The 144,179-nt window shown below is 37.9% G+C and overlaps 2 protein-coding genes across 2 annotated transcripts; one reads left to right on the plus strand and one right to left on the minus strand.

The window, feature by feature from the left end:
- Positions 1 to 7,204: 7,204 nt before the first annotated feature.
- Positions 7,205 to 12,459, minus strand: FOXA1 (forkhead box A1). The gene is made up of 2 exons (XM_061998004.1): positions 12,166 to 12,459; positions 7,205 to 9,747 (listed from the first exon to the last, which is right to left on the minus strand). Exons 1-2 carry the CDS (start codon positions 12,235 to 12,237, stop codon positions 8,485 to 8,487), a joined length of 1,335 nt encoding a protein of 444 aa, XP_061853988.1. The 5' UTR covers positions 12,238 to 12,459; the 3' UTR covers positions 7,205 to 8,484.
- An 11,961-nt stretch (positions 12,460 to 24,420) lies between these two features.
- TTC6 (tetratricopeptide repeat domain 6) lies at positions 24,421 to 85,411 on the plus strand. Its single transcript, XM_061998821.1, has 26 exons — positions 24,421 to 24,848; positions 25,613 to 26,396; positions 33,325 to 33,414; positions 49,419 to 49,529; positions 53,539 to 53,957; positions 55,587 to 56,073; positions 58,374 to 58,503; positions 59,786 to 59,961; positions 60,383 to 60,519; positions 62,575 to 62,744; positions 63,290 to 63,410; positions 64,658 to 64,808; positions 66,175 to 66,257; positions 67,330 to 67,406; positions 68,343 to 68,503; positions 70,415 to 70,483; positions 71,794 to 71,943; positions 72,204 to 72,344; positions 72,963 to 73,076; positions 74,534 to 74,653; positions 76,615 to 76,688; positions 79,263 to 79,473; positions 81,777 to 81,929; positions 82,128 to 82,298; positions 83,677 to 83,902; positions 85,275 to 85,411. The coding sequence occupies exons 1-26, from the start codon at positions 24,421 to 24,423 to the stop codon at positions 85,409 to 85,411; spliced, it is 5,091 nt and encodes a 1,696-aa protein (XP_061854805.1).
- Positions 85,412 to 144,179: the final 58,768 nt, after the last annotated feature.

A 144,179-nucleotide genomic window follows, 5' to 3' on the forward strand; every position in this document is an offset into this window, starting at 1 on the left:
GTGAGATGCTGTGTCTGTGTGCCAGTACGCAGGGACACGAGAGACACGGAGGTTTACAGCTCTAGCCTATCACCCATCTTGCCCCCGCCCCATGTGCCCGAGGACACACGTGTAATACCCACCCACATAGTGCCCTGTAACCTCCCTGCTATGTGCAACGACTCTAACTGCTCATCACTGCATTTTGCTTGGCTTTGAAAATTAGCCTGTTTGGATAACACCCGATAGGAAACATTTACGCTGAAAGTCAAACAGGCAAATATTTTAATCTCTCATATTAACACAACGGTTTTCCAATCGGTTGATTTTTTTTTCCCCTGCTCGATTATTTATTTATTTATGTGCGCGTTATTCATTCATTCGCTCCGTTCATTCATTCATTCATTCGCTCCGTCATTCATTCATTCCTCCGTCTCTCGACCTTCGCCTCCGAGCCCGCGCTGTCCTGGGCTGCGCCGGCTGCCGCGGGAGGTGGGACACGCGCTGGGGTTTGTTTGGTCGCCCCTTGCCCTGGAAGATGTCTGAGGGTGATGGCGCTGAGACATCTTCCCACTCCCGGTCTCAGCTTAGGCTGAGTATTCCTGCGGTCCCAGGAGGTGGCAGGGAGGGGGGCGTTGGCGGGGAGGGGGGAGCTGTATGCCTTCTTGGCCGCTCTGTGCTGGCGGATGGTAGCCTTCGCCGCTGTACCTCCACGAAGTCAGCATGAGCCGGCCGGGACCGCAGGTGCTGCGACTGCACCCTGTCACGAGCCGCTGTCACAAGGCGGACAGGTCCCCCCGCCTGCAGCCCGGATGACACAGGAACGGGCGCCGGGCTGATCTGGGGCAGGTAGCGGAGCGGCGGGGTACACCGGCCCGAGGCCGTCCCGGGGAGGGAAACATTAAGAACCTCCAAGCCGGCCAGTGCCGACTCGGCCGGCGGAAGGAGGAATGCACAGTCGGACCACCAACGCGCCTTGAGCCGTACAATGTGCCACTTAATACATTTATGTAATTTAAACTTCTTGGGACTCCCTCCTTCCAAGCCGATTTTCGATATAGGTGTTTTCTCATCCCCCCCCCCCCCCCTTTTCCCTTTGAAATGCTCCCACTCCCCTCACCCCCCTGCTCCCTTTCTTCTGAGCCCTGCTCTCTAATTCTAGATGAGTATTACTTTGCTCTTTTCGTTGGCCAAGCACAATTGTGTTATTGGAGATAATGAATTCAATCCCCATCAAAGAGTATTAGGAGCGCCTTGGCCCTGTAGTGCCTTTTTTCAAACCGGGAATGAAAGGCAGAGAGAAAATTCTCTGGGTAGGCTCCGCGATGGCCGCTTTTGAAGTGAAGGGAGGCGGGCATTGTTGTTCACATTTTTGTCCATACGGCTGAAGAAAGACCGGCGGCTTTTGATGAGAAGATGAGAACCGCCTCGTAAGTTGAGCAACAAGTTGGATGGCGAAGCCTTACCGCTGCCTACTGCCTGTGGATAACATATGTCCCGCATTAATAGGGGCTCAAGTGAACAATTGCGGAGGAGGGGGGACGGAACGGGGACGGGACTCGGGGGGAGCTCTGCTCAGCACCGGCCAGCGGCTCTTTTTTTCCCCTTTCTCTGGACACCGAAGCCCCGATGGGATGTTTTTAAGGGACACTCGAGGAGATGCGCCGTGGCTCTTGTGCTGCTCGTGTGTCTGTGGGGCCGAGCTGAGGGGTCGTGGTGGGCATCAGCCCCGGGCACCCAAGGCGGGAAGGAGGCGGGGGCGACAGGGGGACCCCAGTGGGGTCAACTCTGCTCACAGTCTCTGCTAGTTTAGCCAGGGCTCCTAGAGGCCGGGGCGTGATATTAGATTTGCTGCCATGTACTTGAAGGCGAGGGCATCGTTGTTTTCCATATAGGTGTATTTCTGTATTATTGCGTTTTTCCACTAAATTTTATGTCAGAGCTTGGTTTTGTTGTCCTTTCTTTCTTTTTTTTTTTTTCTTTAGTATAATGTAATGTCATACCTGAAGTTTGTCAAGTACTTCCTTGCATAAGCGACCAGGCAAGGAAGGGAAAAACAAAAACAAACAAAGAAAAAAAAAACAAGAGGGAAAATGTCTGTCGGTCACATCAGATAACCTTAGAACTAGAAAACTTGTGGCATACATTTGAATAAGTTCAGACATGTTCTTATTCCAATCTCCTGCCCCGCAGTTCAAAGATTGCCCGCCCCCGGGGCTTTATTATGCTAAAGAGGTCATTACTGAGAGTCACTATGGAGAGATCCCAGTTTGCGGAATGAGGCCCACCTCCTAGTTACCAACATGTTTACATTTTCCGCCGGTCATAACCGGAGGAAATGTGTGTTAGCAACCCGCCGGGCAGGCTAGGAGAAGAGAAGGAATAAAGGGGGAAATATGTTTCAGCTCCTGCGCAGTAGATTGCAAATGTAGATGATTCATTAGGGAGCACTTAAAGGTATCGGACACAAAGGCGGGATTTGCCGTAGAAATGGTTGCTGCGAGAGGGCCAGATCCCGGGCCGGGGGGCTCTGCGCCTCCCTGCCCGGGCTGGCGGAAGCGCGGCGGGAGCTCGCTGCGGGCCGGCTGGGGCCCGCGTCGGCCTCCGCACCCCTATGTCCTGCGAACGTGCCGTGGGGTGCAATCACGTGGGTCCCACTCTCAGCGGCGTGGGGCAGCTCCTGGAGCCCTTCCGAAGAGGGTGCCAGCACTGGGACGCATAGGGCACCTCCGCTCACTTCTCACGGCTGGCAGGTGCCCGGTCCGTGAAGGGAAAGCCCGCACCCCCGTTGATGGGAATGGTTGTTTCACTTCCAAGAGGTGTGTTAACGGGCCCGGTTTCGGAAATAGAAACGTTGTCACTCGAAACATGTTCCAGCTGGGGAACCCCACTCCAAGTTATTCCCTTCGGGCCCCAGTGAAGGCGAAGGACGGCGCTTGCAATCTTAAAGCTGTGCTAGACGGCGGGTGGGCAATGCTGCCCGCTGGGAAAGGCTCAGGCCACCGGGGCAGAGCGGGAGATCAGGGCAGGCGGCAGGGCAGCGGCACCCGAGCCCCATGCCCCCGCTGCCGCGTAGCCCCAGAGACGCTTCAGGGCTCTCCCCGCGGCGGCGCAGGCTGGGGTAATAATAGTAACAACAGTCACTCCCATTCTGCCAGTAGTTCACACTTGGAATCACAAGCAGGTGTATGAACATTTCACGGAGAAATATTACATGGCCAACAGTAAAACAACAGTAGCAAAATAACAACGAGCTTCCCCTAAAATCCTCCGCCTGAGCAAAGCCCTTCGAGCAATGCTCCCGCAGTAGAGGCTTCATTCTGGGGAATGGTCCTTTCAATGAATTCAACCGAATGGAGGATTTTTGGGGTGAGGGGAAGAGAGGAGATTGCAGTTTTTTTTCCCCTCGTAGATCCAAATTGATCCTACCATGAGACTCCATACGTTTTAAACCCTGATGACTGGAGACAAAGTGAGCGCCGGCAGTTTGATCTGTCCAAAGTTCAAAGATCTGAAATCTCAATGAGTTTCTGTTTGAGGTGAAGGAGAGAAACACAAACATCGAGGCATGGCTTGGGCCAGAAAAGTTGCACGGCTTGGGAGCGAAATGCGAGTTTATTTACACTAATCTATCCTTAACTGCTACTTTGTCACAATGGGCAGAATAATTAGTAGAAAATAACCAAAGAGAACAAAGGCGAGTTTTCTTCTTATCACCTCCCTTTTTCTACTCCTCTCTTCCCTCAATTATTTTCTCCCGCTGAAAAAGACCTTTCGACACTGCAAATCGCAGAAAATATACGGTCTAGTTTTTAGTTATTACTCTGCCTTTGCTGAGAACTCCGAGTTTGCATTAAAGGGGAAAAAATGACCAATTTTTCAGTACCACTCTTGCTATTTAAATAATAGAACTAACGCATTTATATTTTAGCTATTAACCATTCTCCTATATTTCTAAAATAATATTGCAATATGGGAGTTTTGCGAGGACTTATGTGTACATTCCTGACCCCGAACACTGCACACTAGTGTAGTGTGATTTTCGCCTGATTATTGTATTTTGTGTGTATTTCCACTCGTCTCCCCAGAAACAAATACATATTAATTATATATATGTTAATATATACAATATAGGCATCTATATACCTCCCGAGAGAAATTTCTATCCTGTGCTTAATATGAGGGTAATTTGCTTCTTCACGAATTAAAATCGTCACGAAAATACACACGAAAAGCATATATTGGTTGAGTGTTTGTTTTAAAAAGATTTTTTTACAGTAACTAACCACATATATTCACAAATATATGCCTAGATCCCGTTTTATCATAACAGAAAAGAAATAATACGAGGTACATTGTTATCCCAATCAAGCATTTTATCTATAATATCGCTGTAAAATTAAAACTGAAACAATTGATCTGTTAAAGGCTAATTGGCTTTGCAGCAAGCGAATTCATTTATTTCGGGTTTATTTTGACGGGTCAGTAATCATTCAAGTATTCAATATCCACTCAACATTTCTAAACAATTTTTGAAGCTATGCCAACTGCTGAAGTGGTTTCTCGCGCGCTTCTTTTACGATTTACTTGTATTTTATTGACACGACTAAGTTTCAGAGGGAAAAAAAAACCAAACCAGGAAATGGTTTTTATCATCTTTCAGTCATGAACATTTACAATCAATTCCTTCCGATAAATACACGCCCTCCGATCGTTTGCCGATCTACATGTCGATATTGTCCATTTGCACTCAGAAAACAACCCGGCAGGTACTTGTGATTTTGTTTCTCCCCCCGCCTCCGATTTGGGAGGATAAAGTGGTTTTTAGTCCATCGACCCTTCCCTGGAGGGAAAGCGCTTCTGGCGGGTGCTCCGAAGAGGTGCCACATGCGAGGGTCCCTTTCTGCCTCTCTTGCCGGGGGCTGCAGGGCGGACGGACCTCGTGGCAGAGGAAGGCCCCGCTCCACGGCCCCCGCTGTGGGGGTTGCCCCTGCCCAGCCCTGTGGAGTCGCCTCGACGGCTTCGGCCCTGCAAACGTGTCGGAACCCCGTCCTCTCCCTGACGGGATCGTGGCCCTCCTCGCCTCCCAAAACTCGGCATAAATGTTTACAGAGATCCCCTGCCGCCCTGAATTACTCCCCGCTTGTTTTTAATCACGTTAAATGAGCCGTTTTCGCTCCCTCGCACGTGGCCGGCCGGAGATAATTGCCGAGTCGGAAAAGGCGAAGTTCCCCTATAAATTGTGGTGACGGCCGGATCCCGCAGCCGGGAGGATTCTGGTGTGCCAGTGTCCTGGCCGCGGGGCTAAGACACCGCCTCTGAGACGAGTAAACCCCCGCGCCAGCCAGCTCCTTCCCTCCGGGCACAGAGAGAGCAGTCCGGCTGGAAAGAGATGCTTGTAAACTCCTCTCATATGTATATGGCGGGGAGGGGGAATTCACCCTCTTCCTTCCTATGGAGCCCACCTTTAGGGTTTTTTTGCACTGTGACTGGGGGCTTCTTGAGAACAGGATTAAAGTAGCAACAGGGCAGGCAGGAGTAAGGCAGAAAAGAGAGGACCTCCCTCTGTTGACTTCCAGTCTGTAACTGATCACAGAAGGCTGCGCTCTCTGCATGGGGGACCCGCAGTTTTAACACGAACGGCATCCTTGTTCTGTCAGTGGATCATCACCCATCGCAGCCTACGAGAAGAAGGGGAAGGGTATAATCTTGATGGCGGGTGCAAAGGGGCATACGCTGTATCCGTGACAGGCTCCGCTTCTTATCTGTGAGAGCCGCGTCCGTTCTCTTAAATCCTTTTATTACCCACGCCCCGAATATTTCCATTACACACGGTCTGTGCTTCTCAGCTGATATGTGAAACCTGCTGCCTTACCGCTGTCGGTCGATTGATATTTTCTGTGTACAAGCGCAAGGCATTAAATCAATGTCTCTATTCTGCAGTGGAATATTCTCTTTAGACTGGGATGTGGGAGACAAGTGAAGTCCTGCTGAAAGCGGGCTTCATCCTGCCTCGATTCGCATGAAGCTCCTTTTGTCAGGAGAAGCGTGACTTTAAATAGGATCCACCTGCCCGGACTTGGTGCCAAACAACCGCGCTCTGCCCCTGGCTGCGGGGAATCTATTGGTGTTTGCCAGTTGAGGAAATACATAGGGCGAAGGGGCCGCGCATCCAGGCTATAGGTACCCGGCCAAACGCGGCGTCCCGGACACAAACCCCCGCTCCCTCCCGCCGCAGGAACTGAGTGAGGCAGCGCGGCCGGTACCCGCGGTGGATCTCCGCCCGGCCGAGCGCACCCGCACAGCGCTGGGGCCAGCTCCGCCTCTTCGGGAGCACCGTGCTCGTACCTCGACCCCTCGTCGCCGAGCTGCCGGCGGCAGGGACAGCCACGCCTGACAAGCCCACGGCAAAGTGGCTTTACAGTGTCGCAGTTTCTCTCGCCTTGTTTTTGGATAGGTAGTAGTGCTGGAGGAGAGATCTCTGGGACGCTGGCTTGGCTTTTCTTTTCTAATTCGACCCTTACATTTAGTTTGTCACCACTTCCTTTAACCCATCAAGGAGCAATTATGGGATAATTATGAGAATTACACAGCTCTTCTATCTGGCGGCAGTGCACAGAGAAATCTGTTCACGTTTAAATACCCCTCCTCCCAGCAACGCCGACGCTGGGAACAGCCCTCTCCTGTGCGGTTGCTGTTATTACTGGGGTCGATTTGAGGCAGGGCTGCAGAGCCGAAGGTGGACTGGGAGCTCGACCCGGCAGTTTCAGTGGCCGAGGGCGAGGAGCAAGGCTAGAGATGCTCTCCCCGGGCGCTTCCCCTCCAGCAGGGAAAAGTAGGGCCTGTCTGCGGCCGCCCCCGCCGTCCCGGCCCGCAACGTACCCAGGAGGTCTCATCGCCTCGGATGGCTTTTTTTACCCTCTCAACCTATGCTTGCAGCGCGAATTAAAAATAAAATATACCACCACACAGATACGCACACGCCGGGGGCATCACAGCCTCCGCAAACGGACCCCGCGAGAGAGTCCCCTTCCCTCCCTCCGTCCCAGTGCGGCAACATGGATCATCTCTTCTCATGTCCCCTCTTCAGCCCTGCATTTGTTTTTCTGGCAGAAAAACTCGTCCCACAAATTTTGAAAGAAAATAGCAGAGATTTTCCATTGTTAACACTTGATTTATTTAAAGTCCTTAACTGCAAATGATCAAAAACATACTTCACGCATTAAATTCTCAGTCATCGTTTTAAATCAAAATATCTTTTCAATTACAATCACATTTATAAAATTAACAAAATTTCTTAAATTCACGTGTAATTATTTTTTAAACTGTCATTTAAAGCAATTTCCAGCTGTAAAGAAAGAAAAAAAATATAAACCATGCAATAAATTAAGAACATTGAGACAGCGAACAGGAATAATAATAAAACCCGTCTGGCTATGCTAACACCGTGTAAAACTGTGGAAAGTGCATTAACACTGGATGAAACAAGCTAACGATGGCGATAATTAAACGGTCACAAAACAAAACAGGATGTGGAATTTATTAAACAAGTTGGAAAGGGGAGAGAGACAGAGCTCTCTTCCTTTCCCTGCGTCTGTGTAATAGTCAACATTTCCTGGGGGAGGGGGAAAAGAATCTTGTTAGAGATACACAGTTCTCGCTGGTACAAAATGAAGACAAATTAAATAAGCATGTCATCCATATATTGATGAGAGTTCATGATGAATGAGAATCTTCAGTAACAGATGGGAAGGAAAAAAAGAATATCCAACTGGTTGTGACCTCTTGTAACTTTATATTACATCCCAAGACAGGTAACACTTGGAAAAAAAAAAAAAGAAAAAAAAAAAGGGTCGCATCCTGCACTCCAAAGCTCCAGTTGGTCCCCTCGGGAGTGCAGGATCCGACCCGCAGCATCTGGGTGTATGCGGGTTGTACTAGCCGAAGGTTTATTTTGCAAGTATCAAAAGGATGATCCGAGAAAGTAAATAGTCCTCTTGTTGCTTAGAGATTCTCTTAGTGTTTTGCTACTTCACAGCAGTATTGTCCTTCAAAGCCTTTTTAATTAAAAAAAGTCTTAAATGTCTACTCACTTCTTCATCTCCGTATTTTTAAAGTATTGCCACATACCTGTAAACTTACATGAGATTATAGAGCACAGAAGGGGGGAGACGAGGGGACGGAAAGCACAAACAAGTAGTTTACAAGCTCAACGATTTTTTTTTCTTCTTTTTCATAACACCCTGCAACGGCTAGCGAGGGAATCTCCGGGGAGCGGGGCTGGGCGGCGGGGCGGCAGCGGGTATGTACAAGCGGGGCTTTGCAGGAGGTCGTGGTGGATGGTAACAACACACAGTGCGTTGTCAGACAATTAAAAAGTAACAGTCCTTTGCACTCTGCGTGCCGAAACGCCTCGGGTTGTCGCAGAGAGAGGGAAAAAGGGGAAAGAAGCCAGGATAAGGGACGGAGGTGGGAAGAGAGGGCTCGCCCTCGGCGACTGCAGAGCTAGGAGGTGTTTAACACGGGTCTGGAATACACACCTTGGTAGTAGGAGGGCTCTAGGGCCGAGGGCTCGATGCTGCTGCGGCTCGCCATAGAGGCACTTCCCAGGGGCAGCCCACTGGGGATGCTTGCCCCGTAGGATGAATATTGCAGCGCCTGCTCGTATGCTTTAAAGTCCAGCTTGTGCTGCTGCTCCGAGGAGGACATGAGGTTGTTGATGGAAAAAGGGTGGTTGAAGGAGTAGTGGGGATCGCCCTTGAGGTGCAGCTGGGGTTCGTGGGCTAAGGAGTGAGGGGGGTGTGGGACGGAAGCCAAGGTAGGGACGGAGCTGATGGTGGAGGAGGCAGCCGAGGCCGAGGTTTTCAGCTCCGTGCTCGAACCGCTGTGGTCCATAGACTGGGGACTGGTGGACGGATTGGAGCTGGAGAGGGAGGTGGCGGTGTCCAGCTGCGCTGGTTTATTGTGACCTCTGTGCAGTGGAGAGCTGGAGCTGGAACTGGAGGCTCCAGCCTGATCTTTCCTGCCCTCCTGAGGGGCTTTGCTATTTGCCGGCTTCTCGCACTTGAAGCGTTTTTGACGACGGAGATAGCAGCCATTTTCAAACATGTTGCCAGAATCGGGATGCAGGGTCCAATAAGAGCCCTTGCCGGGCTTGTCTGGGGAGCGGGCCACCTTGACAAAGCAGTCGTTAAAGGAGAGCGAGTGGCGGATGCTGTTCTGCCAGCGCTGCTGGTTCTGCCTGTAGTAGGGGAAAAGGTCCATGATCCATTGGTAGATCTCGCTCAGCGTCAGCATCTTGCTGGGCGCCTGCTGGATGGCCATGGTGATGAGGGAGATGTAGGAGTAGGGTGGCTTGGCGTGGGGGTAGCTCCGCTTGAAGGTCTTGGCGTCCCGCGTCCTGCCGAGGTTGGACTGGGTGTAGGCCATGGGGCTCATGCAGGGGTTCATGCCGCCGTAGGGGCTCAGCCCATTCATGGGGGCCGGTTGGGCTGACATGGCGTTGATGCCTCCGGGGCTCAGCGCCGTGCCCATGGCGGCCACGCCAGCCGTCATGCCGTTCACCGGCCCTGCCGAGCCCGCTGGCATACCGGCCACGGCGCCAGGACTCAGCCCGGCCCCCAGCCCCGTGTTGGCGTAGGACATATTGAAGGAACTGGAGGTCATGTTGCCACTTGTCGTCATGGTATTCATGGTCATGTAGGTATTCATGGTGTTCATGGAGCCCAGTCCCGAATTCATGTTGCTCACGGGCACCGAGGAATAGGCCTAGGGTTAGCGAGATGGAGAGAGGAGGTTAGGGCAGAAAGTGGGACGCGCAGTACTACGGCGGGGCCTGATCCTCCTGCCCTACCGACGTCGTGCCGCGGGACTCCGGCTGCTTCCCCGTTGCCCGAGAAAGTGCCTTCCAAAAGCCGCAAGGAAAGGCCGTTGGCACGATGAAAAATCTAATTCATATTTATACGTGCCTATAAATAGACGCGGAGCAAGAGTGCTCGGTCTGAACGCACGCCCGTTTCACCGGCCTGCCGCGGCTTGCGCCGGCTGTGCCGCCATTCCCGGGGCGCACGGACCAAAGAGCTGCTCTGCACCCCGCCGAGCTGCGGACTTCGTCTGCCCCGGCAGCAGGTTTGCTCCCGGAGTATTCCCGCGGTTTAGCTGATCTCGTGTCCCTTCTCTCTAGCTAAATATCTAAACTCATCAGATTATTGAAATTTACGGGAGTACACTGTCAGTGCCAAGGAGAAACACAACCGCCTGCACATTCTTATCATCATCTCACGAATCTCTCCCACCCTGTACCGATTTAAATTTCTATTATTACAAAAGATGTGATATTGACTTGTCGGGGAAATAAATCAAAACCAAACCCAAACCCCCCAAAAAGAACTCCCCCAAAACAATAGTTCACGTCCACTCATTTTACCCGTCGAAAGATTCCCCGTTGTCTATGTTTTCTATCAAATCAGTCTTTAAATTAAAGTTAACCCCGACAACGTTCCCAAAGTACGAAAAGCCTGAGCTTTCCCTGACTGAGATTTTCGACAATCGTCCGACAGTTGTCAAAATTGTAGTACCTTACTGCATAACATAAGTTTTCAAAAAAGTGAGACTGAAAAAAACGGAGAGCCTGAAAATCTGCTTTCCAGTACGGCATCTGATTTAAGAGGAGAAAGACATTCCCACTTTACCTCGAACAAAGGCAATACAGCTACGAAAAGGAGGTTAAATGTATACAGTTCAGTACTGTTCACTACAAATTCCATGAACTTATAAATGCGCTTTTAATTTAGGGGATCACATTAATTATTTGAGATAGTAGAACGCAGATGTGTTTCCCACCTTGCATCCATGCAATTATTAAAATTAAATAGCAGGGAAGGAGAAAAGACTGAGGCTAAAACCCAGCAAAAGCGAAGGTTGCTTAACTTTGTGTTTGTGGATAATGAGTATGGTGAGGATAAATGAGTCTGGAAAAGGCACATAATTAGGATGACCCTTATTTGCCCTTAGTCGACTTTCGTCTATTAAATGAGATGCCAGTAGGGTGACACGTATCTGCCTATGCCCGCATGGCCCCACAGGCGCTGTGTGCCAGCTGCGGGTTGCAGGGACGAGGCGTGGGGACTGTGGAGCCGTGTGTCCGGGTGTGCTGATGCAATGCCCGGGTGCGCACACCTAGGTGCCTGCCTCGCTACCGCACTTCCTTAAAACGCCTCCTTCCCAGGCGTGAATAGAGGGGTTGCTGGCCGTGCTGCTAGGCGCTGCCTTCTCCCTGGGACTCCCCCTGTGAAGCCGGAGAGGTACAATGAAAACCCCGGCCCCCAGACCCCGCAGGCCGGGGAGCGCCGCGGGGAAGGCTCCGGGCGCTTCCGTGGGCCTCTCCTCTGCCGTAGATCTTGGCACTTGGGCCGGTTCTCCCCCTTCTTTAGCATCGTGTTGTCCGAGAGACGGGGGGGGGGGGGGGGCGGAAGAGAGTCCCGGGGTGCGGAGCGGCGGGCCGGGCCTGGCCGGGCCGGGCCGGGCCCCCTCCCGGTATGGTTCCCGGGGCCCCTCTCGTCAGCGCCGCCCGCCGGCCCGCGACAGCAGCGCACGCCGCAGGCTGCCCGTCTGGCAAAGTACGAACAAACGGCTGTTTTCTTTCCCCCCCTCCCCCGCCTTCCTTTCTTTTCGCCCGGCTTTAACAGGTGAGGCCCCCGGCAACGGCGAGCAGAGAGGCCAGTGGGTCTACCGAGGAGCCCGGGGAAGGCTCTGCTCCAGCCCCGGGACGTGCTTGAGACCGGCTCCCTCGCCATCTGCCGGGAATGGGGGCCGGTAGCGCGGCTAGTCCCCTGCCCCGAGCCAAGAGTTTACGGGGCGCTTTTGTGCCCGTCGCAAGCGGAGACTGTGTCTTTCGGATGAGCTCAAGGGCTATCCCGGTCTCCCCGGCCCTCCCAGTGGGCCCTCAGCCGCCCCGGGACCCTCTCGAATGCCTCCCGGCTCTCGGAAGCCGTGTTTTCCTCCGGGAAGCCGGGCCAGCTTCAGTGCCGGAGGGAGAGGGGAGGCACGTTTGCGCTGGCAGGATCTGCAGTACAAACCGATTCCTCCGATTGCTGCCCCCCTTCCAGACCCCCAGCCCTTCCCCCGTCCCCCCCCCCCCCCCCTTACAGAGGGGCATCAGCTAGCAAGACCCTGGGATTTACTCACCTCCTGAGTGTCGGCGTAGTAGCTGTTCCAGTCGCTGGTTTCATGCCCTTCCATTTTCACAGTCCCTAACATTATGGAGCCAACCTGCCCGGTGTAACCATCCAGCCCTCTTGCAAGCGAGAGACGGGCAGCAGGAAAAGAGCCCGAAAGCCAGACCTAGCAGGAAGCCAGCTCTCAGGAGGGGCGGGGGGTGCTGAATTCTCCTCTATAACCAGCCAAAAAAGGAGGCAGGGAGCTGTGTGGGGCGAGACAGTTGAGAAAGTGAGGAAGTGCGGCTGGGATGTGAGTGGAGTTGAGCTGATGTGGATCTTACGTCGCAGAAGTACCCACCTCCTCCTCCTCCTCTCCCCATTTGTCCGCCGCACAAAGGCGTTCGCACCTACAAAGCCGGAGATGCACCTGCAAACAAGGCAGTTCCCCTCGCCTGCAACTCCCCCCGGGGCGGCACTTTATTTGCAAAGCGGCGTAATTGGTTTAAGCTTGTGGGGAAAGAAGGAGAGACAGAGGTGGGAGAGGGGGGGGAGAGTAGGAAAGGGTTGGGGAGAACACCCCTTTCAGATGGACGGGACAAATGCTAGGAGGGATCGGTGGAAATGAAATGAGGTAAATAAAGGAACGGCAGTCCCCTCTATTTGAAGAGAATTCAAAAGGCCATCCAGCCTTAAACCCATGAGATGAAGGACAATATTTACTAAAGTCCAGTAGATGCTTCTTTAACTTGATGGCCAGGACATGCTCCAAAGTCCCGAGTCCTGCAATCCACAAGCATCCCCGGGCTCCCGCCCCTCACTTCCAAGCTGGTTACCACGCAGGTACCTCCGCCGTGCCCCCTCCCCCTGTGTCAGCTGCCCCCTCTCCCAGCGCCCTCGAGGCGGTGGACTGGACTCGTCGCTCCGGCATATGAGTGGGAGGGCTCGGCTCGGCGCTCCCCAGAGCTCTTCGACCCTCGTGCCATAGCCCTTCCAACGGGGCTGCCGTCCTTTCCAAACGGTGATGATGATACTTCTTTTTGGTGCCTTAGAGCAGAAACTATGTGAGTCACCGCGCTGAGGCATAACACTACAGACACCCAATAAATGCAGACAGAGGCTTGAATGCGGATCCACTGATATTAACCTCCACTTGACAAACACTAGATGAGTCACTGGAACTATTTTATATCTTTACTGTGGAAAGCCTCCAGCCCCTTTGGAAGTCTTCTCTGGTGCCAGGCACCCAGGAGCGGCAATAATAAGTAGCAGGTATCTCATTACCAACTTCTTGCTTCACTAACCTGATTTCTCGCAAAGTACAGGGGAGGAGGAACGTACACAGACTGATAAAAGGTAGAAAGGGGCAGCACCGATAAAACAAATTTACATTGGACAACGGTCTTTATTAGTATGGAGGGAATCTAGTAATCTTTGCAGACGGGTTGAACATTTTCTGCTCCTGCCCTGTCCGTCTTTACGAGCTTATGTCAAGACCACAGACTTTTCTTGGGCTTCTCTGTTCTTTTATGAATTTTCTCCTACTCAGCTACTAGAACTTGTATTAGCCGATAGTGAAAAACAAGACAAAACAAACCAAAACAAACTAGTTGGACCTACTTTAGCAGGGGAGTTAGACTAGATGATCTCTGAAGGTCCCTCCCAGTCCCTACCATTCTATGATTCTATGAAATCCCACATACCCATCCACCCTATCGCCAATCAACCAACTACTCCCCAAACCCAGATAACTTTCTGGGCAATGGGAATTTGAAGGAAAAATAAAGTGGGCTTTTTGTTATTGTTTTGGGGAGGTTTTTTTAATTGGTTTGTCTGTTTTGGTTTTTGGAAAAGACTTGCGTGCCACACCACACAAACTAAAATACACATCTGGGTCTCACAGAAAGCCTGACATGTTTATCGTTCAGCAGGGTCACATTTGCTTCCACAGCTATTTGTCCTCGAGTAATCTGCGAAAACGTCATCCTCACAAACACGATTTCAAACTTTCTTATAGGGAGACCCAGGATTCAAATGAGGAGATATAGCACACCTCCGCTTGACAAATATGTTTTAACTTGTCATCTAAATGCATTTTCTGTTATCCCTTTCTTTGTGTTTTTTTTTTTTTTCCTTCTCGTCATTCTTTCTTTAAATTTGGCAATAGAACTAAGCCAAATCCCCAAAACACACATAACTCTGGAATCAACAGAAGAAAACAAGGAATTAAATAAAATAGATAAAAGCACCGGATTGAATCCCCGCCTTCTCAAATGGTCAAACTACAAACATGGAAATTGGAAGAAAATCCAGTGGAGAATCTAAGATATATTAAAATTGTGGTGTCCATGTATGCACTCTTCCTAAAAGAAGCAGTCTATATGTCTGAAAACAGAGAGTCTTCAGTGGTGGCCTGTTCATTTCAGTACTCGAGTTCTGTGGGGTTCAGAACGCCTTTAGCAGTATCCCGCCTTCATGTGGCAAGGTTGGGAGGCGTGCAGGGGCCCCAGTGACCCCGCTGGCAGCACCTCCCCGTTGGGTGACCTCTTGGCGGTGCTGCCCAGATACTCAGGGCCCAGCCCCGCGGCAGCAACGCACACTGGGCCCCCGAGCAGCCCACGCGGGACTCACTCTGTACCCAGGGGGGGAAAAAAAACAAAGAGGAGACACAAAGCAGGACACTCTACTCGGATGCTACTACAGACGGCCCAGGTGTTTCGTCGATTGAAGCCGATGTGGAGCCTGGCAAAGCCGGTCTCCAAGCTGAACGGGACCCTCTCCGGGGTGCCTGCCGGGATGCTCGCCGGCCGAGCCGGCCGCTCCGCGCCGAGCGGAGAGAGAGGGGAGGGGAGTGGGTTGCGCAAAGTCGCAGCGCCTCCTGTTGTCCAGCTGCCTCTCGGGCTCAGCTCCGTCTTGCTAAGGTTGCTCCCAGAGATGAGAGAGCAGTCAGACTTCTGGCTGCAATCTTCGTAGAGACCCCGTCGGCTCAGTATACTAATCAGCAAGCCCGAGGCAGAGTCAGCCGCTGCTGGAAATTCCCTTCAGGCCGGGTTTCTGTGTGCTGTTGCCCGACAGGATAAAAGCCTTCCTCGTGTGAAGAAGGCCATGAGGGCTCTGCCCATGGCTACAGGGAAAAGAGAGTATCTCAGTAATTGCACTTGCCCTGCTCTTGAGCCTCCGTGAAACCCTGTGAGGGATGCTTCGAGAGTCCAGCGCGATTTGTCCGTACACTTTGCAGCAGCCTCGGTGGGAAGGGCAGGACTCTTCCAAGCTGGAGGACGCGCTATAGCAGCCAGGAGCTCTCCAAACGCGTTTGACTGCTTACGCGTTTTCTACAGTTCAGGCTGGTAGCCCTGGCCCAGTTTACACAGAGCATTTCCCCAGCTCTCGTTAAAGCAGGGCCAGTTTCTAAGCAAGCTGTATGCTGGCTTCTTCTTCTTCGTTTATTTTATTAATTTTTTTTAGGGGGAGCTGTCTGTATAGCCCGGAGGAAAGCGCGGGGTGAGGTGAGCTGTATTTTCCCCGCCTAAACGGGAGCAGAGTATCAGCTCCTGGCTTCACCGGTGCATGCTGCCAAGGAGGGAAACAGAACAACTGACCTAAAAGAACAAAGTACGTGTGTGTGGTTTGGGGACGTATATGGAGCGTGGGGACGACAGAGCTGTCAGTGAGAGCCAGGCTCCGCAAAGATCACTCAGCATGCGGCCGCTTTTTGGGAAGCGCATAGCTTCAGGGTCCCAGCGGTCTGGCCGGGCCAAGGGGTCTCTCCCGTGGGAAGGGACCTCTGGCAGTGCCACAGAGACCAGAGCCGGCACCGTCGCGACGCTGCCTACGCAGGGAGCCGCTGCGGCCCGGGAGCCTGTCGGTGCCCCTTGCGCGGCGCTGCTCGGGAGCGCCGCCCGCAGGTGCTGTCACACCCGTGGGGTGGGCGGCAGTAGGAATCGTCGAGGGCTTTAATTTTAACGTTGAAGCGCTTATTTTACTTTACTCCAGCTACTTTTCTCTAGGCAAAGCTATAGCCTGCCGGCCACTCTTTCAGTTTAACTTTTGCAGGGTGTTATTTGATTTTACTCAAACGCCATTGTCTCCTGTCTGAGAAGCCCCGACAGTGTTTCTAAGGGGCAGATGTCTACCTCGGGAAACAGCTGTCACGTCATCTTCGCATGGGGATACTTCCCCTAATCCTCACTGTACAGCCCTCATTTATTCTTTCCGGATCTCTCTTGCATGGGGTCACTGGTAATCCGGCTTTCCAGGTGGGCCCCACCCTACCCAGCGGATCTCCTCATACTCCGTGGGACTCCTTAACCTCTCTCCCTCTCTCCCTGTCCATACTTACCGACCCTTCCTGACACTGGGAAATCCCTATTTCCATACGTTTCCAGCCCGAAATTCTCCCCTATCCCAACAGGCAAGCAGTAATTGTGTGGGAACCTGCCCCTGCCCAGAGCACGGTGGTCCCGGGTCGCTGCCGGAGCCAGAGTCGGTGGCTGCTCGGAGCAGCCCTCGCTCCGGAGGGAGCCCACGAAGGCCATTGCGGAGGACGTTGTTTCCCTCCCTCACACAGGCAGACACGCTCCGGCTCTGCACTGATGCCGCTGAGCCCTCATTGAGGAAAGTCGGCCGGGATTCCCCTCGACCGGCCCGGGCCCTAGTTACCCGGAGCATCCCCCGGTGGGGCAGTCGCTCCCGTGCTCCCTGCTGCCGGAGTTTACCAGTCGGTGCGGTGATATAAGGTGCCGTTTACCTCCTTCTCGAGGAGCGCACGCTAAGGGTGCAGTACTTGCTTCGGAGCCTTTTCTTGTCTCCGACCGTCACGAGCAAGAGACCCCCTTCCTCCGACCTACCCGAGGTAGGAAGCGCACACTGGCCTTTCTTTCTGCACCGCGTCCTCACCAGGACCCGTGGTCTGAATACTTCTCGCCTGTCTAGGTGTGCCGTCTCGCTACCTCGTCCTCGTCAGGGCGGGCCGGGGACATGCAACCTCCACCCGCCGGACGCTGCAGTTTGCCACCCTGTCAGCCGCCCTGCCGGGCGGGAGTGCAGCGGAGGGCCACCCCTCCGCAAGCCCAGACTCTTCGGGACCGGCCCGCGGGACGGCAGCCCGCGCTCCCCGGACAGTGGGTTTACCGGACTCCCATGGGTTAAGCTTAGGGAGAGCCTTTCGCGGGTGCTGTACAAGGCTCCGAGGAAATTCTGTTGCAGCAGGGATTTTTATTTTTTTTTTACTTTATTTTATTTTTAGTATTTTTCTTAAATTTCTTTGCAATACATCATATTTCATTTTTCTAGAGATCATTGTGCATGTAGTGCCTTGAGCGACACTGCTGACAAAAAAAAATACCTATTCCCAAACACTCATGTATCAGATCAATTAAAGGAGAAAGAAGCACAAATAACGAAATTACAAATAAGTTAATACCCGATGATTGAGGAGATGAGAGTAAAGAAGCCTCTGCTCTCTTGTTTACCCTTTCTTTATTGTAACAAAATGTTCTTAACTAGGTAAATCATGACCCATTGTATACAATCACTTTATTTTTGCTAATAGACGTGTGTATGCTGTTGGGGAACTCCAGCTGGCAGGATGCCCAAGCTGCAGAGTCTGATCGGTCAAGTGTGTTTCACTTACTTTATGTAAAAATAAATGCACTTCGTACTTCTCAATTGATTCAAGAGCAGTCATGTACGTATTTATTTCAATCTCTGAGTGCTTTACTTGTTCTGAATTACTGACACATAAATGGAAATGTTTGATTCGTGTTTCAATTAATGTGTCAATTATGCAAGTCATTACTTTTTTTTGGAAAGCGTTATTTTGTTTGTTTTATTTTAAAGAGTGTTCTTTTTTAAAGCAGTTGCAGTGCTATGACATGAAAGGAATCATATCAGAAGAGATGGGCATTTAATTACGCACAGAGATAGACACATACATACCAATGGCACCCACTTTGAAGAATCTCAGTCAAATTGCAAAAAAAAAATAATTTCAGGACATATAGAGATTTTTCTGTCTCACATATAAAGAAGCAAGAAAGCAAAATGAGACAGTGCAGTTAATCCAAATGGACTGGTATAAGAAACAAAGATGGGTAGGAGACAATTTTGCAGGAATTCTGTAATTACTTTTTTGTTCCCCAAGTGACTTACCAGACCAAAGTCCTCCTTTCACCTCCCACCCCAAAAATACCTGCTGCTTGAACAAAAGGTACTCTCATTTTCCATGAGTCTTGCTTCTTCAAAATCTACAGTGAGTTTCCGTGAGAACATCGTTTTTACTGATGTAAATGAAATGTCATAGTATTGGACAATAGATGAAGAGCACTTTGTAATACTCATGTCAATATAACACTCCAGTTCTTCAAACTGACCTTTTTATGCAGAAAGTGGATTTTGTATGGTGTTTTGGATTTTGAGTGACGGAGAGTGGAGGAATGCTACCCTTCTTTCACTGTATAGCACCATATTCTAAAATTGTTTGCTCTGTTCTCCTTTACTTGTAAAGAACTATTTATTTCCCTGCCTCTGCTTCTACAGTGGTTTTACAGAAAAGCATTGAAAGATTCCATTATCCATCACAAATGCCTTTCTTGTCTGAGGAATCAAATGCACCAAGTCAAGGCTGCCTTATTTAAACTCCTAACCAGGAAGCAGTTCTCCAGCTTTCCCCTGCTTTCTGTTTCTAGAGTATAAATGAATTCAGGCTGCAATAACTGCACATTTCCTTGAATTGTATTAACATGGTCAGCCAGCAATAGTGGGATATGTGGCAGCATTATCACACATGTACAGAAACATTTTGGCCATTTACTCTACCAGGGCCCGCGGGCTAACCCGAATGTAGCAAATATGATGTTTGCCCTGGAAAAAGATGCCCAGAGGCCCTATGTAACATGTCCTGTAGTTTTGCATCGAAATGCAAGAATGTGAATTTCAAATGATAACTCCCTAAAATCATAAGCAAGACACATAAAGTAAGACAGTCAGTTAGGGTCTATAGGAAAGCAGAGGCAGGCCTGGATTTGGTAGCATTTTAGGACTCCTCAGGGGCAGCAGCTGCACCTAATTTTGGAGAATGGCTGGTGCTCCCAGCATCTGGCCTAAGTTTCTGCTGCTGCTTCAAGTATTTCAAGAGTGAATTTCCCTGCTGAACAGTTTTAAGGGAATAACACCAGGATGGTCGCTTAGCCCACCATGTGCCTTCCCTTCTGTTGAGATGTGAGCTCAGTTTCCTGTATAGTTACTGGTGAGACAAGGAAGAGTCAGTTTTAATTAATTCCTTCTCTGTTCCTCCATAGCCAACAAGACAGCTGCCTAAGTATTTCTGCAGTGCATATAGTTTCAGATTTACTTCTTTCCAGGTAATGACCTAAGGTGGGATGGCTGGGAGGGAACCCAACATCCGACTTTTCCTTCAGTTCCTCAAAAAGAGAAATTCTCTCTTCCATCTCAACAATTTCATAGGACATCAAGTGGCCTTCTTATTACCCATTGAACAAACAGTCCTTTTCCCCTTTTCAGGATCAATATCTAGTTATATTCACTTCATCATTCATCCTGTACCAGAAATCCTTTAAATCTTTTTTAACATTACCTTTAGAGGTAGTTGGAACTACCTATAAAGCCTCTGCAGACATCCCTCTTCACCCTTTGCAGCAAATTTCCTTTTGCTGAAGAAACTGATCTGATCCAAAGATTTTTCTTGTGATTAAATTAGATTTCTATGTCCCCCAATACTGATTCTTCAGCTGTGAAACCCATGAGATCTACAAACAAACACATACATATTTACATCTATATATCTACAGTCAATCTCTTGTCCTAAGAGAACAGAAGAGTTGGATTGAAATAGCCAACTGGAAAATCTGCCATATTAACTGAAAGATGATGGAGAATGGAGATAATATGATCAACTTTTAAAACTAAAGTAAGTAAAGGGCTGAGCCCAGCAAAGACTTTGGCAAGTGTTTAGTTGTAATTTCTCCATTTATTGCTTACAGCCTTCTTCAAAGTCAGGAGTGCCTCTGACCTTGTGGCTATAATAAAGACTATGTGTGATGGGCTTCTAGAAGTAACCCATGTAATTTCTCTTGGGCTACATAATAAAAAGGCAAACACCTGGAAATGTTACAGTCATGTCATACTGAAAAATAAATCTGGAATTGATGATCTCTCAAAATGCCCAAATAATTTTCTCATTATAAGCACAGTTTTAAGTAAAAGAACTTCACCCCTCTTTTTTTTTTTTTTTTTTTTTTTGGTTTACTTTGAATTATATAGGAAAGACCATTATTTAAATAATGTTTTTCAATTGGTAGAGGGAATAAAAAAGCCAAGACCAAAATCATAGGAGAAAGAAAAATTTTAACTATTTCTTGCTGGCATAGTATTGGCAAACACAGATATCTCACAATCATAATGGAGATTAGTTGAGCTGGGTGTGCATATTTGTTATGGATCAAAGATAGGATATAGTGATTAGAAGAATGACAATACTTTCCACACTCACAAAGGGACTGAATGTGTGATTTATAATACTAATTCCACAAAACCTTTCTATGGTTGCTTACTGCACAAGGGATTCAACACGGATTGATCACTGGGGGGGGAAAAAAAAAAGGTATTTCCTTCAGTTTAGCTGGATCAAACTCTCCCAACTAACCAAAAATCTTTTTGGTATTGACACTGTGATTTAAGAGTTTATTTCCTCCCCAGCCTGTTTACTCCACTCTTCTGCTGTAGATTAGCACCTCCACTCAGCAAAGTTTGCGTGCAACATTCCCAGTGGCCATATCTCACAGTTTAGTATTTTAGCTTATAATTAATTGCTTTTCTCTGAGTATTTATGGACATTTTATATATATATGTAACAGAAATATTAAGACAAAGGTACTGATATCCTGAAAGAGCAAAAAGTAGCCTGTAGCCTGAGAATACATACATCTTATGTTCCATTTTCTAGCTAGCAGAAGTACAGGCTCAGTTATGAAACTGTGCTGTTTTTACTGGAGGACTTTGGAAAATCATTCAAACTCCCTTTGTTCTAAATCACAATCTCTAAAATGGGATAAAGCTACTTGGGTATCATGGTGGATCTGTGTTTGTAAATACGCTGTTATCCTTGCTACAACTATTGCATTGGTAAATAGTTTTGAGCAAGTGTACTGCCATTTTGAAGCACACTAGACTAGTGCTTTGGCCACAGCACACTGAAAGGGAGGGAGCAGCACCCCCCAGTAAGGCTGGGGGGCCTTTGAACTACTTCACGTGAAACAAGTTCCACAGACAGCTGGAAAAGGATACTAAGATGAGGCTGAGCATCTAGTGACAAACTAGATATAAGCCACAGAAGAATTTGTAATGTAGTTATGAACTTGCTTTGTTTTTTTCTGTCAAATGATTGCTATTCAGCTTTCCAAAGTCTTTTTCTGGCATTTTCTGGAGAGCCCAAGTCAGGCTGTACATATTTCATATGCAGCATGCTGTCCTGATTCCTGATTGCCAAGATGAAGGTGACACTTGGAAGTAGTCTTAATTCCTTCTGACTGTGCTCCAGTTTTCTCCTAAAGCCTGTGGGTCACTTATGTGCATCTCAGTTTCATTTAAGCATGAACTTGGATCATGGCAATGATGTGTATTGTGGGTGGGACTTCCTACATGGCATGGACTCAACCAATTTAGGAGAAAGGAAATCACATTTCTTACTTCCTCCAACTAATTGAACAATTTTTAAGTCACTTTTTTTTTTTCCTAAAAAGAAAAAACGTTCCTTGTAACATTAATAGACTAATACCATAGATGATACAATTTACGTGATATTAGAAAGCTTAGTGATCTGGTGAGGTTTAATTAAGAAAAATAATAATGTGTACCCAGGTACAAGATTTTCCAAATCTAGATCCATTTGCTAGGGATAAGAACTTGTCTACTGATTAAATTTTGGACTTTGCAAGTTACAGAGACTTAGCTTAACCTGTTGAACTAAATACTTAATGTTAAAAAAAACCCATTGTCAGGCTTCAAGTACCACTGTTATCATTAAGAGAGTTGCACTTGCTAATTACACCTGGGGAAAGGGGGAAAAGCATTCCCTGTTTGCCTATGTATCAGAGACAAGAATCTCTGCAGCTGTCATCTCTGGAAATTGAGCTGAGGATCTAGAGGATATACTGGCAACACTTACTCCTGGAATGACTGTTAAGCAATGTGAGTGGCTTAGTAGGTGAAAAATATAGCATTTGGGATTTTACTTGACACCAGCTCCCCTAGAGTGCTTACTCCCTTTGCTTACAAGACCTAGAGTCTGAGTGCTGTAAACTAAGAAACATTTATGAACCTTGAACCTTTCTTGCAGCCTAACTACATTACTTAGGACTAGCCCTAGTGCAAGAAGAGCTGACAGACAACAGATATAGTAAGATAACACAGCATACTCATTTTCCATTTTACCACAAATATTAACCTAAAGAGAAAACCCATGTCTAAGAATTTTTCCATCTTCCTAAAATTGGATGCAAATGCTTCCTACCATTCAGCAGCTTTTTACTTGAACTTCCTGATGCAAATACCTCTTCACATGCAGGGTCTTTTCTTCCACATCCCACTGTGACTCCTGCAGAGAGGAACTGTTCTAGGTAAATGAAATTGTTGAGGCTTTATTTACCGTTTAACCAGTTTGAAATGGATCTGTTCTCTAGGCTTACAACTGCATTAGACTGATAATAGGATTCACCTTCAATGAGGCAGTTGAACATTCCTGTTCTAAACTGCTTTAACTGCATGGACAGCTAACAGCATCTCTCAACACAGACCAACTACTTCATATTCTACCATCTGCTCCTCCAGTTACTCTGTGATTCCTGATAGAGCAAAGAGGAAGCAAATCATATACAAAACAGATAGGTTTCATAGAGTACATTACAGGGCTTTAATTAGTTATCTTGCTATCAGAAGAAAAAAAAAAGCTATTAATTGGGGTACAATGAGATTGGCTAATGAGTTTTTAATCTTCAACAAGTTTTTAGTTTTATTGGCAAGCTAAAAGTTGACTGTCTATCTCAGTGTAAGAATTGTTTTCAAGAAGTAAACTGGCTACCCTCTTGAACTCCAGGAATACAATTAGGTAGGGAAAAAAGAGCTACAAAGCTGTAGCTGAAAGCTACAAAGAAAGGAAGGGATAATAGAAGACATTTGCCTGTTAAATCAGTGGAGTCTTTCAATCTGTTGAGTGACATATTTTAATCAGTTTGTCCCTACAGTTCCTTATCACAAGGGTGTTTGGGAACCAAAACTGAAGAAAAAAACCCCGAAACTTTGTTTTTGCCCATCATAAGAGACGTAAGTGGATTACAAACATAATTTTGTGAACTATTGCAGCCCAGAGAGTTAAGGAAATTCCAGTGCTTTGAGTTCAGATTATATGTGGGAAACTCTTCACCCTGCCCTTACTACTACAAGATGCTTTGTTTTGCCTGTGGTCTAGACTGCCAGACTTCTTGGGAACCTGATCAATGTGACCTTGTAGGTTTGTGGCATAGTTATGACCATTGTGGTAGATTTGCTTTGACTTTTCACATTTTTGTTTAATTTACATGTTAATTTTTAATTTATTTTATGAAGTTTTATGATTTTTGGCACATATTATCCTACTTATATACATTGGACACTGAAGTGGTCATATATTTTTCAGTCCACTTCTTACTTCATGCATGAAAAGAACTACTGTTAAAATTTAACTTTCACCAGACAGGTGTCCAATATATTTGATATCTCTGCTCTCTGAAAGACAAGCTAGTAAAACTATAAGAGACTGGTCTGGGATTTCAGGATTCCTCTAAGGGAACTGGTTTCAGACGTTTTGCTCACGTTAGTACTACAAAGCTGGTTGGTTTATGGAGCCTGAGATGGAGTCTGTTCTGTTGCAGATAATCCCTAGGCTTGTAAATACAATTTTGATGACAGAAACTTTATTGATGATGATAAACGATTGGCAGCTGAGCTGGGCTTTCATCTCCTATCCGACTCTCTGATGATTAGGAAACTTAATTTGACAGGAAAAATGCATCTGCCATTGTGTTTGGGAAACGGCAGCATTGCACGCTACACAATTCCGCAGCAATGCCCTTTGTGTGTTCGCTTTTCGGGGCAAAAGAACACGTGAGTTACCATCAGTAGAGTCGCTATATGTAGAAGACAAAGGAGGATAAAAAGATACAAACAACCTCGCCCACACCGTGCCCTTCATCAGCCTGTGGTTCGGGCGGAACATATTTAATGACGTCTCGGAATGACGCTAAAACTTGTGGACCTTCATGTGTTCACTCAAGGGAGCGAATTCGCCGCAGCCCCGCAGCGCGCGTCAAACGCTTCCTCCCGTCCCCGCCTGCCGCGGCCGGGCCCTCCCCGCCGGCAGGGGGCGCTCGCCAGGGCCGGCGGCGGGCGCTGCCCGGCCACTCCCAGCCGGAGCCTCGTTGCCTGGTTACGGAGCGCGTCCCTTCCCCGCCCACCTGCTCCGGCGGCGGCGGCTCCCGCTCCAGCTGCGGTTGCTCCTGCACCCCCGGGCCCGGTTCCTTTTCGTGCCCGGGGCCACCAGGGCCGTGCGGGGCGAGGCGGGTGGCTCTCCCGCGCGGGGCCTGTGTCGGTGCACGGCAGGCCGCTGCCCTGTCTCGTGCCTGTGCCGCCGGCGCCCGGCTGCGGGCCCCGCCACGCTGTGAGGTACCTGTCAGAGGGGAGGGAGGCCCCTGTGCTGGCTCGAGGGGAGAAGCGGTTCTTGGAGGGGCCGGAGGTCACAGCTGTTTGTAGGTGGAAAGCTTTTAGTTGGTTACTTGGAGAGAGCGTTCGGCTTTATAATTTTTTTTTTTTTTTTTTTTAATATTGCCGCCCCCTTGTGAGTTTCTGCTCGGCTCCCAGTTTATGCTCCCCAAGACAGACACCGTTCTGTTGTTTTCTCAGGTAAAAATGCTGATAGCCATTGCTGGTGGTTAATCATACAGATTCAGAGCAGTTTTGTTAAACTCGGTGTACCCCTTTAGCAAAATGAAGCACTCATTGTAAGACTAGGTTCTGTGTTGGCATGTTAAACACAAAAGCTCTTTTCTGTTTGAATTTACAGGCTGCATACAGTAGAAGAAAATTGCTGGAAAACATGAACACTTTGGACTGAGTTTTGTGAAAGAGCTGAATATTAAGGAACAAGAGACCATATGCAGGGAACCTCAGTGGGACAGTGTGAAGATCAAACAAGCACTAGTTAGTGCTCCTAGAAACAGGAGCGTTTAGCCATTATTGAAAGATTTAACACCAGATCAATTGCATCAGTTAAGAACATTATCCTCTCCAGAGGTCGAAGAGTCCACATAAGCCTGTCATGAATATAAATAAAAATATCCCTAATTAATTCATCGCATGCTCTGAAGTTCACAGAAAGAAAAGATATCTTCTGATGTAAGAGACATGAAAAAACAAACTCCCAATCTCAGGGTGGTGACTCAAAGAAGTAAAGCTGTAGTAGAAGACAGTGCTGGCAAAAACCATAGAAATTACTCTGAAAAAGTTAACAGAGAAAATGCTACTTGTGGTTATGAAAGTACAGCTGTAAAACTACCAGTAATACCAGCATTTGTAGGTACCACTAAAAAAATTGTAATGGTCAAGCATTCAACACCACCTCAGAAGTCAAGTTACTGCAGGTCCAATTCTCAAGTTAATAGTTCCCCTATGTCATTAGAAAAGACAAAAGCTGTTAACAAAGTAAAAGATAGACTGCATAAGCTACAGGTGGATCCCCAGAATTTAAAAAGAGATAGAACTCAAGAAACTGATACTGTGATTAAAGGTAATGATGAATTTAGCTCTACAGATTCTGATACAAGTAAAAACATTTCAAGAAAGGGAAGTGTAGCCAGGGAAAGCTGTAAAAAGAGAAGCAGAGTAATTTCAAAAGCAAAGCAACAAGAGTTAGATGTTGAATCAGGAAGAGTGCTGAGAAAAGGAAGCAAGCAGCCGAGTGTGAGGTCTGCTCAAGAACAGTTGGAAGAGGCAAGAGATGTGACTAGACCAAACACTTCAAAGGTATACGAGAACTTCCAGCAGAGCGAACCTGAAGAGCCTGCTTCCACACCAGCATTGCCTGTGAAAGTGGTTGCAAGGTCTATTGATGAAATAATTGCTTCCCTGCAGACTACTTCTCCATCTCCCTCAGACCAAATGATCAAAGAGCTCCTGGAGAGTGCTCTTGGCCAGAACTACAACATAAAAATGGAAGTAGGTGAACCAGAACAAGAGCAATATTTTTCTCTTGGGTAAATATTACCTTTATAAGACTTGTATATTTTTTTCCCAGCTCCTACAATGTGTTACAACACAGAAGCCAGATAAAACAAATGCATAGAGACACTAATGGGTCATAGGATATTTTTCACTGTTTCTTCTGCCAGGTTTTTTGGTGTCCCTTAAAAATTAGAATGAGCTAATATAAAAATATATTAAACATAAGCTCTTTTTAGGTGTTATTTTTATTATACTGCCTATAGTTTAATACATCTTTTTCTTTTTCTTTTTTAAGATGACATATTCTAGTCTGATAGATGGAAAAGTGCATTAAATGACTTTGCGATATTGTTGGAAATATTGCTTCTTTTAGTTGTTGTTTAGCTTGTGAAGTCTTGATAAGACAAGTCCTTTATTTTCACAGTCATGTGGATTGTGTAAGCAATTCTAAGAGAGTCAATTAATTACAGCAGGAGATATCAGTAATACTAGGCATCAGGTAACTTTCTTAGATTTTCACCAAAGGGTTGCTAATTAATTTGTTAACTAGACTAGTAACTTACTATCATTGTCCTCTCTTAGCAAGAGTGATAGTTTTGTTCTAGTTCTGTTGCCTAGTTCCATGTCACAAAAATCCCTATCCCAGTTGATATTCATGCTAGCACTTGCTAGGGGTGCCATGGAGTGAATTGGCCCATGGAAGGTGAACTGCTCCTTTTCAGCAGCAACTGTCTCTGCAAGAAATTATGGAAGGCTGGTGAAAAGCATATGAACCTGTGTGTTAGGATTTGATAAAGAACATTGTTTCCTACAGCTATCAAAATGCTACTTTATGTCATCACAGAGTATCTCTCATAGAGCTTAAGTGCAGTACCTTACATTCCCTTTATGTGAGGTTGACTGTCTTTTGATTAAATATAAAAATCAGAAGAAAACAAAATCTGAACTGAGTTAATTTAAATGTGTAAGTCCATGAGCAGCAAGTCTGAAACTGCATTTCCAGCAGATTTATGTCCTCTGATTTGGTATTATTCTGAGAGCTGTTTTGTGGTTGAGGCATTCACAGTCTCCCACTCTCTATAATTTCTGGTATATTTCAGTTGAGATTGAAATCAGAGTTTTTTCTCAGACTCAGAGCGCTGATATGACACCTTTTTTGTTTCTTGACTTGTATTTTAGAAATATAATAAATTAGTGACGATTCTCTTTGGTTGAAGTTTTCCAGTTGGTTACAAAAGTCCTTCAGGCAGCTGGGAAGAGGGCTAGAGATGATTGTGTATCTGGAAAACAGTTTATTTTTCCACTTATCACAAATAATTAAAAGTGATCAGTGATATGTGCTGAATTGCATGGGTTTTTCTAAACATGTCTGATGTTTTAGGTAAGATTTTTGAAGTTTGGCCACTATCAAGTCTTGATACTTTAAACTGGAAGAGAAACAACTCTGTTTTTTGTAGTGTGAGCTGCTGTGCTCTGAGCTTTGAAAATCTGACCTCTGGAGTACGTTTAATGCTTTATTTCTAAAACATCATCCAGGTTCAAAGTAACTGAAAATTTGAACTTGGTGATGACTTTCTGGTCCAGTTGTTTGTTGTTTAATAGTTTTTTAGGTATGGACATATGGACATTGGTGAGAATGAATGAGACCCTTGCTGATTACAATTTTGTTTTAATCAAAGGCATTTGCAGCAAATGTCTTTTGAACTTAAGTGACCTTATAAATAGAATGAAGACTCTAGCAATTCTTTATTATTATTATGCATGGTTTGTTTACTTTACACTGAGCTTCAAGGCTTGCCTTCTCTAAAGAAGTATGAAATGTAGTCTTCTAAATGAAATAGAAATACCTAGAAGAACAGAGCTACTAAAATGAAAACAAGCTCTCAGAAGTTAATGTGGTTTTCATTTCTTACAAAAAAAATATTCTGTTCCCTTTATAATATTCTTGATCTTGAATTAATGACTGATGAACATTGATAACTTGTGAGACTGCAGTGGGGACTGAGTGCTGTTTTTTCCCCCTACATCTGAAAGAGCATTATCTGGGGAGTGAAATGCCAGCTCGGTAGGACATTAGTACTTAGCCCTGTTTCTTTCAAGGGAAATAATTTATGAATAACGATTCATACCACATTTTCTGTTAAAAGGTAGATTTTTTATTATAAGAACAATATAATTTCCAATGCCTGGAGTAATTTTCTTGCCTTGAGGCTTGTTGCAACCCCTGAAGTATACTGAATTATTAAGTTATATGTTGGATTTAAGTATCCATAGGAGGGTGTTTATATTCATTTCAGAAATGTGTTTTCTTGGTATTCAGCTAGATGTTCAGCTCTCTTGGTGATGAACCTGCAGCTCATTTTTAGTTAGTTACGGTTTTAAGCAGATCAGTTCTTTGGTACCTCTGATGAGCTTGTGAGGGTGGTAGCTGAATGAACAGCATTTTTGTTCTTAAAAAATAATGAAATTTGAATGCTTCTATTAAACAAAGACTATACAATGCACCCTACTAGCAGCATGCCAACATAAAATACACTTTAGTGTTAAAAAATATCTATGTCTCTGGTAAGCTAACATCAATAGCAAGGCCTTGAAGATTTTTTTTTTCTCTATAATACATTAATACTCTCTCAAAAGTGGTTTGATAGAGACTAATTATCATTAAAATTCAAGAAGAGATAGACTTGTACTTGATCATAACTTTACAGTATGCACTTATTTCCTCTATATGTTCTGTATATTTCAGCTGACATGAAAACTATGCAATAGAGCATACAGTGCTTTCACATAAAACAGTCTTTTTAAGAAGCTCATTGTAAATGTTTGGTTTTATACCCTTTAGATGTTATAAGATGTATTCTAAGTGTCATGCAAATGATCAAGAGACTTCAATTAATTTAGTTCTTTTTAAGTGGTGAAAAACCTAGCACTTCTTTTTTATTTTCTTATTTTCTGCTTACAGGTGGCTTGTGGAGAGTTCTCATGGTCTTAGCATCCATTAAAATGTAGCTAAATCATGACAGTGATGCTTTTTATTATGAGTTTGCTATTACATTATGAATTGAGGAAGTGTATTTTGTTGACAATGCTTAATAAGGTTAATCATGGTAAAGGCTATGGCACTTCCTGCTGCTTACTGAAGGGGGCTGCTCAGTCTTCAAGGAGGGACACTACTACTAGATACAGAAATTGTTCTTTTTCTGGAACTGCAAACTCATATTACTTTAGATTTATTTATTTGAAAGAATGTTTTGTTTTCATAATGTTGCAAGAAATTGCCTAGGGAGAGAAGTTGGGTAGATGGTTCACATGTGTACACATCTGAAATCTTTTTATTTCATAAGTTACCAGTGCAAGTAACTAATTAAAAACAATCCGTTTGTACGGTTGGTTACATTTGATCAACAATCACTTTCCAGTTCCTTATGATCATTAGGCTCTCGTCATTTATGCTTGTCCTAAAAATGTTACAGTCTTTGTGGAACAAAAACTGTCTTTTTACCGTGAAGTCTAGCTAAATGGGAGATTGATCGTCCTTAGGTCTGTAAGCTGCTGTTGTGAAACTAGATTGGTTTTAATCAGATAGATTGTAATCTCCTAGAGCTTCAAGCTTTGCCAAAGGGATACAAGGTGGTAGCTGTGTTTGTGTATAAATAATTTGTATAAATTCAACATGTTAAAAGAATGTTTTAAAATATTTGTATGTTCACGCACCTAGGTTGACCTTTTATTATTTGTCAGGGTCTTTTCTGCACTGGTTGTAGAGACTTTTCTTGTCACAATAGAGAGGAAGAGAATTTATGTTAATAGCATGTAATTATCAAATGAGGAACCGAAGAAATTCCAGACAAAAATATTTAAGTAACATACATTTAGAGGTGATTATTGAAAAAACCCTCACCAAACAACAATAAAATCTCAATTTTCTTTGTCAGGATTCCCAATGAACCTCTTCAGCCACAAAGGATACCATAGACATACCAAAACAACTAAAAGTGTTAAAATTCTTAAGAGTTATCAAAATGCTTTTGATTTGCTATATATTGCTTAGAAATAGTTTATAGAAATAGTTTTCTGTGCCTTCAGGAGGCTATGGATAATAAAGCTGTAGAATTTTCGATCACAAGGTTAAAAATGTCAGTGCAGGAAACTGCTTCCTCAAGAATGGGCAGAACACCCAAGAACAGATTCCCACACGAATTAAGAGTTGCCATAGTTGTCAACACTTTTATTTCCCAAAGTTAGATCACGCCTATTTGGCCTCGTTTTTGTTAGTGCAAACAAACAGCCCCATAGTACATATATAGACAGTACACATCATTTTATTAAAATAACACAACAGCATTGTGCCTGCAATTCTCCCATGGGGAGTGGACAAAAGAGAAAACACTGCACCCAGCAAAGGAAAGGAGTCGCATAACATGTACAGGTGGCTAAAATGAAATGAAGATAATATTTACTTATATAATTCTGTTGGTTTTGACAGAACAGGAAAATTAATATGTAAAATTGTAATTCACATATTATGCAACAGTGTAGAAATGTAAGTTGATCCAGTCTCATTGTATGAAAGGCTTTGTGAAAATTTCTCTTTCATTCCATGAATTGGATAATAAATTGCATGGGGAAAGAATGACAATTGGCTAAGATGGACTCTAACAATTAATAGTCCATGGTAATCACCATGTGTGAAAATGTGCATGTGTTGTAAAGAAGAGGAAGGTTATTTGGTATAGCTTGAGAAGGTATAAAATCTGAAAAAATTCTTTCTATTTAGTCTGAGTTGTTGCTATGTTCCTATATTTTAGTTCCTTGCTCTCCTGGTGATGAAAAAAAACCATATGTAATATGAATTGATTTTTCTTAACCTGTGTTTTCTGTCAAAAGTAGATAAATTACTAAGACCTTGGTTAAAAGCAAAACATCAATGTGTACAATATTCTGCAAGGCCAAAGCTTTTTATTCCTTTATAGTTATACATTTTTGGGGTAAAATATGCATCTATAACTTTGTGTTAGCCTGAAGACTCATCCTTTTTTAAATTTTCTAAATGCAAGGAAAAAAATGTTACAGCTGAGGATATGCTTCCTATGTGGTACTAAAGTTAATGGGAAAAATCCTAGGCATTAAAAAAAAATTAAATGGCTAGTTGGACAATGAACTCAATGGAATAAAAAACTCTACTGTGGAAGATCTTTATGTTTAAAGAGCAAACGGACATTTGCAGTGCCAGCAAGGATTTTTTTCTTGACATGTCAGACTGTCATATTCCTTGACATATTTAACTGGGAGCTTTAATGCACTCTTGCATCAACCAGTGTCTCTGAAATATTTTCCCCAGAAATATTTAGCGTTTCTGTAGAAGTTTTAAACAACTATATTCTAAAATAAAATGCAGTTTAGATGTGATACTTTTGTTCATTACCATTATCCTTAAAACGTAGTTCCTCAAACCAGCATATGTCACAAAAGGTAAAGTATGTGTGTGCTGAGTTATGTACATGTATGCTGACTGGATGCTTAGAAAGCACACTGTCCGTAGCACTATTGTCTGTTTTGAGAGCTGCTGCATTCTATTTTGGCTTTTTTTTTTTTTTCTACAGATAGACTGTAACCAAAAGGTGACTTGTTAAATTGTTCCTTTGATGAGGAGGAATGGCACTTCCAGGAACTAAGAACAACTTCAAATTTTGTAATAGCTTTTCAGATAGTGGTGCAATGATCTTTTTTTCCTGTGGAGAAAATAGTTAACTGAAAATTGCACTTGACTTTTAAACTTGTCTACTATAAGCAGCTCCATGGAGAACTTATTTATAATAAAAAGTTAAGCATGTGTGTAATTGTTGGCAAAAGATGACCCTAAGATCATTTGTCTCAGGATGTACTTGTTGCTTTCAAATCGATTGTGTAATGAAGACCTCAACTTCAACTTATGCATGTATAATGTTTTGATGTTGTTTTGTTCTGTAAGATAATATGCATAATTTTATTTTTTTTAGCATTATTGTTTGACACTAGTTTTCTTCTCTTGCTTATACAACAGGCACCAGTTGAACATGAGGAAATAAAAACTGAATCTCAAGTCCTGCCAAGTTTTCACCAAGCAAGCTTGGTAACATTCTGCATTATCTAGGAATGTTAAAATATAATAAGTTAATAGTGCTTCTATTTGCTTGCAGAGTTGTTAAGATAGGTAGTTCATATTTTAAACTGATAACACTGTGAAGGAATTGAAATAGTCCCTGAAAACATTTTGGTACTTCACAAATCACAAGTGTACCTTTATTTTTCTCTCTTTCTCTTTGATGTCACTCTTTTCTTATGAGCTTTAATTCTCCAGCTGCCAGATATAAAGAATTTTGCTTTATTATATAGCATGCTACTTAGGGTAATGGAATTAGAGGACGTTTATCTGTATTCATAATTGCCTATCATTCTATACCTTTCTCTCAAACTGCTTTAAAAATTGAAATATTTAAACTTAGGTATGTTTGGGACATTGCTTAATGTTTAGAGGCGTTGATGATTCATCAGACTTAAAGGATCATAGATCTCTTATTACAAATTTCTGATGAATGTTTCTTCTTACATTTTGCAATTTCATCTTACGGGGAAATTTGTAGAAGAAATAGTCTAGATATTTGATAAGACATTTCTATAAATATTATTATTGAGTGTTAATCATTGTAGGTCCTTTGCCTATTACTATATTTTTGGAAATCTAGTTAGTTGAGGAAATAGTTGGCTTAAGATTAAATTGATGCTGTGATCTAGCTGCTTCATAAAATGCATAGATGTTGAAATAGTAATTGCATCTAATACAGATTGCACTGAATTATCTGTCAGGAGCACAAAAGTGTGGGGTTTTTTAAAAATGCATTCACCACTTACACTGATTTTTTTTTTTTTTCTCCTTCACAAGACATCAGTAGTTCAGAAAGTATCTCAATCAAGAGAAAATGATTCTAAGCCTAAAGATGAGCTTTTAACATCTAATAAGCAGGTGAAGCAGGTAAGTAGGTTTAGTACTATTGTGAGATAGTATTCATTTTCCCGTGCTTAAGGTTTCGATGCTTTAGAGCATACAGAGGTCTGCAAGCTGTTTCCTTACCACCTGCCTTTTAAAAGAAGATTTTCTATAAAACAGGTCTTCATACTGGTCTTGCAGCTTAAGGTTAGAGGAAAAAACAAATTAAGGTTCATTCGGTCAGATGTTGGGTTTGGCTTTTCTTTATGAGATTGGAAAGAAGATTGCAAATGAAACAACATATAAATAGAATCCTAATCTACATTTAACAAGTGGATGTCTTCCTGGAAAACCTCATAATGCTCAGTATCCTTTTGGTTTTTTGAGATTTCATACATGACAAAAACTGTCACTTGGATATCAGCTCTGTAAAGCTTAGACTTTTAGTAGAGAAGGTAAATCAAGTTTATAGAGACAGTACCACAGAGGACAAATTCATTGCTAAGACCAAATAATGTCTTTTGTCTTTTCCTATATGTTGTCAGTTTTTAGTTTTCTGGTGTTTCAAGGCTATAATGAGATACTAAAATAAAACCCTAACCTGGTTCCATCTACAGCTTTGATGTAAATGATTGCTTTGCCTTAAAGTTACTATATATGCTTATTGTAAAACAGAATAACAGTCTTTATTATGTTTACAATGGTATAGTGAGACGGACATCCAAGAATGGGATATGTTTCCACTAGGCAATATTATGTGCAGAGATACCAGATAGCCTTGGCCCAAAGAAATAGATGAGATGAACACAAAGTTGGATAAACTACGTGGGAAGACAGATAAAGGTGTTAAAAGGGAGATAAAGGGACCAAAACAAAAAGAGGATGAGACACACACATGGGATGGTTGTTCATTGTGCAGTATTTGCAAGTATGTTGTTTCAAAGTCTAGTCATCATAATGCTGAGGCCTAGTCAAAATGAGAAACCTTCTGAATGTTTAGAGGCCTTGCTTCAGCTGCTCCTTAGCTCCTCTCACTGACTATAGTTTGGCTCTGATTGTGTGTCTTCAGGCTGCATGGAGAAAGGGATAAAGAGAAAAATTCCAGAGCATTAACAACCAACTTTCCTGATCAGTTTTAGGATAGGCAAGAGCCAAAGAGACACATAGGTTACCCAGAAGAGCTAAGGGACAGAGGAGCTCTGGGAGTGATTCATATTTTCTAGCAACTTTTCTGGTAGCAGAATTATTTCTTTTGGATGCCTATAGAGTTCTTCCATTGAAGAAAATTAATGAACATGAAATTATTACTTCTTAAAAATTCTTCTAAATTAGAAAAAGTATTATGATTTGAAATTTTTCTTACAATATTTGCCTGTCTATAGGTCATGAATGTTTCTAATCCTTCAGTAACTGAAATCTCATGTGCCATCTGTACCTGACTATAATGTTTTATATAATTAATATTAATAGTGATGTCTGCAGATAGTTTTAAGAGTATACCCTGCAACATCAGTTGATCTGTTCATTACAAAACTAAATATGCTAAATGACGTATAAACAATATTCAGTACAATGTCACTGATGGTAACTTTTATTATATTCAAAATATAGTAGAATACTGCTTCTAAATTATATACTCTTTGCAAACAGAACAGTTTCCCAGTTATTTAAACAGTATTAGGGTCCTGCAATGATATTTTTTGCTGCTATATTATTTTGGACAGTGTGCGACTTCTGTAATGCCCTGGTGATATTGTTGCAACAACACTCATGAGTGTTTGTTCAGTGATCTTAGAACACAAAGTAGTTTGGAAGATTAACATCTGAAAAGATAACACATTTGGTTCTATTTAACACAAGTACTACATAATTTCAATGTTAATTTGAAAGTGCACGCTTTGACTTTTACACATGCTAAAAACAGTGGAGACAGAAGTATAGAAAAAGAAATGGGTTTAAGAACACATATGTATTAGGTAAAGGCTCTATCATCCTTAGAATTGTTTCTATACACAGTAACAGTAATGTACTCTATATTAGTATTTCTATAGAACACTATTTGTTGGCATGTATTTGTGACATCTTGTTTTAGAAAGTTCTTTTACTTTGCTTAGTGGACTTAAGGACCCATGCAATTTCAAGATAAAGTGATTGATTGTGGAGATGAATTTGGAAATTTAATTATACACAGAGTAGTTCAATGGAAAAAATGCAGATATTTGCTTTAGTTATTGTAAATTTTTGTTAGATCTGTAACTGAACCACATCAATATTTTGATTAAAAAGCTGACAGTTAACTAGTGTTTCTACAAAGAAAAAGAAATAAGAGATCATACACATTTTAAATCTCCATCTAATAGTTAAATGATTTGGCTCATGTTATCCAATTTTAGGCTTAAAGGGACTTCCTTCTACTTAGTATAGTCTTCATAATTCATTAGCAAGAGTCTGTTAAATCCCCCTTCATGATCTGCTTCATAAAACAGATGCACTCACAGAACTTTGGCTTAATATTTAAAAATAGTAGCCGCTGTAATTTTAGTTTTTCAGGTTTTCATTATCAATATTGGTGTCTGAGACACAGATAAATGTTGTTAAATATCTTCTGTTACTTTGGATATAACTTACATGGTGCCTTTTCTTTTTTTTTTTTCCCTATTTGTATATTTTGGCATTCCTAAAGCTGGTAATGGTAATGCATACAATCAGGTTACTACTTTTTCCTCTAAATTGGATAAGAGTTTATGACAGAAACATTTACCTGACACTCAAAAGCTAAAATCATAGTCTTATATTTGTCTCTTTTTAATGACACATTTTCAGGTAGACATATTACTTTCAAACTTTTCTGTATTTCTTATATTTGCCAGCCTATTTTCTCTATGTTTAACTTACAGTTTCTCTGGTATATATCAAATATCTGACTTAAGTCCTTCATATTTTTTCATAGCTATGATGATATGTGAAACTGTTTTAAAAAATAAACTAATATATATGAATGAAACCATTTCATATGAAACCATTTTAATTTTTAATAAGACTTTTCAGAAGGTAGTGACTCATTTCGGTATCTCTGCAGTCCTCTGTATCTTTTACTTGATGGTTAATATAGTTTTATAGAACTATAAATTTCCATATTTTTCATGCATTGATTTCTCCTAAGAACTTAAATACTGCTGAATTTGTCAGTAGACATAGTCATTATGTGCAGTTATATTCTGGGATAAATAAAGCATGTGAGTGGTGAAGAAGAGGAAAATCCTATGCTTTTGTGATTCATTTAACCTGATACGTGACTGAAAATCTTAACTAGAAAAGCACTTGACCACAATTGTACTCTTTAGGTTCCTAAACTAGCCAACTTATAGAAGTAATTGCCATGGGGTATCAGAGGGAGCTGGGCAAAAGACTGGACTTTTCATATTGAGATAATTTTTTTATGAAAAAACACTTCAGAATTTGTTTTCTCTGTTTCTGTCTGTATTATGCTATGATTGTAGGTCTGTATTTTTTGGACCTGCTTTGTTGAGTTATATATGCCAGCTTTTAAGTAGAATTCAGAAGAATGCTTTTTATTGATGGCACTGCTTATCTGGTTTAGGAAGGTCTTTAGCAGTTTTTGCTGGAAACAGAATTATGGAAAGGTTGAATTTGGAATGGACCTCTGGAGGTCACCAAAATATGGAAAAAGCACTACATGAAGGCTACAGATTTTGAAGCTTAGTTTTATAAAACAGATGTAGACACTTTGGCAGCAGTGAAAACCCCAGCAGTTCAGTTTCCTTGCTGTTTACTCTTACTTCTGGATTACAGTGAGCTGCCCCCAGCAAAACATCTATGTCGGGACACAAAGGGAATAAGAGATCTAGATTAATTTTTGCCTTCCCCCCCACTTTTTTACCGTTTTTTTTCCAAAATGGATCAGGTACCTGATCTATTTCGCAGTGTGGCATAATGGAGCAGGTGGTGCTCTAATAATGACGAATGAACAGCTGTGGATGGAAACAATAGGAATTCCTTACATTTGTGTTCCTGCAAAAATTCCTGTTTTTGATAAACGTTACCTTGAATAACCTTTTCTAATATCATTGTCCTTTAACCTCTGAGTATCTGTTTGAATTTGCTTAAAAATGTAATACAAATTTTATATATGTTTATGCTTTTCTAACAGTTCTAAGTAGTATTATGATTTTGATGATATTTTGATTATATTTTTTGTAAGACATTGAAATACACTCATCTTACACACTAAACAGAAATGCAGTTTCGGTAGAGTGCATTGGAAATCTTGTTTTATCACACTTTTCTGCTTATTCTATGTCCTGAATAGCTGTGGGCAGTGCTGTGATCTGCATAGTGACAGCAGTTCTATACTGCTCCAGTTAATTGAATTGTGTTTTCTGATAGTGAGAGGTGCTTGTGTGCCATTGCTCCTTGTTCTACTCCAGAGTTGGTGTGAAAATATCCATTTAACTTCTTAGTTTGCAACACTGTGCTTATCTTCTCTTCATTAACATTTAAGGCTCCATCCTTGAATGTGCTGCAGGTGGAAGGAAGGTCAATATCAAAACTTAAACCAGATGAAGATCAGAAGGAAGAACAAGAGAAACATAACTTGCATCAGCCTTTGCATCCTCAGACTTCAAATGTCAAGTAATTTTCAAAATCTTATAATAAGAAAAATATTGAAAATATATTGGTTTTATTAGCGCCTAGCATTATAGATGTTTGGATATGAAATAATGCCATGTCCTCAAATTCACATCTGAACACTTGCAATTTCTGACCTAAATTATCAAGTAATTTTTGTTTCTGTAGTTTTGCTGTTATCTTCTTGAAATAGTTCTGATTTATGGCGTTTAAAATCCAGAGGCCCTACTTAGTCCTGCTGTATGCAGATGAAACTTCTCTTGACTGCAGCAGAAACTGAAGTTGCTTATGTGGGGGTTGAATTTGTCCATACAATTCCAAGCATAATCTAATCAAAATAATTAAAAACAAACATTGGAAAATACCACAAATTTAATATAAGCAATGCCAGCTGTAAGTCATCATCTTTAAATAGAGAAGATATATTAAAAATTCATTAACTTGAATTTGTATTACAGTCAGTGCTTGTCTGAAATTCAAGAGATTTTTACATGGAGAGCTGTAGTCTAAGGACAACTGCTTATTACCTTGCTATTGTCATAGGTTGTATCTGTCATTCTGCAGTAGGAGTGCAGATTACAGTAGTACAGACCGTGTCCTAATTTAACTGATCCTGTCCATCCCATTTCAAGTGAGACTCTTCAGTTTTATGGTCTTCACCTCTAATAAGATCTTTATAGATGGCTTTGTTTAGATGTACCATAGGTTGCTTCTTCACTTCTCTGTTGAGAAAAGGGGGAAAAATAAAACAAAGCTTTAATTACAAGCTTTTGTTGTTCTTAGCATCCTGAAAGGTCTATTGGATACAGAAGAGAGCCTTTTTATGGCAGACCTAAAGTTTGTAAATGGATAATACTTTCAATTAAGTAGCTGAGAATAGTCATGGGAAAAGAATGCTTAAGTTTATGAAACAGTCAAATTGGCATTTAAGTGACCCTTTGCGTGCCATTGCTTATCTGCATTGCTTAAAGATCATTTGGTTAGCAAGATTATATATTAAAACAAATAGTGTCAACAGACAATGAGTGTTTTACCTTCAATAAATACTTACTGCCAGATTATCAATGGTGCAGAAACTGCACGATTTACTAAAAAACCTGTATTTAGTGCATTAAGTGAAGGTAATGTAGGCCACACACATAGTATTGTTTTTTCATGTCTCCTTTTTTCAAAGAATGATAAATAGTCTATTTTAGGAGAGTGTGTGCTGTAAAAACATTCACCTTTACCTGCAGCATGCCCCAAATATTTCAGTCTACATTGATAAAGCATTCAGTTCATTCAATGAAATGTTAAACTTCTATGCAAGAGTAGTAATAATAGTGCAATTAAAATAACATTCATTTTGAATTTATTTTCTTTAAATTAATTAAAAAAGCTTAAATAAAAACTTCCGAGAGAATTCTAAAATTATTTTGCCGACCATCACTCCAAATGTTGAAAATTCAAAGTTAAACTGTTTGCCTTTTTTTTTTTTTAAAAAAAAAAAAAAGGTGTTAATTTGATTGCTGAGAAAGTGAACTGTGTTAGAGCATCCTGAGGTAAACTGCTATAAGCATTTCTGAAGAAATGTTACAAATGTTTCTGAGTTAAATAAATATTTCACAATGATTTTGTATAATTTTAAATTAGTGGTCTGCATATTAAAGCATACATTCTATTAGTTAAAAAATATTATCCTTTGCATTGAAGGGGGTTGATGTAAGCAAGCCTTAAATCCTAATCAGCCTCATGTATTGTGTGACTGAGTTACTTTTCAAACTGTGTCATTTTAATGTTTATCTTTGATGTTTTCTTTCATAACCTTGACCTAGTTCTCATTCTGGTAAAAATTGCACTGATTTCAGGAGAGACTTTGGATTGTAAGATTCAGAAAAACAGTCTTGTCGAAGCATAAAAAAGCTAGGCTCTTTTCTATATATTAAAATTGTAGGGCTTGAAAAAGATATGTAGGGCACTTTTAATTAAAAGGAGTTATTGACATTCTTTCCTGTTGTGATAAATCAATCTTGTGTTTTTCCTTACTTGTTTTATAGTTCTTGCTGATATCCGCCTTATAATATGTTTAGAACATAAGGCATAGTTCTTAGTAAAACAAAACAAAATACTGGAAGTGTCATTGTCTGAGGAGAACCTCAGAAAACATAGTTAAACTCAAAAACTATTTGGTGTAATTTCTAAGTGGATTTCTAACTCTTTTCATTTGATATTTTCTGTTAAAATATGAAGACATTTACAGACTTTACTTAAAATAGTGTCTATTTCGAGAGCCATTTCTGAGTTTTTTACATCTCAGACATTTTGCATATACTTCTCTTCACATTGTAACTGTCAGCACGTTAGACATTTATTAACTTTGTAGAGTTCATACAGTAGCTGGAGACTGCTTTTAGAATTTGATCCATGGCCTGTGGAAGTCAACAGACTTTCACTACCTTCAGAACAACTTACATGGGACAGTTAAATGGTAGAATTTTTTAGTTATTGACTTTTCAAAGATAGTAGAAGACCCGATGTTTCCTCTAAAATCAACAGTTGCATTGAAAAACTGGGAAGAAGTTCAAGTGGTAGCATATAAAAATAATTCAAAGTTTTAAGGGTATTTACAAAGTATTCTGTCATGGGAGAGAATTTGCACATGAATGTATATGTAACATTTTAACACAATATTTATCCATGTACCCAATTTAACCTTTAAATCTGCATTAAGTTTTCCATGCAATAAGTGAAAACTCTACTTTCTACTACAGTAGAATTGGGACTACAGCACTTATTTTTTTACTTTAAAATGATAATGAAAATGTTTTCTTCTGCCTGTTTCTCTTTTCTCAATAATATGATCTTTACCTTTAGTAGAAATGATCAGGCACTTTATGCCAAGTTTTTGTGTTAGCTCTAGATATCTTATAATCTGCTGTATGTCATGATTATTTGATAAACTATGTACTTTAGCATATAGAGAATGGACATTAAGTTTCTTGATTTCTTTGTTTTCCTTCCAGAGGTCAACATTATCCAGACATTCATCATCTGTGTACTGCTTTTCCTAGTTTTATATTGCCTCCTTATTTACAATTGGTTTCTAGAGTTTCTCATACTTTAGACAGAAGAGGTCACAATATCTTATATACAGCAGAGGACACAGACAATAAGGAGGAAGAACCAATATGTTCAAAATATATTTATTTGAAGGATCAAGCTGAAAGGGAAAGGTATGAACTTATATGTTTTCAGAGCTACTATGATTTAATTAATTTTGTAAGTTAAAGGATTATGTGTTGAGAAACAACTCCCATGGTGTGTCAGTATTTAGTAGTTTGAAAGAAGTGCCAAAGATTTTTTTTAAAATTCCCTTATTTTATAGATATGTTTTAAAATAATTAGAACAAGGGTACTAAAAGTATTTTATTTTGCTTAGAATGCAAAATGCATTGGTTATAAATAAGTTATAAATACATGAATTTTTATACTTCATTCTACTCACATGAGCAGTCCCATTGGAATAACAAGAAATACTGAGCAAATAGACTAGGCTTTCTGTGAATGTAAAATTCTGCAATAGTAAAAGGTTTAAAGTGCACACCCATTAGCCCTTTATCACAGAGACAATCTTGCCTCAATCCTGATTCTACAAGCAGTTAGAAACAAGCATAACTTTAAGTAATTGAGTATAGTTCTGTCGAGCTCAACACATGCACAAAGTTAAGCATAGACAGAACTAGAATGTAGATAAACTTGTAGTCTAAAGTATTAATTGCAGATGTAAAAGGTATTCATGTGATAATAGAAGAATTCTGCATCTTTAATGAATGACGAGCTTAAGTAGAACAAAACGCATAATAGTTAATTTTCCTGAGATTGATGCAGCATGTTGAAATATTCATTAAAAAATTATTCTATAAGTAGTAACGAGGAGAGGTAAATGAGTTTTGGAATAAGTATACTCAGTTTTATCATGTTTTTATATTATCAATTTGTGTATTTGATGGTAGTGAACTTGTAAATCTGTTTAATTTTGACATGTTTTGCACTAAAATGATGTGCATATGAATGAATATGAAACATTTTTTATTGCTTATTACTTTGGTTACGTTTTTGATTTTTGTGCCTTGTTTATAGAATAATGTAAAAAAAAATCAGAGTTGAAGTTTTAATACTCTTGATGGTATTCAGACTGGCAGATTGTTTCTTATAGTTTCTGTTTATCACCAGCTCCAGAAATATAAAATTATTCTCATTAAGTCTGTAGTGACCTAAACGGTAATAGAATGGTAAATAAGGATAAGGCTAGGTCAGTTTTACAGAGCAATTTGTGTAGCTCGTTAACTTAGGCTTACTTGAAAAACGTGTGTTTTAGTGGAGCCAAATGCAAGGTCACAAGGATAAGAATAGGGAATTAGGACCATCCATTGTAGGAGGGGAGATTGTATCCTGAAAAGCAGTAACTCTGAAAGGAGCTTTATGGTCCTGAAAGATAAGCAGCAGAAGATGGCTGTTTAATACTCTCTGAACTTTTAATTAAAAGTGTTTACCTTAAAATAAAGGAGGGGAGATATTAGCAATCATATAGAAAAAGAGTATTGAGATTAGAAATATTATACAGAGCTTTTTTGTTCCAGGTAAGTTACGTGCTCTAACCACTGAGATAGTCATGTCACCACTTGTTCTGTCTCTTGGCTGCATGACTTTTGCATTCTTTTCTGCTCAACAGCACAACTTCCTGTACCCAGAATGGTCAAATAATCTAATGGTGAGTGAGGTTTGAATCCTCAGATAAGCAATGAATTCTCATTTCCTGGCTCTTTGCTTCAATAATGAATTATTGCACAGATGGAAATCACCACTCTGCTTTTTTTCCTGTCTTAAAAAAAAAAAAAAAAAAAAATCACCTTGGAAGAATGGATGCACTTACCCTGAGCAGAGAGCTCCATATTCTGGATTGAAATGGAAGGAAATTTCTGCCAGTAGCCCCTGAAAAATCTAAGTTCCATAGAAAGACAGCAAATTTCCTGTTGGCTAAATTTGTGATGCTTTTTCCAAATCAAAGTTTGTAGGAATGTTGTGCACTTAAGGTGCTTAACAGTGTTCCTAAAACCATCTTAAGGGAACAAGAAGACATATCTATTCCTGTATGTTAGCTCTCTTCTTCTTGAATATTAGTTCTGTATTAAGACATTTTAAAAGTTAAATTTTTTTTTGTTTTACACTGGAGATATAAAGTTGTTTTGAACAGTTGCCTGCATGGTGTGGCTTCTGATGGAAGAGTATTTAGTAAATGAAAACGTAACAGATTTGGTAGTTGAGGTTTCAGTCTAGACAAATTGAGAGTAGCTATAGGATTTCAACATATAGCAATGAAAGTAGCAGCTTCTGAAATTATCCATTACTTACAGCCTTTAAGCCAAAACAGGATTTCTTTCTGAGGTATTTTCTGAGTTTCACCCAGCAAATTGTGAACTTGATGAAAGAATACTGATGAAATTTTATCTGTATTGTTTAGAAGGTCAGTCTGGATAATTATGATGCTTCTCTCTGACCTTGAAGTGTGAATCCATTAATTGTATTGTGAAAGTTTTTAGTCGTTGAATTCTTTTGGTGTAGTCAAGATTATCTTAACCATCAAGGATGGCATTTCAGGGTATAGGATTAGGCCCTGATGTTTCCTTTGGCTTTTCTGAGCCTCTGCTTCTGTCAGGAATTTGGGTAGCATATGAATATCATTCATGGCCTGACTGGAGTGTTTGCTTTTGATTCAGCAGCATTTTCTGTCTGTTGGACAGATACAGAGAGAGAATAAAAGGACTCAAGGAGAATAAAGACACTGATCTGTACACTGAGCACTGTAACTGGGGGTTTCAGTCTACCAGTAACCCATCCATTAACTGTTTTGGAGATCACAGTAGAAGGATTTAAGGAAATTCTGAGAGAGTAAATTGATGGCTGTACTGAGATTTTCTTAGGTGTGAGAGGCAGCATGAAAGTGGGCAAAAAGATCTTTAAAAATGAAAAACCTCTACATTTAAATCATTGGTGGCATCAGAAGTCACAAAAATAGAAGTTGTTATTGCTTTACTGGTCTAGACATGACAAAAAAGGAAAGGCTATGAAGGAGTTGAAAGCATAGGATCATCTTATATTTGAATGAGCCTCTCTTTCTGTTACTTCAAAGAACAGGATAGCTTTCCAGGCAAGCAACTACGATCTCTGTAGTATGGCTTTGAATGAATGTGAACATAACAAGGTAATGTTTGTCTAGACTAAAGAAATGGATGCTGCTGCAAGCAAGATATGAAATTATATACCAGACTTCAGCTTTGTAAAGAGATTAGAAAAAACCCTTTAATTTTAGAATTTTGTGAATGATACTTGTGTTCTCAGTCTTGTGAGTTATGGGATACTAGCATTAGTGATGAAGAAAGCATGTTGTGGGGAGGCCATGGAAGTTGAAAAAGGGAAGCCTCATAATATCTTTAGCTTAGCAAGGCTGAAAGATGGCACTGTTAACTGGTTATTCCTGAGAGGAAGATCATATGACATATTACTGGTGCAGCACAGAGTGATGAATTATGCTCTGAATTATTACCATGGGGAAGGACTTGTACGTGGTCTTTGACTAAAGCGTTACAAGAACTAGAGGAAGAAGAGAATAGAGGACCTAACCCCTTGAAATACCCAGGAACCTGAAGGAGTTAGACGAGAGTGGAACTAAGAGAGATGAGTAGTAGAAGCTATTGGAGGATGGGACCTGAATAAAATAATGGTTTGGTTTTTGAGAAGTAGCCAACACGTTGAGGAAATTGAAGTTTAAAAAGATAACCCTACAAAAATTCCTTGCTCAAGTAGTTTAATGCTCGAAATCTAGAAAACGAAATTCTTTGGAGCACTGCCATCTAGTGGCACCATCTGCCATAATCTTCTGGTTTTAATCTTTCAAAAAACTGCTCAGATGACTTTGTCAATAAAAAAAAAAAAAAACCAAAAACCAATTTTTTTTGTTCTACTAGTTCTGAATTCTTCTGTGAAAGAATCATGCTTGACTGTATCATTGTCCAAAGAGGACTCCAGTGCAGTGTTAGGATTTTATGGTAGATTAAAGCAAGAAAATTATTGCTTTCTTGATCTGGACTCTTCATTATGAAAAATATACACAGGCTTAAAAATATATATAACTTTTCATGTCTGCAAAAAATATCTTGTGAAGCAGGGTGTATCAATTTGTCAAAATGTAAACTTCCCAAGGTCAGCTACGACTCCCTTCTAGGGCTCTGACTGTATTAACTTTATTTCATCAAATAACAAAGGCACCTTGCTTTTGCTCTTCTGTTTAATCTTGGCATACTCTGCAGACATCAGTTATCCAAGAGTTAAAGCTGGTTTTATTGGGTTTTTTTTAGCCATGAAGAGAAGTATTAAGCTAAATACATTTTTTGAAGCTTATAAATGGATATTCAAAACAGTTCCTGGCAGAAATCCTACAAAAATTTTATTGGGATTTGTAACTTCATGTCATGTTTAAGGTACCTTCATTCAGGAATGCCTACATTTCCCTGAGACATTCTGATTTTACAGTTTTTTACCAGCAGATGGAAACAAAGTGTTGTTAGGATAGTATTATTATTACTTGCAGCTTTTCTCTACCTTGCTTCTCTTTTCTTGAAAGGAAAAATCTTAATATTGTTTTGCATTAACTCACAGTTGATTACTTGGTATAAACTCCTTGAAGTTAAAAGTGTTTATGATGGAAGTGCTCTAAAAGAGAAACAACTCTTTTTAGATTGTTCACTTAAAACATTTTTCACTCCCCACTCCTCTTAAATCTGTTATCACAGAGGCACTCCCACCCTTGCTGATGGGCTCAGCCTTGGCCAGCATTGAGTTTCTCTTGGAGCCGGAGGGCTTTGGCTTTACTGAACATAGGGGAAGCTCTGACAGAAGTCACCCCTGTAGCTGCCCCACTGCCAAAACCTTGCCATGCAAACCAAATACACCATTAAATAGATGTAAAGAAAAGCTAGGAAGGCCAAATGCTTATCAAAAGTTAGGTTTTCAATTCTTGTTATACTTTTCTTTAAGGAACAGGCCTTTTGTCAAAGCTTCCACTTGAAGACAGGAACATCCCAGAAAAAGTTCAAGAACTACTTCCAGATCTATAATCTTTCCCTCTATGTAAGAACCACAGCTTCTTGACTAGTGTTACATTGTAAAGATTCTTTTTTCAATGTTCAAATGTACTCCAGAAAGCATTTTGTTTGTTAAATGAAATGTCTGGTTCTCAGAATATGTTGTGACGACCCCCTGCCCACCCCACCCTGCCCTTTACACAGTGTTCTTAAAATGAAAATACTTTGCAATTAGCATAATTGATAATTAAATCCACTATATCATGTATATGTCTGACAATGAAATTGCAAGTAAAATAAATTGCACACTTTAGTTCAAGGAACTAACAAAGAAATTTCATTATTAGTTTAGTGTTTGCAGAAAACCTACCCCAAACCTGGCTAACGCCAGAAGATGTCAGTATTGGTATATGCCAGTGCCCCAGTGTGCTGTGTTCCTCCTATTTGAATTTACATACATATGGAGATACCCGAACATATGAAATTAAGCGGTGTTTTTTCTCGTTCTTTTGTATATGTATTGCACGTTTCACCATTTACTGCATTCTGTGCTTGTAATTGCTAGTATAGTAAGAACTAGATAAGTGAGAACAAAATTATTGTACTATAAAAGAAGCTCAAAGAAGAATAGCAAAAGATAGAAATGTAACTTCTACTCTCTGTTAAACAAAAGTGTTAATTATAATTTTATGTATAAATTCTGTAAAATAGCTATTTAACTGATAAATGTTAATAGTTGTTGCTACTAATCTCTAAAATAGGTTTACTATCTCTAAAATAGTTTTACTATCTTGGGTAGTAGTAATAGATCCTTCACATTTGAATTTCACTTGGAGGTTCCAGGAACAAAGGAAGTAGAGCTGGAATAGTTATTGCTGGATTTTATAGATATATATACACACATGCATATATTTTTATATATATGTATTTACATATGCATATATAAACATACTTACAAGTTACTATATTGTGTAAAAGAGTTCACTGTTATTAAAGTTGAAACTGCAAATAGAAAATTGGGATATATAATTACTTGAAACTACAACTTTCTGAAGTGAAATGTACCTTTTTCAAGGTGTTTGCTACAGTAGTTTTATTTTTAAAAAGAGTAAACAAAAAATAATCAGAAGCCCCAAATAATCACATAAGGTGATGTTCAAAAACAACCAGACATTCCTGCTGAAGTCAGTTCTCTTTGACATTTAAGTATACCTGACTGTAAGCACACCACTTGAATTGTGCACTTGCCATGTGTAAAGTTATGCATGTAATGCATTTCATACTGATTTAGAGCTTAGCGTTATATTTTTTTGTGTGCAGTTTCTATAATATCCACCATGGACCTGATCATGAAAGTAGTATTAAAATTATTTGGTGTATGACTACAAAAACTACAAGTTTGGCACCAGCTTTGCATTTTATATTAAGTAATTTCAATCTTTAGAAAAAATGATTTATTAATAATTGATTCCTAATTCGATTAAAATTTTACCTTATTGTCTTTCTCTTTAACAATTAAGCTATTTCTGAACTGTTAATACCTGACATAATCAGAATAATGTATTAATATTTTACATTGCTGCAGAATTTGTTATGAAGGAGTTCCTATTTCAGAGCAATTCCAGCATAATTTGACAGGTGGAGTTAACCTTCTTCCCCCTCATACATCAAAAAATCTACCTGAATGTCAGAAAGTTGATGGATATTGTCTTAAAAAGCCACAACTGCAAATTTTGGGAGAGAAAGTAAGAAATAATTTTAATTGTATGCTGTTTGTGCACAATCCTACAAATGAAGACACAAAATCCAGGAATAAAAGTGGCTTTGTAGGAACAATAGGAACACCTGGGAATGAAGTTCTGCTGATTTTTCAACATTTGCCATTATGCAATATGTGTATAGAATTTTTCATCAATGGGAAGTGTTCTTCTGAAACCTCATATCTTAGTTTTTAACTCCTTCTCTGAAGTAATAAAATATGCTAATGTGCTAATTAGTAATGATCAAAGCCACTGAAAGAGTAAAGCTGGTAGTTCATTCAGGCTGTGGAGCCTTATACCTCTCAGGTTTCATTGTGTTTGGGTGCTGGGGTTGGTTTTAACAAAATAGCATTTATCAGAAAACATAATTTTGTCACCTAATAGTTCAGATTCAGTATAGTCATCTATAAACTGGATTTAGTGGATAACTGAATTGTGTTGGTTTTGAAGGCTTCAATTTATCCACAAGCTTTAAAAATGTTTTGGACTCCAGCTCCACCAAAATTCGCTGCTCCAATTTCTTCACTAAAGGAAATCTTATTTCCCACGTATGAGGTAAATACTTTAAGGGTGTTTTTAGCATTCCCATCTTTTGCAGAAATACACACCTTTTTCTAATGATATATTTGTTAACTAATACATGTATTTTATGTTGCTATCTTATTAACACGTCTGTATATTGTCAGCATGGTATAGAAATCATCATAGAATTTGTAATAACATGTATTGTATTGTTTAAGTTAATTTTCTACAACAATAAAGTTTCCAGTAGTAATTATTCTTATTTACCACTTGTTATTATATTACTTTGCGTAATGTCTTTTTGTTGAAAGCTACTTTTTCAGTTTTTCTTCTAGTATGTTATACTGACAGTGATTTTTATTAAAATGTAATAAAATATTTTTTCTATTTAACATAGTCTGTTTCAGAAAATGTCAATGCTTTTGAATTTTGAAATCTTTGAATGGAAGATCTCTGCTGTGCTTACATTATTGCAAGAGCTGAGCCATTCTTGGAAAAGGGCATGCCTATTGTATGCCCGTATTTGTAGCACTTTGCACCTTCCTATGGCAAAGATTACAGAGAAATTAGTAGTTCATGACCAGTGCACACTCCTGTGCAGGAGACAAAGCACACTTATGCATGGATTAAATAATATCAGGAATAAACATGATGTAGTTCTCCATCTCCTAGCCTGCGTATGATGAAACTGAGTGTCTGTTTTTACTTTATGGACTACTGCAACCTGGCATAAATTATCAAAACTAAAGATAGGAACTTCTGAGAATCAGGTAGCAATAATCAGTTTCCTGGGGTCTCTGTGCCTATAGTTCTTTATCACATTAAAGAACATACTCCATCAGAGGCCTAGGATAAATGGCTTCAGTGATATAGGTCATCCTAAATCTTTACCTCAAACACAATATAGCTTTTATTTATTTATTCATTACTGTATTTTCTATAGCTGACAATAATAATATTACATATATTCTAATATTAGAATATATTAATATTTCAGAGCAATGTTATCAAGGATCTTGTATTTGAAGACTTTTTCACTGATGAAGAAGAGTTAGAAGCTGAGCAAGATGATAATGATTTCTATGATTATGAGCTGGTGTGTATTCTGGTACAATTGTTTTGGTAAAGTAACACTCAATATTGAGATTAACAAAACAATTAATAGTCTGGAGATCTAGTCATAAACCAAAATATTTCTATATATCTGGCTTATAGAAACAAACTTATCTTAGGTATTTGTTCATTTTTTAATAGAAAATGCTAAATCTCACTTCTTGGGATGAGTCATTGCATTTTTTAAAGGTGCTTCTTATTTTTCATTATAGCATTATGTGATGATTCAGGGAGGCCCTGTAATGTAAAGTTTTGAGTAAAATGACATCTCAGTTGAGCAGTTTACTGGATGTTTCTCTATTACCAAACATCTAAAAAAGTGAGGAAGTAGAAAAGGAGAAATGTCTCAAAGAGTGTGAAGTTTTTTAACTAGAATTTCTTTGAATGTTAAAGGATAGGCAAACCATTCTATGAGGTGATTTGCAAGTGAAACTTTGAAGTATGTCTCTAAGCTGCAGTGTGAGTCTTCCTAGTTACCAAATCCTCACTATCTCAAACAATGTTGATCTAGTTCGTGGAGGCCACGTAGGAAAAGATAGCTCTAGGCTCCACGGAGAACCTGAACTGCCTAATGATGATGTTCCTTTATATGTGTTTACATAGGGTTAGCTATTTGAAGTGAATAGATCCAAGAGGTGGAAGAAGGTAAAAGCTTACAGAAATCCCATGGGAAATAAACTGAAGATATTTCTTTACCAGAGAAGTTGAGGCACAACTGAATATTCTGGTAGCTAAGGTGCAGCTGGAACTTTGGAAAACTGTCTGGTGATGATGCTGACACCTCAGATGGAACTGGGGATATATGATATCAAATGCATGAGTGGATATATTTGCAGCCAAAAATGGGCAAACTAAAATTAGAATATTATTACTGCAGCAGAGATATAATTTAGTTTTTGAAGGCACTGTTTTATGTTAAAATGTAGAGCTTTGTCTACAGGCTTTGGCTATTACAGCAGTTAAAATCAGTTGGATAATATGTTTTCTATTTAAAGGTGCAAAATGCTTGCATTTGTCCTTGAACAAAACTTTTTTAATAGTGACTACAGTGATCTGAGAAGATCTTATTCAAAATTGACTCGTGGATCACATGGAAGTGAAGCAAAAAGATAAATTTGATTATAAAGAAGAACAATTACTGGTTTGATCATTTCTTGCAGGAGCTGGCGAGAAATAATGAAGAGAATCATATTTAATGTGTCAAAATCTGTCTGGTATCAGCTTTGCACATCTACATCCTCTGTCAGCAGCACCTTATAATAGTTATTTTGTGTTTGGGTAAAAACTATTTGGAATTTTTTATCATGTTTGACTTCAGTCACAAGTTATGGCTGTACATGTACCTGTAAACTGATTTGGAGTTGTTCAGTGGAGATGAAAAGTGCTGGTAGTCCTTTGCCTACAGGTTGACCAGTCCAAGAGATATAATAATAGGAAGTAATAAAGTCTGAAGTTACTAAAATCTTATTATTTTATCCCATGTTTACTTGTGAACCTATTGGGAACATCTGTTTTACTGAAAAAGAAAACTACCTCTGTGGTACAAGTATGTCTATTAAAAGCAACAATTAAAAACAGATGATGCAAGAAGAAGTAATATTCTAGTTAGAAATTATGTTTGTGGTGATACTGTGTGGCCATATTTTTTTTTTGTCTGGGATTCCCAATGTAGGAATGGGTGTGCAACTAATGTAGTTTAATGCAGAGTGAATATAAACTGTCCGGCTTAAAACATACTTATTGGAAAGATGTCTCCATACACCCAGTAAATTCACTAGATGATCAACAGTGTGGAGAATTTGCAGTGTGTTCTGAAATCGCAACATCTACAGCACACATATAGAGTACGTCTATCGGCTGTGCTCTTTTGGCAGTAGTCTATACGAATGCATTGAATGTGATCCAAGACATCTTGTGGTGGAATGGGCTTAAGATACCCATAAATGTAGAGAAATGCTGTCTTTACTCTGTAAAGGTGTTTTTTTTTTTTTGTTTTTTTTGTTTTTTTTTTTTTTGAAAATACAGCTTTCTTTGGACACTATCTCCATTAGACTAATCTGCTTTTAAAAGCAGAATGTATCTGAAAGATCTGTTTATATTAGGCTCAGACTAATTCAGACTTGTTTGCTTTTTGTTTTATCTATAGACAAAAAGTTTACTGAGAAGATGCCAATCCTTGCCCAATTTTTCTGACAGTGAGAACTTAGAGGTATTGTTTTATATTTACTTGTATTTGTTCCTGAACTGCAATTGTGTAGAAGAAATTCTTCCAGTGAACTGAATTCAACATAATATTTTCTCATTAGAGGCAAAAATGAGAGTCTCAGAGGTCTTTCTCAGGTGCATTTGTTATATTAAATGGAAGAACATAGCTCTGCAATGAGAATCCCTGTTAACTGTACAGTTATTTGGATAGAGATGTGTGAGTAGTCTGTGTCCTAGCTAACCTGAAATGAGTGCAACAACATATCTGACGAAAGATTTAACATTAGGTCTTTGGATTTCGGACATGTCAAAGCATCAATATTGTCAAATTTCCAATCAGTAAACTGCTGTGTACTTCTATGGCTACTGAAGTTTTGTTAATTGTTTTGCAAAATACATGAATCAGCAATAAATAGTACAATTTTTACACTTGTGCAAAGATCACCCACCTTGATAATATTATACAAGTAACATTTTGTAACAAATTTAATCTTGAGTAAGAATTTTAGGGCTATGTATTTATTTTAAACTTTTGTATAGTCCACAAAGACCCGCTTAAAATGTTGTTACTGTTATTTTAAAGGGCATGAAACATAACAGCAGTTTGTATGCAATGGGAAATAGACACCAGATTTGCTATTTGACCTAAGCATCGGTGCTTGATTTTAAAAATAATTTCATATTTAAATGGCAGCTTTACATTGAGTGAATTTCAGCTTTTAAATAAATTAGTATGAAGATTAGATTTTTTAAGAAAGACAACATTCCTGAAGGAAAGTGGCACACTTGTGATATTGAGATATTTTTTATCTTTTCAGAACTTCACAGGATATAATGCATTATCTCAAATAAAGAATAAAAGTTATTTAGTTACTTAAATAGAATTCTTGAAGTTATGAAAATGAACTGAAGACCGATGCAGTTTCTTCTAATAAATATAGAAACTAAAAACTTGTTAGCAGATATCTATAACCAATAACTGATATTTCAGTCTGATTTAAAATTATTCAAATTAGTCAATACTTTGCTTATTTTTTCATTTTATTTTATTTATTCCAAACAAATCTTTCCCTCTATAAATTTCAGGCAGTGAATGTGAAATTGCATTTTAATTTCTTTGACAAAGATGTGTTATGCCTGGTATTATAGTGCAAGTTAGTGAACTGGAATGAAAAAGAGACTGGGAAACAATATATTTGCCATTACAAATAGTACTTGCTTCATTAATAACAATTAATAACACCAGAGGATTACAGCTATTCTTTTGGTTTTGATTTTGTCAGGTGATTCAGGGATGGGGGCAAAAAGTATGAGTGTGCATAATTCCATTCAGACATTAACCGTGTTTCAGTATCCTAGGATTGTACTTCCAAACATTATTCAGAGTCTTTCTGTCTTTTCTTCTGAGTTCCTGAATATATCTCAGGTCACCTTCTTGTAAATGTCACCATCAGTGACATACATTTTTGATTTCAAAATTTAACTTTCCTACAAGGACTGGAGATATTTAATTGAAATTTCTTATGGTACTTTTTAGGAAAGATTCATTTTAGCCCTTTATGAGCTTCAAATAACTTGGAATTAATGTTTCAGATCTCTTTGGTTTGACACATATCCTGAGGTATGCAGACCTTTATTTCCCATTAAATACTGTAAATTTTTTTGAGAGTGTAGTCCCCATGTTGCTTTTTTTTTCTTTCTTTATAATTTCATTTAGTCCATTAAAACTAAAGAAATGTGCTATATAAATCTTGTTTCAAATGAACACATAAATAAATTAAGGTTCCTTTTTTTAACAGACAAATTTGATTAAAAGATCAGTCTCTGCTCTGGAGATGACTGGAGATGACAAAGGTGAAACTACATTAAAAATATCAGCCAATTTCAAAACCAGCATGAAAGAGTTGGAGGTTATGAAGCAATGGATAACTGAGCCAGCGACTGGGAAAAGCTCATCTACTAAGTGTCTATTGAATCAAATCTGTGATGATTCACAGTCAATGCAGACAGACATACTAGTGGAAAAAATGCCTACTTCGATTGGACAAGAGAATAGAGAGAATGGCATTGTTCTTGTGGGGAGCCCTCAGAAGGCTGAGATTAAATACACTGTTTTCCCAAGAAGAAAGAAAACAAAGAAATCAAAGAAAATAATAAACCCTAGAAAATTGAAAGCTGTGATTAAGAAATTAAGTCAACCCCCGAAGATTCTTAAAAGGTTTTCTTGAATTAATGTATATTGCCTTTTTAAAGAATGTATTTTAATTTATAGCTGTATTTAATAGCATGTTCTATATTTTTAATATTAAATATTCATTGTAAATAAAATAATTATGTAGTTATTGAAAAATATATTTTTTTTAATGCAAAAAACACCCACCATATGCTCAAGTATCTTTAGGATACTTAGTATATGCTGCACCTGAAGTAAAAATGGTATTGCCTCATTCAGCAGAACAAAAAGTTTTAACCAAGTATAAATAGATGGTTAAAATAGTCAAACTTCTTTCTCAGAAAAACAAGGGGGAAATTTCAAGTTCTTAGGAAACTGAAATGCTAGGCTAGGTTAATCTCATTTGTTCCATGAATCAAAGAGTTTGCTTTTTCTCTTTTGTTTTTATGTATCACTGTTAATATTTTTCTAGTGAAAGTTTATTTTACATACTTGAGATATAGAATACCCTAGAAAAATATTCAATTATTTAAAAAAAAAAATGTTCTTGCTAGTTTTTTTTATATTTATTACTTATACTTGAAATGTGGCCTGCAAAATAACCCCAAATATTGCTTATTTTTGTCTACAGTCACATGTGTTTACATTGTACTTACACTGATACTCAGGTCTGGTCCTCAAACCAGTTTTCTATTTAGCTTTTGGGGTTTTTTTTCCAGCTTTTAGGGATTTTTTTTCCAGCTTTAAGGCACCTTTCAGTAGGTTTATTTTCAAAATCAAAGATATTGAAGTGGTGTGATAACCTGGTGTATTGAGTTGTAATCAAGGAAGAAAGTAGCCAAGTTCATGTTAGATGGGTACTGTATGTTCTCTGCTGACGAAGGCTTTCATATCAGTTTTGCTAACGGGATTTAATCTTTGTACTATTTCGCATGTAGCATGGACCTGCTACATTTTTTGTTTAATTTCCCTTTATGTATAAAATGTTATAAATATTAGGTACAAAGTATTACAAACATAAATGTAAGTATAAAATATTTTCTTTATATTCCTTTCTGGTATTCCCTTCTATATTAGCAAGGCTAGCATTATTTGTGATAAAGGTTAAGTGTTTCTGGTAAAGACATCTGTTTCATTCACTTTGTCTCAAAGCAGATGTTGATACTGAACACTTGTGAAGGTTCCAATCTATGAAGCTATGAATTTTCACAGATTATCATTTTGGACATGTCAAATGATTTTTTATTTTCACCTCTGAGTGTTGCTTTTTCTGCTTCTATTCTCATGGCCTCTTAGTATCATTGGGATCTACCACTGAAATATCTATCTATCTAGTATTTGTCATCTAGCGTGGCTGGTCATTTTCCATTCTCAAGTATTTTCTTTTCTTAGGTTTAGCATTGTCTTTGAAAACCAAAGTTAGAAGCTTTTGGAGGAAATAAGCACAGTCTGTGAATAAGTGCTCAATGTTCTGGGAACATGAATCATTCAGAACAATTCTGCTTACTCTCAGCTGCAATAATGACTTTTGATAAATGACTGATAAGTTAAAAAATTATCATAACAAGAGAGCTAATGATAGGTTTTTTTAATAGTTGCTGATTGGCAGATTGTAATTTGGTATCATTAGTATGTCTATGAACCTTCAGTAAATGTTAATATATTTACCCTTAGGTCTGTATCTCTGGGAAGGCTTCCTATTGATGATAAATTCAGTATCAAAGTGTCTTCTGCAATCAAAAAGTACCAGAGCCCCAGCACCCCTTGTTTGTTAGATTTTGAAGAGTTTGCAAAAGTGAGAGGTGGAATTCCAAAAGAAACTTCTGCTCGCATGTGGGTCAGTGGAATATGGAACTGCTGGTTTGATGAAGTTTTCCCTCCTAATAGCACTGCTTCTGAGGAGAAGGATACTGAATTGCTAAAAGGAACTGAGATTGTGGATTCTGAAGAAGCAAATCTCCAAATAGAACTAGTTAATTCAGTACAGCCTGTTCTTCTTGAAGGTGCAACAGTTAGTATTGAAGATTTAGAAAAAGAGGTAAGACGACTGACTGAGCTAATAGAAAAGGAAGAGCATCCTTCAGCTTTTCACTACTGCAGGCGTGGAGCAATACAAAGAAAGTTAGGCAAGTTAAAATCAGCTATGGGTGATTTGGACAAAGTAAGTTTAATGCTAAGTTTTACTTCCATCAAGAACTGTTTTTAAAAAAGGAGTGATTTTATATTTTAACTGTTTCTGTGTAACTGAGTGTCTGAGTTCTTCAACAGGTGTAGAAATAGAAAGCAGGAGAGCTGATAGCTAGTGAGATGCTGCCACCTTTGTATGACAGCACGATCCAACTTTAGTCTCTCAAGAATGAAGATGCAGGCTGTTGATAAACTGTATTTATTTACCCCAGTGTTCTCCAAGCACTGTAATGTTTCTTTAGAGACCCTTGCTCAGGATACAACACTCCTACATGGAGTTAGAGATAGGATAAACAAAAAGGACAGCAAGTCTTTTGCTTCAAGTTCTGCTGCTGGTAAAGCCGACATACTTATTTGTAAGCAAATAAATGAGAAAGTCACATATTTCCTGCTTATAATTAAACTATCATCTGACACTAAGATTTTGTACAATAATACTAATGTTTTTCTGTGTAAGTTTCTTTCAACACTTTTAAGTTCCCTTTATAGTGCTACGAACCCACTATTACTTCTACCCAAGACCTTGCACAACTAGAAAGAAGTAACCAAAATGGAATAAAAACATTGCTGAAAAAAAGAGGAATTGAAAAGGAACATTTGTAAAGCTTATAGTTTAAATACGGAAGCAATAAAAGCCTTCTAAAGGCAATCTGTTTAAGCAACAGTACAATTGTATATATTTGTGAAACTTCATTAAAGAAGTCGTGTGTTTTACTTTCCATATGGTATTTTCATTGTCATTTGACATTTGTATTACACACAGCTCGTCATATCTAGGTTGAAACCCAAAAATACTTCAACCTTTGTATAATATATACAGCAAAAATACTGTTCTTTCTTTAACCAACATCTTAGTTCTTAATACAGCATTTGATGTTTGGAAAAGCAATTCTCAGCAGCTGCTTTTGCTTTCATGATCCTTGCACTTTGATAATGCAGATCTTCTGTGTTGATATTGCCTTGTGAGAGTAGAACACCATCAATCTACCAGTATCCATGAAAACAACCTTATTAACAGACACCTTCTAGTAGTATAAATATCAGAGCTATTGCTAAAACGCAGAGCTTGGTTGGGTGGAATATTTGGAAATATGCAGAGGAATGAAACAACTACTGAACAACTTGGCTTCATATTGGTTTCTACATTCCTTTCAGCTAACAGTCTCAAGATACAGTAAATTTTAAGGATACTCCCAGTGTGTCCTGCAGTGAGATCCATCCTTCAGATTTTACCGTATTTCTAGAGTTTGTCTTTGCCAAAATATATGTTTTAGGATTAAATTTCCTAGTGCCATTCAAATGCCATTTCTATTAATGCTTCTCTTGTAGATAAATCCATACTTTTTTATTTGTTGAAGAGACATCTGTATCTTGTGCATCTACGATCTCTACATATCTTCCAAACTCCATAAACTATCTGACCAGAAAAATGTCTAAATTCATAGAAAGTTAGTGATGGTCTTGTATCTTTTTTATTCACCCTGAGCTTTAGAAAAAGCATCAAGGATCTGAAAGGCTAAAAATTCCACACCCTGGCAAAGTGATTCATTGCCAATGGCCTCTATCAACTGTCAAAATTGCTTACCATTGCTATTGCATATTTGAGTGAAAACATTATTAACTTTTCTCCTTAAGACATATGATGTATGTATAGTTTATGGATCCTATAAGTAGTTTCTAGATCAAAATATGAGAATTTCTGTTGTAGCAGAACAGTCTCAGATTTATATCAGTCTCTATATTTATTTCCATATGGCTGTTAAGTGTGTGTTGTATGCATAATAAGCATATGCGAATTATTTAATTGGTAATATCTGTCAAGCAATTTTTGTTAGGGAGTGTTTACTACTTTCTACAGGAATCATAATAGCATAGTTTGAAAATCCGATTCATTTTTTACAGGAACAGTTTAATTATGTCTTACATTCAAGTAGAAGAATTCTGACTTCTAGAAACAGTTCTGATAACTATTTTTAAAGAAATCTTCAAACACGGTAATATCCCAGCTAGTTAATATTTTGTGCTGGATATTCTGGTAGCTTGGACTCTGATTTTGCCTGTGTGTAAGTAGCTGGTGCTTTTATATACGCAAATGACATTAGCAAAATTTTTCAGAGTTTTTTGTTAAATAAAAGTTTTTCAGTCTAGGAATTTTCTTTAAAAAATACTAAGGAATTCAGTGCAAAAATTTTCTTATTTCCTATGTACTATTTTCAGCATATTTGAACATTTGCTTCTGAATATAAATAAGTTATTTACTACTTTTCTTTATAGGCTATAAGCTTAGAACCCCTACTTCTTAATGCTTACTGGCATAGACATTTGATATATCTCTTTCAAGACAAAATTTCTGATGCTTTGGATGACCTGAATTTTATAAAAAAATGGAACAAAAATAAGGCAGGTAAATATTGAAGTGTAACTTAACAGTTAATTTTCCATATTGTTTTTTCTGCAGTTGCCTTTGACCCCAGTTCTGCATGTGCTTTTGTATATATTAAATCTTACATCAATTTTTATCCATTTCATAAAAAAAGATTAGAAAGCAGACGTGAATCTTCAAAGACTTTGGATAGAAGTTGGACTTCTAAGTAAAAAATAAGTACTTGATTTTATTTATTTTTTTTTAAATGGAAAAAAAAAAAAAAGGAAGACCGATGGAAATTGTATCCATTTGTTTAATGGGGAAAGCTGATAAAAGTCCTGTAATGGAGATGGTCTGCTATTGTACTCCAGTCAACCCTATTCTGGTATAACCTTTAAAACAGGAAGTAGGAGCTTAAAAGTGAAAGCTACCACCTGGTTGAAAGACTGGGCCCCACAGTTCAGGGAAAGTGATGTCCCTCTGCCAGGTTGTGATGCTATACCTTGAATACTTTGTCCAGGTTTGGTAACCCCTGGTATGAGAAATGCAAGCTGGAGAGTCTGTTGGAAAGCCATTAAGATGCTTTGGTATCTGAAGCCCAAAATTGTGTAAGGAAAGGCTGAGAGATATGAATTACTTAACCTAGAGAAGAGAAGGCTAAGAGGGAAACCTGTTCTCAGCTACATAATGTGACTATATGGTGTGGAATGTACCTTTTGCCTACTGAAGTCAGCTGTCCCTTCCAACTTCCTGCCCACCTCGGCTTACCTGCTGGGAAAAACAGGGGGGACGAGGGGAAATAAAAGCCTTGATGCTGCGCAAACATTATTCAACAAGGGTTAAAACATCATTGTGTAATCAACACTGGTTTAGCCACAACTCTGAAACATAGCACCACAGAGGTGGTTAAAAACAAAGTAAACTCTGTCCTGGCCAGACCTCAATGTAAGGGGATAAATATTGTACAGGCACCTTTAAACCAAATCTCTTTCTATTTGTTTGTGATGAACAGATTACACTAAATGGATCGATGAAACATTTCTACAGAGAGTAAAGATTTTTATTACCTGTGCATCCAGGAAGAGCTATCAGGTTACTGATGCATGGCTTCAAGCATCCACAGCTCTAAAATCAGCTATAGCTCTAAACTTTTTAGTTCTGTTGCTCACATAAAAATAGAACTCACACTAAAACAGGACTCCATGACCTTCAATCTACTGTTCTATTTCTACGGCTTGTGTGTTTTATCATGTAAGATGGAGTTGAGTTGTAGTTTTGTGCTGCTAAATAGTACCTTTTGTATTTTGGGTGCTTGTTCCAGATACATACCAGTCAATGGCTGAAATTTACAGGAAACAAGGTAATAATACATTGGCAATCAGCAACTATAGCTCTGCAATTCAATGCAACCCTACAGATGATGACATTTATTTCAGGAGAGCTGAGTTGTATTTTGAGGAAAAACAATTTTCATTAGCCATGGATGATTATGCCAAAGTAAGTTCATTTTTTTATTGCTACATTAATGCGGTAACTTTGTGTAACCCTAGTAAAAGTAAACTGTAACTGGATATTTCTGGTAAGTATCTTGGAGGACAGATATTCTTTCAAATAAATGGTTTTTTTTTAAAAAGTAATCAGTGCTATGGAAATAAATAATTTCTGGTACACTTGCTGACTAATTCAATAAATTACTGAATGTCTACAAACAATCAGCCTCTATCAATTGTGTATCATTACTTTTTAATTTGCCTTTATAGTTAATGAAAATTATAACAGACATTAAAGGACAAAGGAATAAAAAGAAAATCTGAGAATAAAAGAATATACTATTTTCATGCTTGGTTAATATTTTCAATTATTAGAAATTATAAGAATGAGGAATAAGATCAAATGCTACTATATTTTTTTATTATAGTGTTTTCAGTGTAACCCAAAAAGAACAGATGCACTTATGAAACATGGAACACATTTCTTTGACCGTTCAATATTGACTACAGCTATTCAGGATTTTACAGCTGTGATCAAGGAAGACCCCAGCAATGCTCAGGCAAGGTAGACTATATAGTTTAACAAAGATTTGAATTTTAAGTGGATTATTAAAATAATATTAATATGTGAAAGACTGAATATGCATTAAAAATAATAAAGCAATTGCATTTCCAAAGATGTGTCTAATAGAAATAGAATAAGACTTCTAGGCCATGATATTCATTGGGGAATCTTTGTATTGCTTTAACGACTTTGGATTAGTCCCTAGACCTTAATTTAACTAAGCACAGAATCTTGTGCTCAGATCTCACTGAAGTAATGCAAATATAGAGTCAGTTGGACTTAAGCATATGCGCTTTGCTCTAAAGAGCTGGATTTAAACACATACTCAAAGTGTCATTAAGAATTACATAAATGTATGCTTAATTTCCATTGGTTACCTTGACACTTTTAGCATTATGCAGAATTAGTGTTTTCTGTGGAAAATTTTGAATTATGAATGAGAAGCATTTTTTTAAAAAAAATTTAATGATGATTTTGAGGTTTACCTTAGAAAGATTGGAAAAAAATTATAAGATTTCCCTACTAGACAATGTGACTTAATTCCTGCAAAGATATACATTGTTTTTATACTCTATTCTGGATTCATGAAAACAGGTACAAAATAAAAACAAAAGCAGATATTCAATACCAGATGATGATACTTGAATTTAGGTATCATCTTTCTTTATTCATAGGATGTGGGTGTCTGAGTAGCCATAATCACCAAGGACTCTAATCAATGTAGTTAGTAGACTCTATAGTAGACTATATAGATTCTTCTATAAAGCCTGGGGAGCTTTTCAGATGAACAAAATATACAAGAATATACAAAAATGTATATTTTTGGATTAACTGAATTGATCTTGTCTCCTTGGATTATATTGACTTCATCAACTATAATGGAATTTCAGACGCCTAATATGTGTTGTAGACTACAAATAGGCACCTAAGTTCAAATGTCTTATTCTAGAACTGATTCCCATCCAAACTGGATAGAACGGCTAGGAAAGGATTCCTCTATATTTATCTTCTACCTGTCAGTCCATCTGCTTCATCACAGGGAACTCTGGAATAGCTTTCTTAGGACATTAGGTTCCTGCACTACTGAAACAATTTACAGATGCTCCTTAAAACCCTGACTTTGAAATAAAATTGCATTTGGCTTCCTGAAACCTACTACTACTTTCATTGAGGTTCAAATCTTCATGTGTGGGCTCTATGAATAGTCCTAGTGAGTACGATTAGTGCCTTGTGTTTAGATAGTTAAGGACATGATTTAAATTCTTGAGGAAGTGAACTTTACTGTGTTAGACTGAAAAAGATGTAATATGTATCTTGCATGATAACTGTGCATAGAAGTGTGATATAGCATAAGATCTGCTTAATAAGTGAAAAGGCATCTTCGATAATAGAAAAATATGTTTTATATGTTTCATTTTCCATTGATATGATAACTTTACAGCCATTGCTGTTTCATCATGTTTTTTCACCTATGCTTGTGATTTATGTTGTTTAAATATATTACTAGCTTCCTGAATTTGAAGCAGAAATAGTGTAAAATAGTAGGATATGATTTTGTGAACTCTTCTATTTCAAAGAAAATATTGAAAAATGGATGAACTCTTTCATAAAGTTTTAATAGAAATGAGGGAAGTTTGGGTTTTGTTTTGTTTTATTTTCTTTTGAAGCAAATTTAACAAAATCCGGTACTTCCCATAAAGAAACTGCTGCACTAATACACTACGGAACTTGAAGAGAGTTCTGTTCAATTGTGTGATGCTCAAAACTGGTACAGGGTTCTATTACATTAAGATTTATACAAGTGTAGTGATCTTCATTCAGACATGTTTTATTAAATTCAGAAATAAAATTGGATGTTTATTCTGTTTTTCAACACTTTTTTTTCCTGGATAATTACAAGGTTCCATGACAAAGACAATGGAAGAACTTTTTGTATTAATTTAACTACATCTGTTAATATTATAAATAATCTTTGATTTCACACTGTGACTTCATTCTGTAGGTATAATTTTCTAAGTGAAATGATATTTAAAGGGAAACTTTCTTTCTCACTAGACTATATAGAGGAAGAGCATATGCTAAGCAGCAAGAGTACAGAAATGCAATACAAGACTTAGCAACAGCTATTCATCTAGACCCTTCTTGTTGGTTAGCATTCTACTATAGAGGTTGCATACTACAACAGGCTGATCCAAAAAGAGCTTTGCAGGACTTCAGTGTTTCCGGTATTGTTTGTTTCTTTTAATGTTGTGTGTGTTTATCACTAAAAAGAGGAATGATCATTCACCACTAATTACTGTACAATATAACACAGATATTTCATGTTGCAAAGATTGAAATGTTTATCACTAAAAAGAGGAATGAACATTTACCAGTAGTTACTATACTACAATATAACACAGATATTTCATGTTGCAAATGTTAAAATGTATGGTTCTTATTCAATGTTTGGTAATAACCTAAGTTTGCTAGTAGACACTGACATTGACTGTTGCTGTGGTTTTAATTTGGTTATTTTGCCTTTACTTCCTTAGCTTTTCTGTTTTACTTTTAGCAATTCAAGTGGATGTAACTGAGAATTATAAATATGTCTTGAAGATATTTCATGCCACAGAGAACAGTTTCTGTTATCGGATATATTTTATGTTGCCATTTATTTATGGTATTTTCTAAAACTCTAAAAAAAATAGAGTAAAAAGTAATGTGCAACTAATAACTAAAATATATGAGAATATCCGAACAGTTGATTTTTATTCTCTCCCTCCCACAGTACTCATCAATGACACTCAGGAAAATTTCTGTTCTTTTCTTCATCGTGGGATTGTTTACTCAGAACAGTGTCAATGGTCACTTGCAATCTGTGACTTTGAAAGCGTCCTAGCTTTGGACAGGTGATTGGGCTTCAGAATTTTGATATATGTTTTTTATATTCTGATTACCAGAGGGCATAAAACTACTAATAAAGGATAGGAGAATCAGAACTATTATTCAGTAAATAGACTGGAATTAGATCACACAAATACATAATGTGTTCTTACAGTATCTTTTGCCTCATTTACTAGTCTAATAAAAATAGTTATTAATGTATTTAAAAATTAATTTTTATTTTGCCTTACATGGCAACTTGGCAAATAAATTATTCAGGTTTGGTAGACAAAAGATGAAACTGAAGTCCCAATGAATCATGCCATTAATTATTTCATTAGTCTTTTGGGAGAGAATCTGTCCACAATGCAGGTAAAAAGTCAAACTTTTTTTTTCCCCAAAGAAAATGCCACAATGTTTTCTTCAGCAAAAGGCAGAAATGATGTCCCTGAATTAAAACTTTAAAAAAAATGCTGTTTGTTATCCGTGATAGTTGATGACTGCAGCTGACGTGGTTTCTCTAAATTATATTTCTTCCTACCACTTAAAAGTACTTCAGAAACAGGTTAATTGTAGCAGCCCTGCCTGACATGCAAACATTCTTACAATATGCAACAAGCCTCCCATACCAGTTAGTTGCATTAATTACCTTACTCTAAAGGTTCAGAGCTCAGAGAATCTCAACAGTCCTATCTTGGGTGAAAGCTTCCATTCCAGTCTGTGGCAGACCTAAAGACCCCTCAGCTCTTCCTTTGTCTTGGCTCTGATATAGGAAGCCTTGAACATTGCCTAGAAACTGTCTTCTGCGAATCTTGGAAACTCAAGTGTCCCTAGTAGCTAGGCAAGTGAAATGACAGAAAATAAGTGATCAAGCTAGATAGAAAATGTCTAAACTTTTTCAGTCTTTTAAAACAACAATATGTTTTTAGGGTTGAAGGATTCAATATTCCTCAGTATATTCAGTACACTCAGAATTACCAGCTAACTCTATTTCTAGTCCAGCTTCTATGACAGAGATTTGTCATCATTTCTTCACATTTGGAGGGCTGTTTTTGATCAGAGAACCTCTAGTGTGCAGCCAAATATGTTAAGCTACTGAAATTGTTTCTTAGTGAGCTCTATCCTCTGCTGACAATTACAATTCTTTATCTCAGTGTGACCAAAATAGATGTGTGGTAAATGTCATAAAAGCAGATGAAACCTGTATAAGTTATGGTTAATAGAATGACAGGTTTCATGCAATAACAGAAGGAAAAACACAATCTGTTTTTAGGTCTGTTGTCTTTGCTTACCTAAGTATTGGTTTGATTCTACTGTTGCATCTCAATCAGTACTATGAAGCTATTCAACAGTTTACGTATGCCATTGGAATTGATCCTCTCAATGTTCAAGCCTATGTATGCAGAGCACAAGCATACCATAAGGTAATACATTCCTTTTACTTTTGTTTGCCACTTAATGTAGCTTTACTTATATTTATGGTTATTGTGAGCATTTTAATACTCATACTTTGGTATTACACAGATGTTAGAACTTGAGTATAGCTATACATTTCAAGTAGCCCACATCATCATAATAGAATTACATACATTGCAACTATGAAATATTGTTGGCATGTAACACAATGACACTAAATATTTTCAATATTTTGTTGTTTTACATCAATGTACTGCTAATCTTGCTTTTTTTTTCCTTTTAAATGTATTTTAAGAATACTGAAAAAAAAAAATTTAAATATAAACCCCTACATTTTGAAACACAGTGTTCTCTAGCCAGACTCCTCTTGAGCACAGTATTTTTTCAGGAAACTCAGATATTCTTACCCACAAATTGGAGTGAAAATATTTTCAATATTTTAGTTTACTGTGCAACAGAACATATCCTACTGCTGTATGGGATTTGAGAGTGGTTCATGCAGTTGTTTACTTGAGACCCTTTCAGCACTACAAGGAATGAAGTGTTCAAAGTTACCAGATTTCAGTAGATTTTATTGGTAGAATTCAAACAACTGTTGTGTCTCACAGTGCTTAGTTTGTTTTCAAAATATTTAGAGAAATTGCTTACACTGTTCATTTTCTTCCACAACTCAAGGAAACATCTTTTGAGTCAACCTAAATGGATTGATGATATTACTCCTTTTTTTTCTTATTGCCTTTATGAATGTGTACATGATAGTTTATGTTGGAGATCACTCATTAATGCTCAGGTTGCTTATGTAGGATTTGTTGTTGTTGGGGGAAACTTTTTTCCCTTTTTTTCCCTTTTAAAAAATTCAACATAAAGCATTAAAGTAAAGCTCAGTATATACATTCCATCAATGCTATTCTGCAGTCTGAGTTGGAGTTAGCAGCTATCCCAATTGGTCCTTGGCATCTTCAATATAATGATCTCATTTCTTCTCAGCATGTGTGGCAAACTGAATGGATCACATGCACAGAAAGTTGAAAAATAAATGCAAATTCATTACAGCAATTAAGATTCATTAGCACATACATGCATGTAGATCTCATTACCTACTTTCCTGCCAATAGACCAGACTCTTCTTTGAGTTTTGGAAAAGTAAAGAAACTGACTGGAGTTTAGATCTCTGTGAGAGAGTGTGGAAATATCGTAATGTAAATGTTTCAGACTTTTATTAAAGCACATTGAGTTCCTTTACAGAGGGCATATATGTCTTATGAGCTGTTGTTGTATGGGTATTACATCCTGAAGAAGCACATTTACAATGATTGTGCTCCAAACTGTTTTCATATTAGCAATGAAGTTGTGTTTTTTCTTTATAAATTACAGATTCATAATTTACCAAATGCTGTGAAGGATATAAACCGAGCCATTCATCTTTATCCAAATAAATCACATCTTTTCATATTAAGGTAGGAAAGTGATTAGTTTAGAATTTCACTGATATCTCCTTTTTAATAAAACATCCATTTGGAATGCTTTTGGTAAACACCCTTGTATTCCTTGAAACCTACTCAGAATGAGTTTTTTTAAAATGTAGTATTTTCATAGCATTTTTAAACCTGAAGAACTTTATCTGCATAGTCATTCAACTGTTGTAATTGTTACCTTGAAGGGAGAAACTTTATTTCATGTACAGGACTGTACTCTTTGAAATAAATACAGTTTCTGGGGAAAAGGAAAGAAATAGGTGCTACAACAAAAAAGCAAGTCAGAACTTTTTTACAAAAACAGTAATTTAAAGTATTTTCCGCAAGTTGATGGGTCCTTCACTGATTTTCCTGCAGAATCCACATAAACCAAAAAATGTGAAGGACTGACTCTAGGCCAATTTAGATTTGAACTATTCTTCTCCATCTTTAGCCCAGTGAGAAGTACTGACCTTTTACCAAGGCTAAAAAATGAATTAGTAGATAAAACCATTTCTTCTGCTGTGAGTTGTAAGAACTAAGGAGAAAATGCTACGATATTATTCCTCAAGTGTATTAGGAGAATTAGTTACCATATGCTCCACCCAATAATGCTGTATTTTCCCAGTTTTAAGAGTGGATTTATTCATCTTGTCTTTTAAAATGTGGTTTGGCTAACATGGCCTCTTTTACTGATGCTGCTATCTAAAGAGGCAAAAAGGTTGTCCTTGAGAGCAGAATCCATCTGTCAGCTGTTAGTCTGTGGTGGATTTTAGAAACAGTATTATTAAGATTACTGTTGCAATTCTTAAGATTGTAAGGATTACTATCTGTGGAATCCAAAGAAAATGCATTTTTATAGCTCCTACAATCTGAAGAGAGGTAAGCATTTAATTTGCTGGTACTGTAATGCGAGAGGAAAGAAACCCCTGAAAGCTCAACAGATATTTTATTGGAATATACTGCTTTTCCTTTTTCTGTACTAATGAAAATATGTTCTAGCAGTAGTAATTGTGCTTCAAAAAAATGCCTGGAAATAGTTTTACTAATTACATCCAAAAATATTTAATTACAGGGGCCAATATTTAATGGAGTTGAGGAAATATGAGCTGGCAAGTTTATGTATTCACCAACTTGCAGAAATTAATGACGGTAACATCAATTTCCATCAATTTTCCTAGTTAGTTATGAACCAAGTTTTTAACCAAGAAATTCTTAAAAAAAACCCCCAAAACTTTCAGGCATACAAACTCATTATCTGGAATATTATGGTTGCATATCTGAAGCCTTTAAAGGTAATAATGCTGTTCACAATAATACATTACAAATACATTCATCTGTCAGCTGTCAGTCTGTGGTGGATTTTAGAAACTCTATTATTAAGATTATTGTTGTAATTCTAAAGATTGTAAGGATTACTTTCCGTGGAATCCAAAGAAAATGTAGTTTTATAACAAGTACTGTCACCTGTGATTTCAGAATTTCATTTAAGTTATTGTTGGTTTTTATTTCTACCTTTCAATACTGGTAATTTATTCTTTAAAGGACTATATACAGTCTTTCCTAACAAAATATGAAATAGCTTTAGAACTGAACCTTCCCAATGACTTTCAACAGTATACAGCAATGTTTTCAGTAGTTCCTTGCTATGTGCTAGGCATAAAATGAGTGTTCAGTGTGTCTTGAAGTTCTTGGTGAACTGACATGAATAGCCATACTGTGTGGGAATAATTTCCTGTCTCTGATAGTGACCAAGAGTAGATACACAGCGCACAAGAACATAAAACGGATCAGGCATGTGGTGATAATTCTGCAGAGCAAAGCTTTCTTAGATGTAGGAGAAGAAAGTAAATATTTGGAGATATTTAGCAATCAAACTACCCGCATTGATAAATATCTGTTCAATTTAAGACTTTTGTTGGAATTTACTTCATATTTGTATTTTTTTGGATATTAAAACAAACATTGATACTCCAAATATTTTGACACCATTTTAAAGTTTGCATATAATTTAAAGATATTTTATACTTGAAAACATATAGGTTGAAGTAAAAAATAATATTGTTTTTCATGGTGATTTCTTTCCAGAATTTGTTACATCTCAGCCTGTTCGGCAAGCACTCATTCTGTCATTTTGTCAAAATCACAATAAGGCCATAGAGTGCTTACAGGAAGCTACTGCAACTCAACCTGAGCCTTCAATGTTTGTTATTTTAGGAAAAATAAAAATGAAAGCCAAGAAAACTGAGGTTAGAAAAATGTAGATAATATATATGCTAAGCAAGATAGTGCTTTTTTTTTTCTGTATTACTTTAATATTTTATGAAATGTTCTTGTATGTAAATAAACCTTCAAGGTACCTCACTGTTTAAATTGTAAGACCTGAGTAAAGATTTAACTAATTAATTAATATTTTAACATAAATTGGACTATTCTAGTTTTAAAATGTGTTTATCTAATAAAAAACATATATGTAATTTGTGAAGGTGAACTATAAATATAATGTATATTTACAGATATTCTATCAACTTTATATGAATACTCATATGTCATAGCATTTAACCAATATTGTTACTCTTCGGAGTTCTGCAGTTAGCCAATATTTTAGACCTGGAGAATTATTGAAATTGGCAGAATGGGTTAGCTGTTCATTTTTATATAGTTCTACTTGTTTATACAAAATATATGGAGTCCTGCTTCCCTTAACTCTACTTAACAAGTTCTGTATTCAAATTTCACAGTCTTTCTGTTTCCTCTTAGCCTCACAATTGCAGGTTCTTTTTAAATTAAAAGATGTTCACTTTGAAAAAATTATACTCCAGATAAAACCTCTTGATCCGTCCATCATTAAGCTTGGATGTTTTGTTTGTCTTAAATCATAATGAGACATTACTAGTACTGCTGTCTTTGAAACAGTGCTAAGTCAAAGATGATGATCATTAGGGAGCTCTTATTCAATCCATTTGAGTTGTTGTGGTTAAGAGGATGTGTATTAGAGTAATTCCCTGATTTCTCAGCATGCTCTACCTGAGGTGAGGACTTGAATTGTCACCGCTTCTGGAGAGAAACCACAAAATACTCTCAATATAGGAAAATGGTCAGACTTCAGGCTATAATGCCCTGAGAATTGGCTTTGACTTTCAAATTCTATATGAATTCAGGTGTCTACAGTTCTTTTTCTTCTGAGAATAAGTGTAATTTGAATGTAGAAAAAGAGAAGGTTTTTTTTTTAAATAACGGTAAATACAGACCTGTTTTTTTTTTTCTTAAAACTTCTACTACCTTGACAACTTAGAGAGGCAGATGTAATATTTACAGATGGCCTTATTGGCACTGGCATTTGAAACTTATTTTTCTAAACAAATACTTCATTTTGTAAGACTCAGAGAAAAAAATGCTATAACTGTTTTATTCTTCTTGACCTTAAAACTTTCAACTGTGGTCCCTTCATAATTCTCAAAGGCCAAAGAATAACTGATCTTGAACTGTTAATATTTTTTTGGTTATTTTCCTCACACTCCCCTTTAAACCAGAGCATTATTAAATATGCATGAATTATTGTCCATATCTGGAGATATGGTATGGTTTTAAGAGGCTATTCACTTAAGTTCCTTCAGTGGAAGGACTGGTTCTTTCAATATATTTCTTCATGGTTATTGCATTTAGTAAGCTGTCTGTTGAATAAATGCTTTGTCAATATTTTCATAAATATGTAACAAATACTTCATCATCATCAGACTCCATCAAAAGGTATATGTTGTCTTCCAGAGGAAATAAATCTATAAATGTAATTAATAACTATATTTATGTACCCAAATAACAATACGGATTAACTGTGTATTATTTCTAGATCATGTACATTAGCTACTTTGTGTAATATAAATAAAACTCAGGGATATTTGTTTTCCTGATCAGTTGTTAACATGCACCATTCAGAAACCAAGAGTGTGTGTAACTCCAGCAACATCAAGGAACACCAGACTAGTCATTTTTACTATGATATTCTAAAGAAAAGAAAAAGAAAAATTAAAATGTCTACTAAATCTTGCATTTTCAATTAAATGCTTAAAAAATATTTATCTTCTGTGTTGCAGGATGCTGTGAGAAGTTTTAAAAAAGCAGTGAAGCTGCTGATGACCTCAGCAAAAATCCTGCCTCAGACATTTGAGACTGCAGAAATATATTATCTCATAGGGCTGTGTTACCTGAAGCAAAAAAGTTTATTACAGGTTGGTATTAATTATATAGAATATAATATGTAGCCTTTGAATCCACTGGTTATAAACAACTATGATAATGGAATGAAAGATTTCAATATTTCAAACAGTCTCCCTTGCCTTTTAGCAATTTTCTTTTGAATTCATGACATACACTAAACTGTCTTGCAAATTTTTGAGTAATTTTTCAGGTGCTAATGTTATGATTTTTAAAATATATACAATGAATTGCCATTCTGATGAAATAAAAAAAACAAACTAGGGCAATTTCTTATCTGTTTATCAATGTCTTCACAGATCTTAAAGGAAAACAACACTCATGTAAGGGTATCAGTGAATTAGTAGTAAACTTAGATGAGGAGATTCCTAGGTCATTGTATTATGGAGTTGGTTGCCATTTAACTGTTTTCATATTGCTATAGTTCCATAACACACACGTGTGGTTCTCTTCAGTACTTCTGTATGATACTTAACAAATAAACTGTATTACCTAAGAAAAAGATCTTTCTCTTCTTTCAACAAAATCAGTACTTTTAACTATATTAGAGATGTCTGTTGAAAACTATTGAAAGCCTATCAGTGAGATTGTGATAGGCCTAATATGAGTTCATACAAATATTTTCAATATTGATATTTAAATAAATATATTTCAGTTGTTAATTTGCTAAAAGGCACAAGACAGAAACTAGAAACATTTGAAATACCAGAATTCCACAGGGAAGAGAACAATTTCTTGCATTGTCTGCTTCTAACCCCATTTGTCAAAAGTTATATTTCTTTTTTGAAGAAGACTGTCAAAATTGTCTGAATGTGGTAATACAGGAGAATTGCAAAAGGTGACTTGCTTTCTCAACATACATCTGATTATACAGCTGTAGATCCTGGAAAAGCCTATAGCTTTGTAACTGAATGTACAATATAGAGAAAAAAACTCTCTGAATGGATTTCAATGGAGGTACATACTAGCTATCTTAATCCATTGTCTGTTAAGATAAAAAAGTCACTCTTTCAGCTCTTACAGACAGGAGACCATCTGCTTGGTTACTCTTTTGCAGTCCTACATAAGAAATCACATTATTAAGTCAGTTAAATTGTGCCTTCTTGAGGTTACAATTGCATTAAGTAGGGTGCTAAATATTACAAAATTTTAAGTAGCAGTAAATGGATGAAAGTGATAAAATCCAATGTGGGTACCTGGTGGGTTCTGAATCCAAAAATATCTCATAGCTAGCTGTGCAAAAGAATCAGTGAGTTAGCCTATGATTTCAATTCAACTGGACAAACAGAACATATTTAACCCAGATAATATATCATCCTTTTAGGCCTGTAATGCTTTTAGTATGGCTATCAGACTACATTCAAGTTACCCCGATGCTTTTTATCAGCGAGGACTGTGTAGAATGCAGCTCGGAGAAGCTAACTGCATCAGAGATTTCAATCAAGCACTTGCTCTTTGTCCATCACATTTCCAGGTAATGTAAAGACTCATGATGCTTTGTTTCTGTGATGTGTTTTTAGATGGATTCAAAGACTGACAGGTCTTGCATTTATGAGTTTATTGCCTTGTAACATGCCAGTAAGCACATGGCAAGAATTAAATAAAAGAAGCTACAAACTTTGTAAGATGTATGTTTTTATATACTTTTAATTTCTGTCTTCTATTTAATCCTTGTTACTAGTGCTGAGCAAAACTGTTTTTCACCATGTCATTGTTCTGTCTTCATCTCCACAGGCATATATGAGTCGTGCCGCTTACTATGCAAGTAAAGGTAGATACTCTAAAGCAATTATGAATTGCAACGAGGCGATCAAAATTCTTCCTAACAGTGTGCAAGCTTACTTTTACAGAGGAACTTTAAAGTATCAAAATAAGGTGGGACTTTCTTTTTTTTGTTGTACTTTTGCATTCTCCCTTAAAACTGAATGTATCTTACTTGACACTTTCAATGGTGAAATAATGGTAAAAGCGTGGTGCTGGAAACCAGGAATTCCACTTTGGGAATATACTTTCCTATTCCCATTGAAGCTACTCTCTGGTTGTTCTGTGTAACTGCAAATCATTGATGAGTTGGAGAAACTTCCGAACATCTATCTAGTTATTCTCCTCTTAAGTTCCACAGAATAGATTCTTATCTAGTGATAGACATAAGTACCAAAAGTCCACAAAAGGTACCTTCTGTGTTATATTAAGATATAAAATGTAAACTAGTAAAATGAAGGACTGATTATGTATTGCAGTATTTGGATGTGATGTAAGAAAAACACCGAGAATGTTTGTTTACCCAGCCTTTGAACAGAGAACTTCTGAATAAGAGCTCCCTCTGCAGTAAGTTGTTCCTAGAGGATATATTGTAGTGGTTGGATGCCTTCCAATACTGATGAACTAAAATGTAAAGCGATGAAATAAAATTTTACAATAGGCTATTGAGGAAGAATGTGCCTTGTCATGAATTCTGAACTACAATTTATACTTAGTATTTTTCATTCACAGACAATTAAAGCTGCAGTTGAAGATCTTTCCAAAGCTATTGACCTCAACAAAACTTGCATTTTGGCATATTATAACAGAGCAATCTGTTATCATCAAATAAAGGACTTCAGAAAGGTGTGATTTTTTTTTTTTTCAATATCATGTGGGCACTCCATCATATTGGCTAGTAACCTGTTATTGACAATTAGTCAGACTTTCTGACCTCTTGCAATGTCTTCCTGAATGATTGTGTGCTTCAGGAAATTGTTTGAAAAAAATATTTTTACTCTTTTCTGTTGAATTAATTAAATTTGATATCCCTTTGAAAATATAAGAACTATATCCAGAAGAAGGCTGTATCAAAACACGGATTTGGACTACATCCAACCTTCATTTAGTGTTTTTCTGGATGTATTTTTATACTTCTGTTAACTTAGCTGTGTGCTGCCTTAGTGTTTCTGGTTTTCTACATCTGTTTTAAAGCAAAGGTACAACTGGGCACACGAGAGTACCATGCAGCTGGGAACATAATGATGTTGAATTGTCTTTTTGATGAGGCCTGTTTTCCGAAACTGATTCCTAAGTATTGGAGCTTGGATGTTTAAAGTCAAATTAACCTTGGCCAAAGGCTATTTGTTGTTAGAGAGTTTAATCAGTCAAGAATGCTGCAGATGGGTAAAGAAAAATAGGTAATTGCAGTATTTAAAGGTAAAAGCTTAACATGTGACAATGATAGTTGCTTCATTAATAAGGTATTATAATAGCTTTTCTTTGCTATCACTCTCCAGAAAAGCCTCTTAAAATATAAGGGAATTTGCAGAAAAAATGTAATATATTATTGATGGATTTTTTTCTTTAAAGCTATTTCTAATATCTGACTTAGCTTGGAAGTGACAAAGAATAGAACTTCTCCTAAGCAGCTAGTATATGGAATACTGCTCTCTAGGACATTTTTTCATATGAGCTCTAAAGTATTTATTCTCAAGTATACTATAAAAATCCATTCTTCAGGTAAAAAAGAGTTGGGCTAGAACTTCTTCAGGTCATACATTGTTGAAATATTGTTCAGTTTTGATAAATTTGAGAACTGAGTCTTCTTCAGTCTTATCTAGTTATGTCACCATTTACTCCTTTACAAAATTTATACCCAAATTTAGTTAATACAACTAGTACTTGGATTTTTCAGTAACAATAAATCATATTTGAAGATACTTGATTTTAATAGTATCTTTGGCATTGATTAATGACTAATCAGTCTAGAATAATTTCTTGTGGTTTCCTTAAAAGAAAATTTGGACATAAAATTTAGCAGAAGAAATAATGCTTTCTAACTCTGAATTCTATATAATGCAAAAAAAAATTTTAACTGTGTCGTGTTATGTATTTAATTCTGTACTCTAGAAATGAGTATCCATGTAATTACAAAAGGCTCCAAATTTAGTTAAAGTCACTCAGGAAACAGGGAAACATTGGAATAGCCACACTGCAGTCTTACATACATGATTTGTTGGAATTTGAAAGCATGTCTTTTGATGTATCATTGTATCCCTCTGAAGAAATTATAGTTTAAAATATATTTTATGTTTTTGTAGGCTTTGAAAGATTATGGAATTCTTCTTCTGTTTGAATTGAGTAAGGAAATAGCTTTTAAAGTGTTAATTAATCGTGGACTATTCTACATGGAACTTGATGATTATGCTAATGCATGTGAGGTACAAATATGAAAAAGTAAATGTAAAGTTTTCTGTTTACATCAGGAATGGCTGATTTAAGACCAACTTGATAATTTTTATATTCTTCTGAAATAGTTTGTGCTCAGTTCTCCTTTACTCAACACCTCACACCAGTCTGGCTATGAGGATGCAAATAAAATGCAGTTTCATTTGTTTTAAAATTTTGTGATGCTAGAGTTAAACATGGGTTTGTACAAAATTTAATAAACAACAACCAGATTTTTTCCTTCTTTTTTAATCTTGGAGTAATTTATGTTGGGTCCAAATGAGTAATATTTCACCGCAGCAGCCCAAGTACATGGAGACTGTAGCTTAGTGGGCTTGTTTTCTTCCTCTATGTGCATGTGTGTGAATGATCCTTTTTGTTGAAAGGGCAGGAAGGGTTTGATTTTAAAATAATTTTCTTAAATATTTGAAAGTAGTATGTTTCTGACACTGACTTACAGTGCAAAGGACTCATTCCATGAAAGTTCATCTAATATAGCAATAGCAGGCTGGGAACTTGACAGTTAAACAGTACTCTTTCACACATATGGGCTTTTATTTTTAAATTTTAAATAGTTTTAAAGTTTTCTAAAGGTTTTAGTTTTTTAAAAAGTAGGGTTCTTTCTTTTCAGTGTAAACTGGTGCATTCATTGCTTCCATTGTGGACTAGTAACTTTAGAATATGTTATCTTCTTTGCATGACAGCAACAATTTCAGCATAAGCATTCTAAAAATTGAGTAATATTTCTTATTTTCAAATGAAAAATAAAAAATGAATATGAATCCCACTACAGTGACCCAGAAATGACCTACTGGAAGCGCACAACAGAAGCTCTTAATAATTGGTAGACTTTGCAAAGAAATAATTTAAGTAGAAATATTGTGTTATTGGTCACTTATGCTTCAAGGAAGCTGATCAGGAATGCTCAGAAAAGAGACTGAGGTGGTACAAACTGATATGTAAGGCTGTAGAAACTGGAACAATCAGCTGGATTGTAGTAAAAACAAATTTATAAAATCACAATTAGATAACAAGTACAAAAATATAACAGCTAATTAAAGAAAAACATCAGTGATTAGAAATATGCTTGAGTCCTTATGTATCAGTTCTGACAATATTTTATTGCAAAGAGTGTATTTGTATGCATGCATAGTGCTGATTCAGTTAAGGTATAATTACTTAAGCAGAGATACATAACACTTGAAATGAGTGTATTCCTGAACTGAGGACACTGGAATATAAAGGAACACTGGAATATAAGGAAAATTTACAATTTGGTCTATAGAAGATATGAATTGCTACATAGAGATGTCTTTTCCAGTTGATTCTGAGAAGTGTGCAGTTACCTGTGAGGACAGGACCTTTGGATTAATGGAGCTAAAACTGATCCTTGAAACTTTGATCTTGCTTTTGCTCTGCTCCATGTATAGAGCAGAGAGTGTACTCCAAATTGTGCACATAAGGAATCCTGTTAGCTTTGCTGGATATTCTTTGAGAGGGTTTGCTGAATGAGAAGTGTGTCTCAGTAGATTTTTTAAAAACCTCTAATTTTTATTGTGAAAAAAAGAGGTTTTGCTTAAAAAAATTATATATAATTACTGGAAGATTCTATTGAAATTGCTTAAAGCAAAATATATTTTAAGTAAATATGCATTTAATAGCAACAGTGTGGGTATGATATTTCTGTAAAAAAGCACCAAAAACTGCCTTTCTGGGAGGTGGTGTTTCTGGAAGTGTTTCTTTCCAGTTTTTAGGAAATACAATGATCTCACATAACTTTGGAGATTTTGCTCCATCGATTTGGGACACGAAGCATGTAAATTAAGCACATCACCAGTGCTTCTGAACATTAAATCCCTTTTTATAGAAGTATAAAATTGTTTAGCTAAAACCACAATTGTAGGTGAAGTGAAACAATAACTATTTGCATGGATTAATGTCTGTCCTTTTTCAGGACTTTAAAGAAGCAACGTTGCTTAGTCCGGATGATAGCCGGATCTTTGAAGCTATTGGAATCTGCTGTCACAGGTAACATATGTAGTTTTGTTTGATGGAGAGTAGAAAAATGAAATAATGACTGAGATTTTTATTCCTGTTCACCTTTTTGTATCAACAACACTGAAAACTAGGGGGAGAGAAAATGATAAAGAGGAGTGGAAAAAAGAAAATTAGATACTTTTCAAGTGTAACAACTGGTATCACACTCTTTTGGTATCAAGCAAGTATTTTCATGTCACTGTCAGGAAGAAATACTAGCATGATCAAACAGAACAAAGAGAAGGACTGACAAATTATGAGATAAACAGAATTGTTTGTTCAAAATTAGTTAGGATACAATTTCTGTTTAAATATACACCCTATCCTTTAAAGAAAAGCAAATATTTCAATGGTCTTTCTTGTCTTCTTTTTTAATTTGGAAATTGTAAAGTGTAGTTTCATAAATACAAGATTTATCTAGAAAGATTGAATTAAATCTGTTAATCTCCTCAAAAAGATAGAAATTGGAATAAATAAGATATACATTAGTATCTTAGTGTACTTAACACAATGGTACATTGAGCTGATAGCTCCTATTTCATACAAACATCACCGTTGATTAAAAGGAAATTTTAATAGGTGTCTGCCTATTAGTTTAGTCTTTAGTCTTTAGTAAAGACTTTAGTCTTTACTCTTTTATTCTACAGCTACTCTGCCATCTGTCACTGGCTAACCTTGTTGCTGCTGAGGTAGTGTGGAGGGAGACATAGGATTATAGCATCAAAACTTCAGATGTAACTATGCCTGATAGTTTGGGCATAACTCGCTGTATGAAAAACTGTATGATGTAGAACTCACACAGAAATGGTGCGTCCTGCTTTTAAGAACTGAACGTATGATTTTGGTGCTCTTGTCTGTATTGAACTGTCAAAAGCAGTCTCTAGTATGTTACTCAGTTGTATAACCCATTTTAAGGTGTGTTTAGGATCTAGCCTGCATCTTCTAACCTCATGACTACCTGTCAACAGGATTGGAATGAAGCGGTAATTTGTTTTTGCAGCAAATGTTGTGCTTTCAAAAAGCACTTTGTTTACAACCCTTTAGGTTATTTGTTAGTTACATTTATTTAATCTTTCCTCTTTTGGTAAAGAAGTCAGGCTGTGCTTCAGGTAGATGCAGGTAGCTTATATTCAAATAATACCTTATCTTTCAGTATCATCTTGGTAAAATTATTTTCTACTTTGAAATGATAATTTTTTTACTTCATATGTAAAGATACTTGCTGGTATTCATTGATATTTTATGTATTTAACCCTTTTTATTCCTACTCAGTATATGTCAGGTGCATCAAGTTTTATCTCAGGGTGGATACTGTAGGACAGTACACTGATACATGTGTCCTACTGTTACATCACTATGGTTAGAACCCTGAATATCGTCACTTTTTACCCTGCAAGTATAGCACAGTTTAAATAAGTTCAGGGATTTGAATGAGGAAAAACAGAGAGAAGACTTGCGTTAGAAGTAAATTATTTATGGCTGAAACATCTGGTCTGAACAGACTAGCAAAAATGTGTTTAGTTGTGACATTTGGACAGCATGAATGACTCAGATAAGGTCTCTGAGTTGAGACAGTTGAAAACTCTCTCAGTTGCAAACTGTTGAAAAGGTAAAAATGTAGCTCAGGAAAAGTTAATGAGAGTTTTGCTGTTTTCTTCCTTGAGCCAAGGAATTCAAGCTGAAGTCTGCAAGTTCTTACACTGACCACCTTCACTATTATAACTGCTCTCCCCTCATCTAGCCAGCCAGTTTTGCCCTCATAGAAGGCTATCAGGTTGGTCAAACAGGACTTCCTCTTGATGAATCCATGTTGACTCCCACTGATAACCATCTTTTCCTTCATGTGTTTAGTAACAACATTCAGGATGACTTGTTCCATCACCTTTCCAGGGATGGAGGTGAGGCTGATCAGCCTGTAGTTTCCCAGGTCATCCTTCCTGCCCTTTTTGAAGACTGGAGTGACATTGGCCTTTCTCCAGTCCTCAGGCAGTTTGCCTGTCCTCCATGAATGTTCAGAAACGATGGAGGGCAGCTTAACAAACACATCAGCCAGCTCCCTCAGCACTCTTATATGCATCCCATCAGGTCTGAGTGACTTATGAGTATTAAGCTTGCCCAACAAATCTGTAATCTCTGTGAAAATTCTCTGTAGTTCAGACTGTCCTACTATCCTTGCTGAACTGGGCATCCCACGGACAAGCCTTGACCTTTAAAGAGGCCAAATTTCTAAATGGTGGATGTCAGGAGGCTAAGACATCACTTTTTTTGGTTGTATCTAGTGACAGGACAAGGGGTAATGAAAAGAAGCTGGAACACAAAAGGTTCCATTTAACCATAAGAAAAAACTATTTTACAGTGAGGATGAGGGAGCCCTTTCACAGGCTGCCTAGGGAGAGTGTGGAAGCTCCTTCTCTGGAGGTTTTCAAAACCCACCTGGACACATTCCTGGGTGACCTGATCTAGGTGGACCTGCTTCTGAAGGGGGGTTGGGCTAGATCACTTCCAACCCCTTCCATTCTGTGATTCTGTGATCTAAACGGCAAACATTAATATCTCTGTTTTTAGACTTCATGAGTTTGAAGAAGCTGTGAGATCATTTGACCAGGTTCTCAAACTGGATCCTTTTTCTGTGGATGCCTATGTTGGACGTGGAAATTCATACATGGAAAATGGACATGAGACTGGTTGTAAACAAGCACAGAAAGATTTCTTGAGAGCAATTCACTTGAATCCAGAGTGTATAAAAGCCAGAATTGGCTTAGGATACAACTTGCAGGTAACATGCTGAAATTAATTGTTCATTGTTACTGTGTTTAATCTAACAGTGATGAACTAGATGATTCACCTTCCACCTTTACTTAATCAATATATATATTAGACAAAGTGTTTACATCATGCCTGTGGTTCCAAGAGGCCTGCTTGCCCAGAATTTAGCACTTTCTTGACTGTACTAAGTCTTTCACCAGGTACAGTATACCATCCAGGGAAAGCACTTTCACTGAACAACCTAATGCTATGTGAAGTTCAATATATAATTCTTCAGATCACTAACTCCTGTGCAACTCATGAAGAGTTGAATCTGGTGAGGAATATGCAGGTAAATAGGAAAGACTTCTATAAGTACATCTTAAAATTAGGGAACTAGTACTAGAAAACTAGGGAAAGTATGAGCCTGCTACTGAGTGTGACTAGAGATGTGGTGATAAAGGATACACAGAGGCACTCAATGTCTTCTTTACTTCGGTACTTTTACTTACCTTTGGTGGAGGAGAATCAAGTTAGGGAACATTTAAGCAAAATGGCCATACACAAATCCATGGAACCTAATGGAACTGTGAGGCCACTCTCAATTAGCTGTGAAAGGTCATAGCAATTGGTAGAGGTTCCTGAAGGCTGGCTGAAATGTCACTCCTGTCTTCAAGAATGGCAAGAAGTAAGATCTAGAGAACATCAAGCTGGTCAACCTCACTTCAGTCTCTGGAAGGATGATGAAGCAGGTAATTTTGGACACTATTTTTAACATGTAAAGGACAAGAAGTTGATTTGGAGTAGTCCTCATGAGTTTCTGAAGGAGAAATTCTATCTAATCAGCCTGATAGGATATGATGACTAACTTGGTGAATAAGGGGAGCAGTGAATGCTCTTTATCTCCACCTTAGCAAAGCTTTCAGTAGTCTTTCATCAGGTCTTCATAGAAAACCTGCTAAAGTATGTTCTAAGTAAGTGGACAGTGACTTGAAATTAAAACTGATGAACTCAAAGGCTCAAAGGGTTATTATTGGTGCCAGAAAGTCCAGCTGGAGGCCAACTGCTAGCAAATTACTCTTAGATGTCAGTAATGGGTCCACTACTGTCTAATATCTGAATTAGTGACCTGGATGATGGAGTACACCTTCAGCAAGTTTTCAAATCATGCAAAATTGGTAAGAGTGGTTGATACACCAAATGGTTGTGCTGTTATTTAGAAGGATGATGGCCTGGAAAGCCTGGAGAAATGCAGAGAGGAACCTCATCAAGTACAACAAAGGAAAGTGAGAAGTTGTGCATCTAGGGAGGAATAAGCTCATGCACCATTACAAGCTCAGAGCTGACTGTCTCAAAAGCAGCTTTGCAGAAAGGGATTTGGAGGTTCCAATGGACAACGACCTGAAATTGTCAGTGATGTGACCTTGCAGTAAAGAAGGCAATGATTCTCTGGGCTATATTTGGAGCAACATTGTCAGAAGGTTGAGGGAGATGATCCTCTCCTCTAGTCTCTAGATATGAGGCCATATCTGGAGTACTGTGTCCAATTCTGGGCTCTCCAGTACAAGAGAGACATGAAAGTACTGGCAATGCTCATCTAGCAAAGGGCCACTGAGATGATTAAGGGCTTGAAGCATCTGTCATAAAAGGAGAAGGAAAGACAGATGATGGCTTAAGGGGGAATCTTATAAATAGGTATAAATATCTGATGGAGTGTAAATAAAATGAAGCCACACTCTTCCTAATGGTACATAGAGACAGGAAAGGAGGAAAAGGTCACAAACTGGAATACAGGAAATTCCATTTAGACATCAGAAAACTTTTTTTTCTTTTTTTCTTTTTTTTTTTTTTTTTTACTGTGAGGATGATAAAACACTGGAACAGATTGCCCATAGAGGCTGGGAGGTCTCCATCCTTGAAGATATTAAAAATCTAACTGCACATGGTCCTGGGCAACCTACTGTAACTGACCCTGCTTTAAATTAGGGTTTGGCCTTGACAGTCTCCAGAGATCTCTTCTAAGACTCAATCATTCTGTAATTCTGTGATGCAGATGCAGAAGAGAGAACACTTGCAGTTAAAATGGCTGTGACAGAGCTATTACACAGTTACAAAGACAGTGCATATTGCATAAATATGCATAAAAAATATATGCATAAATCAAATAAATGATATTTGAAAATTAGCAAGGCATTTGATTTTTTTTTTCTCCTGTTAGTGAACTTTTTTTGTTTGTAGATATAAACATACTTCCATTCTTTGCTGTATTTTTTCAAGTGGGAACATCACTGTGTTTGGTGTTTCTTATTGTGGACACATTGGATTTTATTTTAGATCCTTGGAAAGCTTCAGAGAGCATGGAGCCAATTTACAGCTGCCATTTGCATTGATTCAAAATGCCATGCTGCATATGAAGGACGAGCTTCAGTCTGTCTTCAAATAGGTGAAACTTTTGCTGCATATCAAGACACAAATACTGCACTAAAGGTAGGTGCTAGCTTGAAATGATGTTACTAAAACTGTTGCCATGAAGCCAGACAATACTGTATATTAATAGCTGCCAATTTAGATTAGAAGGTCCATTTCTTTTTTTTTTTTTGAGTAAATCTATCTTCGAAAACCAGAATAAAGTACTTTAGAAGTGCAAATTTTCCTTGAGTAAGAATGCATCTGTGTTCTTTTCAGTTCACTACCACTGCTCCATTGCTAACAAGTCGGGGTGTCATCAATCAGTTAATGGGATATCTGCCTTGTGCCATGAAGGACTATCAACAAGCAATTACTGTTGATCCAAGCTATGCATTAGCCTACTTCAATGCAGGAAATATCTACTTCCATAATCGACAGTTTTCACAGGTAAGTCTACAGTCTGTCTTCATGCTATCTTCAAAGCTTTTTTACTTGAAGAAATACTGTTTGCATAAATCTCTCTAAGTATAATTAACATGAAGCTTTCTTTCATTGACTTTAATGGTCCTTTGCCAGGAGGTGAAACAAACTGTAGTAATTAATAATAAATAATTGCCCTACTACTGTGTATTTTATCATTGATATCAATGAACTAAGGTTCATGACAACTAGGATACAAGTCACAAAAAATTGAAAATGATTGAGATACCAAGGTCTCACTGATGTTCAGTAACTTCCCACACAGCCCAAGTTCCATACATTAAATAACTTGCCCAGGTTCACTATAACACCATGCAAGGAAAATGAAAAGAATCTCCTGCTGATGAACTTCAATCAAAAAGTCAGATCTTCCTCCTGATACCACAGCAATTTTTGAGTTCTAAATCCCCTAATTCGTAAGTATTTTGAGTACAGAAGAGTTGGATACTCTCGTGAGAGAATTTGAAATCTGCTTGAATGCAAGGACCATTTATTATCCTCTGTGCAAGGTGGCCCCTGAAACGATTTTTTTCCTTTGACCTTCCAGTCACATTTCCTGGGCAAAGACTCAGGCTTTTATTTCATTTGTGGTCCAGCAGCTGTGGAAACCCAGAACCAGCACAGATGCTTCAGAACATTTCATTCACTTTAAGTAAATCTCTCCTAGAGTTGCAACTGTAAGCACTTTGATACAGTTGACTTATTAAGGAATTCATCGTGTATAGCCATCATGCCAGACTTGACATATGATTTTAAACCTGGATTGTACTTCATACAGCGCAGGAAGTAGAGCATGTAAGAAAAGACATTTTTATATGTTTCTCTGAGTTAGATTCTTTGTTGCTCTTGAGCTTTAGTTAGACATGGATGAGAAATTTTTTAGGAATCTGAGATCAGTGTCCTGCACATGGCTTCTTTTATGATCATGTGATCTCTTTTCTTTTGTGTCTGGCATTATTCTTCCACAACTGATCTTGCACAGGCTGTTCTCCCTTTTTACTGTATTTCTGTGACTTCTTACTGTCTCAGAGCAGTTGTCTCATTATGAAGAAAGAGTGTAAAAGTAGGTGTTGCATTATAAGCTATTTTCTATGCTAATTCAAATTGGTCTTAGTGTGTAGTTTATTTCTTTGTCAAAAGTCTATCTGGGTGGTGATCAACTTATTTATGGATAAACATACCAGTGCTGTGTCTCTCTTTTCTGTGCACAAAGAATGCTGAACAGAAGAAGTAAAGACCTAAGAATACTAACAACATAAAGAAACAAAATGGAATTTACAAGTTGTATATAAGCCATTTCCTCAGATTTTAACAGCATACTTTCTCCAATTCATGTGTTTTGTAGGCATATTGCTATTATTCCAAAGTATTACAACTTGATCCAAGAAACGAATCTGCTGTTATGAATCGTGCTATTACAAATACATTACTAAACAATACTGAAGAAGCAAAAGAAGACTTTGAGAAGGCAATTGGTCTCTGCCCATTCTCTGCAGCACTGTATTTTTACAGGGCAAATTTCTATAATGGATTGAAGCAATATGAACTAGCAGAGAAAGATGTTTCAACAGGTAATATTTATTTGCCTGTCATGATTATTTTCTGCTTATTTCCTGCTTCTGCAGGGGGTTGGACTAGATGATCTCTAAAGGTCCCCTCCAACCCCTACCATTCTATGATTCTATGATTATGTATGGTAGCATACTAACAATTATGATAACAAGCTATGTGACTTTATTTCACAATTCAGAAAGTATATTTTGGCTAGTATATTTTCTATCTAATTTGATCAGATATTACAATGTGATTGAAAAGAGAAAGTTAAATGTGCTCATTAATTATGAAGTGTTTTCTTTTTCCTCTTTTTTTGCATTCTGTGTATGTGTTCAGACATCTAGGTGCCTAGAAAATGGCATTCAGATAGTTTATTTTATAGATAAACATGCAGTTTAATGCCTGTGCTCTTTGTAGACAAGTTTTGAAACAATATTGAGCTTATAAGTATGTAAATTCTCTTATAAGTATATAAACTTATAAATATACAAGCTCTTCTGGTGGGAATAGGCATGGTTCATAGAGAAGAGGTACTGAATTAAACTTTTATCTTCATCTTAATGAAAATGGAAACTTCTGTTCAGGTCTAAAACAGCTGCACTATATTACTCCATTGCTGCTTTTGTCATTGCTACTAACACAAGATTCATTAGCTCTTGATATACAAGCAAACACTTTCCAGCAACTAAAGCTATATTTAGTTTGTATTAATTTTATTGAAACAAAATTTTGTAATGTCACTTTGATTTGACAACACTTGATTGCACAGCTAATGATCTTTCCTGAAAGCATAAAACTCTTCAGTTTTTTTGTTTTGTTGTTGTTTGGTTGGTTTTTAAATATTTTTTTTTACAAATTATTTTACTTTTGCAGTGAAATTTGTCAAAGTAGCATTTTTACTTCATGGCTTTTCTAGGCAATGTTTTCATAGTGTTGGTGAAAATTGAGTGGATCAGGGAGACGACTGATTTTCAGAAAAAATTTTAAAGCAGAATTTAAAACAGTAGATTAAGCTTTCTAACATGTACCTTTTGATACAAGGAAGGAACTGAATAAGATATTTGGTTCATTGCCATATTCCAGAAGTTGGATGGTGGTAGTTTTCTTCTCTAAAATTTTGCTTATTTCATAGAAATTTGGAGTTTATTCTGTCAGCACAAAATTAAAATGAGATTCATAAATGGCATCTAAAAGAGAAAAAAAATCTGAGATATAAAGTTGCCTACCTCTTGATGTACAATGTGTGTATGTAATATGTTTTCCCCAGTGAAAGCACATTTGGAGCAGAATTTGAGCACTGACAAAAGTTTTTGAACAGTGCTTCTCTTTATAATCGTATAATAATGTTAAAAGAAAAAGTTTCTAACATTCTATTTCTTATTTTTACAGCATTGACAATTCAGCCTAATGATGCCATGATGTATAAATTTAGAGCTGATATCCGTGGTAAATTGGGTTTAAGTAAAGAGGCTGTAGAAGACTACAAACAAGCAATCAGCATTCAAGAACAGATTCATTCCACGTGAAAAGATATCAGTTCTCATACCACTGGGGTTCTATTTACAGATTTCTCAGATTTCTAATTTTAAAAGTCTAACATGCAAAAATAAATTACAATTTATCTTTTTTTTAATATATTTCACATACATTTTATTCTCCTAAATAATGTAATTACCTTCTTTGTGCAAAACTAGCCTGTTATTTAAGAATAAAATGCCACATATAATTTTTATAAGTTAAAGTTGTTCTTTATTTGTTAGATTCAAGAGATAATTGTGTTCTGTGTAAAATGGAGGACAGAGAAGATGAATTTATAGGCAAAATACTTCAGTGATATTTATTATAGAATAATAAAAGTGATTACCCTCCCTCCTTCTTCCCGAATATAAATGCTTACAGTGATGCTAATTGTATGTCAAAATGGGCCATATGGGAAATAAAAATTCTAGGATGGCTACCAAATGCTTCTGATTGATAGCTAGGTCTCACTTTCTTCCTGATCTTTCTATACCTCTTCATAAGATTTCCAATTCCTTATCACTCACATGGTAGAGAAAAGCCATTGTGCAAGGTCCATCTGTTGCAGTGTGTGAGAACTACTTTGAGAACTGAAATTTGAGAAGGACATTATTCAATTTGTAAGTAAAAAGTTGAGGGTACTTGCTTCCACTTAACTATATTACACTGTATCTTGAAGAGATAGGTAAAATCGCATACAAAATAGATCATATTTTTGCATTCTAAACTGTAAGAATGAACTTAAGAACAGGTTCTCTGTCCTCTATCTGGTCACTTAATATCTAGCAAGATGAGAATTTGCACTTGAAAGATCTACAGTGATAAGATGGAGTGGAATAGATTCATCATAATTAGCATATATAAAAGAACAAGTTAAAAAAAATCTATATTTAATTTTTGTTTATTCATGCTTAGTGTCTCTGATGTTTAAAAATAAAAGCTAGTAGATTTATAGATGTTGTAGGATGTTGCATATTAATATTTCTTTCTAGGATTATAAAACATAGAATTATAGAATGCTAGGGTTGGAAGGACCTTTAGAGATCATCTAGTCCAACTCTCCTGCCAAAACAGGTTCACCTAGATCAGGTCACACAGGAATGCGTCCAAGCGGGTCTTGAAGACCTCCAAAGAAGGAGACTCCATGCCCTCCTTGGGCAGCCTGTGCCAGGGCTCCCTCACCCTCACAGTGAAATAGTTTCTCCTTATGTTTAAATGGAACTTTTTGTGTTCCAGCTTCTTTCCATTATCCTTTGTCCTGTTGCTAGATACAATAGATAAAAGGGATGCCCCAACCCCCTGACACCCATCATTTATATACCTGTAAATATTAATGGGATCCCCCCTCAGTCTCCAATTCTCTAGACTGAAATTAGAGCTTTACTTACTAGAAATCTCTTTGGAATGCCAGTTTTTCTTAAAATTAATCTAAATATGTGACCATGGGATGACCAAAACTCAATTTCTGCTTTACTGTTCTCCCATAATTTGAAATAGGAGTTGCTTGTAACAGCTTTTAGAAGTGTTTTACCACAATGCAGTAACAAAAAAACCAAAAAAACCAAACCAAACCAAACCAAAAATCAGGTGGGTTCTAATACATGATAGGGAAAAATCCTTTCCATTACAGAATTCAAGAGTCAGAATAACTGTCAGGTCTGATTAGACCATTGTAGCTTAATGTTTCTGTAAAAAGTTTTATTCTTCAGAGATTTTACTTCTGTGCCTATTATATTGACTGGTATGTTACTAAATCAAAGTTTGTGCAGTCAGCAATGATTGAATAATTATTTACTGCTTTTTCCTTCATGTTTTTCTTATTTACCTAGTTTTTACTTTTTTTTTTTTTTTATATTATCACCTACTCAAGTGGATCAAATGGAATGTACAAAGTATAAATATGTATGTGTCTGTATTTCTGTGCATGATTATCGTGCCTGTCAATGCAAATTGGAGACTTATTTACCTTTTTTCCCGTGTGCAAAGTTGAAGTTCACTTGCAAAATGGTGTTGGAGGTATTTTTGTTCCCTTTCTCCCTCTCCACATGCCTCTTTCAGTGCTCTTTTTCATTGTCTGAAGAATTGTTTATTGATGAAATGGCTAAATTATGCATGATTTCGTGGCCTTTTCCTTTCTTTGACCTCCTTATGAATTACTTGCTGATGGGTTATGTGATAGTGATACCCTCATCATGTACAATGGATCATCAAACTTAAATCAGAATGAAGAGAGGTCAAACCTTTCACTTGGATCCTTTTCTTGTGATATTCACTGTAGATTTTCGTTAGTTTAATCTCTCTTGAATGTCAAACAGAATTTGACATTTAAAATATTTTTATCTTCATATTTGAAAACTGAAACCAGTTTTGACTCACTAGATAGAGTGACTTGACTTACACAATATCAGCTATTTTATTCTCTCTTCTGCTTCTAGTTTTTATATTCTGATGGTGTAGATCTATTTTTTTTAATCCCTAAAAACTGAATATTTATTATTCTATGATTGACTGTGTGGAGTTAAATTTTTAGAGCTTTTAATGCGCTGCACAATGCTTAGGAATTCGCTTGTGTCCCACTGTATTTCCAACTTCATTATTTAACATCACTTTCATTCACAATTGAGAGATCATGTCAGATATGTTTTTAAAGAAAATAAGAATTTATTTGCACAACAGAACACAAAAATTTCAAATTGCAAGGTGAAAACTTACTGCATTATCTGAAAAATAGATTATTGGCTCCTTTTTTTTTTCCTCTAATATTTCTTTTAAATTGATTTTCTGAACGAAAAGAAATTCTATATTTTAAAAAGGTTTTTAGATGTAGGTGAAAATCTTTTGTATAATAGCACTTCTTTCATGTCTGTTTTTAAAAAAATAGATTAATAGTCTTTAATGACTCTCAGAATCATTGGTCCACTAATAAATTACAATTGTATTTTACAGGCTGAACAGTAGCACTTGAACTTCCCTGTTGGTAGGGACTACAGTAGATGTTAAACCGAGGTAGAATCCATTGCTAATAACAGATACAGTAAATTTTCATAGTGGGATTACCGAAGTGATTTTTCTTCACAAATGCAGTTTAAGAGAAGCTCTCATCCTTTGCTATGTGATTGTATTAGTTCTTTTTGGGGTTAAAATCTGATAATCTGAGGTTCATTTTGTTCTGCATTTGTTTCCTTTTATTTTCTTTTTCTAGAGATTCTTTTTGTCAGACTATTTTTAAAAAAACCCAAAACAACAACTGAGAGTTACTATGGAACATCAATTGCATTCGGGTTTTTCCTCCCTCTTAAAAATACTAATAATGCATGCATCACTGTGAAAGAAGTAATAACTGTTTGATTACTAGAGAATGAAGTAGATGACTTCTTATTAAAAGAAAAAAAGGGACCAAAGCAAGTATTTCCATTTGAAACCCAATAAAGGATTAAGAAGTTATGAACATCTTCCACAGAACAGTAAGTTACATAAACACATTTATCAAAAGATTGTTAAAGCATTTTCTTTCAATATTATGTAATGCAATATTATGTAATTTCAATATTATGTAATTTATGTAACACTGTCTCTGCACTGTTGCCACAAGGGCAGACAGAATACTGGATGATCTAGGCTGGTGTGATGAGTCCTTTGGTGAGTCATGACATACCTAGGCCATATGCTATGTGTGCGATAAGAGCATCCCAGGGGAGAGAAAGAAGATTAGCTCAAGTGACATGTTCTATTTTCCATTCTACCTCAAATCAAGCCAGTGCTTGATCATAGGCTCATGTGGACACAAACTGGATTTGGATTTGAGTTGGGAACAGACCAAACCTTGTAAAGCAACATAGATGCAACCTGAGCCATTTTGTGGGATATGAGGAAAAAATATACTGAAATAAATGTTCTTGCAAAACAGGCTCTGAAAAATTCAGTGTGAATAAAGGTGATGTTTTACGCAACTTTATTCAAAAGATGACTCTTACCAAAAAAATGTAGCTTTCAGTAAGAGCATCAGAAGATGGCAGCCTGCAATCTTGAGTGGAACAGCTATGCTCCTGTAACAAACCAGCTACACCAGCAGCCTCTGGCTCTGATAACTGCTGTGAGGTGTTATGGTAAGTATATCAGTATTTTCTAAATGCATCCAATTTTATTAACAGTATTGTTCTCTCACTTCCTTTTTTATATGCTATATACAGTTCTTTTATAATAACTGAGATTATCATACCTCACAAACAGTTGTGTAATATAAAACTGTCATATAATGTAAACATACATGTATATGAACATGTGCACAAGCACATATGAACACTTGCAATAATACAGGTAATACAAGCTTTAAATAACAACTCCTTTCCTGCCCTGATTTTTTTCTCTCCTGTTTTTGAGGTACTTTTCTACAAAATGAGGCAATCAGAAAAGGAAGTCAAACTGTGTGAAACTTTGTAACTGCTCCCAGCAGTTATATTTTGCTGCATGTTTCTTTTTATTTGCTCTATCAAGTCAGTAAATTCTTTTGCTACAAAAAGAAATGGCTTATCACTGGTATCTGTTGGGATTTAAACAATGGTTACACCTCCCTTCATGAGACATTCCTCCTCTCTGGCCTTTTTTGCTCCGTTCTCAAAATGAACACAAAGCTTTGTTTGCCGAAAGTGAAAAAGGTAAAGTGCTTTTCTTCTGAGGAATTAAAACCTAGACCTCAAGCTTAGAGTAGCAAGCAGAGGTTATGACCTCCAAGACCATATCTTTGTCACCTCTAATAAAAGGAGAGTAGGCATCAGGCATTTTCAGAGCTACAAGCCTCATTTCTCTGTTGGATGAGACTCTTAATTGAATTGCAGTTTCTATTTTTTTTTTGTGACTAAATGCATATGTGCATTCAATGATCTTTAAAATCCTGATTCAGAAGTCATTAAATACAATGATAGGAGCCTGACTAAGTTGTGAGTCAAAAGCTGCAGAAGAATGACAAATACTGCTTTGCTTTGCTTTTTCCCCTGTTTGTGAAAACTAGAACGATGTGACTGTCCTGTTATTGAAAAAGATGGTGTTATTTGCCAGATTTCCTGATCTTGCTTGGTACAGTGTGGCAGAGAGCCTATTTACAATTCCTAAAATGTAAATTCATAACATATGAACAACCTTGCAGCAAAGTGTTTTTATCAAGTAGTACATGCAATTTCATTTAGTGGTCTTGTACTGTTTGCTGAGGCTATTCTTGTGGGGAGATGATATGAAAGAAAAAAATGCATTGGAAACTCATATGCTGTTTTATTTGCAACTTCCCCAAATAGACCTGTGTAGTATAGACAAGTTCTCTATCTACAGAGGTTCCTCACTATTAGCAGGACTTTTCCTCTAACATTTTTAGACAGAAATGTCTGGTATACATGGAGGAAAAGCATGTCTCAAGGGCATGGCAGAACAGAGTTCTGCTCCACTCAGATGTCCCTCCCCCAAAAATGTCAGGTGGCTGTGGATGTTGGAGACACAGCCAAAGCTCTCTTGAGTGGGGATGAGTTTCTTTGCTTGTTCCCACTGCAAAGACTGGGAGATATTTCTTCCTGAGACAATGTGTATGAGGATCCTTGTACCTGACACATTGTGTCCTTTCTTTGGTTCCACCAGACCTAAAAAGGGAATGGCCCATGGGCCCCTAGTCCCTGTAGTCAGGCTGTCCCCAAGGAGAGGAGCTGCCTGGGACGTGAGAAGACAGTCCTGCTTGCAGGGATGCCACAACCCCTGTCAGCTCCAGGAGGGTTGCTTGCTGAGCAAGGGCAGGGGGAGGGGCTCATGTCTTTCCCTTCCTTCTCTTGCAGGAAACCAGCTTGGGAGGAGGAAAGAGCACTGCAGCAAACATACATCTGTGCTGTGATGCCAGCTGGTGCCTGTACTGGGGAGGCAGGGAGCAGTGGGAAGGAGTAAGTCTCCAAAGGAGCAATTCCCCACATCCCTGATGAAAGTCAATGCCCAGGCAGTGTGTGCTCAGGCCTTTGAAAGCCTTGCAAAGAGCTGGAAGGGAGATGCTGAAAGGAGGGACAGAGCTCTCCTAGGGGTACCCTGAGATTCCAGGGGAGAAGGGATACCCTCGGTCTGATGGCATTAACCAAGGGCTTCTCCAAGCAGTAGAGAGGGCTGTCAAGACCTTGTTAAAGGACTCTGGTAGTCATAGCCCATACAGCTGTCAATGAAGACCTCTGGCAACAGTGCTGATGTCCAACTCTGACACATGTCCTGGCCCTTCTGGCTCCCAGGAGGCTCTGTGAGCTGAGTCTGAGAAGAGGACTGATGTCCTGGAAGCTGAAGGCAGAACAAATGTGTTAAGATAATCTCAATATGGAACTAATTAGAACTATTAGCCTTGTTTTCTAATAATAGTATTATCTAATATTCCATCCTTCTCTCCTAATATTCCATTCCATTTTGGATTATGACAGCTGGTGCTGATGTTAGTAGAGGTACTGGTTTCATTGTCTAAAACGAGATAGGAAATGCTGAATGGTGGAGCTGCACAGACCAGCAGAATGAAAATGAAATGTGAACAACATGGATGATTTATGTACTAAGATATACAGGTCAGTGAGGTGGATCCAGCCTGTCTAGATGCAGGTGGATATTTCTTCCTGAAACTTGGCTGTAATAGTTCTAGTCACACCTTTATATACACACCCTTGTTCTCTTTCCTCTGCTTTTTTTTTTTTTGTTCTAGTTCGGTTTCTCTGGTTTTCATTATACTGTAGCAAACTGCAGAATAATGTGCTCTTACTGCACTTCAAAGTATTTAAATGGTCTACAATATTGCAAAACCTAGACCTAGATAGATGAAGAGTGCTGGCTATTTTAGAAACGCTGGCTGTATTTTTTGTCAGTTGCCAGGAACTAGGTTGACACATAGAGCAGGCAGCTTACATCAGCCAGAGGGTTCATGGCAACAGCAGCTCCCTAGCTCTCGTTATTAGTTCCTCCTCTAAGTTTTGGAAAATAACAACAGATGGATTACTTGTTTAGAACAAGCAAGGCAGCCAAGAGTAGAGAAGAGCCAACTGTGCTTATATTTCTATCCTTCCCTAATGATCCATTAGTCCAGCTACTGATGTGATTCTGTGTTGTCGAGAAGGAATGACAAAACACAGTCCAACATGAATGGTGAAGTTTTCCTACATTCTGTTCTGGGAAACAGTTGCCAGGATTTCCCACACCAACTTTCCATTAAATAGAGTACAATTAAAAAATTAAAATATTGAGCTTAAAATGAGAATTTTCAGCATATTCTCTGAGAAAAAAGGAAACAAAATGTGGTTCAAAATGTGATGGCAAAATAAGATTGAAATTAATTTCTCAAAAGTATCTAAAAGGATTAGAGGATTCATTCTCATTTCCAAATGCAATTTATCTACTTTAAAATATTTCCAAATACATTTATGTACTTTAAAATATTTCAACTGGAGACTATCTGTGTATTTAGGTATTTGTATAATTATGAAAACCTGGGATATAGCTGGCTGCTAATTTAACTTTAATTTAAAGACAGTGTTATTAGCGCTAATCAGAAATTTTTGGAGATAAAGTTTTTCCATAAAAAATGTTTTTGTTAAACGCAAATGTTTTATGGAAACTTGCCCATGTCAATGATTTCTTGTTTAGATAAAGGCCAAGCAAAATAAAACAATTTACATTCTATTTTGATGTTTACAGAGGAAGATGATTTGATTTTGCTTTGAAAAAGCTCTCTTCTGATTTGAGAAGCTGTGTTTTACTTTACCAAAAAAGCTGAAAGGAGTTTTAAATGAAGTAATAACACTTCAAATAGTTTAAAATAAAATCTTAGGCTTTTGAAAGCAAAATTTCATTTGGAATATTACTTCTTAAGGGTGCTTAAATTTTCTGTTTACCAACTGTAGAAAACTTTTTGGATCCATTTTGCTTTCTGTAAAACCAAAAAGTCTAGTTCTCCTCTCAATAAATGTGAGATTATTCTCTTTTGAAAATTTTACTCAAACTTGTGATTTTTCTTGTGCCATACTGTAAGTGATTAATACTTTAGTTTTCCTGGCTTCATATTCTGAATGCGTCTCCTTTTTTTGTGTGCCTAGAGTTATATATAGAACCTACTCATAATTTTTAGAAGTACATGATTTTACCATTTCTGTTTTCCCGTGAGTGCTTTGCTTTACTGTAACAGAACATAGCTGTGGTTAAAGAGAGAAATTAAAACAAGATACTGTCTGAAGTTTGAGAAAGTTTCTTGTTTTTTCCACTCATTCTCACTTCTCAGTTCTCCACACTTGTGATCCTGATAGTTCTCTGGAAGGCAAATGAGCATGAGCTCAAATTCTCAGCTAACAAAGAGAATTAACTAAAATGAATAGGAAAAAAAAAATCCTAATTGAGTTAAAAAAAAAATACTCACAAGAACAAATAAAACAGTAAAAATCTTACTTCAAACAGGGAAATATCTATGGGGGTATGAAATCAAACTAAGTTGTGATAAGCACATTAGATTTTAATGTTGATGAAAATACTCTTGTTTATGGACACTAGCAAATAAAATTCCTTTAGAATCTAGCATGTTTATTTTCCCTGGTAACTGATTTTTGCATGTCTTTTTTTAGCTGTAGTTGATATTGAAATTTGTTAAAGTTCATTCATAATGGATTAAAATATGGCTTTCATTACTTGAATGCAAGATATTTTCATTGAAATCAATGAAAGTCTGAGACCAACACATACATAAATGATGACTGCAAAAAGACCAATATCATTGCATGCTATAGGTTGTACTGAAGGTGTTTTAATCCCATCTTTAATGCCATAGCTTAGTACAAGTCTAATGAGGAGATAATGCATTCAGCTTTGGAAACAGCCAAGGGAAGGATTGCTGCTGCTTCTGTTTCCTATGGTTGGCATTAAGATGTATATGATTGCTGCAAAAAGGAGTCATTGGTATATGCTACTGTAATGGTGAATACTCGGGTGTTTCAGCTGTAGTGAAAACTGGGTAAATAGCAAAGAAAATGGAAGTAGACTGTCAGATGAGTAGAAACAGCCGTACTGAAGTGAGTAGTTTGATAAAATGATGCAGACAAAAAGCATGAAAACAATAGTTCTTGTAAAAACAGGTGTGGATTTGCTTAGGAGAGATGCTGGAGCAAATACAAATGGCCAGCTCAGGCCCATCCTTAAGTGAAGCAAATAAATCCTCCTGTGACAGTCATGTCCCAAAAGGTTTGTTCAGATTCAGTGCAACATAGGCTGGATCCTGCATAACCGTATCAAGTATCTCCTGTTTCTCTACTCCTCAGTGCTCTCAAATAGAAGTGTGAAGGCAGGTGAAGCAATGAACACAAGCTAGATCTTTGCACTTGTTGTGTGACCGCACCTGCTTTAGTGACCTCATTGACCTGAAGTTTTGAGGGAGCAAGTTGAAGAAACAGGCTTCAGGGAGGCTTTGAAATCCATGGCCTGAGAGATAGTATGACTGATTTTAAAAACCCTCTCTGACCTGTGTCACCTCATGCAGAGCCTCCCCACACTGTTCTTCCCAGCACTTTGGATTGCAAGAATGGGGTGCATAAAATCCCTGGGATCCCCACTGGTTCTGCCTCACACAAAGGGATCTGAGCCTACTGTGGAAACAGCAAAGCTGCATTTGCAAAGCAATGTGCCTGAATTAAGCTTCACTTGCCTACGTTTCTTCATTTCCATGATGATGTGCTGCTTACAAAGGATGACATCCCTCCTCACCTGTGAGGTGCATTGGATGCTTTCATAGATTTGCAAGTAGAATTAGATGGTGGGAGCATTTCCTTCACTACTTCAGGTAAACAGCCATTTCAACTATACTACTCTGACTTGCATAGCTTAATGGGGGCACAGCATGTTACCTTTTCAAACACAGTTGCGGGAGGTACCTCAGTGAGGGCAGGAATAGTTTAATCCAGCTTGTCTGGGTCTTGTCTGGCCATGCTATGAAATCAGAAATAAAAGGAAAACTGGGGGCTTGGGCTACATCAGGTGATGTAGCAAAGGTGGTTTGGCTGTTCTTACAGAAAGAAGTCCTTCATTATTCAGCTTATTTGATCTTCATATTTATTGTTCTGGGAAATTTAAAACACACTAGATTAGACATAGATGATGTTAAGTACTCTTTTAATCAAGTAAGAGTTTTGTAAATGATGTTATGTAAAATGAGAGGTCATGTTTTAACCTTTCTCTTAGAATAAAATAAGACATTATCATTCGATGTGCAGCTCTATGTATATTACCCATTCTGTATAATGATTGCCAAGGGTGACTGTTTCAAAGCCTCTTAGGAGACATTAATTTTTATGATTGAGTAGCTCCTGCCTGAGATAGCTCTTTGAAACTGCCAGGTGCCTTTTAAATGCTGTAGGCTTTGTGATGGGTGAAATCAATGACGCTTTGGTGATGAATGAGGGGTTTTTTTTCCTTTAATAAAATAGGTGCAGATACTGAATTTTGGAGTTGATATCAGAATTATTTAACTTCTGTGCAGTTCTTTCTAGTGTTCACTTGTCGCTTCATTATAGGTCTATAATATTTCTGGGTCGTCTGACTGTTCATGACTATTGAAGAAGACTCATAACAAAAGTACCTCTGCAGCCATTGTTATAAATGTTTTAATTTCACAGATGTTAGCTTTTTAAAGTAACTATGAATGTCTGTTGGTAACTTAAAAAATTCTCAGACAGAAACAATACCGGATAATAAACTTATTCTAGATTGCTGTTTATAAAATAACTCATCAAATAATATAAAGTGGCAATTGTCTTTCAGATGTTTAATATAGTTACCTAAATCAGCATCAAATCTCTTTTTCTGAAGTTTATCAAAATATTTTCAGACAGTCATTTCAGCAAGTTCTGTTTAATTTTCAATGCTTATGTGCTAGAAAAAAAGAAAATATGCTTTCAGAATTTCCTTACTCGTTCTGAAATTGTATTTATTTCCACATAAACATGTTACAGGTTATTCTGTGAATGGAAAAGAAAGATATTTCTCCAACAATACCTAATTAACTTTTTTTCGAATGTATAAAACTAACTCCTTTGTTTTATGCTAGTTCCACTAACATAAGGGGGTGATTTTCAGCATAATGACAGACCTACCACTTCTAAACTAGATGTTTCTTGAAAGTGTAAATGTTTTGTAAAGCGTTTATCTATTTGAACTTTTCCATTCACACAATTTTCAGGTATTTTGGATACCATACACTCATACCATGAGGTAAAGCAAAAATTCCTTCTGTAGAATTCCTTTCAGTTTTTAATGAAGCTTCTTGAATTACCTGGCAACTACTTAAATATTAGTGAGGATCTGGAGGAATTGGCTAGTGCACTAATTAGGTGGAAATTGGAGGCCTTATCAATTAATACTTCTAAAAACAGTGTTGGGGGCCTTACTAAATGAAAAAAGTCTCAGCATCTCAAAAACGTAACCTTTCAATGAGAGAGTTACTGCCTGCACAGACTGAAAAAAAGAACTCTAGGGAAATGTGGTTTTGTACACAATTCAATAAATGTGTTATTTATGTACTGTACAAAATGCAATTTGTTCTTTGGAGGCTGAATGAAGTATGCTTCCAAATCTTCCAAGTTTCAAGATGTTACAAGAAGACACAATGTAACATACTTTCTTTGAAATATTTCCTTCCTTTAAAATTTCAATAAGATTTTATGACATACTTTGTAGCTAGGGTCCTCTATACCTGATCATCTGTTGATTGTAGTTGCTCTTCTGATACAAAGCTTGCATATATTATAGCTAGAGAGGGTCAAACATAGGAATGATTTATCAAAATTCTCCTAACATTGAGAGGGTTTTTTCTACTCCACTTTTTCAGTCTAATAAACAAGCCAGTGATCACAATCGCAGGTTGAAATATAGCAATGACCCAAAGAATCACTCTGGAAAAAAAAAGAAAAGAGAGAAAGCCCATCTTGATGCCAAGCCTTGTTCTTAACTGAATCCAGAGGGTTGCTGGATGAAGCTCTGGGTCTCAATGTCATTCTCTTTTCCTCTGTGAATACAGACTTGTTCAGTCTTGTGCAGTCTGTGTGAAATGGATGCGACCTTCTTCATATTCCTTCTCCTGTCCCCATGTTTCCCCTCCTCTGTGCAGCACTCCCTGTGTCAGATGTACCTGGTTTGCAACTGACTGCTCCCACCTCCGCCTAGGGAGCCCTCCAGAAGGATCCTACTCCAGCAGAAGCCTGCTGTCACAGTCCCATGGTAGTCACAGGAATAATATCGGGATAAATATTTACAACGTACCTTAAAATTAGGTTACCAGACTGTATAAGTGCTTGTGAACATACATGAGATAATTTTCCCTTGAGTGTAAAATTTTGGGACATAGATTTCTCTTTCCTGTGCACTTACAGAAAGCATATAGGGAGACTATTTCAGCTACTGCCTGGCTTTAGAAACTGCTGTAATGCAAACAGTAATAACAATAACATCTGTCTACAATGAAAGGCTTGATGAAAATCTTTGTTCATAGCGTATGTTGTAGGAATAGTTACAATTTTATTCCTATATGGAATTGCTCACTAGGTGTCCTCATAGGACCAGAACTCTGTGAATGATTTTTACAGTCAGCTTTGGAAATGGTTATATTTCCCCAGTCTTGAATGATTAAGAGCTATGAAGAGGAATTGATGATGTGTATCTGTCTCTGACTGAACTGAGAGATTAAGATGGACAGATGGAGATGGCTGACTTTATATCCATTTCTACACTTCAAGTTTAAAACTATACAGTTTTTGTGGGCTTTGTACAGAACTCATATAGGATACTGAGCTAATATAAATGATAAGTTAATATATAAGTAAAAAAATTAATAATTTTATGACAGGAGGGGAAGAAGTGTGGAGCAATGAACAGTACACAAGCAGTGACTTAATCAAGAATTTGAAACTCTTACTGTTGCATGATCATATTTTAGATAATTGCATAGAATACAAGAATGATGGTAGCCTCAAATTAAACTTGTTAGTTCTCCAGGCAGAATTTTTATGTTTCTCAGAGCTGGGCAGATTTACTTGATATTGGATGTATAATTGTTTCTGTATATCTATGTCTTCTGATTATTGATTGTTTGCCATCAGTATAACTAAAACAACTCCCACTATAAGGCAGCCTGTCCTTTACTTGGTTTAATATAATTAGTTGTCCTTTTTGGGAGGCTAGTAACTGGCTTTTCTAACCTAGAGGTTTTTTTTTTTCAATTGTAACATGAAAGCTGACCATGACATTAATTAATTTAATCTCCTCTATAACATAGAGCATAGATGTTAAAAAAAAAACAACACAAAACAAAACAGCAGACATGGGCAGTTATAACTGCACATCTAAAACTGCTGCTTTTGGAAAACACAGAATATAGCTCAGGCAGATTTTTGTCTCTAGCATGTTGCAGACAGCTAAAGGCTAATCCGATCCTTTGTACAGATTCTTGGTACAGGTCCTTTCCGCCCCCCTCCTCCCCGTACAGCACCTAGGAAAAGGGTTGCTATGGAGCTGCTAGACTGGCTCAGTACTATACAAATTAACACTACCTTCCACGCCTCCCTATTTTATTTGTGTTTCTAAAACAAGGACCTGAACTGCACTTTGTATGACCACTTTCTACTGGGAATCATCTATCCATAATAGAGTGCCGAGTAATACAGTAGAATTGCCTTTACTCATGTCTTAATTATTTAAACTGATCATGTCTTCAGTAAAATATAACACACAAACATCTTTTAATGGAAGAGAAGTTGGGCATAGTGGAATGATAAATTAAACAGGCCTTCAATAGATGTAACTAGACCAAAGACAGTTTTGGATGGGAAAAGATAGAAATTGACAGAATACATAAATAAATGGATATTTTGAAACTCAGCAAACAAATCCAGCTAAGACTAGTGAAAAACAGATACTTTACTGGGAGATAAGCTATCTAATAAACTTAGCATGTGAACTACTTTGAGTAAAAAATTGCTTTTTAGATATACTATTTTGTTTTTTCTATTAAGAACTAATTCTCAAATATACCTAATGTAAAAACACCTGGCAAGTTAAAATAATTGTGTAAAATCTTGTACAGAAGTGGCAGAGCCATATACTTCTTGTAAAATGTACTCAGTGAAAAATACCAGGATGCAAAGTGAAATAACAATACTTGGGAGGCAGACTGATAATTTAATGGTGAATATGAGTAAAATCGAAAATCAGTGGCATGGTGTAAATACTAAAACACCCTATCTTAGACTGATACAGGCAGTACCACCTACGTTGCTTGGCGATGAAAAGGCTTTTAGATATAATTGAAGCCTGTGGAGCAAAACCAGGAAAAGATCAAGAGCTAAGTAGAGATGATTTATAGTAAATTATTTTTTAAAAAAGGGAATTGTACATAAACTGACTACAAAGGTCTCTAGGAAATATGGACTATACTCATAGAAAGTATTTTAGGTTAAGAAGCCTAATATACCCAGAATCTTAATGCAGTCAGGTGGAGGAGGTGCAGTAAAATTAAAACTCGCGAGCTTAGTACTTACTGGGCAAATTTATCTTCATTCACCAGAGGAAATGTCTAATCTTGCCTAGGATTTGTGACTATCTCTCTGTGTGATGACAACCAAGCTGGTGCACATAAACATAGATTCACTGTCTAAATTAATGGAGGAGATCACGATCAGTAAAAATAACCACAAAAACTCCAAGAGCAACCCCCAAAAGAGAAGAGGGCAAAACTATTAATGACTAGTATTATATCAGTAATGACTACTTGCAGACGAGATGCTCTTAAGAAGCAATGAGTGGAACTCATGTCTTCTGAACTATCTAAAACTTTACAGTGTGTGCTTTGAGACTGAACTACATAGAAGAGTTCTGCACTGGCAAGACAATGGACTTATCGGATACAATGTTGTTGGGTGTTTTCTAACAGTCATCCATAAATTTAAGCAGATTTAGTGCCATGCAGCAAGTGTTTAGTACATAAATGACAAAAGAAAGCAGGATTTTTAACAAAGTGCATTGAGTCTCAAATTCTCTGACAAGACTGTGCTTATATCCCAGTCAATGTCTTCCAAAATTCAGAAAGGAATGCTGAGGTTTTGTCTATAAAGAATGGATATTGGCACATGCTTCAGTTACTGAACTCCTAAGCAAGGTTAGGAAGAGGAGAAACAGTTATCTATGAAGAAGTGTTAAGTCAGTGTGTGGCATCTCTAAATTATTCTGGGAATGGGGGAAGGCAGAATCCTGGTCTAGAGAAAGGTCAAGATGTTTTCTGCATGCCCTGCTAGAGCCTCAGTTCTCAAAACAGAAATGGAAGTAAATGGAAGCAGTAAGTGCATGGCAGCACTCTGCAATATGACTGACTGAGAAATAAACGTAGGATCTGAAGTGATCTGAAAAAGAAATTTAGAGTTCACAGTGGAGAAAAGGCTCAGAAAGGAGACTTCCAAGTAGATGCAGACTGAATAAGTAGTGTCTGGAAGGCCAAGCACAAACTGACAAATTTTAAAAGAGAGAATAATAAAAGATTTCACAGCATGTGTATATTGTCATGTCAGTAAATATAGGTGAAAGAAAGAAGCTGAGTAGCTGCTGGAGCACCTCGCAGTTGAGTATGTGTTAGCAATGTACGGCAGAAGAGGCAGAAGTAAAGACAAATTAAGTCTGTCTTATGTTCTGTATAACTCTAAGACTCTAAGAAAGCAAGTACTGGGGTCTTTTATCGGTGCACATCTGTGCTGAAATATTCAAGTCAGATTTCATCAGGTTTTTAAAATCCATTAATACCTTTATGACAGTAGAAGCAGAATTCAAGCTCCCATTCAAAACCTGATGCATTTATAAGAGGTAACTTGTTTTCTCTTCTATATTGTGACCAAATTTTGTTGCCGGCAGTCATATTATTTTTTTATCTGCTACAGCGACTACTTGACCCAGTAGCTGCCTTTTCAAAACAGAAGATAATGAAGTAATTTCTTTTCTGTAGATAGCCATATTTGTGGGTAATTGCTTGAAGATCATAGAAACTTTTCGATGGGATTTCTTTTCACAGTATTTTGATTTTTAAAGTACACTTTCATTAGTGTCTTCTGAACAAGCTGGTTAGGTCAGCTCTGCTTAATTGCTATTCTGCTTGAAAAACCAAGGGAGAGGCTGGACATGCAATGATAGCTTAGTTTCCCATGTGTGTTCATGATTGCTGACACTGCAAGAGTCTAGTTTAGACCACCATATTTTGAGAGTGTCTCCAGAATTTCTCTAAGTCATAGATGGCAGCATACCTATTACAGTGTTGTTTTATGAATGACAGTTACCAGAACAGAATATCTGTGTTAAAAATCCTGGTAGACACAGAGAGGAAGAACCAAGTACCCGAGTCCCTGACTATGAAAACAAAGTGTATTTTTTCTAAAACTTGCTCCTAGAAACCTTTTCTGTTATCTAGTCAGCATTTGAAATCTGTCTGATAGTTACCTGAATGACAATTTTTGTTATCTGTACTTTCCTTACTGATGCAGTGTGCCTGAGTTAGGGCATGGGGGATACTGTGCAGTTTTGGATGAAACCCCAGAAAATTTACATGGAGTGCAAAAACCAGTTTATTTTTTATAACACATGATTTAGCATTTTTAATCCCTTCAAGTCTCCCAAAATGAACTTTGTGGACAAAAAATTCTGCAGATAGAAGACTGCTAGAGACCTCAGTGAGCTGAAGCAGCTGTAATGAGCCCATCTGTGATAGGACAATTTAGAAACAGCAGTTCAGGATGGACATTCCATATTTTATGTGGACTGGTAGCTTATTCCAGCCTTTCTTTCCTCTGCAGACTCTTTATCTCAGCTTTGGGCCATACCTGGACTATCCCTTTATCTGCTCCTATTTACCTTACATTGCATTCGGTAGAACACTGACTTAGTCAGTTTGTTTTCTTCATACAGAGCTCCAGTGCTGCCTCCACTCCCACTTCTCAGCTGCTTAGACCAAGGCTGTTCCTGCCTGTAATTCTATTGGTACACTGTCCAGCATTGTGTAAGCAGACAAATAGTTAGCATGAAGAAACAGGTGCAATGAATGTAATTGTAGCAAATATCACTGAAATAGGAGAAACTGCTGCATATGAGTCTGTCAACAGTATAGAAGTCTTCTTATGTACACTTTTTGTTTCCAAAAGAGTAATCAGACATTAAAGATATAAATGCAATTCAGTTGCAGCAATACATTATTTTGCATCTTCTCTCCAGTTGCTCCTGAACAGTGCTTTTTAGTCTGTGACCTTCACTATAGCCAGCAAGGTTTTTTAAACTCCAGGTATCTATAGTAGGTTGGAAAGACAAATGAAAACCTGAAAATAGCTCTTTAGGGAAGAATTGGCATGAGGAATAAGTCTGAGGTTTATCTGCAAAATTGTCACTGTGCTTGTGCTTCACTTTTATGCTGTTGTAAAGGTCCACCATTATACTAGATGTGAAGCTTGTACAATCTTTTCTGGTTATAAGCTGGACAAAGCTAAGGGATCTCCTGAACAACATAAGTGAGGCCAAAAAGTGCATCAAAGACAATAGTGATGTGAGAAAACGAGACTGTTTATGTGTTATCTTAATGTTGTTGTCTTCCGTTGGACGCGTGCTGTCATGCTAGAATTGGCGTGCTGGGAGGGCAGCAGCACACAGCCTCAGTCCTACAGGCCACATTTGGTTTTTAAGGTTTCTTTCCAAAAAGGTGGAAGTTGTTTATCTAATGAATACCATATCTGTTAGTGTAATTTTTCGACTTTGTAATACACTTAACAAAAGATATGGTATTGCAAATAATTTAAATTACTACTCTAATGGCCACATTAATGTTGAGTCAAACGGAATGATCTTCCCCCAGGGCCTCAGCATGAAACTTGCCATAACACTAATGTTTTGGTACTTTATTTCAGTTTAGGGTTTTCATCTTGTTGTCATCATTGTTATCATTATCATCATTAATCCATCAGTTTTTTAGCCAACATGATAGATTTAGCATCTACTACATGATGTTCAGTGTGAAAGCTGAGACGTTATGATTAAAAAGTGCAAAATGTCTGGAACAAGGTACTAGGGTAGTGTAAAGGTCACTGAGGGCGCTCCTCAGTTCATAAATAAAGGTTCACTTGATTTGGATTTTCTAAAGGGTTTTAGAGAATCACTTTGGGGGTTTTTTTTGTTGTGTTGTTTTTTTCTTTATTTTAGGGATTTTTTTTCAAAATATCAGCAATGTTGTTTTGTTTGTTGGTCTCCAAGAGGCTATTTTTAGAGGAAGGATGGCTAGAGCTAAGGGAAGAAAAATTATTTTGTCATAACAACCACAATAAAAGAAGAAAAGCAAAAATGTATTTGACTTGGTCTAAAATGAATTTTTTTCCCTTTAAGAAACAAATTTAACTTCAGAACAACTCAAGCAAATCCTTTCACTACTGATTCCTTTATTTGGGGAATAGCATTAACCCTTCAAGACATTTATCTTTAGAAAATAACATCAGTTCTGAAATAAACTTCCAAACCATTTTGTTTTTAAATAGCTGAAGTCCTTTCATCTCCCATTCTACCTGCTCAGTCCCGAATAGAAATCTTTTCTTTCTTTTTTAATATGCTGTTTGCACAAAGAAAGTAAGACCAAAACAGCAAGTGGAAAAAAAAATATTGCTAAGCTCTTTCTGCATTGGAATGGGGAATAAATTAAGCAATAAGCTAGCAGTCAAAAGTAGTTCTGGTAGGCCTTTCACATTAGGTTAGCTTGCTCAGCTTTCTATCAGGTTACTCTGACACTGGAATGTATAGTGTACAACTGCTACTGGAAAGCTGTAGATGTAGTATCCCCACACCGTTCAAAATGTAGCCTGCTGAGAACATAGCATGCTCTAGACATGGATGCACTCGGAAATTGACTATGCTGCTAAATGTCATGAGAAGCAGATACTACTAAACCTGTCATCAACCTGCTTGCATAATACTTTTCCTTTCCAAAACACACATGTAGCTACTCTGCCCAAGCTGCATACAGTTTTGGGCTAATCACTTGTTGAAGAGTTCAGTGCGTTTTGAGTGAGACCATCTTGGTTGCAATAAAAGCATTTTTTTCATTGCATTGCATACTTCAGGTGGAACATTGGACAAAGGCACTACTACCAATGAACTGAGGTTTCTTCTGAGGGATATAGCTGTTGGGTTAAAGAACATTTTAGAGCAAAGACTGAACCCTCTGTAAAGACTAAAGAGGAATAATTTACAGAGACAAAAATTGGACAGCCTACTGGTGTATATCATATCTACTCTTGCAAAAATGTGACTGAAACCTTTTATGGTTGCAGAGAGTCTCAAGGTGTACCATCTCTCTCCTGAAAACGCACAGGACACTAATGCTCTCTCATGACATTAGAAGAAAGACTGCAATGCCAAATACACAGCTCTTCGGGGTTTCCAAATAGCAAGTGACACTAATGTTTGGTTGTTATCTGACAGGGTCAGATTTTGAAATGCTGAATAATTTTGCAGACAATTTTGGAGAAAATTCTATGAGCTGTGTAAGCAAATTGAAAGAAAGAGTAACTTTTTAATGTCTTCTGCTATGTTTCTGTTCAGATGCTTAAATTATATGGTTTTTGGTGCAGTACTGACATAAAATGTAATGCTGAAATCTGAAATGGACATTTAACAAATTACCAATGTTGTTACTGTGCTTGGGTACAGTGAACTGGTTTTCCTCCTTGCTCCTACTATTAATTTATTACTGGTTTAGAATACTTTTATTTCCTCTTAGTCCAATAATTTGATGAAATGTTACCCCTTATTCCTCAGCCTGGCTGCATACTAACCTGTCTGTGAAAACCATCCTGTGACACACCTCTGGACTGGCCCTTTATGCTTCGCTGTAGGATGCATATTTTGCCACACTCCACTGGACCTGTTTGAATGTGTCCCGGTTTCCTAGTGAGACTAAGGAGCTACGTTTTTTTTGCAGGCTGAGACATGGCCAAGTGTTGTGATGTTAACAAATATTTTCCTATTGATTATGTGGGAATTATGGGATTATGTTTTTCATTTTTATTTTCTAAAAGTACTAGTCTTTTTTTGTTTGCCTTCTTATGGATAAATTATTCATGGTTCACTGTACAATATAATTGTCCTCATGTGATCTGCAATGCTTTCTGTAGCTCTGTGGTATCACTATACACATAGTCTCTGAGGTAACAGTTCTCTGTGCCACCATCCAAGCTTTGAACTGAAGTTCAGTCAGTAACTTGATGCTTTAACCTAGAGTATACATAGGCCAGTTGTGTAGTATATGGAGAAACTGTAATCACAGCAGTTCACATAACTTTGTTTTACAGGGATTTTTTTTTTCTTTTTGCATAGTAGAATGTTTTATTTTATGCAAGAGACATAATTAAAAATTCCCATCCACTTATGATAACATTAATGATTTCAAGTGATTTTTTTTGTATTTTCAAGAAATGCAGTTTCACTAAAAATCAAATACAATATCCTCTGACAGTGTAGGTTACCTGGAGAGAACCAAAGGATCTAATTTGATTGATGTAGTATGCTATTATTTCCCAATATAAATAATATTGCAACAATCTCATGGGATGATCCTCTTTCTTGTTTCAGGAAAGATGCGATTTCTCTATTCCAGTGTAATTCCTGTCATTGGACTAGGAAAAACCTTCAGCAGAAACATCTGTTTACAGCTGCAGTGCACTTTGGGGTAACATTCATGATCTTACATTTTTCCAGATCAATGAATGTTTACTGGTTTACAATGAATGGTAACTGGTTTACTGGTTTACAATGAATAGTTTACTGGTTGAGAACCCAATAAAGTTTTGTTGATTTGTTTATTATGAAAGAGGTGTTTTCATGTATAGTATCAGAGAGGTTTTTTTGCTTCCAGGAAGACTTTGCTGTTAGACATTTCCTTTCTATGTTACAGTCAATAGAAAAAGGTATAATTTAATTTCTTTTGGTTTGATCTTTGCTGCTGACTTTGAAAACGAATCACTCAGTTAATTCATTAATAAGTATCCACATTTGGAATGGGCATGAACAACTGCTAAAGAAAGGCAGAATTTAACTGCTGTGCAACTGAGCATGCAGGGAAAGTACCGAACATTTTATGAAATCAAGGGCAACTTTTTTTTGACTTAAAGATGGAGATGACACATTCTTTGATGGATTTAAGTTTCCTGTTACTAAGGTTTCCTGACTGGCTTAGTTTGTTTGTTTGGAGGTCAAACACTGGGAATATAGCCTTAAAAAACCACAAACATGCCAGAAGCAAGTGAGGACAAGAAGGAACAAGTCTATTGTTTGGGAAGACTGGACATGAGGCAAGGACAAGACCTAATTTCTGACATTTACTGTTTTTCTCTGACTTGTAAATCATCTATGTAAGTTTTATTTCTAAAGAAAAGACAAGTAATTTTTAATGGGTAGCTGTTGATTGATCCTCCAAGTTGTTCCAGACAGGCCTCAAAGACATTAAAGTCTGTGGCTGGCAAAATGATAAACAATGATTGCTTAAAATTCTATTTAGAAATTAGCTTTGTGCTGTACTTTGTCTAGCTCTACTTATTGACTGTCTGAGCAATGAACTTTACATCTTCTGTAGCCCAATGAATCACAGCATGTTATTAAAAATCAGTGTTGGCTCTTACCATCTCTCATCTCCTAATTGTTCTGTCTTATGTGGAAGGTATGATGCTTCTGAGAGGCTTAAATAGTTTCGATGTTGCTGCTACACTATATCCACCCTTGTTTCTTGATGTACTTTTCTATAGAGAATAAGGAAATACAAAGCATAGCAGGAAGAGAGGAACATGATGCTGAAGGCTCCGTTCCAGCTATTTCAGAGTAGCCTTTTCTTTCAGTAGGAAGATGAAAAGGAGGGAAATTGCTCAGTAGGCAAGTGAAGTGTACCAAAAAAATGCCAGGTATACAGATGAGCCAAATTCAAGAAAAGCATTTTAAACAGATATATGTACATATATGTGGAAATATATATATACACACATATGGAAAATAGATAAAATAAATGTATAAAGAAAACAAATCTCTATATGCAAGAATATATTTGTATTTATAAAGTGTTTGCAGTAAGGGATAATGACAAAGATCCTGAAGCATTTTTGCAAGGCGTGAGAAGAGATATCTCTAGAGAAACCAATTGCTGAAGTGGGAATTTTGAGGTACCTAAGTGGCAACTCTTGTTTCTTTTTGTGTGCTTTTTTTACTTCCATTTAAAATACAGAAAATTAAACTGACACATCAGTCAGTTGAAACAAACAAACAAAAAAAGACTTCTATGTGAGAATGGAATTTATAACTCTCATCTAGGACTATTTTACATACATTCAACCTTACAAGATCAGCTTAAGTAAGAGCTGTGTTTTAAACTCTCATATGTATTTGAATTTATTAACTGTTTTGCTTTGAACTGCTTTGAAGTAAGACAGTCTCACAGAGAGACATGATGTATCCCCATGTTTTATACAAGGTGATCTTGTTCCAATGATATTGTCTGTGTCCATTCTTCAGTTAGTTAATGTCATGTAGCATGCAGATGGGTTGAGAAAATAATTTCATATTATAATTGACTTAAATATGAATATTCCACTGGTGAAAAATTCCAAAAATTAGCCTTTCACTTCATTGTAATGGTGATGGCTCACTAATGGTGATGAAGTGTTACTCCAAGATCAGACTTTCCATCCTTTGGGATCTACAAATAGTGATGCACAGCATCCAAAATGCATTGGGAATCCTTTTTGTTGACTTGTGTTGATTGTCACTGCATTCAGAAAGAATTATTTGAGACAATGACTTAAACTTTGTTCTGTAAATTGATGCCTTTTGATGCAATTAAATGTTTGAGCTTTCATTCTCTGAATAAAGTTTCAAGTGGAAAGCTTCTTTAGAAAGTGAAATATATCACCAGCATATTTCTGCCACCAGAAAACTCTAGTCAGTTTGCTCACTAACACATTGCTGTATTTTCTCTAGTAAAACACAGAATGTGCAATATTCTGCACATTACAGTGATTATTATACTAATGCTGACTACCTTATTATCCTATAATCTTCCTTAAATAATTTGGTTTTACACTTGGCTAGTTTACCTAAGCAAATTAAATAAATGTGCTAATGAAGATGGGTAATAAACTGCTGTCCTCACATGAAACAAAAATTAACTGAGGTTCTGAGGTAAATTTCAGTTATAGCACTCCTTTGTAAGGATGTCCTCTGAGTTTGTTGAATTTGAGAAAGACTCAGAAAGACAGGTTAGAAGACATGGAAATGTAGGTGACAATGCACCAGATTGCTTTCTGAAATTCTACGGAGACCATGCTTGCATAGATCTGTCTTTTAAATACATGGGAATTGTACAGATTGGGAAAAAAGCAAACAAAAAGAAGTAAAAAGAAATAAAGAAAAAGAGTAAAAGGATATGATTTCTTGAAAATGTTTTGAAAGCCAAGTTCTTGCAGAAGATTTTCTCAGCTATCCCTTTTTGCATAGGAGGTAAAAAGGCAAAATTGTTACAAAAGATGTGATGATATGTCTGACAGGATGCTAGATACCTTTTTTTTCTCATTTTTATTTCTAATGACCAGTTTGCTTTTAAATGAGGTTCAGAGCCCTTGGATAGACAAGTGTTTGCACTTTCAACAGAGTCCATCAGAGGAAATGTAGCATGTCATACTGCTGTCTTTCTGAAACAATGATCTAATCAAAAGTACAATAATCCATCAGCTCTGCATAAGCAATGATCATGACCCAATTCAGAGTATTACTAGTGAGAGGAATTTTTTTTATGTCCCCATATTTGATTTATGGGATGAAGGTGAAATGGTAAGAAGACGATGAATAGGATTTCAGACTATGGGACAGGAACGGAAGTGAGGTAACAGTGTCTCCTCTGTCCATCAGGTGTTAATATCCCCTTCACTGAAACACCACCTCAGACTTTTCTTTTGTTTTTAATTTTAGTGGGGTTGTTTAATGATTGTGGGGGTTTTGTTGTTGGTTGGTTGGCTGTTTTGTTGTGCTGGTTTTGTGTTGTGTTTTTTCTGTTGTAGAGGAGTGGAAACAAAAGAGACTAAGGCAATAGAAGTCTGTTGAGATTGCAGCCTTAAGAACGGTATTTTCCCAACAGTTTCAGTGACTGTATGCTATGCAGCAGTGGAGTCTTGCGGGACAGCTTCCTTTGTGATTGACAAAGGAGGTTTACATTTCTGTTGTGGACATACTTTGTCTAAAGCTGTGACTGAAGTGAATAAAACAGTCCTAAGATAAGGAGTTTCTGGACTGAAGCATGAAGGTTAGAGCTTCTGGTATCTGAACAGTCTAAATGATGAGGTCGCTTTGAAAACGAAGAATGTGACTGGGAAAATCTGAGCACTGCAATGGAAGTAAAAGAGCCATGTTACAGCAGAGGTTACAGCCTCAAGGCAGGGTACCACCTCTTGTGCATTGATGGGCAGCGAGGAAATATGTTTGATTTCTCTGTTTCCATGACCTAAGTTGATTTTAAACTGGCACATTCCTCAGATGTAGCTGGACTTATAGGACTAGGTTATACTCAAGGTCAAGAAGTAAAGGAAATTAATCCTTAGGTACAGAAATGCAGCAGCTTATGTTTCCTCTGTGATATGTTTGTTATCCTTGCAACAAAATGAGGTCTTCAATGTGAACTCTGATTTAGGCAGTCTTTAGGTTTCAAAGACTCCAAAGTCCTGAAGTGATAGTTTTAGTGTATCTGCTGTTTTTCTAAAGGGTGGCTTCTTTGAATTCATGGATGCACATTTTAAAATACAATCTATAGTAGATACATACCTGAATTTCTGTTATTATGCAGCAATACTTTTGTCAGTAAGTTATTAGGAAATAACAGCAGTTGCTATGAACACTTTGAGGAGTGCTTTTTCTATGAAACTGCCTTCTGTTTCATGTTATTTGGCTTGATTTTCCATCTTTTTAAGAAACAAAACTGTACAATGATTTTCATAACACAACTGCAATTATTACTTCTCTCGTTGAAACATGACATTTAGAAATCTTATTTTAAGATATGAGAGTAAGAAAACATGCTTTATTGAAAGGAATAGTTAAGAGTAAGTATATCATGATAATGTTAAAATTTATAGCAGTTGAGAGGTCTTGGAACACGCCAGCTGAAACGTACAGTTCCCTGCAGAGAAGGATTTATAAAATACTACAGGAGGCAGGGAAAGATGCATTACAATATGGCCTTTCCCACAGAGAGGGATTTTACGAAAATCCGATCTAAAATTGTCTCACCCTTATAGGCATCTGAAATGAAGCACAGCTCACTTACCTCCAGTAGGTGTCTCTAGTCTTTGCTTTTCCCTGGAGAAACCACAGAGAAAACCTGAAAGAATCCTATGTGCTTCATATATGACTGCCTACTTTGGAATCCACTAAATTAAACTGAGTGGAAATTTTCAAGTGGAAATCTTATTCTCTGCTCAGTTTTTCAGTTGATATTTTCCTGAAATACTTTGTAGATAATATATTCTTCTGTGCCTCTAACCAATTATTTAGGTTTATGTGAGAATTGAATTAGCTTTTCCTGGAGCAGCTGAGGAAGCAAGGCTCCTTCTCACTGGAAGAGCAGAACTGCAAAACTATTGAAGTGGCAAGATATTATTAGACTTTTAGGCCAACTTCATTGACATGTAAATTATTTTAAAAGATCATTTGAGGGAAAACACTTTGTAGGTAGAAAGCTGTAATGATCTTTTCCAGGTGCATATAGGAGATTGCTCCTATGACTGCCAAAAATATTACTGCTACCTCAAGACCTTCTCAGTATTCCTGGTACTATCCACATGTTATGACAATCTGCCCTTTTGCTGTCTTAAACTCATACTAGAGGTGACCTAGCCTGCAGTAGAAAGCTCACTGCAAAGGAGCCTTGAGTATTTCAGACATGACAAGGCACTGTCCTTAGGAGCAGCAATGTGAACAGTGATCATCTCATCATCTGCAACATGCATTTGACATACTGGTCTTGAATATGCTGTTTTCAGTTGTCTGAATGTACGTTCAGTGCTTCATGGTGTGACACTGCAAAACTGCTTTGAAGACAGGAATTAAACTGGGTGAAGATGATTACTTCTTTTTTTGGGACAGAAAGGGAGATATGTGGCTGTGAGGAACATTAGGAAGGCACATTGTACTCATTTTCACAAGTGTATAAAGGGCAAAACAAAAAAGGTTTTGCATAACTGTCTGGTGTCAATCACTTTAGAAGTTAGAGATAAAGTTAGAAGGGACAAAAGAGGACACTAGGAAAGTCAAAATAGGTCAAAGAAGGATTTCTTCTTGAAACATCAGTGCTGGAACACATGTATGCCCCAAAAGACTATTACAATTTTCTTTTGCCATTTTGCATAGTGTGCTTGCAAGCATAAATAAATATCTATGAATTTATACATATCTGCATGTGTACAGAGATATCACTGTTGCTGGAGAGCAAGAAATATACAGCTTATGCTACTTGAAGCAGGGGAGTAGCCCATGAGTCTATTATGTGAAAGATGTTGGGATAGGTTGGTTCATTTACAAAAAAAACTTATGAATGAGTTTCTTTCAGAGTTGATGGATTTTCTGGTTAGAACTGCTCTTGGGGAAAATAAATCAAAATAAGAAAAAGGTAGAAAACAAAAAAATAAGGAAAGAGGAAACTCTCCTGTGTCTATCTGGAAATAGCAGGAAGAGGGTCACAGACAAATCACCTCCTCTGGGGGCTCTGTCCAGTGCAGCAAGCTGTGATGATGATGATTCTGTCAAGTTTTGATGTCTTTCCCCTAATGCTATATATATTTTTCATTGAGACCCATACAGACTCCCTCTGGGTTGTTCTTAATTAGAATACTATTAGCTCTGATTGGAGTATGGTGATTAGATGCCACCATTGGACGCTCATTGGTTGTTGTGCTTCTATACACATACATTATTTGATAATATTTGTTAAAGATGTAAATAGCTCTTAACTGATTCCTTGTGCATTGTGCTTTGGATTTTTTTTCTGATATAGATAAAAACATATGAAATCTAAAAACAGGAATGAAAGGGAGGAGCAAGGAGAAAGGGGATTCATAGAATCATAGAATAGTAGGGTTGGAAGGGGCCTTTAGAGATCATCTAGTCCAACCTCCATGCAGAAGCAGGTTCACCTAGATCAGGTCACACAGGAATGTGTTCAGGTGAGTTTTGAAAACCTCCAGAGAAGAAGCCTCCACATCGTCCCTAGGCAACCCGTGCAGGGGCTCCCTCATCTGAATGGTGAAATAGCTTTTCCTTATGTTTAAATGAAAAGTTTTGTGCTCCAGTTTCTTTCCATTACCCCTGTCCTGTAGCTAGCTACAATAGAAAAAAGGGATGCTCCAACCTCCTGACACCCACCCTTTAGATATTTGTAAATATTAATGAGATCCCTCCTCAGTCTCTAATTCTCTAGACTAAACAGCCCCAGTTCCCGCAGCCTTTCCTCATAAGGAAGATGTTCCAGTCCCCTGATCATCTTGGTGGCCCTGCATTGGACTCTCTCCAGAAGTTCCCTGTCCCTCTTGAGCTGAGGAGCCCAGAACTGGACATAGGACTCCAGATGAGGCCTCACCAGGGCAGAGTAGAGGGGGAGCAAAACCTCCCTCGATCTGCTGGCCACACTCTTCTTGATGCATCCCAGGGTGCCATTGGCCTTCTTGCCTATGAGGGCACATTGCTGGCTCATGTTTAGCTTATTATCAATCAGGACTCCCAGGTCTCTCTCTGCAGAGCTGCTCTCCAGCAGTTCGACCCCCAGCCTGTACTGGTGCATGGGGTTGTTCCTTCCCAGATGCAGGACTCTGCACTTGTCCTTGTTGAACCTCATGAGGTTCCTCTCTGCCCAACTCTCAAGCTGGTCAAGATCCCGTTGAATGGCAGCACAGCCTTCTGGGGAATCATCCAGTCCTCCCAGCTTGGTGTCATCAGGGAATTTGCTGAGGGGACACTGTGTCCTCTCATCCAGATCATTGATTCTCATGCCAGTAGTGACCACGGTCCTTGAGCATGAGAATGTTCTGTAACACCACCATCACGGTTTGCAAGTGCAAGGCTGTGAGAGCAACCATAAGAGCACAATAGGATGGGAAGCATAAGGAAAAAAATATTAATGCAGAGGGCCTGGAAATGCTGCCTCACAGGCTTAGGTAAAAGGTTACAGAGCTGTAAACAGTAAACTCTTAGCATTGCTAAGTCTAAGGCACTAAAGTGCCTAAGGCATATTAGAACAAGACATATTTGTCTTGTATTATGTCTACATCCTTGAAAGAAAACAGATGCCCTTGAGATGCAGGTACAGGGAGTCTGAGGACAATTGTCTAGGCTCAATTAATCAGAGCATTGAAGTGCAGGAGTTTTTTTATCCATATACTGAGCTGGTTTTCCAGTGCTCTGTGAGGATGCCCTATGTTCATGGGAGGAAAGAGAGCTACCAGTGACAGCTAATATGCATGTGGGTTTCTATCATAAATCTGTTGGGTTTTTTTTCTATCATTTCAGGCTTCTGCAAGCAGAAGTGCCTGGAAAGGCCACCCCTTTATTGGCTGTGTAGCAACAGATTTGGATACTGTAAAAATGACATGTGAAGTTAGAATTTGAGTAGATGAACCTTCATTATGCCTCCTTTACAAGTAAATTAGTCATAAGAAGCAATGATGGTACAAGGATAAATTTTTATCTGGAGATTGCAGGGACATCCCAGAGATGCAATGCAGTACTACCAACAGGATAAGAGCACTAACTGCATTCCTTGGATATCTAATATTCTTGTTGCTATGTGAGTGCTTAGGTACTTGGGTAGCGTGTAATTGCCTTAGCTTCAATACCAGCTTATTCTAGTGTTCATGTAAGACTGAAATATAAATACAGAATAAAGTGAAGGACACAAACCTTCCAGGACCGGAGTTTGATAAAAAATTGTTAGCATACTATCCACCAGCATTTCCATTTTTAGACCATATGACTCTGACTCAGCGAAGTGTGGGTTAGGCCAGTGCCTGTGACAAATTTAGCTATGCAGAAAAGTCTGGGGAATTCACAGTGACTCACCCCCAGATTTAGCAATTACAGGTGTCATTTTGCTTTGGGTAAATTCTCTCATACAGCTGACATGAAAGTATTAAGGTGACACTTTGTAGCCTGTTGTCATGGTTTAGGCCCATCAGGGAACAAAAGACCACGATTAGCCTCAAGTACCAAAGACCTGAGGATTGCCAAAGGGCAGGGAGAGCTTAATTGCCGCTTAAGGTTCAGGACAAAACAGACCAGGCTACTCGGCTTGGGGAAGAAAACAGAAAGTGATTTAATGCAACACCAACTAAAGCATAAAACCCCAAAACATAACCAAAATAAAACACAGAGAGGTACAACAATGAAGAGCCCGACCAGCCCTTTAAGACCACCTTCTCCCCACTCCCTCTCTTCCCAGGCTCAGAGTCCTGATCCCCGTGTTTTTACCTCCTCCTGCCCTGAATGGCCCAGGGGGGCAGGGAGTGGGGGTTTCAGTCAGTCTATTCCTGATGGCTTCTGCCATTTGTCTCTCCTCAGGTCAAGTAGACCCCTCACCAGTCCTCCCTGCAAGTCCGTGGGGTACCTCACACACACAACAGCCCTGCATGGGCTGCTCCAGCGTGCATTTATCCCAAAGGCTGCAGCTCCTTTCTGCCTCTCGTGTGGGGCTGCTCTGGGGCCCACAGGCTCTCCAGCACGGCCTGCGCCATGGCCACCTCCTCACACAGTCCCTTGCTGGTCCGAGTGCACTCACACAGCGCTGCTGGTGGCTCTCAGTCCTGCCATGGCCCTGCATGGGTTGCAGTGGCACAGCTGCATTCTCACTGCGGCTTGCAAAGGGGTTTCTGTTCTGGTGCTCCTCCTTCCTTCCTCCTGCTCTGACTGTCCATGTGGTCACCTCCATCTTGTACCACTCTTACACCTCCTGCCAGCACTTCAAATTTCTGTCCCTAAATAGTGATCACAGAGGTGTCAGATTGGCCCAGCCGGGCCAGAGGTGGGTCTGAACCCAGGAGCCGGGGGAGAGTCCAAAAACTCTTGACTGGGTCTTCACTGCAACCCCCTCCCCCTGTTACCAAGCAAAAGCTGCTCCTTGCTAAACCATGACACCTGTAAGAACTCTCACTATCTTTTGTGTATTTTTGTATTTAGACTCAGAATTTTCCATAAAGTGAAGCAAGATGCTGAACATTCAGTTCCTTTTTTCCTGAGTGTTGAGAGAAATTATCTATATGTAATCTCCACAATGTCTCCACCAACACTGAATGGGTTTTATAATAGCAAACCAAAACCTTTTTCCAGTTCAGTTATGGATGCTTGGTAGGAAGCAATATTTCGTCTGTTCTACCTTTCCCCTAGAGGGACCCTGGTTTATAGCAGTGCTCTGTCAGTGTCACAGCAAGTGCTACTGGTTCTGTACTTGGAGATGAGAATATCAGCTGTCTGCAGGGACACAGCAACACACCAGCTGTACAGCAATTCTTTCTCTCCTCACTTGCACACAAAGCTTCCAGCCTGCAAAAAATAGAAGGCAGGGGGAAAATGGATCTGAATGTAGTAGTACCACTCTCCTTTAGTCTCTGAGGCTTCTGAGAATTTCTTCTGTGAATAAGTGATTTTAGATGGTGTAACATTTCCCTTTGACTAACATTGGGGTTATTTCTGCCCCTGATTCCTAGGACTGGGGACATTTAGAAAGACCTAGATCTAGGAAGATCTAGAAACCACACAGATCCAGAGAATAAACTCCAGTCTCAGATTGTTCATGAATAGGTCTTTGCAGGTGTAGAGTGTTGGGTAATCTGTGAGCTCAGATGGTTGAGAGCTGGTTAGAGCCAAGTGAAAGTCAGTTAGAGTCCTGGCTACCTCAGTGCAGAGAGACTTGCATCTTTCTTTGCTGGATTGCCCAGCTGTTTCCCAGATCCCATAGTGTCAGAATTTCTAATCACTGGTTTCCCTCTTCTGAAACAGACTTCAGAGTATTTTGCTATTTTTTTTAAAAAGTGACTGCATTAGAGCTAGAAAACAGCTGCTGAGATTTAAATTTTTTAAATTATTGGACCACTCTAAGAATGTAGAATATTTCTATTTTAATTTGGAAGTCTGAATTGGCTCTAGAGAGCGTGCTTTAGAAAAGTACTCTGATGTAAAATAGATATTTACAAGAACAAAAATACAACAACTAGCTTGTTTTTTTACATAAGTAGCAATTAAATATGTTAAGGGATTAAATTTCTCATATTTTATCTTAATGCATGAAGCTTGTTTTTAAGATCAGTCTTGCCAGCCATAAACTGAACATTGGGTAGAAACTTTTCAGAACAATTCTAAGCATGTAAAGAAGATATTTTTATAATCTCAATACAAAATAATGAAAGCATTACACCACCTGGCAAATGCTACTGAGATGAAGCTGGATTTCATTTAGGTAGATCCACAGTAATATAAGATTTCAAGGCTGTGGGATATATTAGCATCCATCTGTTTAAAGAAAAGTTAATCACTGTGAAACAAAAATATGGGCCAGCAAATTATGTGAAGCAACTTGTAATTAATCAGAGCATGTTTTAGAATGAAAAGCAATTGGAAATTATTCTAAGAACTATTCTTCCAGGCACATAATAGAGCCAAATTTTCTAAAAGGCCAGAGAAAGGGATCAAGTAATAACTACATCTGAGCAGCTGTAAAACTGAGGTGAAAGGAAAAGATTGTCATGGTTCATCAAAGCATGGAGTTCAATTTTAAACTTCTAAAAAAGCCATGTTATTTTCAACTTGACCTAAAGTAACACCTCTAAATAACTTTTGAGGTACACAGAGAGTAACACTAAAAATGCTTACTTGGTCAGGGATTGCAAGAAGGTGTACTGATTAAAAAGTGTATGCATGTTTATGTATATATATATATATAAAGCACTTCTAACTTCTTCACATTTGACTATTGTGCTTTAAAAACTGATTTTAAAAGTCAATTAATTAGGGATTTGGCACAAAAGACTAGTCAAGTTTGTAAGAGGAAACATTTCTTGCATAAAGTGCAGATATATAGAGAGATGTCAAAAAGGCTTGAAGGCGTGCCATTCTGACTTTGCTTTTGCACAGTTCTCCTTGTGGAAAACTAATTCCACAAGAGACATTAAGACAGGAATAAGGGGAAGACTCAAACCAGAGCTCTTTTCTTGCTAATTTATAATGTTTCATCTGCCTGACCACCTGCAGGGGAAATTTCACACTCTTTTTGACATACCATTAGCATAGACCTCAGGTTCCCAATTACTAATTGTGTCTGTTTTATCTTTGTTGTCAAACTTGTTAACAATGTGAGCAAACTTTTTTGGATTTCAAGGATCCACAAGAAGTGTTTTATTGTCGCTACAGAGCTCAGTATTGGCTCTCGTGTTGCTTAGGGCATCTATGCTAGTTGTTATACACTAAAAAGTTAGCATAAGGCTATCTTATGTTAAACAACACAAGGAAATGAATTTCTATGTGCATTTTCACGGAATCATAGAAAAACTTGGATTGGAAGAGACCTTAAAGATCATCTACTTCCAACTCCCCTGCCCTAGCCTGGACACCTTCCACTAGACCAGGTTGCTCAGAGCCCCATCCATCCCTGCCTTTGAACATTTCCGGAGATGTGGCATGCACAGCCTCTCTAGGCAACCTATTCTAGTGTCTCACATCCTCACAGTGAAGAACTTCCTAAAGTCTGATCTGAGTCTACCCTCAATTCTCCATTTTCTATGAATATAATCTACTCTAAGCAAATGATGAAGTGACAGAAAGGGAATCAGTACAGCAACTCTTTCGATTTCTGTAGTTTTTCTCTTCTTCCATGAAACCAAATTTTGTTCCCATCTCAGAAGCCAAGTTTCTCATCAACATTTATAAGCTTATTACTCTACATATATCCATGCTGAGAAGTGTATGAAGTAGAACAGATGCATTAAGCATAAGAAGTGCTACATACTAGCAAAAGTTTTATCCATAAAACTTTTCAGCTGTGAACTTTTCAGCTTCTTAGCTAAGAAAAGTGTTTTAGTCTTCACTTAGCTCTCCAGTTTCTTTTCAGGTTTATTAGGCAGTGAAGGGAATTTGTTCCAAAGAGCAGACTTCTTGTAGAAGCCAAGAACCTGCAGTTGTGCAGAGCTTATGGGTTGTAAAAAGGTTTGTAGTGTATTTCAGTATGGAACACTAGAGTCTGAGTGCCTGTTTTTCACTGCTCTTGGTGTTTTTATAACTGTGGCAGAGGTTCATAACCAGATACTTTTGAGACAAGTGGATACAAAGGATGGATCCTTCTCATAATCTGGAATCTCAAATGGTGCATGACTTACTGCATTACTCAGCCATCTGCCAATCTTGTGGCAAGTAAATCTCTCCTTTTATGTTTCTAGCTTTTAACTCTGTAAAAGATTTGTTGGAAATAGTCTTCGCTTCACTATAGGCGAACAGCTCTTTTGCAGGGGGTGAGTGCTTTTGTCTTTTGAATCTTTTGCTCTTGGAAGAGTTTGAAAGGCATAGTAAAAATAAAGCATCTTATCTCTCACAAATTGCAGGACTGTGATATCCCCTGGAGCCTGGTTTTACTGAGGATTTTGTAGCGTTGTTTGTACATCAAGCATAATAACTCTTACTGATTTTGCAAGGAAATATTTTCATTGCAAAACACTGAAACTATAGGATCTGCACAGCAGTGCTTCTTAAAAAGGCTGCAAAATTCTTGTTTATGGGCATAAGACCCCTGCAGGGTTAGACTGATAGTTCATGTAGCCCATAATTTTGTCTTTGCCAGAGACAGAACACCCATGGCAAGGGCCTGCTCTTCTTAGAAGGAGTGCTTCTCTTGCTTATAACTGCAAATTGCACTGAGAAAGACCACTGGCCATGCTGTCAGCAGCAGCATCTGAGTATCTTTCTTTTTATTAGTCCTCTTTGGCAGCTCTTTGATATATTGGCAAATATTACATGTACACAGAAGTTAGAAGCTTTAGTGTACATGAAAATGCCAGTACAGATGTAGAAGTTTCCTGTAGGTGTTTTTGAAAGTTAGTAGTTGTATGCTAAATTCCATTACCTAGTACAGGATGTACCCTCTGAACTATTAGCTCTACCATAATGTGATAGCTATAGAATTAAAAGGGATGTCTTTCATTACCAAGTCCTCTGCTATTGTAGCTAAGTTATAAAATCACTTCCTAAATGGATAAAATTATTATTTTTATGTATATATTTGATAATATCTAGATCTTTGTTCTCACAGCTCCTACTGACAGAGTCTTTTAGAGGCAATGCTTATCAACCTCTCTTTTTGAGCCTGTGTTCAGTCACAAACAATTTACACCTATGAGTACTTGAGATGTTCTTTCAATAAAATTGTTTCTGGTTTCCTCCTGTTAAAAAGCCTCTACACTCTCTTGATTATCCTAGAATCCATTTCTGCAGCTGTTTTTGTCTAAGTTCATCTATCTTGAACAGAAGTTGCTTATGTCTGCTGTAAACACTTAATCTGATGTATTCCAAAATTGCACTTCCTTTTTTTTTTTTTGCAACATCATCATATTGGTGACTTATGAATCAAGCAAAACACACAATTTTGCTTTTCATCTTTCCAAATCAATAAGTCACAGAATTTCTTGCTGTTAAGTACAGAACACATGCTGTAATATATGAGCATAAGTCCTGTTTTGTATGGACCCATTAAAAAGTGCTTCAAACAACTGTAAAGAGCCCTCACCAGGAAACAGGAAAGTGGCTAGTGCAAAGTAAAAGTAGTATCTCATATTCCCTGTTAATCTAGGTGTAGCTGTTTGCAATAGCAACATGTGAGTTATTGCTGCATGTCAGAGGAGTTATTTGCAACCAGGGACAGTTAATGAGACAGCTTCAATTGAAGTCCTGCTAGTATGCATAGCAACAGCCGTGTTCTGTATCTTCCATGATCCCCTTCTGAGTTACTTTCAAAGCTCACCCTGAAGGTTGCAGATATTTTTTTTTGTAGCTTTAGAAAAAAAAACCCAGTATTTCTGAGCTGCTTCTAGTACATAATACATTTTCCAGATTCTTTAACTTATGATTAGTATTTGCTGTATCTTTCCATGGTACTAAAAGAGATCATCCGACACAATCAAGGATTAATATGTGTGATATTTGTATAATCACAGTGGCTTAATGTCTATCATTGCAAATTTAATGGTTCTGGCAATTCTGTTTAGAAGGGTCATAGATAATGTTTTGCACTGTATTACAGGACCACTGAAGTAGAATTCATTGCTGAAATCGGCTTCACACTGTCATGTCTAGGTCTGCAGAATGGTTTGAGGAGACAAAAAAAAAAGCTTCTGTAAGGTTCCTCATAATAATCTTCATAATATGATGGGTATTTCCCAGTCTCTATCTCATTTAAGAGCTGTCTTCAAGCTCTCACATTTTCCAGGGTCCCAGGAGACAGCAGGGTTAGCTAGGATGGAAGTGGCAGTGTTTGAGCGTTCACAGAGATGCCTATGGGTTATGGTTGCCTGACATCCCTGTTTCACAATGGTTCTTCTTACCAAGAGCCACCCAAATATTAAGAACACTTTGTGAATGAATGTAATTTGGGACTATATCTCTCCTGAAACTATTGATACTTGGAGCTGCTGGCTTCAGCATTGCTCACTTGTCTCTGAAAACGAATTATTTTTTCCAGAGGTGTGGTTAATTCCCTTTTCATGCCCCATTTCCCCACTCAGAGTTTCAGAGGACTCTGAGGAAAAAAACTGCACCAGTCCTTCATGACTACAGAAAACACAACTTCTTGAATGCTTCCTGATCTGTGATGGATGTCTCTGAGTGCCTTTACCTCCTTAGACAGACTTCACCTCTGAAAACCAGTTTTGTTGATGATATAGTATCTAATTCAAAAGACTGAGTTAGAAAATACTATTATTCTGGTATTTTGGTATACTGTTATGGAAGACATCCTGATTTTAAAACACAAATAGTGATAGGGAAGTAACTGCAACCCATAGTGAGTGACCTCTGCAGAAAGGACTTTGCAAGGTAGCAATCTGTTTATGGCTGATCAAAACTGAATGCATTACCTGTTGTGGCTTGTGCTGGTATCATTCCCCACCCCACTTTGGAAAGCAGTCAGAGGCAGTAGGGTGATCTAGAAAGTACTTAGATCAGCCTAAACATGCCATTACTTCCATGTTAGAACACTGTAGATGTAGGGAGATTTTTGCAAGAGATTTAAAATTCTGTCATTACTCCTTATCCAGTCAGTCACTTGAAATTACTTTCCCTTGCCAGTGGGGCTGAGGACAAATAGGAAATCTGAATGTGCTAGGAAATGTGCTAAGCCTTTGCTGACATATTGAATTCAAGCTGCTCTGAAAGTGGAGATGGATGGTGCAACTCGTTGTTGCAGAAAGGGTCTACGAGTAAGATTACCTTACCCTACTTAATTTCATTCTGATGTGTAGTCACCAATTCTGTTGCTGTGCAGGAACATAACATCTAAAAATTAGTAGATAAAATAGTCTACTTCAGCCACATGTCCGGTTTAAATCTCCCTAAATATGGAGAAAAAAAATGGACAGTCTAGAGACTAAGTAGGCTACTGGAAAAAAAACATGTCCACCTGAGCAATGACATTTTCTGCAGCATGGGAACCTGGCTTTATGATAAATACTCCCTCATTCTGATATTCACAGAAATCTAGGCAAAATCACAGGGCAGAGAACAGCATGCCATTCTATCTTGGGAATAGGACAGAATTCAGAAAACTAGTTAGTATTGTTTGGAACGGTATTTTAGCTGACATTTAAACGTATGCTATCTATGAACAAAGGCATTTCTTTCAAAAAGCTTGTCTGTGTTAACTTCTTCTTTTATAAGAAGAAAGAATTAAAAAGCCACTGTGTGGAGTCCTGTACTTTCACTACTGTTGCATTTTAAAATGTGTCTCTGTGTGGGTTTATGGAACGTGAAGTTCTTACTAAATATCTTGTCAGCGGGATGTTGACCGACTTGAGAGTTGGGCAGAGAGGAACTTCACGAGGTTCAACAAGAACAAGTGCAGAGTCCTGCATCTGGGAAGGAACAACCCCATGCACCAGTACAGGCTGGGGGTTGAACTGCTGAAGAACAGCTCTGCGGAGAGAGACCTGGGAGTCCTGGCTGACAATAAGCTAAACATGAGTCAGGAACGTGCCCTCATGGCCAAGAAGGCCATTGGCATCAAGCAGATGCATCAAGAAGAGTGTGGCCAGTAGGTCCAGGGAGGTTCTTCTCCCCCTCTACTCTGCCCTGGTGAGGCCTCATCTGGAGTCCTGTGTCCAGTTCTGGGCTCCTCAGCTCAAGAGGGACAGGGAACTTCTGGAGAGAGTTCAATGCAGTGCCACCAAGATGACTGACCCTTAGGCTGGGAACATACACTTAAAGGCAGGACATCTCTGAAGATATCACTGGGTTAGACAGGGTACTAATCAAGTGCTAGAATTTCAGTAGTGGCTAACATTCCCTTGATTGAAATTGCTGATGTGCTCTGGTAGTATTTGGAAATCTGTTTCACAAGTTTCCTCATACCCACATCCTAAACTGTGACTGTATGCACAAGTTTTGTTTTTAAGAAACAAATGTAAATATCTATTTTTTTTCCAGAAATTATTTGTCAATGTCCTTTATATATTTCAAGAAATTGGGTAGAAAGATGCTTCCTCCATTTAAATTTCTGAATTTACTCCTTTACTTTTCTAACAATTTCTCTTCAGCTTTTTACTTCTGCATGATTCTGGCGATTATAAAGTTGTCTTTTCTCATTCATGTAAATCATTAAAACAATGCCCTTTCCTGCCACTGGTGCAGTGGACATTCCACAGAGGTTGTCTCTCAATTACATGCCTCACTGAGCCCTTCCAAATTTAAATATTCTCTCATTTTTCCTTTGTTCTAAGCTGTCAATATTGCTACTCAGCGGTGTCAGGAATTATATCATCTGTTCCTACAAAATGTTTGTCATTTTTGAAATGCTAAATTCTGAGTATCATTTTGTTCTGAAAGGGGTGTAAGGGAAGGGTATTGCTTGATTCCCCATCTTTGAAAGGGATTACATGTGGATATGCTCTGATTTTTATGTAGCTATAAATGCAGTTAATCATCAGTGTAACCTGAGACTTACTTTTCCTCTTTTTTTTTTTTATGTCAATGTTTATTGTTTGCACTCACAGAGGAAAGTTTTGTTTTACTGGACACTGTAAATAAAGCCTTCGCTCCCCAAATGTCCACCTCTGTGGCCTTGAAGCGAACGAGCAATCAAGCAAGGGCTGAAAAAAGGTCAGCTGTGAAGCTCAGTTGTTCACTAGTGAATTGGCTAAATTCATCTCAACGTCAAACAGTCAAAAGTTTTAGGAAATATCTGGACAGTCACATTTTGATGGATATTATTCATCTAGAATTAATAGCAAGAGCTGAATAGCTGTCCTCTCTTCTTAAGAAGCTTCTCTTTCCAGGGTGGCAGAGCACAGCGCAGCACTTCTGAAATCATTAATGACTGTGTCTGAATGTGCTAAATTTCAGCAGGAAAATTATAAAAAACTAAACGTGAATGTCCTGAAAAAAAAAAACCCCTACTTTCTGGAAGCTTTCTGAAACACAACTAAAGTAAATTCTTAATAATTCATGGAAATGTTGATTAAGCATATTGTTCTTTGTCATTTCTGAAGTTGGAGTTTATTACTGAACTGTTTCTGAAATGCACTGCATGGGAAGGGGTGGGCATCTGCTCCTATTACTCCTACTGAGACCCTCTGGAAGGTCACAGCCTTTCTGATTGCCATGAGTCACAAGCTGTAGCATAGTTTTACCAAACACAGTCTTTCAGGACGCACAGTGAATTACTAAGGATGTTGGTTGTTGACAAAGTACATAGTGTCTGGGTCCTCTGGTTTATGTGGCAGCAAAAAGAGAGTTCGAACTTGCTTGCAGGATAGTGTGAAAGGGCTAACTCCAGGGTACTAGGATCACCTCTTTGTGATTAGTGTCCTAGTCTGGCTTGTGTGGCATCTAGGAGTTACTACTATTGTCCATGTTCCCAGAGCTCTTATGTTATCTCTAAGTGTGGGACCCACATCCTGTATGCCGATTGGGCATAATTTGTCCTATCACTTTCATGTTCCATCCTCTTCAGGACAACAAAAATGCTTTTACTTCTTTGGATGTCAGGAGATTCAAAATCAAATTTGAAACATTTTTTCTCAGAGGATGGAGGGAAAACTTGAGAAGTTTTCTTCACTTGAGGTTAAAGGTGTAATTTAATTGCTGTATCCTGTAGGGTTCTTCATATTGAAACACTCACAAATCCTTTACTGGCTGTGAATTTCACTTTTATTAGAAAAGTAAATTTGCCTTGGAATCAGCTGGTGTCCTACAGAAACCTTGCAAGGGATGCAAACTGTAGGCTCTGAGAACAGAGGTAGTTGCCAAGACACTGAAGTGTTTCGGATGGCACTGCTGGGGATTTGTTGCTACTCTCTGATGACCAAGCACTGCAGTAGCTGTTTGTGAGAGTGAAATTTGTTTAGTGCTATGCTGCCACAACACAATTGCTGTTTCATCTCCTCCATATCAGAACATGAAAATAAAGCAGAGTAGTGCACAAGTTTCAATGAAGCTCATTGTGAAATCCTTCATATTTTTAATGTTAATGGTGAAACATTGTCCTTCATATGAATGCTTCATCAACTCATTATCGTAGGCAAAGGACAAGTTCATATAACTCACAAATTTTGTTATTTCAATAATAGCTGTGGATGCTAGAATGGAAACACTTTAATCTTGCTGGGGGAAATGTTATGACAACAATCACTTGTGCATTCTTCATTGTATTATGCCAGAATGTATACTAGAAAATGAATATGTTCCACATACTGGCAGGGACATGCAGAGCCACAAGGAGCAATCTTTTTTTTAAAGTACATTTTAAAGATGATATATATACAATTTTTTTTTTTAAACTCAACATTTTGTTGAAGAACTTCCAGCATATTTTGCAGACAAAGGACTTTTGTTTTAACATACAAAACTGTGTGCTATTGGACACAGATGCCACAAGTTCTGTTTTTATGGCTATTATTTTGTATTTTATAAGTTTATAATCCTGTATAGGTGCAATTCACATTTCTAGAGTTCTCATTATTAGAATATGAACATGGAAAGTGATAATGAATAAGAAAATTTGAAATGCTTTGCTTTGATTTGACTCTCTTGGACCCAGTCATTTTCACCCTCACACTATTAATTTTCATGTATAGTTTTGTCTTTATCTGTCAAATATGGGGTGTTTTTTAATATTATTTTGATGATTCTGGGATATGCAGACAGTTCCAAAATGTTCTACAGCTTGAACTGGTCCATGGTTTGATTACAAACTTCCCTGTTAATGTGGCACACCTGGGACCCTGTTTTCCTCTCTCATCAGCCCACATTGCTCATGACAGAGAGCGCTCTGGAATTTTGTGTATGCACTTGCAATCTGTTGTCCAGTATGCATCTATTTAAAGATGATTATTTCTTGGAGTAAAGGGGTCTAATTCGTGTGGTTGATAGGAAATTGCATGGGTTGCAGTGCAGTCACATCAGGTGTTTCCTACTGTTTGCCATCAAACTTAACACAACACTAAATGATGCATGTTTGTGCTCAGCTGAGGTGTGTTTTTCTAGGCAGAGGCACCTGGCCAGAGAACTGCAAACACAATGATCAAGAAGTAATATTTTAACCTCTGGAAATTTATGTGCATGCAAATTAGATACTAAATGACTGTGTTTAGAAAAAAATCAAGTTTGCTAGTAAAAGATTCAGAGATTGATTATTTCCAGTTTAAAGTATGACTCAAGTGGCTACATTTATCACTGCAGAGTTTTTAGTCTTAATACATAGGTTGATAATGTGAGGACACGAACCAGATGCAACTATAGAGAGCTACATCTATGCAGAGATATGTGTATCTGTACCATACCGTCTCCCTGCAGTGGTAATGAGGGAGAAAAGAAAGGTAGATAAATTATATGCAGAAGAATGATGGACATTTACAGAAACTTATCTATTTAGAAAAGAAAGAAAGCCTCTGTTCTAGCTAAGCAAGAATAACTTAAAAGTATTTTCCAACACAATATCATGATTCTAGCACACTGTGGCACAAGGCATGTTTGTGCTCTCATCTTTGAGCATCTGTGGCCATGCAGCAACTTATGTATTGCCTTGACCCTCGAGAGTAAAAATCACCCAGATTCACCTCATGAAAGCCTTGACGTGAAGAAAGAAAATGCACTGAAGTCTGCATGTGTGAGATCACAGCAAGAAAGAGTGAGCAAAGTAAACATTTGTGTTTTGTCTATCATTTCCTTCAGCAAGATATGAATTCTCTCTTACAAAGAGTTGAATTTAAATGTAAAAAACAAAAGCAGAATCTGTCTTAAAAATGTGATTGAGATTTGCTATTGACACTTTCAGTCAGCTGCAGCAATAAAGACAGCCTTACAGCACTAAGAATAGATTTTTTGTATGTCCATATAAAATCTGAAATGTCTTGTTAAAACGAGAGTTTAGAGGAAAAATCATGACTGTACACAAGATGAATCTCAGTCTCTAGGGCAGACATTTCTAAGTACTCATGAATTAAGTTATGGAAGGCTAAAAGTTGTTTGAAGGATAATGCTTCAAATATCCTGCATGTTTATTCCATCATGAGGCATATGTTGTTGAGATTTCAAATTAAAATGCAAGTAAAAGACGAGCGTCTGTCTCCTTACTCTGTTTTCTTTCTACACTCTGTCTTCAATATAAATTAATTAGTTTTACCTTGCTTGCCCTTTTGCTGAGAGCTTTGAACGATATGAGTAGACAGTTCAGAGCTTAATCTTTGAAAGTAAAGTTATAGGGATTGAGACCCTATTTCCAAATTTCTTACAGTAAATTTTACTATGTTAATAAATCATTAAAATCCAACTTAACTAGATTACACACTGCCCTTTATTTACAAGTCTGTTGGACTTATTTTTGTCTCTATGGATCTTCAGCTGGGATCAAGCTTAAAATCCCCAATACCGATGACAAACTCAAATGTTTGGCATCCATTCCTTGCATCCTCTGTAGACGTACTCTGGGGATCTTTATAATGATAGCATTGTGGTCACATCAAGTAGAATTTGAATGGAAATATGTGTAAAAGAAATTTGCAGTCCCTAAAATAGAGTATGTTTGCTGGAAACAAGCTTATTTGAGTAACATGATTTTTAACATCCAGTGAAGTGTTGACTTTTTTCAGCCATGTAGCTGTCCTGCAGATACAAGTGGTTTTACCTTTATGTCAGTAATTGTGTATCTGGAGCCACACATTTCTTTTCTGTACACAAACCGAAAGTGCTTCCTCCTTCTATCTCAATCACCACTTATGTCCTTCTGTCATATTAAAAATACAAATGGAAACAATCACACTGCGATGAGAGGACATGTAGTAGAGATAAATACGTATCCATTGACTTTCTGTTGCTGTTCTGGAAAGGAGAATTTGAGTGACAACCTAAATGCGTTGTAACAATGCACCGTAAAAATAAATGCAGCTGATGTCACCCACAACAGAATGATTAGGATTTAACCACTTCCTAGCATATTAATTAGGAGCTGTAGTAAGTTGTTTTGCAGAGAGACGAGTTAGGCATACGACATGGTCATACGGTATGGGTGGCACTCAAATACATGTTGGAAAGTAGTACTCGGCATTCACACACCTACAAATCTGTCACTGTAGGTAGATTCCAGATTAATCTAACCTGAAATATCTAACTCCATGGACAATCATCCTTTTGGGAAGATATTTTTACATGTTTAAGAGATATATCTGCCTCTCACTTTAAGCAGAGTGTATTACTTGTGGTGAAAAGTTAACAAATACCTGTCTTTGACAGTCTTGCTCGTAATATATCGCCTTAAAGCGAAAGTGAATGTTGACTTGACTGCTTTCTGATGACATTGAAATGTGCCTTTACACATTCTTGGTCCCTCTTTAACTTAATCCACCTGATTTTAAAGATACAAAGTCTATTTAGAACATACATGTATGGAGTCACGACCCTGGAGATATTTAAAAGATCATGGAATGGTAAGGGTTGGAAGGGACCTCTAAAGATAATCTAGTCCAATCCCACTGCTAAAGCAGGTCCACCTAGATCAGGTCACACAGGAACTCATCCAGGTGAATTTTAAAAACCTCCAGAGGAGACTCCATACCCACCCTGGCCAGCTTGTTCCAGTGCTCCATCACCCTTAAACTTAGTCTTCTCTACTGCGAGTAGAACTTTTTGTGTTCCACCTTGTGTCTGTCACCCTTTGTCCTATCACTGGATACTACAGAAAAAAGTGCTGCCCCCATACCATAGAACCCCAGTACAGAGACTGGAGAGAGCTGGCTGGGAAGGGCACATCACTGCTCTGGCACTGGTCAGCGGGTGGTGAATAACTGCATTGGACAGCATTTGTTTTATTCTTGGAGGATTTTTTGTTGTTTGTTTTTTTCACTCTCCTGGTCTTCTGTAGCTGGTTCAAGAGAGATCTTCTGTAACTAGTCCAAACGTAACAAGTCTCGAGCATATCTGTCTCATTTCCATTTTGAAAGTGATACTGTGCAATGCTGGTTTTGATCAGTCTCACAGAGTTAAAATATAGAGCACTATCAATTTGGGTTTAGCAGATTTTTCTGACCATGATGAAGTACCATACATGCTGAAATATTTAAATAAATTGAAATATTTTAAAGGGTAAGAAAAGTTCATTAAATGAATCTGCATTTTTTTTAATTTAAAGTTACAGGAAGATGAGATTCCCAGTGTAAATGTAAACAAATATTGTTGTAGTGAGTCCAGTAAAACACTGCTGTCAGTTGCAAAGTCAAAATCAGCAGCTACATTTGCAAAGACATTTATGCATCTGGTTCTCATTGTAGCAAAAAATGGTGTCTAAGTGCCCTTAAAATATGTTCTGCAGGCTTTTACAACACAATTATCTCTGAAAAGGCAGTGCCTTTGAAACCAGCCTCCCTGCTGTGTGTGTTAGGATAATGCTGGTTTATGTATTTGCCAGGTGTTATTAATGGTCTAAATGTATGTGCCCTGTTGAGAATTATGTGTTATGTCAAGAAGTACTTTGATTCCTATGTATTTTGTTACATTATTGCTTCTTTCTCAGTAAGTGATACAAGCAGTTAGTTCAAAGGCTGGTTTGCTTTCCAGCTCCCCTTCCTTTCCACCCCTACAAACCAGCCTTTGGATTTTTCAGCATAGTGGTTCATTTGCATGAGAAACAGAGGTTTTAGAAGGTACTAGGAAGAAAGAATTAAAAACAATCCAACAAGGCAGACAGTCTGCACAGGTAAATCTCATTAGAGGTGATCCAGGCTCTGCCATAATGTCCTGGAAACCACTGATCCACAACTCTGACTGAGGAGGAACTAATGTAAAGACACATTTCATTTTGTTTTTACATATAAAACATTGAAGAGCAAAATGTAGTTGCCTGCTTTTTAAATGCAATTCTGTTAGCGAAAGTTATTTGGTGCTGTCAAAGGAATAACTGAAACTCTTTCCAGTTGCTAGCAATCAGTATTACTTTGTAGTTTCCTTTCTCTTTTTGTAGCACCTTTCATGACCTAAGGAACTCAGAACAGCTTTCAAAAATCACGAATAAAGCCTATTGAGTAGATAACAGTTTAGCGACATGGAACTGAATTTAAATGACTTGCAGAGGATGACATGACAAGCAGTAAATCTGAAAGTGAAACTCAGATCCTCGGATACCTATCTGTTTTAATCTATCCTAAATTGAAGTGCTGCTTTCAGAAATATACATTATAGCCGCACTCAACAGCATGCTGACACAATAAGAGAATCTCTAATTGCTATCAGCTTAGTGGCAGATTTTCCCTGTGAGTTCATTCAAACTTTGGTCTTGTTAGAATTACTCATCTACTCTGAGATCTCACTTGTCAAAAATTCCCTTCTACCCAGTGAAGAGAAGCAGACATTTCCAGGCATTGGCTCACCTTAGTCTAAAATGTCCACGCTAACGTACCAACTCCCGTGGAGTCCCTGTCTCTCCTGACTGCAGCCCAAACTGTGGACTTGCAGGGTGGAGTCCTGAGCTCAGGTGAGGGCATTCTTATCCCAAATGACAATCTACCATAGATATGATTTCAGTTATTTCTAATGCTCTATATTCTCCACAGAGGTGAATTACTATTTAACACTTAGGAAGAATCACAGAAACTAGATCACAAACACAATTCAAATTTCTGCAGGAAAGAAATGTCCTGAGCTATGATTAATACCCTAAATTAATTTAATCATGTTAAGGATAAGAGAGGGCACAACAAAACTGAGTGCCTCTGAAAGAGAATTAAGGGCAGTTCCGAATGATTTAGTGGGAACAGTTTATATATTGAGGAAAGTTCCATGGCCAGTTTTCATAAATCTTTCTGTCAATGACAACCCAGCTCAGAAACATCTTTCAGCTCTATGCAGCATGGTTGTCTGAAATTGCTGTGATACATAGATGCACTAACATCTTAGGCTTTACAGTGAGGCAATGTAAAATTTCTCAGAGGGTCATTATACAGCAGTCAAACACTATGTGAAGTTTGTGATTGGAAAGGCTTTCCGGTTATAGGAAATTTTTCTGAGGATATAATTACTCACAGTGTGTCAACTTTCTCATCAATGACAACTTGTTCTTTGTTCTTTCTTTCCCATTGTCTTTTCAACATGTGTATTGTCTGTGTACCACTATGGCCTTTCAAACTTATGCTTATAAATTCAAATTTATTATTTAAGCTTAAAGGGTTTTGAGATTTATTTAAAATTTAGAAATCTTAGAATCTATTAAATTAATCTTAAGGAAAAAGCTCCCAAATAGGAGATTAATATATTTTCATGCTTTCTACCTTTCTTTGAGGCTTTGCACTTAAACTTGAATCTGCTGGACCTGTGACCCATACATACTGACATGTACAAGTATCTAATTTCCTTTTAAAACACTGGACATGAGGCATTTTAAGATCTTATAAGGTCCAGTCCTCTAATGCTGTGTAGTACTTGCTGTCTGTTACTTGCAAAGGCAAACTCACCTTTTCCCTGTAATTTTCTGTGGCTTGGTATGCTGTTATTACAACGGCTTTCACTGTTTGCCATGTGACACTCCTAAGGCAGTGACCCCTTCACTTCTTATTCGAGCTCTCCAGAGAAGACATTTGATAACTGACAGAGGCGATATGTTCTTTCTAGCGAAAACTTTGTCCTTTCCTAAACATGCAGAAATAATAGTACCTGATACTGGATCTTGCTGAAACAAATCTTTAAAGCAGAAGAGTATCCAAGAAAAGGACAGTTCCTGTGTTACCTACTCTAGGTGCTTGGACTAGTTGTTCTTTCAAGGTCCCTTCCAACCCTTATTGATTCTGTGAATATATGATGCTGCTACAAATATAGGAAATTGGCATTTCTAGTTAAAATAAAGAGTGTTGGCAGTTAGCCAGCTTATTATATCCAGCTGGTTAGCACCCATAGAAATGATATCATTTCATAGTAAATCTGAAAACCTGGATTTTTTTTTTTAAATTCAAATCATTAAATCATCTTATTTCTGAACAAAATAGTTATAAAATAGCTATCATAACCTAAGTCCTAATTTGCCTTCCTCTTCCCCTACTCTTCTGTCTCTTCCCTTCTTCATCAGCAAATGCTTGGAAGTTTTCTGAAGATATGGGGCTGGCTCCAGCTGCATGGATTGTTGTTAAATGACAAGCTCTTTTTAACCTAATCTAGCCTGATATGATTCACACTGCTATGTTTAGAAATAGAAGTGAGCACTCCAGCTTCAAATTGTGTTTTGGGAAGCATGTGTTTTATCTTATGATCCTAGCCACATATCTTTTTTACTCAAGCATGTTATTTTGCTCTCTTGTGTTAATCCAAACCTGTATACAAAATCATGTGACTCAAGTATTTGAAGACATGTTGTTTTGGCACTACTGCTTACATACTAAATTTGTGATTTGCGATTATCATCTTCTTAGGCATAGCCAGTTCGTAACAACAAAGCTATTTTCTGGAATGTACTGTGTATAACTGTGTCATCCATTAAGAGTGTGCTGTTAAATACACAGCATTGCTTTTCTGCTTTGTGATTACTAGGCCAAGAAAGATGCACAGAAGGTGTTGCATATGTTTTCACTGTCAACTCTTTTGACACATCCATCACCGAGGATAGCAGTTTGCTATGCTGAAAAAATGTAGGAAGAAGTTAAACATCATGGATGAAAAAAAAATCCCCAGATAATACAGAGCACTAATGTTTTTCAAAATTTGGCAAAATAGCTCACTGTGATTATTTGTTTTTCAACTTTGTTGGGCAACAAAATATAACACAAGGATTCAACATTGCCCTTCTTAATCTGGGCTTAATTGTCAGTATGGTGACACAACAATTTTTAAAAAAACCTATTTGAGACAATCCATTGCTTCATTAACTTCACCAAATATCACAAAGTTCATAAGAAGTCAGGTTCTTCATCAGTTGAATCAGCAGAGGAGACTTGAGAAAACGACATGAGCCTTTATGTTTCATCAACTAGTAAATGCTTTTAAATCTTTAATTAGTTGTTGAAAATAAACAGGCTTTACCACAAAACAGTAGAACATTTCTGAGTTCTCTCTGTCTAGCAGCATAATTATATTTGGTACAAACTCTGTCATCATATTTATTCATTAAAACCCTCAAATTCTAACTTTTATGAAACAAATTTTGACACATTTTAAGAATAATAATTTTTAGCTTTAATAGGAAGTTACATGCTTTCAAAAAACCCTTTCATCTATCATTTAAATAATCTTTATTTTTCATTTTAATTGCTTATTTAAGGCAATACTTTACAATATTCTAGAGCAGTGTGACATATCCATTTAAAATGAGCATGAGTTCATTGCACTGCAGTGAGTCATTTTTGTTTGCTCATGTCCCTGCCTTTGCCTGCCTTCAGCTAATTTCTTCCCTTTCCTTTACAGCTGTTCCTCAGAATACTGTGTCTTACCTGGGGTGTCCTTTTTTTCCTGGGTATTTTAACAATGTGAGTGCACTATGTTTTTAGAAGCTCCCAGTGCTACTGGAAGATGATGTTACCATAAGGCCCCATTACTACCCCTTCCCACCTATGCTCTCCTCATCTCTCTATTGAAACTGGAGTTCCTCATGAGCTTAACCAGAATCAGGTTCATAATTAAGCTTCTCTCGCATACTCTCTGCTCTGTAGAGGAAAGTAGCCTATGACCAAGGCAGGTGTAACTACAGTGTACAAGCAAGTCTCTAGAGGAAAGGAAGATTAAAAGATTGTGACTATATGTCACTACAGAGGCTCCTGCTCCAAAAGTAGGAAGGAGGTGTCCTAAACACTCAGATTTAGGAGCTAAGGGAATAAAAGGAACAGCTTTTCTGAGCAAAGCTGGTAACAACTCCTCAACTGAAGATGAAACCCAAACAGTTCAGATAGTCCTTTCTCAGATCTCTCTACTTGGAAGTAAAGCAGGAGAAAAACTATTTTCTCATTTCGAAAGAGTGTGAATCACAGAATCTCAAGGGCAGGAAGGGACCTCGAAAGATCATCCAGTCTCTGCCAGATCAGGAACACCTAGAGTAGGTCACACAGGAACGGGTACAGGTGGGTTTTGAATGTCTCCAGAGAAGGAGACTCCACAACCCATCTGGGAAGCCCCTTTCACCCTTTCACCTAAAGAAAGGGATTGTGAACCCCTAATTGTCAAAAACAGTTAGTTAGTGCCAGAAGAACAGATCATGGGGAAAACTTTGCTATACTTTTGATCTCATGTAATTTGTCCCTTTTTTTTTATACATATATATAGAAAAATACAATTCCAAAGGAGATTTTATCTTGAATGAAGAACAGAAAATTCATTCTGAAAATATCCATTTGGGTTTTTTTACCATATAAACACTTTCCCTCAAATTTTATTAAATTGGAAGTTTCATTGATTTTTCTCTCATAAGAAGTTTTAATCTTTATGAACTGTGTTTTACAAAGTTTCTAGGCTTTTTTTTTTTGGTTTATTTGTTGCTTTTGTTAGCCTAGAGTGCTCTTCCTTGGAAATCCTTCATTACCGATCTCATTTTTCTTATCCTTTCTCTTTTCTGCATTCTCCTTCTTAGTCAATGGGTCTTCAAATTCTAAAAATCAGCAAATATTTTGAAACTGTGGCTCAGAGTAGCTAATTTTAAATGAAAAAGAGGAAAACAGCTTAAGCTAAAAAAATCATGACTTTACAAAACACCTCCATTGGATTTTTTTTTTTTTACTGGTCTGAGCCTTTTCAGGTTGTTATTTAATACAAGACTACAAGACCTAGACTGCATACATAGGACAACATTCTTACTCATTTCCCATGGAGTTTCATATGCAGTATAGTCACACATGAATATATTAATGACACTCGAGTATTGTTGTTCTGTCAATTTTCCTGCAGTGCTAAATTCAGAGCAAAATAGAAAATTATGGGGTTGAAGGAACCAAAAACCAAGCTATTTTTGCTGTGGGCTGTAAACTTGATTCTTATTTAGTATTTCTTAATAGACCTTTCCTCTAAAACATCTAGTTTTTTATGATACAGTTTTGTCAGCACCTTAAATAGAAATTAAGTATTAGCAAAGGATCAGGATGTTTTATTTTTTTTACAGTAAAGCTGAATCAGTGAGGAAAAAAAAATGGACTGGAGGAATTGAAAATTGCTTTCAAGTTTCTTTTCCAAACTCACTCTTGTACAAGAGTATTTTAAAACAGTAGGGCAAGAGGTTCTAGGCAATATGTAGTGGAAAACACAGAAATATCACATAAATTCACAGTGAGAACACAGGATAATGTACTAAATAATGGCCTTATTTGAAACTTGTTAAAGTCAGTGAGGTCTTGCCATTGACTTCAGTGGGCCTTGAATCAGGTCCACAAGAAATGCATTCCTTCTGCCATCTCCTCGTGACTTAAAACATGATATTTTAATGTGGAATATATAGTCACAAAAAAAATCTCCAAATTTTACCCTCTCTGTTTCCTCTATTCCTGTTTCCTGAAGTCAACACAAATGGAGAAGATCATTCTGTGGCTCCTATTGTCTCTGTGCAGCATGTTTTCAACAGCTGTGCTACAACACTGGGTTTGGGTTTGGGTGCTGAGGTGTACAGCTGGTCTCGGACAAATGCATCAAGTGAACAGCAAATTTACAGAAGAGTTTGGTGATGCAAGGCTGGAGTGAATTCATGAGGAACAGGTGCTGCTGTTTGAACTGAAAAAATTGTATTGATAGTCAATCAGGATAGTTGAGCCTATGAGTCAGGATTATAGCAGCATACATGTTTAACTGAGAGTTGTGAATAACCAGTACCTCTCCAAAGTCTTAAATCCGATGCCTGCTTTATGGACTTTGACCTTTGACTATAGAAGTTGCATCTGGAATTACTAAATTTGGAAGTTTCATGAGTTATGTAGGGAGAGATTACAATGTTCAAGGCTTGGCATAAACGTGAGCTAGATATGTTGATTCTCTGTGCACAGTGGGGTTTTAGAAATGTCCAGTGATTCATTACAAAAAGAAAAAAAAGCAGAACAGTCAGAAGTGAGGGAAGGTATTTTCCTTTTGAAAAAAATGTTGAGGTAGCTAATAGCATGGATTCAATCACCCAGCACTATATTACTGAACCTCTTGAACTTTTGTCCTTCGTGTTCTAATCTTGCATCCCATCTCCAAATTAAATAGGAGGGAGAGATCGTCTTTCATTGCACAATTCAAAATAAGATTACATGCAGATTAGCACAAAGCTATTTCTCTTTGCCTCTTTCCTTTTACTTTTTACTTCTTGTTTTTAAACTGCAAGCAGTGCTCAAATGTTTTAAATATATTTATCTAAGTGAAATTGTACCTATGTACCTAGCAGTTGACCATTCACTTACCTCATGCTGTACATTCATCAGACTCACCAGGTTACAAGCTACCCTTTAATAGTGCACACACGAACAACACCACACACATACAGAACTGAATGGAGGAAAAAAGACTTCTCTAAGGGACAGGGTCCTCTTTGCAAGATTTTAAGTGAATGTGTCACTAATAAGTCAGTTAAAACTGGTGAAACACATACATGTTAACATTAACACCACTGAAACCTTTTTAACAACAGTGTGTGATTTCATGGCAGAGGTTACTGAATCTTTTTCATGTACTTTTCCATATGCTGAGATCACACCACAGCCATTTTTCCCACTGCCTTATTGTACAATCCCAGCATTTCACCTGTTTTCCTCTACTTTGGCTCTCTTACAGCCTTTATCACCAGAGTACTTGAGTACGACTCACCAAGTGCATTAAGCATCACAGCTGCCATCTGTCCTATATTTGTCCTTTAGTCCTCTCTGTAGGGAGTGTAATGTACTCGGTGAAGTACTTGATTTGATAGGATTTTTGTTGGGGTAGATATTTACAAGTCTACAAAAATAGAGAGAAATCTGCCTTGACCTTGCCTTAACCTGGCTCCAGACAAAAAGGTACTTCAAAGAAAAGTTTCGGGACCCTGAATTTGATTTGTGTGCTTTTGCAATCCTCCAGCACAGCTTTGCAGTGCTCCTGGTAACTTTTGTTTGTGAAGAGACAGTTGTTCTTGGGCCTTTATTCAACCCAGACCAGTGCTGCAGCTGCATTTCAGGACACTTTTAAATGCTGCCTCAACAGCAAAGACATTGCTTTTGTCTGCAGGCTGTCAGCCAGGTCTTTCCAGCAAAACATCACATATTGCTTTCATTTCTTTTCAGAAGCCTCCTCCAGCACTTTAAAAAACTTGTCTAAGGTCTTGCCCAGCTTGCTGTTAGCCATCTTTGATTCCTGAAAGTGCTTTCATTACTCATTTCATTTTGGTTGGAGAGGAGAAATTCAGAAACTCTAGGAATTTAAAAGAAATGGCTTGTGAAGGTAGGTACCTCTCTTATACAATTCTGTCTGTGAAATGCAGTGTGTTTCTGTGTGCTTTATTTTGTTACAGGAAATTTTGTAGCTTTTTTAGCATTGACTGATATGGAAACAGCTGAAATCCTGGGTTTATCATAGATAAATTCTGTCATCTGCAGACCAACTAATGCAAGAACTTACACAAGTTAGTTGTTTAACAGTGGCTTTCCATGTTTTGATTGTTAAACCAAGATTGTTCAGTTTCTTTCAGCAGCCTGAAGCTAAAGCATCTCCTGTAGCAAACAGCTTTAAAGTGACACAATTTATTTTAGTCTGAAGAAGTAATGGGTGAATGAATTAGGTAATAGAAAAAAAGTATATGTCCGGAGGTGAAATGAAGCATGAAATTTAAAAACCTGCAAGTTGAGAGGCTTGCTGTAAGATCCACTTACAGAAGTGCTGCCTGTTCTGTTACTGTTTTCAAAAAAGCAGAAGAATCTTGAAGAATTAATTAAGAGTGCTTCTTGTTACACCTAGTAGTTCTCTGCTGGGTTATCACTAATGGTAGCATTTACTGCTAGCCTTATCTCACTCAGTTACACAGATTTCCCTGACAAAGTGGTTCTTAAACCCATTTAGTGAGACCTGACAGTAAAACCTGAGTGAATTTGGCCTAAGTTTTTAATTAAACTGGTAAATCTTAGAATAGAGATAAAGTCTCTATTGCACTTGCTAGTATGTGATTTTCATAACCAAGCTTTACAACAGGACCATTCCTAACTTTGTTTTGGTCATTTTCCTCCTTAAATAAGCAAGAACAGTAAGATAGTAGTGTCAGAGCTAATATACGGGAATCCTACACTAAGCTTTAGGGTTTTTAGCTCACACTCAACTTTTTTTAAGGTTTAATTTTATTCTAGCTTATGTACTAATGTATTGCTATGTGAAAAGGACTAATAGTGTCTAATAAAATCTCATTTTCAGGTAAAACAGAGTATTCCAGAATCTAGTTGAGGGTTTATATCTATTTCTTCAGAACCTAGTGTCCCAAGAGTGATAACGGGGAGAGCTGCAGCCCTTTAAATCTGTTTCTGTGAAGTGTCTCTCATCCATGAGACATGTTCAGTGCACTGCAGTAATCACACAAGGCAACAATAGTTGTAAAGGCTCTGTTCTGAGTGGAGATTGTCCGAATGGCCTCATCAAGAACTCTAAACAACATTATAGGGTTGTTTAATTTCACAGTGGTTTGCAAGGCCTGACAAAGATTGACAAGGTCTATTGATTCAAATGTTTTGGAGCAGTGCTTTAAAACATTATTATGAACGAAGCCCTGTCTGATACTGCTATGAAGGTCTGGATCAGTGAGGGTCTAGATCCATGTCCATGATATTTCTCACAAATATTCATCATTAATATCTACATTACACAGAGCCTATTCTGGAAGAGAAAGAGTGCTGGAGAGCTGTGTGCAGAATATGAGTGATAAAGAAATCCTTATTATGACTTGTCTTTGCAGTGTTATACCATTCTGTTGAAAGGTTGGAGAGATTTATGATGCACAAAGTGCAAATTTATGGCCATTCTGGAAGGTAAATTATATGATTTGGGAATGCCAAGTTCAGCATAGTGCAGAACTAAAGAACTGCTTTTCTAGAAACTAGCTTTGATTTTCATTGCCACAGACTCCATAGAAAAGGGATTAGTATCAAGGGAACTGTGGACTAGTTCAAATAAGATTTGTAACTACTGTTAGTATCTGTAACTAAGAGATGCTTTACCCAAATGGTATTATCTCAATATCAGATACCTATTCAGTTACTTTCTGAGAAACAAAGAACAAGTTTATAGCGGAATTTCTCCAACAAAAGTCCTTACTATAGGAAATAATCAGGAATGAAGAGCTTCTTAAGATGTCTTAAATGGAAAAATGTGCTGTCTACAGTCTAAATAAAAAATAAATACAAAGAATAATCTTAAAGGAAGAAAGGACAACATATGTCCTGTTTTCCAAGTGCAAAAATACAGAAAAGTAACAGTAATGTTGAATGGGATGGTCAGACAAGTCTGGCTCTGCTGAAAATATACATGGCAACAAAAAACAGTATGTGAAACAGTTTAAATAACAAAGGTATGGGAAGTACAGAAGGCAAGTGAGGAGGAGAAAAGTTCAAGTGATCTTTCTGGTTTTATGAAAAACAGAAGAGAGAGTATCTTGGAGATGACTGGGGGAAACAGAATGTTTTGGTTTTGTGGAGCATTAAACTTTGTCACAGTTTACTGGGAATTGGTGCCACTGTCCAGAACAGGCTGTATCTTATGCAAAGGGAACTAATATTCCCAGTTGGAGACCAGTTTGAATGAGTAGGAAAGAGAAGTAACAAGAAGAGCAAGGAGTATGAATACAGCAAAGGCAAAGATTAAACTACCCATTTAAACTCAGTGTGTCATACACAAAGTGTCTGAAGTGGCAAGGAATGTGAAGACAAGGCATTTTTTACTAAATCATTTACCCATGTTACAAAACTGACTAATGAGCTAGGGGAAATGGTAATTCTCATTGCTGAAAAGAAATTTGGTTTAACTGGTATTACTGAAATTTGGTGGGAAGATCTATGTAACTAGAATGTTAAAGTCTCTAACTGTAACCTGTTTAGGAAACACAGATAACACTGATAACTCAGAGCTACATCATCTTGAATGTGCATGAGTCAATGTACAACTTCAAATCTCAGGAAGAAGGACAAATGGGCTTTGTTATAGATCGTAGATCTGCACCAGAGGATTGTGCATGCACTTACTTTGCTAATGTGGAAAGAAAAGCTGTACCTCAAAGTCTCCAGTCTGGAAAGTGTAGAGAGATCGTGGCAGACATTGCTGTAAAATACCATTAGAGTTCTTAAAAAATGATAAAGCCAAAATTTTCTGGTAAAAAGATGTCTACCCTCCTGTACTTAGTTTACTTCAAACTTCATTATAGCAAACAAAAATGAAGTTGTAACTGGACTGGAAAGTCAAAGCTTTGTAGTAGACCCCTCAGCATTCAGTAGAGCCAAATAGAGGACATACCCTTATGGCAGTATGTGCTGCTTTAAATAGCAAAATTTAGGGAAAATTATGAGTAACAGTGAGTGTAACTGATTAAGAATAAATAGAAACCTGTCAAGAAAAGCCAGGATTTTTAAAAGACCAAATCTTTGTGTTAACAAAAAGTTCTAACTTCATAGTCAAGAAAAGAAACATTAAAAGTAGAAAAAAAAAGTAGAAAAAAAAAGTTGATCAATGAGAAGCAAAATCAGCAAGAACAAGCAACTGATATGTTGCAAAAGCAAGTGGGTCATAACTCAACCACTATGAGCTGATTTTAAAACAAAACAAAGGATATTAATTCTCTTAGTAGGTTGTGATGGTGAAACTGTCATGAATGATCCAGAGAAAATAGCGTGCTTAGTAAACACTCCTGAGAGAATCAAGGACACATTCTTATTTCTCAAGGACATGGGATGGATAGGGAGAGGGATACTATTAACATCTGCCAGAAAAGTAGATGAGAACAGATATCATTTCATAGGAGATTCTTTAAGGAGATTTCAAACTGTGTAGATGAAAGTGACTGCAAAGGTGAAATAAATGGTGTGGGGATTTTTTGTGAGAAACTGGGCTTTCTGATTAAAAAATGAGTTTTAAAAGTATGCAATACATAGGGCTAGTTAACTGGAAGACTAAACTGGAAATTCTGTTTTGGAATCACCATTGAAAAAGATTGTCTGACTTAGTATCTACAGGGCTTAGATCCCATGTTTCAGCATTCAGGGCCTTAATGTATCAGAACCAAGTCTCTGGGAGCAAGTCATACAGGCCCTTCTCAGAGAACACTGGGCTGCAACCTGCAAAGCTGTGAAGAGATGGCCAGGACTTGAGGCAGGCCACAGGGGCTAGTGCAATCCTTTGATGTGTAAACAGAAGTAAGACTACAGAATCTGATGTTTTTTCCTGGTCTTCAGAGCACTTCATGGAATTCAGAACAATAAATTCAGAGACCAATAATTTCAGAGACCAATAATTCAAGACCAATAATTTCAGAGATTCTTGTAAAAGCCTCATGTTGGAAAATTGTTTGCTCCAATATTTAATGCTTGGCTTGAGGGAACATTCAAAGGTTTTATAGCTATGGCTGGTGTAGCCTCAGCAGTAACAAGTTTTGATTTTCAGTAGAGCAGTGCTTGTTTAATGTTTGGAGGAAGTCACACGTTGTGACTTTCTGGTACCACACACTATGACATTCTGTTGTTTCTGAGTGAAAGAGGAGGGACAAGTGTCAAGGAAAAGGACAAATCTAAGGATGCAGTGACAATAGATGACAGTATTTGTTGATGACAGTATTTGTTAGTGACAGTTGTGGTAATTCGTGCCTCTGTGCCCTGTGCCCTACTTTCCTGTTCAGTACTATATATACCTAAGAAATACTGTCATAGCAGCATCCACATTTGTGAAAGTCTGGATAAACAACCTGTAGCTCATCAAGTTGATTTGCCAAGGTAAATGTCCATATTGATCTTTGTAAAGGTTATGAGAATAAAATTTCTTAACAAGATAATTTTATAAACTTCTTTAATGTAGAGACTTCAGCATTTTGAAAAGCCATGCAAGCTGTATTCTGTGACAAAACAAAAATCTACAAAGGCACAAGATGTATTCTCCTCAGAAATAAACTGAATTTTATCAAAGAGAAAAAGGCTTTTATTTTTGACTCTCGAAGATGCTGATCACTAGATATCTAAAAACCCGTGCCATGGCACGGGCTCGGCATTGTTAGATATAGTTGCAGATGAACACCTCCTACGCTGTACAGAGCAATACAGTACAGCTGAAAACAGAATCTGGTCCAATGTGTAAATGTGTTAAAAATAAAGCAAATGAACATGAAACTCCCTTGACACTCTCTCTGGTGTGTTCAATAGGCAACTTGTTTCAGAACTCAAAAGGAAGGTTTTGAAAGTCTGAAAATTTTTGTTCTAATTTTTTTCTTTCTTTTTTTCCTCTCATCTTGCTGTTATTTCCAGGCTGAAAGAGAAAGCTTAGGACATATGTTAGCAGAGGGGAAGGGGAAAATAACTTGGCAGATTTTTTAAAGGCAGAATTATTTTATTTTCAGCAGAACACAACACTCTAAACAGTTCCCATTCTGTCTTCCTTTTTACTATGGTATCATGGCCAGAGTTTAAAGTAGGTACATTGTAATGCTTATAGCAAGAGAAAGTCTGTGGAATAATGAACCTGTAAATCTTCTGGTTCCCACTGGAAATCAGCAGCAAGCCAGGTTGTTTAATCTCTTCCAGGACCAGACCCTGTATAAATCACATCAATTTTTCCGTAACAGCGTTAATTCCTTCTATCAGACCTGCCTTTCAGCTTTTCAGTTACAGAACAAGAACAGTGATAGGAGCAGGTTTATCTCAACAGTAGGTCTGGTTGGATTTTTGCATATTGTTGCCCAATGCAATTGGGCTAAGTTAAAGAACCCATATTTTCACAGGCAGCCTCTGCTTGATGGAAATGCTGACAAAGCTGCACAGTTCCACTGTTGCTGGCACCTTGATCCCAAACTTGAGAAGAAGCCTAGGGTTAAAGGGCTGATGTATCAAAATGCTGATATATCCAGTGGAGATGGTTAAAATATTTACACCTGAATGATTTTCCATCAGAAAATAGTGATGGGGTGGAATCTAAGTGCTCCACAACCTGGTTTTAGTAATGCTCACATGTTCCTGGAGAACATGAGGATGCTGTCAGATTCCCACATGAGCCTTTCATCTGAGTCCCCAGGGAAGCACACAAACTGTTTCAGGGTCAGGGAAACTGGCACCCCAGGATGCTGAGAGCAAAGCAGGATCTGAGGAATTTTATCTTTCTACAAATTATGACTCTCTGAATATGTCTATCCCATGCAAAGTGCTGCCAAGTTCTAGAACTGTTATGGCTCCATAGTCCTTTAGTACTATACAAAATGATGACATCATCTTCAGTCAGTGAACTTGTGTTCAGTTTAAAGCTAATCTTTATAGAAAGAAGTGAGAACATTTCTTTTTAAACACATCACTTTCATTCTTTCTTGGGTATGCTTTTGCTCTGAGAGCAAAGTCACTTTAGTGCTAGAGATACTGCAAGTGAAAGCACAGTGCTGATGTTTCAGTCTCCATGTTTGCAAGGGTGAGAGGGTTGTTTAGTCACTAAACTGGCATAAATAACATTATTTTTTTTCCCTTGAGTATTTCAATGTTAATAATTATGTCCCATATCATAATGTTTACTCATTGACTATAAGAGGACTTTTTAGGGAGATAAAGCACAAATGAAAACAGTAAATATGTGTGTACTATCACTCTATCTAATCAGAAGTATGCTATTGGCATGAGGTGAATTGCAAGTATGCATAGAAAATTGTACATTGTCACCTCATTTCAACTCCATTGCCTGTCCATTTGCTTCTCTGGAGGTACATCCAGAAATATATTGTTTTTATTGTTTTTATTAATTGTAACTTTGCCATTTAGTCTTTATCTAAAATACTGAGAAGCCAATTTATACTGCTAGGAAACCATAAAGCACTGAGAA

The sequence above is a fragment of the Colius striatus genome, chromosome 6, assembly GCF_028858725.1.
Source record: "Colius striatus isolate bColStr4 chromosome 6, bColStr4.1.hap1, whole genome shotgun sequence".
NCBI lineage: Eukaryota > Metazoa > Chordata > Aves > Coliiformes > Coliidae > Colius > Colius striatus.

What these genes read in the sequence shown, in the direction of transcription:
- FOXA1 (XM_061998004.1), bottom strand. Translation starts at nt 12,237, where the DNA reads ATGTTAGGGACTGTGAAAATGGAAGGGCATGAAACCAGCGACTGGAAC. An exon ending in ACTACGCCGACACTCAGGAG is followed by an intron (nt 9,748 to 12,165) that starts GTGAGTAAATCC and finishes CGCTAACCCTAG; the next exon opens with GCCTATTCCTCGGTGCCCGT.
- TTC6 (XM_061998821.1), top strand. Translation starts at nt 24,421, where the DNA reads ATGACGCTAAAACTTGTGGACCTTCATGTGTTCACTCAAGGGAGCGAA. An exon ending in ATTATGCTAATGCATGTGAG is followed by an intron (nt 74,654 to 76,614) that starts GTACAAATATGA and finishes GTCCTTTTTCAG; the next exon opens with GACTTTAAAGAAGCAACGTT. An exon ending in ACACAAATACTGCACTAAAG is followed by an intron (nt 81,930 to 82,127) that starts GTAGGTGCTAGC and finishes TGTTCTTTTCAG; the next exon opens with TTCACTACCACTGCTCCATT.